The following is a 144179-nucleotide window of genomic DNA, read 5'->3' as shown; positions in this document are numbered from 1 at the left end:
ATAGGATGTTCTTAATAAACACAACAGTTTATTCTCTTCTAGGGATTTCATTCTAAGCTCTTCATTCAAGATGTTTCCAGAAGAGGAAGAAAGCTTTTAAAGCATCTACTCCCCCAGCACAACATTTGTTATGACTAATATGCCTCTCATGCTCTGAATGATAAAGAAGCAACTGTGCAGTGATTTGCTCTGTTCTTCTAAAAATATTTACCATATCATATTTCTAGTCACCTCTGTCTTTTGGTAATACACAAACTAATGACAATGGTAGCCAACTACCCCCACTGACTTCCATCAGATATTTTTCTAGTGATGATAAAAATTATGCATATTTCCAGTTATCTAATTTAATAGACCTTCATACTCTCTTTACTATATAACCACAACACTTCTTTTATTCATATGAACACTTTTTTAGTTGTCCTTTTTATTAGATTCTGATGCCCTCCCCCATAAAGTAGGGTGACACTGTATTTACATTCCAAAATACATGTAAATTTACATGCAGAACATATGTGGAACAATACATATCCCAGGAACTTCAGAGGATTGTATTCAAAGAAACTTTGCTTCATTACAGGGGGACAAAAAACCAATAAAATCATTAAAAGGTCCTTCAGGCAGATAAGTGTATTCCAATTACAATAATATATATATATTTGCATTGCTTTACACAAGTACAATCTGTTTACACAGGATTAAGTTCCTCAGTTAAATAAAGGTCTGCCAAGGATCGTACGTGTCTCTTCAGTCCTATTTTACACATTTTCTTTCAGAGAAAGAAAATACAAACGAGTACACTTTGCTTCTGTCACCACCCTGCAGACAGGACAGGCGCCCAGAGCTTGGATCTCTGGTGAGAAGGACATTGCCCCCTTGCTGCCCAGGGTGGCCCACCAGGGGCTGTGTGACAGCCGTGCTCTGCCCCCTGTGCTGGCCAGCCCCTGGTGGTGTGGAGCTACAGCTGGGTGATCTGGCCTCACAAAAATGGCTGCAGAGTCTGGCATTCAGACCGTGACAATACTGTCACACAGCTGAAGCCAAAGATCCCTTACTGCTCCTATCTGGCTTGCCAGGAGGGACCACTCAGGCATGGGTGGGGAAGACTCCAAACTCAAAACCAGTGCAACACAGACCTGCTGCTACAGGCACAAGCACTAAGGAGCAGTGGACTTTGGCTCAGCCATAGCTAATATGAAAAGTAAAGAAGAGTTTCTGAGACTACTGACTACTGTCACACCTGTCCTGGTGGTCTGTCCCTCTTGACTTGCATTCAGCCCACTAGCTCGGTGGCTGTAGTGTGAGCTGGGCCAGCTTACTGCTTTAGCAGCTGTCTGACTCAACAAGAAAGACCTCAGCACAAAACAACTAAAATACTGGCAAACCAGTGAATTGTACTGTCACTTTTCAGCCTAGATTTCATCTGAAGGATGGAGTGGAAACACACAAGGCAGGGATACAAAACAGGGCTCTTGTTTCTAGCATCTGCCTGTAGGTGAACCACCTGGTGTGCAACAGGCAGCAGCACCATGGCTCTGAAGGGGGATGTGAGCAAACTCACACTGCATGTTTTCAAAGAACACTTCTACTCAACCTCAACCCCCCAAAACAAAATCCTCTAAGTTCAAAAAATGACCAGAAGTGAAACGGTAGAAATTCAGAAAAGCTATCAGGTTAAAAAATAACAGAAATGTATTTACACAGCAACAAAAGCAGAATCAGAATAATTCAACAGAGGCTTTTATTAAATAAATGAAGTGTATTTAAAGCCAAATTCTCACCCTTGGACAAAGCTGAATTAGACCTAATAAATAATCTGGTAAACAGCATCTTCCAACTGTGCTGAAATTTTCACAATCTGTTGCAACCTAGAGAGTGAACCAGTGAATTTGTATAGTGACATATATTTATTTACACAAATCACATTTTTGCCTCATTCTAATGTCTATGAATCAATTTTAAAAGGAATTACCGAAAATAGCAGTCAATGGCATGTGTGAGTACAGCTTGTTTCAACATGGCATCACCTACACATAGCACTCACACATAGCACTCACAGTGCTCCTGTCTCGGGGTCCTTGATTACATAGGTAGCTTTCAATTCCCAATATACACTTTTGGGTCACATGTACCCCACCATATTACTCAAAATCTTGATGAAACATCTCAGTTTAGCAATAAAAGTCTGGTCACAGCCCTGGAGAAGTAAGCAAAATTCCATTTTATAAACAGACCTGGTAGAAGGTTGTTCTCTAGCTACTTTTTTTTTTCTACTCTTTGGTTATTCAGAATATTTCTTGTAGAAGCAAAGAGTTGTTACAGAAAGGAGCTCATAATAATTCAGAAGCTTTCAAAAAAGGAGGAAGTGCCTTTCTTCTAAAACTGACAAATTTGGATTATGCAACCTTTTAGCGTTTGATATTATCCTTCAGAGCAGTCTTTGTTCTGGGGAAAATATTCCATGAACGCTGAATATTTTAAAATACTTCTAAAACAAAATAAAAATTAGTAACTGTAGAAATTTGATACAAGCTCCAGAGCCAAAGAAAAACAAACAAAAACATTACTTCATTTCATGTTTACATCCCTTCAATGGCAGGATAAAGAAAATCTCCTAAACATTTGTGCTTTGCCTTTTAGTTCCAAAACAAAGAAATCTTTAGATCCCAAAAATTATGCCCCTTCAAAGATGTCCTTGTAATTTTTAACTACAGTGGCTGCCCACTATGATTGTCACCAACATCAGAGCCCAAGTCACCAGACCCAGGAGAGCACTCCTGGCAGAAGGTCCTTGATGGAATTGTCCCACAGAAAGTCAGAGGTGACCTTCACCCACAAGTTCCCCTGTAGATGACTGCTCTTTGGGACAATTCCATCAACCTTTACCTGGGTAAATCTCTCACAGACTTCCAGTGGACAGTGTTTTATCTGCACAAGCACTTCAGGATCTGGGTATATAATGGCTCCCAGTGAAGAGTGACCATCATCCATTCACAAGTTCCCATTGTGCCTTTCATTATGATGTCTAGTCAGCAAGTCCAAGATCAATAAAGATCAATTTTCTTGCCATTCAGTTTTACCTCTGTCATCCTATGAAATATTTACTCTAGTTCCCCTAACCAAACACATCTTGAAGCAAAATGGTGTATAGTAAAAACTTTGCTGACATAAAGGATCAATTTATGGGCACAGATAAAGTTTTAGTTAGTCACCACAGCATGCAGCAAGGGTTTATGAGTTTGGGGAAGATCTGATCCCAGGAGAAGTGTGTGAGTGCATTCATGTGCTTTTGGGAATTACCAAACTCTTCAGCTTCATTCTGCAAGGCCAGATGATGTGAGTGGAAATGATTCTGTGATTCAGAACTTGGGGTCTGCAAGAAAGCGTTGCAGAGTCTTCCTGGGACAGCCTTGTGCTGTCCTGCTTTGGGGTTAGGCTGCCAAAGAGCTCACTGCAGGTGTCCATACGTGTCCAAATGTGCCACCATTGATATAGTGATGAATGTCAGTTCTTTGGTACTTCCAGCCCTCATCTCACCACCTCCCTTTTGTCCCCTACTCTGTTTGAGCCATGAGCTTTGCATTTTTGTCTTCATGAATACAGTAAACATATAAAAGATTGCAAGTAGTCTGAAAGCTCTTTAAGGCTCAATGAGGTAAGGAATACACAGCTTATTGGTGCAGACTATATTGTTAAATGAGTTTCATTCCTAAAAAATGTGACTATGCACACTCATATTTGCTATGTGCATCATAATTTAAAAATCAATAATATTTGAGAGTAATTCCTTGATTATTAGAGCCTTTGAAAAACAGAATGGAGGTGGGGGACTATCATAAGCACAGAAGGAACTTCCCCTGTGACTGTGAGTATAGGCTCTAAGGACAAATTTTGGAGCCCCCTGAGAGCTGTGGCACCTCCTGTCCTGTGAAACCCCCACCACTGAGAAATTGCATATATTTTGTAGTGTTAGGTGTGCAGAAGCACAGGCAACAAAAATCACTATGATTTTACAAAATGCCTGTGTGCCTGCTTCCCAGTAAAATAACAGTACCAGACATGCAAATGCTTTAAAAACTATAATAGTACACTCCACAGTAAACTATTTAAAGCTTAAGTACCTGCAAAATCTGTGCCTTCCTGCCCAATAATTTTTAGAAAACCTTTTAGCTACAGGGATGGATTTGATTCTATGTCGTGGCTGTCAGAGCTCATATTGCAGCCATACTGCAGTAAATTTTCCCCAGTGTTAGTCTTCACACTGACACTTTGATAAACTAGAACTCCAGCTCTGATGAGAAGTAGTGTGATAGTAATCTCTGGCAAACATTCACAAATGAAAAAGAGAAGTAGGAACCCTGGTGTACTGTATTGCTTCCCAGCATTAGCCAGAGCTCCTGCTAGAGACAGCTGGGCAGTTCATTGTGCTTCTCTCTCCTTTGCATTCTCTCTCTCCCCTGTCTGCTCCTCACTCAGTTTTAATTTTGGGAATTAGAAATGGAATGAGATGCAACCCATAATTTAGCATAGAGTTAAAACAGGAAGTGTGAAATCAATGGTATACCTCCTCTTTTGGCATAAATCAAGAGTATAAAGCTGGGAAACCAGACCCTATATTCACACTGAACCAGACACACTGAGCATGATCAAATCAAACCATACATGTTCAAGTTAATCTTATCACTGATTCACTTGATTTATTGATTTTACTTATCTCTTATAATGGCTCTTCTTGTCAAATCACCTTCACTAATTACAAAGGATTTTTATTGAACCTGTAGAACTGAGAACTGGATCTAAAGTTATTTCTTTGGTTGACCATTGGTAATATTTTTTATTAAAAAAATCTTTGGCTGTCCTTTCCTCAATGTGTGATACAATCAAGCTTCTCAGGTTTTTGTAGCCCTTAGTATGCTGTTAATTATGGCAGGTGACAGTGGTGACAGACACACTCCCAAGAATCTTCCCATCATCCTCTCCAGTGATACACATAGCTGAGGTACTGTGCCACTGACTGCTCCAAACATCAAAAAGAAAAAAACAAAAAAGGGGGGGGGAAAGAAAAAAAAAGAGCAGAGGATTGTCTGGATAACTGTCTGAATAACTGTACATGTTGTGTGCTTGTTTCTTCTACTGCACCTCGTAAAAGATGAGAATAAAACCCACGTACAGATGATATAAGAACCAGTGTTTGTGGGACACAAGGCTTTTATTCTGAGTTTAGACAAATTTATGTATTTATGTGTTCATTAAATTAATTTCTAGCTGATAGAAGCAACACCTCAAAACAATGAAAATGTCTGCAGAGTAAAACTTTAGGAAAACACCTGAAATTGACTCAGAGTTGAATTTCCAGCTCTCCAATGTTTAAAAAATGTTTAGACATATTGAAGATGCACCTATTACTGAGCTTTTAACTGTCTACATCTGCTGAGCATTTTTAAGTATCCCCAGGGTCCAGATTTCCAAAAGGATCACAAGTGTACCATTTCTAACAGAGGGAGAGCCCTCCAAAGAAAATATGTTATTCTGTACATAGTGCATCTTAGATGAAGGAATTCTGGAATTGACATAAGTCTTTTAGAGTGTGTAAAGAAACAAATCTTGAGCTACAACTGAAAGATTCACCATAGCTGACTGCACTTAGCTTGATACTTATATCTAAGTAACTTTTAACCATTCATCACTAGAGCAATAAAAGCCATATGTTTCATACTTACCTTCAGTTTCCAAAAAATATAGTATTAAAATAACTTAAATCTCTTCTTTAATTCTTACATAATCTTGCTCCATATCTTCCTTGATAGGAAAAAACAGAGGCCTTTATTAATACAACTCAGAAGAAATAACACATCAAGATCTAAGATTAATGTCTCTCAAATTTGTTGCAAAATAATGACATTCCCCTGTTGAACCCTCAGTTTGGAGTAAAAGCAGCATTCCCACCACCTGTGTCTCCAGGTTTCAGAAGGAATTCTGAAGATGCCAATGGAGGAAAATAGGAATAAAAAGACAAGGAGAGTCTTTCCTCCATGCCTACTCTTGTTCAGCTATTCCATCTCTTGTCAGAGACGTAGAGCTGGATTCTGATTTTAGTGACTGTTCAATAAGGTCAAGGTAAGGTCACAATCATTCACTGAAGGGTGTGGGGAGTTCCTCTGGATGGAGAATCAGACACACAGTGTCTCCTTGCCAGCTGAAGAGAAGGGAAATAAACATTTGCCTGGCACCAAGAGGGAGAAGTGGGAATGCACTCCTGGAAGTGTCTTTTTGTTAGTGCAGCAACTCCTTGATTTTCTGCCTCCCTCTGAAACTGAGACAGAGAGACACAAGGTAGAAAACAGAGTAGAAAGGAAAACCATGAAAGTGCCCCTTGTTTTATCTATACTTGACTAGTGAAGTCCATTTCTAATTTTTATTGTCCATGTATTTCACTAATACAGGCTAGTTAAGAATTTGAAAAACAAATGTACAAAATTATTAAATTTAATTACTCACCAGCTTTCATCACCATTTTAAATGCATAATCTTTATTATTTCTGAATAAATGTAGTCAGAACTACATTTTTTCTTATTTTAATATTCTCTTTGTAAGAAGTGAACAGAAATGCTTTTATTATTTTTTTTAAATTATTTTAAAATTTTACAATCTAAAAAGTACCAAAATTTATGTCTATATCTGCTATGAGAGCATCTTTAATTTTTAAAGTAGAAACAAAATCTTCACTGCCTCATTCAGAAGCACAAGGATTTCTAGAACTGAGAAATAGATTATTAAAAATTATCAGCTTACAAGAATAAAGCATAACAAAAATATTTATGGGTTTTTTTATGGCTGGGAAAGTCCTCTGAGCTGTCTACCCATTTACACAAGTTTAATAACTTACAATTTAAACTTAAACTACTTCTTCATTTGTCTTTACATTCCAAGAGGTAGATCTGAGGGCAGTGAAATAATTTTTTCACATTCTGAGCCTGCTCCAAGGAAGAACTCCACCTGACACTGCACCAGCTCCATGAAGGCTGCATGCTTGAGCAGCATCTTGCTGCAGTGCATTGCAGCTCATCACAAGTCCCCACCTCCCAGTCCTGCTAATATGTTAGCCTGGGAGAGATGGGGAAAATGCTGAAAGTTACAGAAACTTTTCAGTTTAAATAGGTATGCAGTTCTCACTAATATCTTATTAACAGCCATTGTATTTTTGAAATGTAAAAGAATCAGACTAGTGAAACATACTTTCTATCCCTTTCAAAAGTTTACTTAATCCTGCTTAAATTTAATTAATCTTGTTTAAATGCTGACGTAAAAGCCACAAAAGGAGCCCCCAAATGCATTTTATATCATAGCAATTATTTGGAGCAAAATTATAATAATCCTTATTCCTTTTATCATCCATTATTGCTTTGCTCAAAAGGATTTTAATACAACATATGGAAAGGGCCCTTCACTTCTACTAAAATCATATTTACTAAATCCACCAGTTACTTTCTCAATTTTATTAAATAGGTTGCATTTTTTTCCTCCCTGTTTCAGAGTCCTATTTGCACATGTACTGTACATTGACATAAAACAGGAAAATAACATCTGACAGGCACTGTAGGATTGCAGTAATTATTTTAAAATAAGGCTGATTTGTTCTACTGCTTCTTTCCCTGAGGCCAATAACTGGAGGCTAGTTATACTGAAATTCAACAAGCCAGAGGAAAAACACCTGTTGCATATGATTATTCTCTATTAAGATACAATGAATAATTCAACGTGGATATTTTAAAAAGTAGCATCCTTATCATCCTTCTCTGTCCTTAAGGAAGTGTCTGCAGAGGAAGAGAGAGGGGTCAGGTTAACCCAAAATACTGGCTGTGTCCTACCAGATATATTAGTCCACCCACTTTCTTATGCTTACCAAACACACAACTGGGCTTTTCCTGATCACTGAGACAGCAGTGATGCAGCTTCATTAGAATCATAGAATGGTTTGGGTTGGAAGAGACCTTTAAAGGTCATCAAGTCCCACCCCTCTGTAAAGAGCAGACAGGTCTTCAGCTAGCTCAGGCTGCTCAGAACCCCATCCAAGCTGACCTTGAATGCTCCCCAGGATGGCATTCTGCTGATTTTCTACATTGTATTGTTACATACATAAGTGAGCTGAAAATACCCAGCTGAGCATGGTGATGGATTTGTGCAGTGATCATTCCAAATAAGCAATTGCAAAGCTAAGGCAGAGTAATTAAGGTGAATTTTATAGTTATATGATTAGTGTTTCATCTGAAATAATTTCCCATTTCACAAATGTCAGCAGATGAGTTCCTGTTGGGTGCAGTGGAATCTGGATAGATATTATTTAGCAGGTCAGTGATTCAGCATGTCTTACAATAATTCCTGTATTGTTAAAATCTCATTAAAGACATTAGATCTTGTGCATCGACACCCCTTTGGGATTGACAAAGCTCCAAAGATTTTAAAGAACTCAAATGTGCCATCTGACTAATAAAAAATTATGAGCATACACCTTAAAAAGTGTATCAAGACTGCTTAGCAGGTTGTAGAACTGGGCTTGTATGAAATAAGAGAAAATTTCTTAGCAGTACAAAGATACGTTTCTTACCAGTAAATATACATATTTATTTCATCTCAAACAGCACATGAGGCAAGTTGCATATTTTCAGCCTCAAGGATATACAGAAAGAGAGAAACAGAAGCTCTAGTCATTATTAGCAGCGACCATAACAATAATTGTTTTACATCCTGTGATTCCTGGAGCACAAGCTAAGCCATCCAGACTCTATCCTCATTCAATTTTACCAAGCATCCTCCCGAAATTCAAACTCGGCTGCTGTAAATATAAATCACCAGAACTTCCATTTCTAAAAGCTCATTCACTCAGAATATGACTTACATGGACAAGTTATAATATTCTTTCTATAGCTCTACACATTTACTGGAAAGACAATCAATAGTACTCATGATTCACAAGGGGAAATAATGCTTTTGTTTAGATCCTGCCTGCTGGCAGATCAGGCAATGAACTCAGTAATATTTTCAATGATTTTTAATATCCTTTCACAAACCAATCATTAAAGTCATAGCCTCAGAGGATGGTCTAATCCTTATTAGACCTGTACCAAAATGCTTGTATTCCAGGGAAACAGACACATTGTAGCACTGGGAGTGCTAGTATTTCCGATGGTTTCTATGTTTCCAGTTTCCAGTACTGATAAAAAACACTGTAAGGAACTAATTTATTTCTGCAAATCAACATTCCTTCTCAATACTGTACAAAAACTCTCCTCCTTTACAGTTGGGTAGAAAAGATGTTATAAAAATTCTCCCTGTGGAACAGTAAGGGAGCTCCTCTCCCCACACCTTCTTTAGTCTCTTTCTACAAAATGCTCACAACTACTTAGTTTGCAGGCTGTGTCACAGCACTCCCAAAGTATTGTAGCAGGCTTTGCAATCATAAGTAACTTTAAACCATCTACAGATAGCATCTCTGAAAATTGAGAGTTCCGCTTTTTTTTTTTTAGATTTAGGACTTAAAAAGTTTTCACACATTTCAATTGGGCTGGTGAGAAAGATTGTGGATGGTCTCTATTTTAATTTTCACAGCTTTCTCTAAGACATTTCGAGCAATATTTTGTGTTCATAAACATTGTTAGCATGGTTCTTCTAAGAACTACAGTTTTCATGTTACCAGCCTCCTCTCCACCTGAGAAATCCATATCAGGTCAGAGTAAAGTCAGGTTGAATGAATTTTACTTCGGTCAGGAGTAAAAGATATTCCTAAGATAAATACTGGATTTACATAAGCATGTTAAGATTCCTTATTTTTCACAGATTATTCCAATCTTTTTCTGGATTAGACACCACCTTCAGTTCTGCAGCTGAATTTGCATAATTGCAAATTCCTCTGCTTTGTTTTAAAACCTTATTTCATCAGGATCCCCTTTATACTAACACACATATTCACTAAGTGTTTCCCATTTTCTTTTTCCATATCATTTTGGTCATCTATCATCTCCCAGAAGTTGTTCTACTCTAGCCTCACTCAGCAGATATGCAAAATACATGGTTTTATGGTCCTGTTCAGCTCTTCTTTTCTAATTCTTCTGTGTTCATTTAGAGATGAAATCACCAATTTAAAGCAATAATCAAGATATGGGAATATTACATGTCCACAAACTGCTGTAATGATACTTTTGTTTTGCTCTCAACCCCTTTCCTAAGCTTAATTAAATTCTCTTTGCAGTGTTGTGTTGTTTTCCCAGAGAACCCAACAAATGTTTCAAAGTATTCTCTGGTGGCACTGTGATTCTGTCCCTTAGATGTCCCTTAGCAGTCTCCTTTGGCATCCAGCATCCAAGTCCTCATCATCGCCACAGCATCTGCACCTCTGGTGAAGAAAAGCCAGAGAACATAATTTTGCTTCCCAATTGTAGTCTCTTCCCCTGTGGTGACCTCCTCCATGTCTCATGAGTTGTTTCACTGCATGAGTTGATAGGAATCTCAACTCATACGAGTTGATGGGAATATCAGCAGTGCCATAATCGCATAGGGCACTGTTCCCAACCCATCTCTTTCCATAATGCCATGTGATGGCTGTCTCAGAGTGCCCACCCAGAGCTCCAGGTGACACACACAGCCAGGCTGCCCGTGACGTCTCTTAGGATGACTCCACCTACACACAGGAAGTTATTACTCACCAAGAATCCCAAATATTGATGATTTAAACATTAAGAAATCCTACTCTACGTTTATACCTGAAAAATGATATCTCTAAAAGTTTAGTGTGTTTGAACTGCTAATTCAAAATAAGGATAGTGGGTTTCAGCTCTCACCTGAATCACAAATTATTTCCATGTCATACAGATGAGGTGATCATATTTCTAGCACCATTATTTTTCCTAAAGAGTTTGACTGGCAAAATACTGCTGAAAACTGCAAGCTACAAACATGTAAGAAATATGAAATACACCACATCATTCTGTACTCATTTTACCCCTCCTATACTGGTTTTTATTTTTATTACACCCTTTGCCATTGAATTATTTAAAAAAAAAAACTAAAAGAACAACATTTTATCAGAAGACAGCATCATTATACAATAATACCAATTTAAAAATAATTTTGCCTTGAATCAGTTTGTTTGGAGAAAAACCACTGGATAATATAAAATAGTGCTTTACAGTGAACATGGAAAAATATATGTGGAAGCAGAATTTACCTCCCTAGCATCTGTGAGGTTTACCTTAACTTCCTAGTCACAAAGTTCTACCACCATCAGTGTTCTTCCTCCTTAGCTCAGTGAAATATTTAATCTCTTTTCTGCTCCTCTTTGGTTCCCCCCATTCAAATATGCCATACTTTGAGAACACAATCCGATTTCCTCACACAGTCAAAAGGAAGGGACAAATCCAGGTTCTCTCAGGGCACCTCAGTGCCCCAGGCCAGAAGAAATGGCATGTGCTTCTTCTTATGCCTTACAAGAAGGCAATGGCTACCACACATTTATTTTAAGAGGGGTCAGTAATATTAAATGCATTCCAGAAATACCTGCAGCCTCAAGCCCTTGAGAAGGAAAGTGTCTACTGTCCAGTTTGTGATTTTGATTACATCTGATCACAGAACAGAGACACTTTGGAGCTTGACCCAAAAAAAAACCCACCAAAACCTGGAAAGCTTTAGCTTAAAAGATGAGAATTCTGGTATCTTCAAGATCAGCTGGCAAATCAAGCAAAGGTTTTAAGCACTAAAATGTTGGATATCAGCATCTGAATTCCACCTAAAGTGCCTAGAAGTCCTTTCTTGGGTCTGGCACCAAATTTCTTTAATTATGTGAACAGGAAGGAAGAAAATCAAAACTTCAGGTGCAAATGTGTCTGGAAATAGAGTTAATCCATCACATTCACATTATGTCATGCTGAAACAATATAAGAAGCCTTCTCTTACTTTGAGGAAATCCCAGCTGCAATATTTTAGCTCTACTTTGCAGGCTTTTATCACAGTTTTAATGAAGTATAGTTGGTTTTGAAGCAAAAGTCTGTCGGTTTTCATTAAAAGAATTAGATTCTTGTCTTGCACCACCTGATCAGCTTTAAAATAGGACTTAGTTCCCATTATCCTCTGAACAATATATTTTAAGGAAATTAATTGTAGTGATACATTTTAACCTGATGTCACGACAGGCTCATTATCAGGAGCAGTATGCTAGCAGGCAAAGATGGATTACCTAAAAACAGGCTCATGGGAAGGAAGTTTAAAAGATTAGGCTGTCTCCTGGGTAAAGGGCCTTTCACCAAAGTCAAGAGCCTTTGGAAATGCTCTGCATTCACTTTTTAGTAGAAAAGACACCTTTCAGTTCTACAGAAGAGGCTGTAAATACCCCAAGTGTAACTTCTTAGACCATAATTTATTGGTGGGAGGTAAGCAAACATCTAAACAGAAGGCAACCCAGAAGGTAACTGCCTGCCTTCTGTGGCCCCAGCACTCTAGCAAGCACCGTGCTCTCAGAGTGGGAAGAGGTCAATATTTCCCTTGAAAATTTCCCATTTTGAGGAGATACATGGAACACATTAGAGAAGATGAAGAGAAAATAATTCTAGTCTGCTGCCCCTGGTTAGAGCTCCCCCACCTCCAGATGTCTGCCTTCTGAATTCCTAATATTCAGTTTGCCCCAAATCCCATCCTGCTACATGTGGCAATTGTGATGTTGGCTATTGCATCCTGCTTCTTGCCTTTGGCACTTTGTGGCAGAGCTCTTCCATGGGACTTCTCCTGCAAGGGAGATGATCCCCAGGGATTCTGGCCCCATCCCTCGAGCAGGAGAATGCCTGCCCACCCTGTGCCCATCTGCCAAAGCAGTAGAGAGTGCCAACAAAGGACTTGAGAAGGTCATTCCTTGGAGAGAAAGGCTGCACTCCCCACTGCCATGGGTGTCTGTGTGCACAGACACAGGTCCAGCACCCTCAGCCAACCTTCATCTGACAACTCATAATCAGACTGAAGGCTGTGAGTGGGGTTACTCATGGCTGGTGAGGGAAAAATGGATATCTCACAATGCTGTGCAGCCAGCCCTGCAGTCTCCAGTAGCAGTGCCTCTCTAGAGATACTTTAATAGGAAAATGTGGTATTTGCTTTAAACAATCTTAACTGAGGAAGAATTACTGATGCAGTCTAGTGGCTTGACTAAATTTGAAATGAAACAGGCTTGAGAAAAATCTGTCTCAGGCAGTTTTTCAGAGAGAGAAAAGGGCATGTCAATATTTTTGCAATCTCTCCAGCACTGTGAACCACTAGGAACCACTAGGAACCAGAAGAATCTTCTTATAAAGATGAAACTGCATGGAAATCTAATAATTAAACCTTAATAACACAGAGACTGTAAAATTAAAAATAAAAAAAAAACTTTGAAGGAGACAAAAATAACCCAAGAAAGATTATTTAAAACTTTTTAAAGTATTGTTGAATATGTATAGATTCCATAGGGAAAAAAAAATAGAAAAACAAACCAACAAATTTTAAAAGGAGGCCACAGGAGAAGAAAGAAACTTTTCAGGAAGAATCTGGAGAATCCAAAATGTCTTACAAGAGAAAGACATGAAATGTCTTCTCTACACAAGATTTATATAACAGGGGAAACTCCCAGCAGGAGACCACCTCTATGATTAAAACCAGAAAAAACAGTATCAACAAATTCCACTAGTTGCCAAATGTTTTTCATTACTTCCGCAGTGGAGCCTTCTGCCTTGAACTACAAAAAATGCTTTGACAAATAGCTTCCAAAAACTCAGCTTGAGGAAGCTACAAAGTTGTTTCATTTATAAACAGAGACTACAAATTACTGGCAAAAAAATGTGGCTTCCCAGCTGCAAGACAAAACTCCCCGAAATAGAGCACTCAATTAGGTGGGATTTTTGAAGGAGTGGTTGCTGCCTAGCAAAAATGAGGGAGCTGATTAACATAATTTATCAGGCAAAGCACACTGAAGAGCCAGCTGCAGATTTTGCAACAGAAAGAGGCAACACATTTGAAAGGATCTCACTCTTTGAGATTATAAACCATTGAAATATTTTATTGATGGTGGTGGTTAAACCTCTCTACAAGCTCAATGAACACTAGTGACTTCTGTAGAAAATATTTTATCAGCAATCAAAGCAGGGATTTTTCAACTTTCTGTCTCCCATCTCTTTCTCTCTTTCTGTCTCCACTTTCCTTTTGCCTTTCCCTGTATACACATGAAGTGGAAAAAGGAATAAAAATCTGGATGTGCAGGTAAGTGCCCAAGCATGCATGTAAGTAGCTTGTATCAAAAAAGTTAATACCTTGTATTAACTTTGAAGAACAGGGCTCAAAAATAAACAGTTTTATGGAGATTTAGATTTTCTGAATGGATAATTTTCCATTGGAATTTGTAATCAAATCTTGATTTAAAGTGAAAATACATTAGGATGAATCTTGAACTGTAGTTTTTAGCTTCTTTCAGAAAGAGCAATAAAAAGAACTAAAATTCTCACAGATACTGAAATAAAATTACAATGAACATAAATCCTTGTGTGGTACAGTTAATGTACTCAGTTGCCTTTTAATATGATGAAGTTCATTTAAGCAGAGTGACTGGTGATCCACTGTCTTTTCTAAAACTTAACCACAAACTGTGTGTGAATTTAGGCCAAAAAATATCTTGAATAGAGTGACAAAATGTGGAATATTTATTCTGTATGAATATGCAAGGAGAATTTCTATGTGTGTGCTTTGAATTTTCTCCAGTTTTGCTTCCAGGCATCAATTTTGCACCCTTTCAGCACAAATTTTGAGAATACAAAATAAATAAAGAAATAGCAAACCAAATTCCATAAATAAAGCATGACTTGCTCAGGATACTAATTTTTTAATCAGATTTTCATTGAAGGGATGTCTGTGGAGAGTGCATAGGAACAAGAATGAGGTTTATTCTGCTACCTTGTGAGAATTCTCCCTGGCTGTCTTTGTTACATTTCAACTCTGAAATACTTAAAGAGCACATCCCTGGAAGTGCCTCTTTACTACACCTCAATAACAATTACTCCTCACTTGCCTACAGATGCTGCTACAGCCAGTATCTCTGCCAGGTACACAGAGAAGGGTTGCAGAGACTCATTGCCAGTTAGGAGGACACAAAAGGAAATTTGCTCATTAGGGTCAGGGCTGATGCCACACAAAGATAAAGGTGGGATACCAAACTGCAGCAGAAAGCCCATCAAAGAAATTGCCATCTATTGTTTTCTTTTGGATCTGGAGCAAGTGATGTAACTTCCACCACAGGAGAAATGAAGATATTTAAGAGCAAACATATCCAATTATTCAGACAGTAGAAAAGACAGCGGCCAAAACAGAGACTACTGCTAAGGAACAAGTGACAAAATGAGATCTAGTCAAAACCACTTTTCCTCTGACCAAGAATTATTTAGAGGAAATTCTGTGTACATAAAGAGAAATTTGTGGATTTAGAAGGAGACAAATTGCAAGTGACATTAGCTTTCCAAGCAAAAAAAGGTTGAGGGAAATGCCACTAATAATTCAGAGGCTTGCTATTCCCCAGTACAATAACCAATTGATATTTTTACCAAATGACTGTTAAAGCAACTGGACAGAATTCTATTTTAAGCTTGGTTTTGTTATTAGTGAATAACAAAATTCATAAAATAATTTGGTCACAGGAACCCAGGAACTGAATGGTGTGAAGTTGATGCCATTTAAATGGAATAGAAGAACAAACAAGAAGCATGGGCTGTAACTCAGTAAACTGGGCCATAAGCAGAGGTTTAAGTAATAAACTGGGGCATTAGCAGAGGCTGAAATAAAGCACCCTGGAGCTCAGGGCAGGGTGCAAAACCTACCTAAGAAATTGAGTAAGTTAGTCTAAGCAAAACTGGCTGCTGCAGTTAGAGCAGTGCTAGAGAAACCTAAATCAAAGCTGCCACGGATGTTTACACTACACTATTGTTACTGCAAGAGCTGCAATACTCATAATAGTGAAAGCTCCAGGCTCAGAAGGACAAACTTTAAGGAAGTGAGGGGACTAGTGAAGTCAGCCAGGCAAAACAACTCACCTCTATCTTCAGGAAGGTGGGAGTGTCATTAAGTCAAAGGTGCCAATCTTATCTGGAATTTATACACTAAGGCAGAGGTTTGTAGGAAAAGTCTCAAAAACATTACTGAAGAGCAGGAAATGACCCCCCCCCAAAAAAAAACAACAGTCAGCCAAGAAACAAATATTTTGCTGGTCAGGAGGTGTAAGAATAAAGTAAAGATATTCAATATTCAAAGGAAATTAAAACTGCCCTCTAGTCATAAAACTGAAAAATAGGGAAACAGAAAATTAAGCTGATTATACATAAAGGGAGAGTTATTAAAGGAAATGCATACTAGAACATGCATGTGACACTAAAGGACGCTAAAATTAAGCAAGTACAGGTCAGAAAGAGGGTATGGAACTTGTTTTGGAAGTCAGTGTCCACATCTGAAGGACTCAGTCATCTCTTTAACAGAATTTCAAAAGGAGGGACACAGAACATTCCAGCTCTGATACCAAATATTAGGAAATTATTCAGTTGAATGCTACTGATTAACTAGAAAATCATGTATGTGATAGGTGCATGAGAAGCAGCAGGGAAGGAGAAAAAGGAGTGGTTGGGACCATGACAGCCCATTAGAGAGATCCAAACAAAATTCAAATCTGTAGAAAGAGTTTTGAAGGGGAAAACAGTAAGACCTGAAGGTGCAATGAAAATGGAATGGAATATAACCTGAGCTTGATCAATAGTTAAATACTAACAAAATCTTATCTTCCTTTGCCAAGGCAGCCAACACTGGCCAAAGGTAGTGCAGTACACCTCTGCTGATTAGAGGTCAGTAAAACCCCCAAAAGCATTTGATTCAAAAAAAATTAAATGAGAAATGGCTAGTGGTGCTAAAGAAAATGGGGTTTTTTAATGAAACTAGTACTCTTGACAATAATGTGTAGAAATGTCATGAATGCCATAGTTATTACCCTGGCAAGAACTAAGGAAAGACTGAGAGTTTCTTTTTTCTGCCCAACAATAATAAGAATTTCATTGATATTGTTTAATGTTTTCAATAAGCTTACCAATCCTGGAGCAATGGAAGATCCATTTTCCTGGAGAAAATGGAAGATCAGCTCATAGTTCATGGCAAAGTAGAAAATTATTTTGAAAGCAATGCTCAGCCTGAATTTGCACCATCTTGCTACCTGAATTCCCTGGCAGAGAACAGTTGTCTTTAGTTAGTGAGGCAGTATTTGTTGCTGTTTGCATACTTGTATGTGACCACATAAGACACAAGAGGAGAAATCAGACTATTGTGCCAATTATAACAGAGGTATTGTTTATTTGGCTTCTCCTTCCTCTTCCCATTGTTAGCAGAATGCTATTGAGGAAGTGAGGATTTACTGCCAGTTGCTCCAGCTGTTTATTTTCTGTCAAACACTTGAGGGGAAATACTTAGCCTTTGTCAACACGCTTGTGTGATGCTCTACCCAGATGTGCATGATGGCACAGCCTGGCAAAGGTGGTTAACACTGCCCAGGATTCCTCCAGCTGGGGAAGCTGGCTCTTTGCCCTGCCTTTAGCTCACCTGGGGCTACCAGTCAATGAGAGGAGCTAAGGGTAACTCGAGCTGTCACCCATACTTGGCACAGAACACAGACCTGTCTCTCACTGAGCTCCCTTTCTAAATGTCATTTATTTTTTTTACCATTTTGGAGGACTAATGAAGTGAACTCTGAGAAAACCCTTCTAGGGACTGGTAAAATATCTCACTCACCCTTGTATATGTCTCTGTTTGACTTAACTTTTGTGTGAGGGCCACACACAATGACCAATCCACCAGTCTGGGCACCTTAACAGATTACCAGGCAGAGGGCTTGATGTGCATCCAGCTGCCATGGAGCAGCATATCCCTTCCACAGAGCATCATAACATCATATGACATTTTTAATATGGAAAATCAGCTAGGACTTTTTTCCTAAGAGAGAGAAAAAAAAATAGCCATTCTGCAAAGAAAATAATGTATGAATGCTTTGCTAGGTTTGACTTACAGAGTTTAGCCTTTGCTGTACTATGGCTCTTACCAAGTACATACCTTTACAGTTACACATAAGTTACAACAGCATTCACAAGGGGGCCGTGCATGCTGATGCTGAGGTAATGCAGCCATTGCTGGCATGAATAAACCAAGTAAAAGAAATTGCAGATACTAACAAAAATGTCTTTCCCCCCCAAAGAAAATGAGAACATAAAATAATACTGGGATAACCTGGAAGCAGAACATCTCTAATATAGGAAAATCCTCCTGAAAGCTAGCTTCCCATGCGAGCTAATCCTAAATTCAGAAATAAACCCCCAAAAGCAGGGGAATTTAAATTAAAGCCAGTGAAAGATAGGAAGCCTCTGGGATATATTGTCAAAGTGACTCATGAGGTTTAAAGTCAATAGAAGTTGACGAGTGAGACCGAAATTCTGTGTAGTACTTTAAAAATACACCCTAAGGTACTAAGCAAAGAAATCAAGAGCTAATCCCTGCATACAAATACCATGCTGCAAACATTACTTCTGCTTTTTTTGAGAAAAGGTCACAAGGATTAGATTTTTCTGCCTGTCCTGGAGGGCAGAAAATATTTGGAAAGAAGCCTGCCCTGCAGAGAGAGGCAGCCCAAATCTAATGGTTTAAGTGAAGTTTTGGTGGTGTCCAGCTCTCCTTTTATTCCTCTTCACTTCAGATTATGACAATCATTACCACTGATATGGTTATCTGTAAAGCACATGCATACCTGCTGTGTGTGCACTTTCAAACTCTCAATCCATGTACAATCTAAGATGGCTTTTCTTCTCACTTCTCCTTTCCCTTTTTATCTTAAAGCAGGGGCATGTATTAAAGTGATCTGTGGCTGAAATCTTTCTGAAATCAGGACACTTGATTGTTAAACATATGCAAAAAATTATTTTTTTTACAACTGATTTTTTAAGTATTTAGTTTTTGGATTGTGGTAAAATCAGAGAACCAAATTAAATTTCAAGTAATAAAAACCCCAGAATGCATGCAAACATCTGACAAAACCTATTGAATTGTTTGTTCTTCTGAGTCATGCTGCAGTTGGGAATGAGGCAGAGACAGAAAGATGACCTTTCTATTTACTGAACTCCGTGCTGCTGGTGCTTAATTTGGGGAATTTGTGTCCTTTCAGCAACCATTGTACTTCAGCATCATTTTCTCCACTTAATTTCTCACACTTTGTATTTAACATGGACAGCAAAAATGGGACACTTCCTTGTGGACACTCCACCTGCCTCGGCTGAAGTTTCTCATGTGGGCTGGGAGGACACTGATTTTGGCACAGGGACGGATTTCTGGGCTGTGCTCAGCCCGGGCTGAGATCCCCGTGCGATAGCTGAGCCCAGCCCCAAACAATGGCTGGCTGCCTCTGCTGGGTGGGATACACAAGTGGGCTCTCTCTTCCCTGCTGAGAGATCCTGACTTGTTTCTCTCCAAGAATGTACTGTCTGTTTATAGAGCAATTGTTGCAGTGGATAAATAAATAACCACATGCTGTAGAGACTTTTGGGCAGCAGCAGAATGAATGGTCACTTCCTCTGTTACTTCCTATGAGCATGGCCATGTTATCCTCATCATAAGGACTACAGGCACTAATAAACTATACTGCTATTCCAAAAAGCAAGAAAACTTCATTCATCTTCCTAAAATTCGTGTCTTTAAACTTTGCCTAGTTATTTTAGCTGCAAATTATTGCTTAAGAAATTATTCCGGCATGAGGAATCTCTAGCAGGCTGCTGCAGTGACAGTCTGGTTTTGAAAAGCAACATTTGAAGGACAAAGCCAACCAAATTACAGCAGGACAGCATTCCTCTAACAGCACACTTCCATCTCTCTTCCTGCAAAGGCACTTCTTGAACTGGCCAGGCACTGAGAGATTTTCCAAAGGAGTATTTCTTCACAATATTTCTAGCAGCGCTTTGGGATAATGTTTTCTCATAAAGGAAAAGTTTCAGTTATTGTCTTTATCCAAATTCCACTCAGATGAGCTGCAGATGAAGCTATTAAGACAATGTCCTTGATTTAGGCTTATAAGGCTGTGGCATTAAAGTCACAAAGGAGCTTCTCTGACATCTACACTGGCATAAAAGCCATTAGGAGTGGCAAGTCAGTGAAGAGTAACAGAGTATGAAGTTGTGCTCCAGCTCCTGTTGGATGTACTGGTGTAAGGACACCCAGCCTCTCTGCTCTGTCATACCCCAGGGGTCCCTGGCACAGGTGCTGCCTCCGTGGAGGGAATGGCTCCTGCCTAGCACTTTGGACACTGTCCATCCACTTGGTCCCTCTGGAGAGCCACTAAGAGCTGGAGTGGGCACTCGTGCAGCATGGAGCGCTTCCACCGGAGTCGTGAGGAGCAGCCGTGGGAACAAGCACGTGCCAGCCAGGGCAGAACTGTGCAGCTCAGCTCCCAGGGGATGGGCTAATTGAGGACTAGCAGATGGCAAGTGACACCAAGCAGGAGCTGCTACAGCTAATGGAGTCCAAGCAGGCTTTAACAAACAAGTACTCTAAAGACCATTTTTATGCATGGCTCTCTTAGGGGCATGAGTTTGTTTTACCCATGAGCAATGCTAAGTAGTGCACAGGAAATTCTACATAATGCCTCCAAAAACAGGTAAGCTGAAACGTTTTTCTACTACTCATCCAATTCACAAAATACCCATTCTCCCAGAAATAAAAGATATCTGTAAATTGATTTCAACATGTACATTGCTCCTACTTCAGCCTCGCTGAAGCTGATCTGCTCTCCCTGACAAGCCCTGTGTCGAGTCCCACTGGAACATGTGTAGCAAACACAGTAAGGGAATCAGAGGTTGTTACCTGGACAGTAAAAGCTCTGCCCAGGCTGAAAGACCAATGCCATGGAGTTCAGGCCTGGATGTGAACCCTGCAAGGCTCTGAGGCAGCAGGTTCACAGAGCCAGGGTCCCAGACTCACTGTTAGACTGGAGTGCAGAGGCTGTTCCCTGTGCAAAGCAAAGCCTAGTCTTTAACATCTAGAAAGTCTTTTTGTTGCATCACTGATTAAATGGTGATTGCTGAAGACATGAACTTACAGGAAACTTGGAACTGACACAGTGAATATTGCTGCCTGGAATTAATGGTGAGATTCCCGATAGAAAGAAAAAAAATCTTTTTTAATCCACTTTCTAATCCATTATTTCATTTCAAGTACTTTATCTTTGCACTTCATTGCCTATTATTAGTGGCTCTTTTTCTTTATGCCCCATTCAAAATGAAAAAATGTTTACACTGATTAAATTCTGCCAGCAAAATGTTTGCATACAGGGAGTACTTGAGGCCAGGTTTCACTTATCAGTTCAGCAGAGCTGTTTCTCCTACATCCAGGTAGATGTTCAGCCTTTCCATGCTACCATAATGAACACTGTAACCATAAATAAATATGTCTACATACACATACATAACTTTTGTGTAACATGTAAAATGACTGAATGGAATTTTGTTTTTAAACAGCAACGTTAGCTTTCATTTGCAGTGAGGCCTTCTACCATACCTGATAACATCTGAAAAGGAAAGAAAAGGAGACCTAGAGAACAATCTGCAATACCTGAAAAGCTACAATAGACGACTCTATGTTAATGGATGTGCTGTGCATATAGAGCTATATATATTTATATGCTCATATAATGTATATGCATTAGAATATATAAATATATTAGAATAAATAAGTTTATGAATGCTAAATACTCTCCAAGTTTTTACTTAGATATGCATGATTATGATTAGAATCTTTAAATAACATTTATGACAATTAACTGCCTAATTATATAAATTAATGTCTCTCTTTTCTCATCTATAAGTGAATAGCAGCTTTGTTTTCAGCTATCTTATGCTTAAATTACACATTTCGAAGATAGTTTTGTATGCCTTTGTATTTATTTACTTAATGCATTTAAGAGTAGACTATAGTTCTTCCCCTGCATTTGAAATGCAAATACTTTAGTGGCAGTAAATTATTATTGTGATTTTGTGATTAAGAATTGACATCAATTTCCCCGCAGACCATTCACCTCTAGGAAAAAAGTTCATACAGTCGTTTTTTTCTTCCCTGCACAGTAACGCTCTTATTTTATCTGACATTCGCTAAAAATAAGCGGGAGTGAATGAAGGATTTAGGTCACCTAGTGACACCACCGGTGCTAGAAGAATATTCAAGAAGAAGAGTTGATGCTGGCGCGCCCCGAGCAGGGCAGTGTGACTGGGCAGAATGATGGGCTGGGCTCAGCCCTTGGCCGCAGGGCTGGGGCACAGCGGCGCGCCCAGCCTCGGTCCGGCGGCGCCCCCGGCACCGCACGGCTCCAGCTCTCTGCCCAGCTCCCTGCGGGGGACACGCAGCCCCTCGGACGGCTTTGGGCCCTATCGGAGCTCGGGAACCCCTTCGTACTGCCCCAGGGGCTTTACCTGGCGAGAGGAGCGAGCCAAACTGCGGGCAGGCGCTGAGACAGCAGTAGCGCTGCGCTCCTGTCACGGCGCTTCACTGCCCAGGTGTTCAGCCAGCTCCGTCCTCAGTTTTAGAGCTTCCTGCCGAGTCAGGAGCTGCGCAAACCTGCACATTCGTTTTTCAACAGACAAACCTAATAGGGACAGTTTTATTTATTTGGGGAAGCAAAGACTTCATCATAAAGAACAACAAACTGTGATCTACAACACTGAGTCCAGATGGGGAGAATAGTGATGAGCCTTGACCTTTGTACCTATGATGGCTGAGCAGTGTGTAAAGAGGAGGCCTGCTCCCTGAGTGCAATGTATTCTTTGTAATAAGCCTTGTCCCTTACTCATCTGGTCTTTTATCATGACAGCACATCATGTGTTTGAGAAGAATCGTTGTTTGGTGTTCCTTGTTTTGCACCTCTGACTCCAAAAGCACAGTGTTCTTGCCAAAAGACCAATATGCTCTCTGTGTAAAACTCACACAAGCTCTTCTGAAGTAGGGAACAATTTCAGGATCCAAATCTATTTTCCTGTACATACTCCCCTGCCAGTGCTTTGGGGAAAACCCTTCCCCAGTTGTAACGCTTGCAATGCTTTTATAGACATCTCAGGATTTACACCACCACATTCATCAAATCTGCTGCACACTGAGTTTGTAGGTGTGGTGGTAAAACAGCATGCACTAATATCTCACATTGCTAGAGCTGTCACGACAGCCACAACCAGCCCAGCTCATGTGAAGCATTACAGTGCCACAGAACAATCAGAGTGACCCAGAAACACTGCACTTACAGAAATCTTTATATAGCCATCACACCAGATCTGAATTCAGCCCCGTGCCTGTTTGATAAATGATGAGCTTTACATTACAGTGTTTGATTCACTGGGTTGAAAGTCATGGGCTGAAAAACTCTGTGAGGCAAGAATCTTCCAGCACAGTGAGGAAATGCATTGATAATGAGAGAGCAAGGACAGGTCACTTGAGGAAGCAATGTGGGACTTGTCAAACTGCAGTCAGGGTGCAGTGCTTTTGCCATGGTATAGAAGGGGCAGGGATCATGTGTGTGCTGTTTCCTACTGGTTCAGCAGCGGGAGAGACCACATTTTCTTTAGGTGTGGAACAAAAATGACTCGTGAAAAGCTGGGAAGGGCAGACATTCTGCAAGTTTTCTGTTTTCTACCTTCACACTGTAGAAATCCAAGAAGGAATTAAATCCACTCACCAAGGTGAAGAAGCCTCCTCATATCAGGGCTTTCCAGGACCCTTCATCTTGAAAGCAACAAATTTCACTGAATATACACCAACAGGTTTGGTCTTCCAAACACCCTTCTGAGGAATTTTACCAATGGAATGCAAAAGCAATCCTAGAGAGTGCCTCAAGGACAACTTAAATCCACCTAAGTCTTTCCCCCTTGTTCCTGTTTGTGTGTTCCTAGCCTTGACCAGCTTGACCAGAAAGCTGATCTAACCATGAACTAATGACTTTTCCTGTAGGATAGGTTTTCATCACTTCCCTGTAACAATTTGATCTGCAACCACACCAGCACCAGGGCAAACACAGGGTCAGAAGTGAAGACAGGGTGTCAGCAATTTCAGTCTACGGCCCAAGATGTTCTGGATGGGCTTATTCAGAATCTTCAGTTTCCTAATACTTTTTAAGGCAAAGTCATAACCCACTCAAAGACATTCTTCTCAGCTGTTGCAATACAGAGTTCACCAGGTAACTGATCAATGCTCATACACATTAATTGTTCTGAGACTGTTCTCAGAAAGTGAGTGTGTTTATGAGCTGGTTGCCTAATGAAGCCCACATGAAATTAATCAAAACGCAAAACTCATCACGAAGCTGACTTACTTTTGCAGAAGAATCTAACCTCTTTGGCCATAGCAAACTTCCCATGTCTCCTGGCCAGCTTTATTTGTGTCTGAGCTCTGTGCACAGCGATCTTTTCAGAGCCCAGCAGCTGCCCTGCTGACACGTGCAGTACCCTGCCCGCCAAAATGTCTGTCTGTCCTGCTGAAGCGCTCGCTGCCCTCAACGCTCCACTGAGCTTTGATGACACAAGATTTTATTGTGATCCTGATGGGCTCTGTTGATTGTTTTGTTCTTCACAGAGGTGGAATCTAAACCAGAAATTCTATTCTGAACCTCAGAGAGATAATAGCTAAAGATCTGTATTAAGATGTTACATTTCACAAAACTGAAGGCTGTAAAAATGAGGCTTTAGAATCCTCTTCTCAAGCATACAAATTCCTGCTTGCAGTTTTGTTTTCATTTTAGTAATCCAAACAGTTTCCAAAATAAGGACAAAGCTGAAAACAGAGTGCTTCTGTTTAATACCGTAGGACCTTTTTAAGACAGCTGCTAAAAAATGGCAAATATGTGCATGAATATAAAGTTTCTGGATGTAATACTGCTTTATCTATCAATACTTTAACCATGAAAGTATTTGGTATGAGTGGAGAAAAGAGGAGAGACAGAGGGCATGAGGCCTTTCAGACAAGAGGCATTATACATTTTAAGGCAGCCAGGCTAAGGAGAGGGAAATCTTCCCCGAGTGACAAAAATTTTCATGAAGTTCAACCTTTTGGAAATAAATTACTACTGTGCTTCACTTTAAACTTTACAAGGATGTTTTAAGGTACCTTGTTCTCTATTTCCTGTAGCTGTAAATGCCACTTCAAGAACCAGAAAGTAAAAAAAAAAAAAATTCTTGGTAATTTTGCCTAAGGAAACACTGTTTTTTATCCAGCACACCACTAGAGAAGAGTTTAGTCTTTTCTACTGTGTTTTAATAGTGCATAGGCGGGAATAAATCTGTGAGGTTTTTTTTAAACCAGTTTATACATTTAGAACTAGATTTGCTGAAAGTCTTCAAATGCAGATGTGTAAATGAAAACACCCAATGTCCCATGGACATGCAGATCCTTGATAGGTCCAGCTAAAAGGACATAGCCTTCTCACTGTTCAGCAGTGCTCTGCAAAACAAGGACAAAACCCCAGGGCCTAACAAAGCACCCACCTTGTGGCTAGGAATCCACAGCACTGATTCCCACAGCCCCTGCTAAAACAGCACCCATCTCTCTGCCCAGGGTAAGAATTTGTGTTGCATGTAACCCATTTAACTCTCTTCTTCTGTGTGTGTGTCTGAAGCAAGGCCAGGCAAGTGGAAAGAAATGTTTTTCCTTACTGAATCCATTCACAGCACTGGAAGAAGCAGACAGCAGTTTAGCATTTAAGTTGTTTTCCAGAACCTGAAAAAGGATGTCTGTGGTGGAGGGCCTGTTTGCTTTCTTTCTGTTCTTGGACTGCCAGAGGTACGACAGCAGCATTACTGCAGCAGAGCAGATATATCATGTACAACATAAACAGAGCACACACACAGAACAACTAACTGCACTGAAAGGAGGCAGCCTGAGAGGTATCCATTAGGTCTAGACACCTCCCAATAATATTAAACATATTCAATAACAATATTCATACAGTTCTTCAAGGCCTGCATGTAGGAAAGCATTTCTGGAAACTCAGAAACCTGAATGTCTAAAATCAGGTGTGTTTAGTCATATTTATTTACAGGTTTCTTTGATTTCTTGCAAGTTTGGAGGGCCTGCAAGGACAAAGCTGCAGCCTTGCCCAAGTGTCTAAGCAGCCTGCAGAGCAGAGGAGGGAAGAGCCTGCCCATGCAGACCACAAAGCCACAAGACAGCTCCTACACCCTGCCCTGACCTGCCTTTCCTCCCTCTCCAGCACGGGAGGAGCTCTGCTGCTGTGCACAGGGAAGGAGCTGCTTCCCAGCAGCAGAGGGTGTTGGCAGCATGGCCAGCCCTGCCATGAGAACCAGAGGGCACCAGGGGAGTTGGTGTCACTGCTCAGGTGCAGAGTGCTGGGTCTGAGCTGCTCCAGCTCTCAGATACACATGCATGGCTTTCACGTCTTTCATCCCATTTGACTCTGATGGGATGGGCTGAATACAGCTGAAAAATGTGTGGTTTGGGGCTTGCATTGAGGCTAACATGGAGCTCAGCTCCTGAGAAGTCAAGATGAGGAAATTTAATCTGTACCCACACAATTCATACACAAGCACATACAGATATGATATAGCATGCTGACACCAAATGTCAACATTTGGCTATTCCACTCATAAAGAAAGCCTCTTTCAAGCACACAAAATATCTTCTTTATGAGCTTTTATTTTTTTCCCTTTTTTTATGATTCAGTTAAAGAAATGATCAGATATATTTTCTTTCCTTACTCTCTTCCTTCTCAAGTACTGTTCTTATTACCACTGTTCCTCATTATCAGAGCAGATATGAAGAAAGCACTGTGAATAAACAGAAGGGAATTTGGACTTCAGGACACACTTTACTGCAGGCTTTTATCATCCAATATAGTTTGCTAGAACGCATCTTTTATGCCACTGTTCCTTCCCCAAAGACATTCCTCATTACTGAATGCTACATGTTGCCCTGTTGGTCTGGAAGAAACATTTCATTAGCTACAATATCACTATAGATTGCATCTAGTTGCCATAGAAACTTTAGAGAAGAAGCTTGGGTTTAACCCTTGGAATAGACTGGATTTTTCATCCTTATAGCATTATAACTTTAAAAGATACCATGTCTTTTATTGACCTATATTTCTGAGTATAAAAGCTGACAGCTGCTGATAATTCATATAGGTTGATGACTGTGAAGTATTTTTATTACAATATCTACTATTTAACTGGGACAATACGTTGAGGGACAAAATTGCTGTTGACTTCTTTGCAATTGTGATTTCAACCTCAACCACTCAAGGTCGAAGGCAGCTGTAAAAACCACCTAGAAAACTCCTTTTACTGCTGTGTTCTGGGGTCAGAGAGAACCAGCCAGCACGTGTGGGTGCCAGGCATGGCTTTACCACAACTTCTGTTGGTCGCAGTTTGTTTTTCAAATGTGTGTAAGAATACTTCCTATTTCTGAGGTGCTTAGAGGTCCTCAGGTAGAAGGTGACTGTTTATGGACACTAGTTTGTTTTTTCATAAGGACAGAGGATGCTTAAAGAGATTTTTTTCTTCTGCAACTAAAAACAGCCCTTGTGCCCAAAGCTACAGATTAATCCATACATCAGGCTTTGCAGCTTGCTAAGCAGCAGCACTGCTACTAAAATGGGGCTTTTTTTAACCAAGACTCCTTCCCTGTGTGCACAGAGACACTAAACTTCTTAGTATTTTCACACTGGAGCAATGCACTGCTGTGCTCCAGATCACACCACTTGATCTGATAGCTAAATAGCTCGCTCAGTGGAGAAACATCAGCTCTCTCTAAAGCTGGAGCCACAATCCCATATCTGTCTGCACTCCAGACCTGAGCAACAAAACATTTTTTCTTTACTGGTTTCACTCCTGTAAAATGAAAAGCTGGAATGAAGATTATGGCACTATCCCACTCACGTAAGCGTACAGGTAAATTGTGCAGTGGATGCTATTATCACTCAATAAAGAGTTTCTTCTGCCCTACCAAGCTACATAAAAATGTGAAAAGCCTAGTCTCCAAAAAGTCTCAAGTTCTCCATCTCCCTTTTTCTTGTGTTCTCGTTTCCCCTCTTATTAGAAATACACCAACATCAACAAATGATAGTTTAAGGTTACAGCAGTGGAAGGGCCTGGCTTCCTCTCCTGCCAACATTCTTTGCAGGGTGGCTTCTGCACACTAGCACTTTTGTTCTTTTTGCTACAAGCTCCTTTCAATTTGCAAAACTCAGACTCCAGTTACAGCTGGTTTTGTTCCGAAAGAAAAACTGGAGGGGGATGTGTGTGTATGTGTGGGGATGGGGGAGCTTGTGCCCAGGCAGTTTTGTGCCTATTCTATGGCAGAGTTGTGGTGGGGGTTATATTTAGCTTGATAACAGAGGTTTTGTTATTAAGATCCTTTTAAGTACATTGCACAGCCCTTACTCATGTTGGTGGACCAAGTAGTATCACTGAAGTCAATGGGACTGTGGAGCTGTATTATTTCAAATCACATAAAGATCACTGAAAAAGGAATGATCATAATGAAACACTTTCATCGTGAAGTCAATGGGTCTATTTGTACAAATGTTCACAAGCATGAATGAGAATTGCACAATTTAGGCCAATACATACTATTTTCTGACAAGTTCAGTATCTTTTCTTGATAAAAACTCCATGAATAGCACTGTCTCACATGTGCAAACTACACAATGAACCTGGTTCTGCTTGGAATATCTAATTTGTCTCAGTAGCATTTCTCCAGAGGAATGCATTTAACTCTTTGGAGACACTATTGGATTAGGACAAATCTGATGCTTTTAGCTGATTGACTAGGGATGGTTCAAAATAAAGGATCTTCTGTCCTTGACAAACACTGGCTTTAAATAGTACTATGTCATTTGCAATGCCTTGCAGCTGAAGTAGTGCCTTAAAATGGTGCACCTATGGAAATTCACATGAAGGAAACAAGATCCAGGATGAGAATTCCTATTAGAGGACAATAATATAGCTTGAAAAATGAGGTACCACAGTGAAAGCCAGCCAATGAATACAGAACTATTTGCAAGTAGCTTCATATGGAATTAGCATTCAGTGCTTTGAGGCAGGAAGACAGCTTTCTACCCAGTTGTACATTCAAATTCAGTATTACAGACACCAGCAAATCTAGTAAGCACAGGAATTCTGTAGGAGCTATCCTATTGAAGGTAGTCCCAACATCATGACTAGGTAACTTGGCTGTGACAGCAAAACTGTAAACAAAGAGCTGCTTATCAAACATCCTACTCTGAGTGAGGCAGATTCTTAGGTTGTGACAGACATGCACCTTATTTTTCCAACAGCATTTCCCATTACACACTGGAGAATTCAGTATACTTCCTTTCTTCTTTTCTACCAGCAGCTAGATTTCTTCCATCTCTTCTACTTTTTCTTAAAATGACACAGCTGGAACAGAAACTCGTGGTTGCAAAAGGGAAGGACAAATGATTGCAACAGGCTTCATGTTTTGAGCAAATAACCATCTGAAAGGGGCTGAGGCAGCCTCACACCTGGCCTAGCTGGAATGGGAATGCATGGCCCAAAGGACTGAGACTACAGAGGAGCAAGTTCTTCCACACTAGTTAAGGAGATTCCTTCCTCTGCTGGAATGTGGGATACAGTGCCCTTGTTTGCTTTGGAAAGGTAGCAGCATCAGTCCATGCAGAAGAACATGACATTATTTCTTATCTCTGACTGCAGGAAGTTCATCTAAAGAGGTCCAAAAAGCATGAGGAAACCACCTTGATTCTTTCACGAGTGAGCCACAGTCTAATTCTTTGCCTGGCTGCAGTATGTCTGAGTTCCTCTGGACTTGTTTGGATCTAAGAGGATGGCTTAGGCTATTTTTCTGGACATCTGGTATCCTGGTTGAAGAGATAAGAACTAAACATGATCAGGTTGACTCTAAATGACTCTAACACCTAAATGTATGCACAGCAAATACCCAGAAGCTGGATTTATGGCACATGAATGACATAGTGTACACACACAAATGTTTTCCTTCTTGAAATCATGGACAGAAATATGAAAGTCTCACATTTTGGAGAGAGGCTTATTCTGTGGGGTGAAACTTTTAATATCTGGAAAAGTGAAAATACTTCAATGGTCTGCAGATGCCAAAGATAACCAGATCAGTATTTGTGATACTCTCTGAGTCAAACACAAAATCATTCTCTGAACCAATAGAAGTTCATCCCATTATCTCACTGTGTCATCCTAGTAGGACAGAGCAGCACGGACAAGCACTGTTGTGACCTTTCCCATGCTCATCCATCCCTTCAAAATCACCAACAACCCTGGAGTGAGCAGTCTCACAGCCAGGAAATTGTAAGTACCTCTAACACTGTTCCCTCTGGCTCAGAAGTTCTCTGTTTTGTCTTTGACTTAGGCCTCCTAGAAAACTGTTCAGATTCTCAAGAACTAAATGTTATATTAATGATTAGATCAATCTGTCCTTGTACTTTCAAGATGCAGCAGAAATATCTAAGAGAAAAATCTAACCTGAAAAGTCCTTAAATTCTCACACTCAGTAGGATGTACATTTAATACTAGACAGGATTTGTGAGTTTATAAATCTGTTGTCTGCCCCAACTCTAAAACTTAGCGTACCTAAATTACCTAGCAGATGCATTTCTACAGCAATTCTACCTGCAGACATCCTGCCACAGAGAGACCAGATGTCAATTCTACATCAGAAGGAACATCTCTGAGCCCCAGAAGGGCAAATAGCTCTTATACAAAAAAGGAAGAACATCTATCTAAACAATCTTACAAAAACACTACAGCATTCTAGAAAAAATAGCCCAGGAGCATGTAGCAATTACAGAATTCTACTACAGGATTCTACAGGCTATGATTTTCAAGTTACTACTGGTTGGTTTTTCTATAACCTGCACCTTTTGAAGTATACTGAAGCATCTTTTCACAGTTCATGCTCATATCCATTAAAGCCTGGTACCCCAAACTGTTATCAACCAAAATCAAGCCATTTGTGAAAACCAATTGCTCCTGGAAGTTCTTTTTCTTCAGGATAAAATTATTTTTACGTACATGTGTATTTAAACTAATTTTAATAACAAATTGGTAGTTACCTATAAGATATGACAGAAGAGCTTGTAATGGATGATGTTTGCATTGAATTTCATTTAAGAACAATACATACACCAGTAGCACTGAGCAGTGTAGTCCAGTGTAGCACCATTAGATGGTGAGGTCCTGACTTTGTATAGATTTGCAGGTGTGCCTGCTGTAGAGCAGAAGGCACTCAGATCTGTGCTCCCATGTCCCACATAAAATAGGGTAAGGTTTAACTAGGCATGCCCACTAAGGTGCATGAATGAGAGTGCACAGCTGAAAACCTTCCATAAAAATGAAGTGCTATAGAATTACAATTGTATTAATGGTGTTAAATTGAATTAATGAAGTTTTTTCACTCAAGATGTCCCCAGGTATAGAACAGGTATTTTTGTCTCACCCCACCTTTAACTTGGACTTTGACAGCTACACAGAGCAAGTATTCAAAAAGGAAAATTAAGAACTTGGTAATAAATTCTAAAATTCCACAAAAATGGGTATCTATGTGTACTGTCTTAGGAACTGGAAAACAAGTAGTTAAAATTGAATCCTCTTTCATTTGCCTTTTTAAAAATTCTCCTCTTATTGACTAACTTGCACAGCATAGACACCCAACTGTTGTTTGTAAATAAATGGTTAAGGGATTAGAAACATACAGCAGTCACCCTGCCAGATTTATTGATGAGTCCTCAAACACGCAAGCCCTTGCAGAAGGATTTCAGCAAACAAAAAGCATTATGTATCTGTAGAGACTGAGACAAGAGCTAATTGCACTTGCCAGATTGCAAACAGCACCGCGCAGAGGAAATAAATACGTGTTTAATTTCTAAAGGTGAATTGGGTTCAACATCTTAACCATCCTGTTGCCTAGTGACTCCTGGTCCTAAGCCCACTGCTGCATGTTTCATAGAGAGAAACAGGAGCTAAAGAAAAGGGTTCACAGACATCAGCTGACAGTCCAAGCAACAACCTCAGCTTTCCAGCAAAAAGCACTGCAGAGGCTGGAGCTTGAGTGCTCATGAGCTTTCTAAGCTACCATAAAGACTCATGTTTAGATCCTCTTCAAGACATCAGCATCCATGCCACATTACTCTGTCCTGCACATCATAAAAACACATCATAAAACTGGTCAGGCCTTTTGATATTTCACAGCGTGCCTGAGCTCAGGTGAGCAGTCAGAAGGAGCAACCAGGGGAAGGGCAAGGGCCCTTGCTTTTCACTCTTCCCTCCACTACACACTATTCATATCAAGCTCTACCCAAATAGTAGACTGAGCAGATGGGAAAAAAAAAAAAATAGAAAGTGGGAGTAGCTTCCACCTACTTTTTGCTGCCACCTACACTAACTACCTTCTTCCTTCTCAAAGCCTTCTCTGGCTGTTTAGCAAAACTGTTTCCTGCTGCTAGAGATTGAATGAAATAGTCTGAATAAAGCACTTAAAAGTTCAGTGGGACAAAGAGCTTAAAAAACAGTCCAATAGCCTTAGTAAAGACACATCCTGGGAAAAAATAACTTCAGTTTCTCTTCTGCTAGGGATATTTGTATGAAGAAAGGCAATGTTCAAAGCAAAGTTCAACAGGTCTGTCTTGGATTACAGATGTACGGACAAGTTACGTTCACTCCGTGACTCTACACAAGCCAAAAGAAACCACAGAAATTAATGAACAGATTAAGCAACATCTTCAAGTTTTCTACGTGGTGAAAGATTGCCCTGAAATGCTGTCAGAGATGTACAATAGCCATTAGCAATGCCTTTGGAGCTTTTCCCTGCAGTGAGAACAGCTCATCCCGACCGCACCCGCGGGCTGTCGTGTCGTGACAGAGGCTCCTTTCCAAGGACATCCTTGCTGTCCCACAGTCCTTGCTCTAAGCAGCACAGAGCCTTGCTTGAACAGCTAGCAGGGGACGGTCATACCCTGAGTGCTGGTGAGCAGCATCCTGCAGGAAAGTCAGTGAGAGCCCACAGTGCTCACCAGATAAGCAGCCATTTCTTGGGTGGGGGTGAGGGGGGAGGACAAAAAAGGCTTCTTTGTGCCTATTTCTTTATGACTGGGTTGAAATTACCCAGTAAAATACCTATAAAGGTGAATCTTGATTCACCAGAGGGGCAAAGATTTATTCACAGCAGTAGGTTTTATTCCGTGCTTCTCCCTTCGTTGTAGGGCAAAGACCCACTGCCACTCTTGCTAAATGATGGAATTTCCTGTTCTGGTTAGTGCTACAGTTCAGGCTTTAAATTAACCCTCAACCGAATGTTTTCCTGGTTTAATTGCCAGGCTTTGGAAAGAGGCCTAGCACCCAGGCCCTGACAGGAGTGCAGCTATGCAATATCCAGCTGGCTGCAGTCCCAAAGCAGTTAGAGCAGCCTCCGAGGACAGAGATTTACACTCCTGTGGGATGGAATACTTGTAACTTCTCTCGCAGAGCTCTACCATCCCCTGCTACTGCAACCCACACTTTCCAAGTGACCGGGATTTTTTGTAAGCCTTGCCAAGCCTTGGGAGAGCTGGACAGGCAGCTGGCTGCTCTGTCAGTCTGCAAATGCTGCTGGAGGGCTGGGTGATGCTGGGATCTGCCCTACATGCAGCCTTGCCTCATGCTGGCTGAAAAATGTTTGCAGCTGAGTTTCTTCGTGAGGAAGGGTGCTACCCCTTCCTCAACAGAAACAACAGTTTCTGGTTTTCTGTGGTTTAGACAAAGTATCTCCACTGCTACCAATGCATAGAGCTCACTTGCTAATCTACATCCAGAAAAAAAGAATTCACTTCTTATTAACATCAATGTGATGGCTAATGTGCGTTCATTCAACTTGATTATGATGATGGTATAAAGCCCCTGTTACTCTTTTCAGACTGCTGCTTTTCAGGCACAGTGTTTAATTCTGTCCCCAGTTCATTTGATTACTGTTATTTTACTCCTAAGCTGAGACTGAGGTAATTATCAGCCACCATCTTTATTTTTGAAATTGCCCAGTAATATTAGTCTCCTTTGGTTGTTTTTGCTTCTCCTGGGTTAGAAGGGATGACAGAGAGAATCAGTTATTCACATGGAAAGGCTGTAGCAGACTCAGTTATTCCTCTGTTGTGCATCCAGGGCTGTTGTGCCAACATCACCGTGTCCTCCTGGCCATCATTGTACTTCCCTGTTTCCTGAGCACTCTCCTGAGGAGTTTTCAGGGAGCTACTGGCAAAAATCTCCTGTGCAAACTGTGCTGAGTACAGACCCCTGGTATAACCCTCAGTTCCTAGTGACGTACACCCACTCCCAACCACGCTGCTGGTTAACGAGCAGAGCCCTAGAAGGTCATGGCAGCAATCCCTCAGGTACAGCAACAGCCACAGTTGTTCTGGGAGCCAGTTCCATAATTTTCCTGGTGCTTGCACAGACTCTGACTGTTTCCCAGAGCTGGTTTTACCAAAGAAGCTGCTTGGATTTTATCACAGTGATAGGGGAAGAAGAGTTGACATCAAGTGACTTAAGCCAGAAGCAACTCTGGTCTGCACATCAGTACTTAGGACCTGGGACTGAGACCAGAACCTCAAAACACTACACCTGCTGTTCAGCCATGCAGCTAAGCCACGATGCCTTTTCTCCAATAGGCAAAAAGGAAGTCTCTCAGCCCTCAGAGGGTTAGTGGCCCTTGTTAAGAGAATCTGACCTTCTCCTCAAAGGCAATATGAATGGAAAAGTACAGGGGTGTCAGTGCCAAGCTCCTCAGTTTGCTTGGGAAACAGCTGTAGCAGTTCAAGAAGAAAATATGTCACAGCTGCTCCAGACAGTAAATTCCTAGTGTTTCAAAGTGATGAGAAGCAGAAGATGAATGCAGGAAAACACTTTAATACATTTCACTACAAAGTTTAAGCATTACCAAAAGGACTTGACCTAATCTGTCTGACTTGGCACTGGAGGAGGCCAGGAGGACTAATCCAGTCAGTCCAAAATGCTCCTCAGCTGAAGGCCAGGAACCAGTAGCTGAGAGTTCAAGGACACAGCTACAAGGCAACTGCAGTCCATACAATATGCCCTGCAGATTTTGAAATAGAAGCACAGCCATGCCTTGGATTGTTCTCTTGACCATATATTGCTAAAACAATTTCAAAGGATGATGGGAATGGATGCAGGGCATTCAAAAGCTCACGTTGCCACAGCCCTAATCCCAGACCTGTGGACATAATAATGTCTTTAGGTGTTGCAGATTTATGTCTTTTAAAGGCTCTTATCCAAGTGATTAATTAGCCGAAAGGTTAAAACATATTACATCTGAAGGTTAGGATTTTAAAAGAAACATTTTGGGTTTAGGTATTTAAATTGCATTGAAGTTAACATCTTGGGCTTTATTAAACTGATTATCTGACATCCAAGCAAAATATGGACATGACTGAAGTAGGCTTATGGCTATCTGCTTTCTTATGAAAAGAGACAACCAGAGATTTCTTCAAAGAACATGGGGTGTGAACAAAATAGAGGAGATCTTGTTCACCTCAAGTTGCCCTTAATTGCTGAAGACACTTTTGGTGAATGTTGCCAAAGAAAATGGCACAGAAGATTGCATTGAGACACAAGATGTCCCAGAGAAAATACTGACAGATGGGAACTCAAAGTTTTAGATGCGGAGCAGAAGCAAGGCAGAGGAGCGCGACTTGCTATTTGTGCATTACTGATTTTGAAAAGCAACTTATTGACTTTTTTTTTTGCAGGCCACATTGTTGCAGGCTGTTACCCTGACCCTTGAAAAGCCGGGTAACTCAACGAAATGCCATTGCAAATTATATTTTTGTCAGCTCTCAAGAACATTGCATTCTTAAAAGAGGAACTGGCAGAGTTCAGGAGGCAGTTAGTGTGGGGGAGGGCAGAAGCAGTGACCAGAAGGGAAGCATCCTGAGGCACTGGTTCCAGGGAAGAGTCTGAAAGCAAAAAGTGCACCAGAAGAGTAAAGCTCAAGGCAGTGCCTGCCAGAGACAGACCTCTATTGCTGAAATACAGGCTTTTTGCACCACTGAAGGAAGATGCTCTTCATTTTATCCCCTGGCTGCTCTCTCAGAGAAATAGCAATATATAGAACAACACACATGCACAGGAAGGAAAAACTTGGATTCCGCCTTGGAATATTTCTCTTTCAGCTTTGATGCAAAGTCTTATATTTGGCAGCAACATAACTGTGATGCAGTATTTAAATCCCTTGAGAAAAGGAAAACCTCTGGACAAAGTAACAATTTCAGAAAAATTTTAGCCGTTGGCTGAGTTTACTGTTCCTCAACAGCACATTAGAGGAACAAACAGTGTTCTACATTTTGCTTAGGTGGATTTAAAATGGGCATAGAGTGAATACACCCTGTATGTTCATTCCTGCTTCAGTATCAGCACAGCGTGCAACTGTGGGTCAAATAACTATCAGCTGAATTACTTAGGCTGCATCAGGAAAACAAGGGATAGGATAGAAGGTGAAGCTTAGAGAGAGGTCTGTGCCTGATGAAGCAGTGACCAAAACCCAACTGCATACAGAAAACACACTGAGGAAAATTTAAAGATCTACAGCTTTGGGAAAGGATGGGACAGGAGAAATGGGATAGGATGGGGAGCGGGGATCCTTTTCTGATAGTGTTTGGCTTTCATGGAGAACAGTGACCAAAGATGTATAGTCAGGGAATCCTGTATTTCTCCCAGCTAAACAAGGTGATTAAATATAATTAACACACCCATTAAGAACAAATACAGCTGCCTATACTGGGAAGTTATGAAAAGTAGGAGTGAATCAGGCAGCAGCTAGAAGGCCATTAATCTCCTCCTTAAACAAGCCAAAATACATGACAAATGAGCCTCCATGAAAGGGAAGCAGCTGAGCAATGTGTAGTGCAATATAGACTCTAATGTTCAGTGATAAGAAAGCACAAGCATGCAGGATATACACAACTCCTGGGGAATGTCTGTGATATGATAATAAGTTTGGCAGCTCTGCACATCACTGGAAAAAGAAGTTTCTCTTGTTTCTGTTACAGCTCGGGCAGTTAACACATTCCAGGACTGACAGTGGGCAATTCATTACGGAAATGGATATTATTATTTATTTGCATGCAGCCTTTGGGCCTCATCACTTTTGTTATTTATTTAACTCTGATCACTTCTGAAGTAGATGGCCAAAATTCCCCACAAAGGCAGTTCCCAGTGACCCTACTGATTTGTGTGTTCACATACTCCTTCCCTTATACTGACAAATGTTTCTTACTGTGACTTTTTGCTCTCCCTGTTACATCTGATGCAAATGAGGTCCAGAAGCTTGTACTATTAATGCAGCTCATCAAAACAGATCAATCAAGTTAACATAACCTTGCTGTCATGTGTAGAGTCAATGCTTTGGCACCAAGACTGTTGCATCCCTCTTATAATTGAAATATGAATAGACATGGACCATGTGCACACATTTACCAGTCACAGGCTGTAATATTTCACATTGTTCTTCCCCTTGCCTGCTCTAAGCAGTACAAGCATGCAAAAGGAAAAAAGGGCATGTAAAGCATTGTTCCAGAGGCAATCTGGATTAGAGATTGGGCTTTGACTTCTGCCCTTAATTTAAAGGCAAGGTTTCATCTAGGAGATGGTTCTGAAGAAGATTAAGGAAAGTCTCTGTCAGCTCTGTGATTATTGTATAACATTCTTTCACTGCATATTATTAAAAAACAAAGTTTAAACCAGAATGTAAATATTTGTATATCTGCAAATAATGTAAATATCTGTATATCTTTTCTATTAGGTGGCATCTACAATCACTGTCTATAGGGAAACAATCTTGTGCTTATTTCACAAATCATTTCACATTTATACAAGTAACACCTACTTCAAGTTAGAAAAACAATTATGAGAATATGTATTGGGCAAATGTATTGACCTTTTAAAAATATTTATGCTACATATTTCTAATCTTTAGTCAAAGTAAATCTGTGTGAGTTTCTCCTGAATTAAAAGAGTTTTGTATTTTTTAGTCAGTCTATGAAAAAATAAATAGAGAAAAATAAATTAGAGAAAAAGTCTATGAAAAGTAAAATAGAGAAAATTCTCTGCTCAGCTTTCTCAGATATCAAATGGTTGATAATTATGTTCTTGCAATGAAGTCTGCCAGATTTGATGCCACCATCACTGTGGGCTGGATAACATGTCTGAGCCTGTTTCCATGACACAGTAGAGAAAACTTCCCTCGATTCTCATGGCAAAGAATGAAGACTTTTGAGGATGATCCACACTGCGTGGGTGTTTGATCTTTATTCAGAAGTCTCAGAGAGTTTGAAATGGACTGATTTGGTTGGCTTGAATCAATTCATTAGCACATTTTCCAGTCAGAAGTACATACCCATTCGGTTTTTTAGGATAGGATATCCACTAGGATAATGTGACATCTTGAAGGATGCCACTTTTTTTCAGTGACCAACTAATGGTTAACACTGCAAATATAATTCTTTAAAAATCACATGATGCAAACCTCTCATTAAGAGCACAGTGTGTGTAGCAGCTTTCTCATTTAGATCCTGTAACAGCAGCACATTATGGGGTTGTCTCCTTTGGGTTTTGTGTTTGTTTCCTGATTGCTGATGCAGGTACTAAGTCCTGCTATTGGACCAGTGTTTGAAGAACTGGTATGCCCAAGGGGAGAGAAATTGCAGATGAGAGAATAACAGATGAAGAGCACTTGGATTTGTGCTGCATTATTTTAGAGAATTCCAGTCTTAAAACACAGCTGACATTGCCTAATGATTGAGGGTGGAAAGAAGATAGGGAGTTTAAGTGCAATTACTACAGGCAACATTTGTAAAAGTACAAACATTAACCTCACTTGTGGAATTTAACCCATGCTCTATTTATCTGTTATCAGCACTCATTCCTGTTGATATGAGAAAGGAAAATCTCTTATTAAAATAATGAAAGCAAAAGTGAAAGCTTGGCATTGCCCACATCCAGCAATACCATCTGTGGCTCAGAAGGGGATTTTTCTGCTTATCTGGCAAAGAAACAATCAAAATGATTTTTATTGATAAAAGCAAAGATGGTAGTAAAGTGGAAGCAGTGTAACTGTCCTACAGAAACAACCCCTGTCACATACTAGATCCTGCATTATGCAAAACCCAAGAATAAGTGAAATCTACTTATAGGCACCTTAAAACATCTGCTCATAGACAGCTAATCAAAAGCAGATAGTTTAACTAATTACATAACCAGCCTAAAGAAACACAAGATACTAGGGAAGCTGCAAGAACATACAAGAGTTGTGAGCCTTGGCAAACTTGGTAAAATCAGCTATTGACAGTAATTCATGATAAGGTAAAGAAAGCATCAATTCCAGTGAGGAAGAAAATCTCTGTACTCCCTACTGGCTCTCAGCTTGCTGGTTATGGGTTGGCAGATCCTTACAGACTGGCCAGGAGAAGCAGTACAGATGACAACTTTCAAGTGGAATAGTTGTTTAGGTTACTGTATGTCCCTCTAAATGCAATCCAGTGGGGTTTTTTCATCAAGTGAACTTCTCACTATCATGTCAACAGGTTTATAACCTGTCTAGTATATAAAAAGTGCTGCCATAAATAATCACAGTAAAGCAATTTTAATCCACATTCATTCCTAGAATCTCAGCTTGTGCAAATTTTCACTGAATTTAATGGGACTTTCTTCTAGGTAAAGGTGAAGGCACAAAGAGATCATGTATCTGCTTAATACCTTTATCCTGCAGGAGCTGGATAAAGAAATGTGCTTGACACACCGCAGACACAAAACTCCTGAACTGTCCCTTGGGGTTCAGGTGCCTGCAGCTGAAACCTGCCAACACACAGCTCACAACAACACCTCAGGGCACAGCTGGGCTCAGGGACAGAGGCTGCAGGACTGCTGTGAAACTGGCCCATTGTCTCCTGCTGTGTTGTGGTTCCTTCTGAGGTGCCCTGGCTGCAGCTGCACAAACAGATCCCCAGCAGTGACACGAGCACCATGCCCTGACTCTAGTGAAAAACCTTCTTCTCTTTGCAAACATTTTTGTCTGCCCTCTCTACAGAGGGGAAACCAAGGAGACTTCCTGCACAGAACTTCTTCAGCTGACAAGACTTTGAGTGGGAGCATGGAATTTCAATGTAACTGCTAGCCAGGCTGGTAGCACTCCTATTCTACCAGGAGGAAAAAAAGAAGAAAGCTTTTTTTCTGACTCCTGCCTGAAGTCGTGTTTGAAACAGTAATTATACCAGCACTGAACTTTTCTGTATTGCTCCTTATTGACTTCCAAGGTGGTTCTTTTTCCCCCCCATTCCTGGCATTACTGAAATTTTGTAGTATTCAAATAGGGTTCACAAGGGGTTTTTTTTTCTCTGTGCACTCAATAATTTTCTGTTTGGGAACCTTGCTTACTTTTTCAGAAGTCCTAGATGTTGTTCTGAGTCTCCACATCTCTGATGTCGACTCTCAGCCCTGTGTCCTGGCCTCTTCTGGCAGAACAAAATATGTTGATGGTTCCTTAGGAGTCTCAGAACTGAGCATCAGCCCCTGAGAACAGCAGAGCAGAGAAGGGCTCCACAGAAGAGCAACACTGAGTCTTCAAGGCTGTTGCAAACCTCCCAGGTTGGTGATACTGCCTAACATCATGCACTGCATCTCCGTTTACTGATGGCCAGGGGCAGCTTTGGGTGAACCAAGGAGGGTTGCACCACTCCTTCTGCACTGGGAATGGCTGGAAAGAGCCCCTTGCTCCTGTCCTGGATCCTTTATGTTTTCACCTTACAAGGACACAAGAATAAAGTCTCCAGACATGACAGGGGAAACAGAAACTGGGAAAAACAATAGCTGTGAAGAGAAACCTATCCAAACACAGGGTTTGCACATATTATGTTTAATGCAGAAGCCTAGAGCCCTGAGAACACATTGCATTGCCTCCTTCCTCTCTCAGTTTGTTCTTGGTTTGTTATTTTTCCTGACTGCTGCTGCATCAAAGCACTCACAGAAAAGGGCCTGGCATGACATGTCAGGAACAAGATTATGCTTAGGCATGAGGCTTTGATCTTGAAGATTCTTCAGCTGTGTACAGTGCACAAAGGTGCAGCCTTGGTACACACTAGCAATAGGAAAAAATCCACTGGGGAGTTTTGTCTGGTGAGTGAAGAGTTAGAGCAGGTCAGTAGTAAAGGCTGTGTGTGCAGGTTTTTTTGTTGCTGATGCAGTTTTAAAACACTGAGCATATGCAGAGGAAGTCCTCACATGGTGGTAAGTTGCTGCATGCAGACTTTTTTTCTTATCTTTCTATGTATTTTTAGATATGTACAAGAAATTAAATCTTCAACCAGTAGGATGTGTGAAAGGAACTTTCATTGCAATATGTGTTTGTAAACCAAATATGTGGAGAAAAATAAATAGATAAGAGGTAAAGAAAAATGTTCATATTTTTTGCAGACTCTTCCACATGTATTAATATCCAGCTAACACTGAGGAATTTTTCTCTACTCACTGTTTCAGTATGCTGTGCTTTCAATACTTCTTTGATCTCTTTATTTACAGCCATGGGGATGAAAACCAAACAAATACTTTTCCTTTGTTTTCTAGAACTCCTTGGTTTGTTCCATTATAAAAACTAACCTGACAGACTTTTATATCACAGAGATAAAAAAGGAGATGCAGAATGTACTGTGTGAACTGTGAACTTCTCTAAGGATAGGTGATACCTTTGTGAAGTAAACAAGCTCATGTCCCCCAGGGAGGTGCGGTATACTTAGGAAAGGCTGAAACCTCACAGAGAATTTTTCAGTAGCATGAGTGTGGTGCTATCTGTGAGCAAAATCTGGCACATATAATCCTTTTTTTCTTCTGCTTTTTATCTTGTGGTCAAGAATGGACAGAGCCTCAATAGGTGTTTTTGGACCATCATCAAGAAACCAAACTAAAACCATAGCCACTGTGCACATCACTTCAGCATTTTGGTCAAAAGCAGATGTGTACAGAGAACAATAAGCTTACAGGATGAGAAATTTGGTCCTGTACACTTAACTCCATAAAGGCTACTCATGTATCTTAAGACTCAGAATAAGATTTTAAAAGGTGAGGCATCACTCTATTTTTGCATTGGACAACTTCCACCTTTACAGCTACAGCTATACGGTGACATTTTTTCTAGATTAGAAAACATTTTACAAGTTTGAAAAAAAAGAGAGTATAGCTGCTAGAAGTGACAGTGTGTTAATGTCTACATCTGATGAATACAAAATGCAGGGGGAATAGTTTGTTGCTGAAATACATTAGATCACAGCAGCAGCAAAATGCAGCAGTGAGACACCACCATCATCATTTCAATGTCTGTTCCATATAATTGCAGCGACTGCGAGCTAGCAGGGAAAGCTATCTGTCTTTGGGAGTCTTGTAAATGACATGCTATTTAAAACAAAACATCAAGACTCTGAAAAAAAAAAAAACATTCAGAGGCTCTTCAACATCTATTGAATTGTGTACAGTCTTCATGGAGCATCATAAATGCAGTTCTCAGAGGAAGTAAATGGTTGTCTGAAGACACATTGCCAGCAATGCCATTAGCACAACTCATCAGCTAACAAGAGCATACACGTCTGTCTAGACACAAATGATATTAGAAGAGTAATCACTATAGATCATATTCATGTCCCAGTCCTGGAGCAGCTTTGTGTGGCTTCATTCTGTCCCTGCCCTGGCCCACAGTCTGAACATCCTGGCTCACAGGTGGAGTCAGCCACACAAGCTCTGCACGAGCAGCAGAGCTCCTGCTGTCCAGAGCTGATGAAGTATCTGTCTGGTGCAGATAGAGAGTTCATTGCCAAACCAAAGCTTTAAAATGCTAAGGAAATAGCTCCTTGTCTCTCCTTCTCCCACGACACTACACACAATGTTTAAGAGATTAGTTTAGATTAAACACACACGTTTTTGAGAGGTAAAGAAAAAGGACACGATTTTCATTCAAGCTGTTAAAACTCTGGTCAAATACAGGAGCACAAATATTTGGTTTTTTTATATAATGTGCTGTTACCATAATGCTCCATCAGTCAACATCATCAAGCAATGTATTCTGCTTGAAATTCATGTATATGTGTAATTCCCTTCTTAACTTTTTTTCTGCAAAAATTCTGCACTTTTCATTAAGAATCCCAAACTCACATGGCACCTTGGTGAAAAAGTATTTGATTTCATCTGCTATTTTGACACTTTTTTCCCTTTCATCTGTGCTCTATTGTGAATGTGAGCTCTATTTAGTGATCATGAATATAATTTTGGTCAGTTTTCTTAATTTGGTTATGCAAGGGATATCATCCATACAGAGTACATTTGTCCTGCCTTGCCATTTAATGTAGCACATTCAGAAGTGGAAATAGTCCAAGACTCCTCTTGAAATTGAACCTATAATATGGGCAGTAGGGCACTACCTTTTTTCTATCAAATGCACATTATAGAAACAGCAAAGATTCAGGAAAATTCAAATTTATTGAGGACCTGATTCATTGCCAATTTTTTTAATGACTGTGAGCTCAGCCTATGGACAGGACCCTTGGAAGATTTAAAAGCAAAAAGTAAAAAGAGATAGAAATTATGGTACTTAAGCAACTTTATGTAACCAGCAAGTTGAAAAAAGACTTAAATTTCTTTTGCACAAAAAAGAGAATATTTGTCTCAGTATCTGAGACACTCTAATGGTTTTGGATACTCAGTCTGTGAAATGTCTCTGACAAAGGCTGGTAAGACACACGGCCATCCCACTACAGCTTAGAAAAATACATTATATCATGTCTGTACACCTTCAAACGTTGTGCCAAGTATGTTAAAATGTAATAATGGTTCTAGTGACTATTTGTTTGAGCATAGCTTTGTGTGACAGCAGACTGAGGTAATGCCATGTGAATATGGAACGTGAATCCTGCACAAGCAGTGCCTTTGCCATTGCCAAGTCTGATGCTGTCCATGAATAGCTCTAGTCAGAGTACATTTCATTATAGTCTCCTGTCAGTTTTGGTTTGAAAAGCACAAATACCATCCTATATATATGGAATCTATTTAGCCTTTTTTTTTTCAGAACTCACCTTTTTTTTTAACCCCCCAGAAGTTTTTTCAGTGGTATTTTGAGAAGTAAAATATTTACAGTTGAAAGACGTACTTTCACCTAAATCATGTAGCTTTGTAAATAAGTATGACACAATTTAGTAACATTTCCATAACAGGGCTGGAGCACCAGTGGATGATTTTGATACCTACTTTTTTAATGTCCAGAGGGGGAATATTTTGAGTTACAATAGAGAACAGTAGAGGGTAATAGAATTTTCTAAACAAATTATGCTTGCTTATCCCAACTGTGGAAAGATAACCATACAGTTCAAACACACCACAGGGCTTGGGGTGATTTTGTGTCTATTGAGTCACTGCAACAGAAGAAAAATAAGAAAGTGTTTGGAAAACAGACTGGTTCCTCAGAAAACTTCTTCATGCACAGCTGCTGATGGGGAACTGTATTTTGCTCTCAACTGAGACTCACAAAGATGGATGGAAAAGATTTGCTCTTACAATCTACATTTTATAAAAGAGAGGAGAAAAAGGTTACTATAGGTGACTAAACAAATCTAAATTAAATTAAAATGTGTTAAATGACATTTTCTTTGGGACAATTCCAGAACAATTTTCAAAATGCACCATTGCTGTGTTATCCAGATCACAGCAACCCATTCAGAAGGAGATACGCCAAGGTATCCAGACCCATATGGAAGTCTGAGATCTGGAAACAGAACTCCTAAAAGCTGGAAGTACAGAGTCTACCCTCAGTGTAGATGTGTGAGTCTACCAGTCTGTGATGTCCCATGGCCATGTGACATTTGTCACCCTGCCAAACGACTCTGCCTTTAGGTAGGGAAGGAGAGGCAGGACAGCCCTTCAGCTCAGCACCAGTGCTGGTCAATGGACATTGCACAGCTCCTGTTAAGAGCTCAGGAAAGTACCAGTGCTATGACTCGGTCAGGATGCTCTCTCCAGCTCCACTCAGAACAGGCAAAAGCAGCAGAGCTCTTGTGAGGACAGGAAGTTTAAAGAAATCAAACTTTGCCACCAATACATTTCATACGCGTCTGAAAAGTGAAGTCCACCTGCTCAAACTGTCAGCTGCTAAACTCCTGTCATTTTAGGATATTATTCTTTTAATATCCTCATTACTACCTCAGAAAGAGACTGCACCTGTTCCCAGATCTGAACTTAACATATCCCACAGATTTCTCCCTCTCCTGCATTTAAGAGTCTAGACAACTATGTATATACTCACCACCCAGAACAGTATCCTCTTAAATCACTAGGATTTTTCCATAACAGGAGAGAAATTAACAATAAAAAAAAAAAAAAAAAAAGGTTCCAGGCAGCCAGATTTTGAGTACTGCAGTAATCTTTTATTGGCAGACAGCACAAAACATCATGCACTAAACTTGAGAGTGAGCATTGAGTCTGCCCCCAATGGCATTGATCTCATTATCAAACACACAAAGCTGCTTCTGGTTCAGAGCCAGCACAAGCTGCACAACATGTTCCCAAAGTTATTTAGTACATCACAGACCAGAGAGTAGACAAAGATGGACAATGCTGTACTCGCCTTCACATCAAATACCAGATTTCAGGCACCCCAGGTGAAAACAGCTTCATTACAGATCATTTATTTCTAAGCAGCATAAGTATATCCAGAGGAAAGAAGCTGATTCTTTTTTCAGTGTTAGTGAAGAGCTCATGGGTTTGTCACCTTCAGAGATTTCAAGTAAACAGAAGCAACTGAGCTGCCAAAGCTCCTCTCCTCATTTGTGTCCCTAAAATTAGTATAGGCATACAAGATTCTGGTGCTACATAATAGTCCTGCTGTGCTCCTGCTATCACACAAAACGCCAAGGAGGACTTCACAGCAGACCTCATCACTAGTGCAGCTTCCAGCCCTCTGGTAATTAGAATCCCAGCTCCACAAATAACTCCAGTGCCTCCACAATAACCTCAAAGGCAGTGGCTCACTCTCAGCCTGCTAACAGACACCACAGCTGAGGGCACCTGCTGACATCCTGACACTTTCCACCTTTGCCTGGACGTGCTGGGCTTTCCCCGTTCCCACGTTGGATTTTCAGTTTTCTGACATCTCGAGAGACAAGAAAAGTGAAATGTGAGAATAATGACAGAAAAAGGAAGACTGATACAATCTGGAAGATAAAAGATGCTTCCAAGTTTATCCTGCAGCTTTCCTGCACAGTGAGACAGTCTTCTGTTCCGTGGTGTTGCTGCCTGATCTCAGTTCCTAGAGTCTCCTTTGAAATGATAAATCACATCATCAGTCCCAAGCAACACCGTGCAGCAAAGCTGGACCTTAACCATGGCACACAAACAACCACTCCAGTGCAGAGACCACACGTAGCTCAGGAACTCTGAGTTCTGCTAACTCTGGTTCTGCCAAACCTGTGTCCACTTGTGCATTTGAATTCCTGTGTAGCCATATATTTGCACATCTCACACCTATGATCTCATGTGTCTATTCAGAATACTTAAATAAAAAGTGGTGCTGATCTCCTCATCTCTCTGTATCATAAGTTCTTCACTGTTCTCCAGACAAGAAGGAAACATACTCCTAAGTGTAAAGTCAGGGCACAGAAGAATGGATCTAAAATAAAGGTGGAGCAAAATCAGAAAAGGGCTGGGTGAGATACAATTAGGAAGAAACATCCCAGGCAAGCAGAGTTTATTCTATAAATAGGTTATTAGTATAAATAATTTATTAATTTATTTCTAGATAGTATAAATAATTTATTAATTTATTTCTATAAATAGGTTATTAGTAAAAAGAAGACCTAGATAAGAGTTGGTTTGCTGGTCACAGGGGAGAAAGCTGCCAGTAGATATAGAAGAGGCCAAAGAATTAATTCATGCAATGAGTTTGCTACCACCAGTATTACCAACCACAGATGGGCTAATGCAGCTGCCTGGAAGAGCAAAAAAGACAGAAGAGAGTGGCTGGATGTTTTCAGTTCAGCTGGTCAGGCTAATTTCATCATGGGATACTTGCAGGAATAGGTGATACAGTGTCATGAGCATTAGCAGCTCTCTCTCAGAGCTCATGAATATCAAGTGATGAGGTCTAGGAAAAGGGAAGAACACTGATATCATGCTCTATGTAAAAGAGGTGAAGGGAGGGGCTAGGGAATTTCAGACCAACCAGGGTAAGTACTGTAGCAGCAGCAGGGTTTTGTATCTTAGACACTGTAGAGATACACACCAGAAAGGTTTGATAGGGAGACACAATGAATTTTATAAAGATAAAGGATGTAATATATATTAAAAAAATCTCAGAGATGGTTTCAGGAGGAAAACCTTCTCAAAGCAGTCAGGAAATGCAGCAAATAAACAAACTACTTCAAAGATCATAGAAGAGGAAGCAGGAGAGAGAGAGAGATGAGTAAAAGCCAATAATGGATTTGTGAAGAACAAGTCATGCCAAGGTATTGTAATTTCCTTCTTTGTCAAAGAAGCAGGCACGGCAATAGAAAAGAATAAGAGCACATCATCTTGACTTATTAAGGCTTTTGACACTGCCTCCTGTGATATTCCCTAGCACAAATAGGCTAGGGAAATACAGTCTAGATGATACCATTGGAAGATGGGTATAGAACTAGCTGGGAAAAAACCTATCCCTTGAAACCCAGCAGAATGTCACTGTCAGAGGGAAGGACACAAAGACTGGCTAGTGAGATCTGCAACAATCTGGTTTCACCTTGGGTCTCTTCCTGCTGAATAATTTTCTGGGCAGCCTGAACATGGGAATGGGAATTTATTGCACCCACAGGTGACAGAACTCCAACAGGGCACAGCCTGTTTGGGGAACAGAGTGAATGAGGCCCAAACCCAACGAGCCCACCTGGCTAGTACCCTTAGCCATCACTGCAAACAGCAGTGTCCTCCAGGTCCTCCTCGAAGGGATCAGCAAGGCCCTCTGAGCAAAACGTGGGGAGGGATGGGGGGACAACAGAGCTGATTTATGTGTTTGAAGTTACTCTGGGCACAAGGAAATCTGTAAAACATGGAATGCATTTCAGAAAGGTAGATGCTGAGAAAAGAGGTAGGAAAAAAAAAAAAAAAGAAAATGGAAAAATCAACCAAACTATTGAAATGACCACTCCTAATAGTGGTCATTTTTCCTGTCCTATCCCAGCCAAGAGGTATGATGGAGCTCTTCATTAGAAACTGGGTGGCAAAGAACAGACTGCAGATAAACACAGTTTATTTGCTCTTATCTGTGCAAAATCATAGAGACATTATTTTTGAAATAATTTTATTTGTCTGGTAAAAGATAAAACCTAGTCTCTGTCTATTAAGCAAGCGAGCTTTGCTCACCAGTAGTTCAGCTAAATTTTAAAAGTGAAACAACACAGAAGGAATTCACTTCCACTTAAACTTGGGCAGGGATGCCTATCTTTAAAGTACACATTATTTTATCATGATTATTGAACTGGTGCTTTGCCTGCAGCATTCACTACCCAGAAGGCACTGCCTCCCACAAATGAACACTAAACATCAGTAACACAGGCATGTGCATTTTGCACTGGATTTGGTGAAGCAAATGAAGGAAGCTAATCAAGTCTCCTGCCTCCAGATTGCTTTGACTGTTCACACCCAGCTGAGTTTGCAGCACAGCAGCAAGCAAAGGCTATAACAAAAGACATCCACATAGGCAATTTGAAAATGTAATTGGTCAAAGTCATTGTCAGTGGCAACAGGGGCACAAGTTTATGGGACAGTTGGTAACAGAACACAAACACTACTTGTGTGAAAACCACTGTGCATTTAACTACATGGAAATTAGCGTGTAGTGGCAGGCTGACAACACAGTGAGCACCATATCATTACAAGATTACAGCCTTCTGAACCACAAGGCAAGAATACAGGTTATATGCTAATTAGTTTTGGATCCTCTAAAGGTAATTACATGGTAATCTCCACGTAGTTACATGGTGTTTAATAGGAAACCCTATTAACTAATCATATAATTAAAGAGTAATTGCAAGAGACTCCTTCCTTGTGACATCCATGGTGGCCAGATAAATTAAGAGTGATAGAACTTCACAGCATAACATGTTCCTGTCACCAGACTTCAGGGCAGTATCATGCCTCTCAAGACACTGAAAGAGATGGGAAAATGCACCAAAAGTTCAGGGTGCTTAACATTAGCTCAATACACAGAAAATAGCACCCAGAACCACTGTTTGTTTCCACAAAATTACTAGGAAGGGAATCTCACCATGTTCTTGGTTTTTTTCCTCACATGATTTTCTTCTTTTTCTCCCCATTTTTGTTAAGAATTTGAGTTGCTGTAGCTGCTCAGAGTCACACCCTGTCTTTTCTCTCAGCATGTTTAAGACACGTGGAGTCAACTCTTTGCTCCATTATCTTCACTTTTTTCCCTTTTCTTCCTCTAACAAACTTTTCAGTACTTTTACTACTTTTTTTTTTTTAATGTGAAAACTCCATCAACTTTTTACTTCTTTTTTTCTTTCCCCTCTTCTGCTTTCTTTTCCTAGGACTCTCATTGTTTCCTCTCCTTTTTGCAGAGGACGCTGCCATGCAAGTGATAAATAAAGTTATTGAAACTCTCCCCCTCAGACTTTCCAAAGACAGGACTGCAGCCAGGGAGGCTCCTCCATCTCTGTTCCATTGTCCAGGCACTTTTTCTGCCTGGCTTCAGCAGAAGGTGCTCACTGCTGCCACAGCCTTTTCCCCAGACTGATGCTTGGACAGCCTTTCTAGTGCTTCCTGACAGGTCACACCACTGACCACAGCAAAGGCTGCACAGCACAGCCAGCTGGAAAGAGGGGGACAAGCAGTGCAGAACAGCACACAGTGCTGGCCAATCCCAAAATGCCTCTCACGTGAGCTACTTCAGTGGCAAAAATGGCTTCATTCCAGAGGGGACTGAAAAATTGGAATTTCCCGCAAGAGAGCATTAAAAATCCAGTAAATCAAAACATTCCATTCTTGTTTCCACCTTTTTTTTTTTTTATTCTGCCTTTTATCTTGTACCAACTAAAATTAGAGTTATATAATAGCATAATCTACAGCAGTGGATGCTGTTCCATCCTCAGAGCAGGGAACAAAATAAAGATGGGCATGAATTCCAAAGGGAAGGGAAGGAAAGCTCCTGCAAGCTTCACAATGGTAGAACCCCACACTAAGGTAGGAAAACTATGGGTGAGTACAATGCCACAGGAGCACTGAGAGGCAGGATTAAAATTCTGTCCACAAAAAATCAGAGTAGTGATCATCAGTGGTGTGAGTCAATGCAATAAATGCTCTAGTCCCACCTTCCTTTTTTTTTATGTCACATTTGTTCACTGCTTTTTTACAGGTCTGGAGCTGGATTTATGCAACAATAACCACCTCCCAAGTCTCAGGCAGGTTTTTCTTCCCAATCGCTGAGCACCTCGTGGTTGTTCAGAAAGAAGAAAAGCAAAGCCTGTGTCAGGAGAGCTCCCTGAAAGGGAATGTGACACTGAGAAATCATGTCTGATTGTGAGGCATTCTGGCAGTGACACAAGTCTGCTGGGCCAGCATATTCACAGCACAGCCATTCCCACGTGCCCAGCAGGGCATGGGCAGCCTGCTAACTAACATCCCCCAGAGCAGGGAACCTGCCAGCAGCTGCACTTGGCTTCCAGGTTAGCCACTGCTGACTCAAATGTCTGCACAATTAGGCAAAGCTAGGCAGGAAGCACAAGGAGCTCACAGTATTACTTCAATTTGGAGATAACAAAGACTTATTAATTAAGAACAGCAATTACCCGAGTAAAAGAGGTTCTGAACTCCTTTTTTCACTATAAAAAGTCTGTGTACAAGTCTGCATGCTGTGCTGACATTGACACTTTGCAGAAAGGCAATTTTATTAGCATACAGAAATAAGCTTCCAAAGCAGATTGTGGCTCAGTAAAGACACTAGAGTGCAGAGATTATTCTCTCCATCACTGCTTCTCTTTCCATGAGCACTGGGAGCATTATGACCCAGTCTCACAACACCCATTTCAGCCCCAAAGTTGTGACATTGGTGACTTCTTTCTGCTCACCCTGTGCAGCTCTGGGTCACTGCTTTAGCAGCTGTGGAGCTGTTGGAAAGCACCTCAGGCTATTACTCCAGACACAGCTTGGGAGGGAGCAGAAGAGAGGAGCAGCACTGCTCCTCACAGGCACAGAGCATGCCATTCTCTGAGCTCCCAAAACAACTTTTACTCACTGCTCTGATTAATTTCAAATAATTTAATAAATTATCTCATAATTTATTAAATAAATAAAATCTCCAGAAGCCCTGGGGATACTGTGACTAAGGAGCAGCCAGCAGCTGGTGAAATGAAACAAGTAAGGTCAGAACCAGGTGCATGACTGTCAAATGGAAACCTGATGGAGATTTGGAAAACTGGTGCTTTGCTAGTCTGTGTGAACACTCAGTCACCCTGGGATCTCAGGCTGGAAGGGACGTTCAGATGAAGGGTACAAGAACCTGAGGATGAACTTAAGAACTTAGGATCACCCTGAGTCAATATTAGGTCTTAATTTTTTGCTTTCATCTTCATTTTCATTTGCCTAGAGAGGCAGCCACATTAAGAAATATGTGGTTTAAAATATTCACCTTTTTGAGACACGTAGCTGCTGCATTTTAGCCCCTCTGACCTCTTTTTTCCCCCTAGAAAAAATGTCAGAAAGGGCCAGTGATGACTGAATTCTCTCTTTATAGCATCAGCTGGTGCCAGCTGAAGTCTGTGAGAGCTGCTTGAAAGGTGTCACAGGAGAGGAAACTTATGGTGTCTGAAGTCATCTGTTTTCAAGCTGTATAAAACTGTTCTGCTCTTCACAGTCATTTCTCACTTCTTATTTAGCTTTAATGATCCCAAATTGTGCAAATACACCAAGAACTCACATGGTCAGTTTCTTTGTCACCCACTCAGATCCCTATTTTGATAATCCTCCCTCTGCAACGCTGCATAAATCAGCAGGTTAAAAAAGATACTTGAGGATTTAAAACTTTCCATTAATTCACACTGTGCAGAAGAATCAATATTCAGCAAATGTCCAGGTGCCCTGACAGGCCATATGCAGACTGTGCCAACTTGGTAATTATAATTTCTTTAGTAGATATGCCATGCATATAAGAAGGTATATCATGCATGAAAGCATACTGGAAACAAAGAGGCTGTAACTTCCCCATCAAAGCTCCAAGTCACAAGGAAGTAACCTTGAAACACAAATCAGGAAGTGAAAATGTAAACTCTATGAAATGTAAGAAACCACATCTCAGCATGGAAAAGAAAAAAGTATTGCTAACAGACATCAGAAAAATCTGGATGACAGGACTGCAGGCTAAGGCCATCGTTCTAATGCAAAATCATAAAGCAAATCTAGGTACTGGTTTTGACTCTTTACATTATTCACAGGATTGGGTTCCCTGTTCATTGTTCCCTGTCTCATCGTATTGAAGAGATATTTTCCCTGACCTTTGCAAAGTTCTGTCCTCTACCTGGTTTCTTGACAGAAAATATAGGTATCTATACAGCAGATACAAAGGGAAAAAAATCAAAGGTATCATCTCACTTCTCTGAAAAGAAAAAAGTATTTGCTTATTAATAAGTTACAAAGCAAACAGATGCAGAAGTCACTTTCAATGTGCTGTTGAAGGTGTTTATGTCAATGAGACAAGCAGAAGAATTTTTAGATTACTGTTTGCATGAGATAAATACTAAAAATAAGGGCATACTAAGCAACTTTGGAATAGAAGTGATGGATTGTTCCCTATTGTTCTGAAAGAACATCTGGCAGTATTTGTTCATACACACTTAAGGTGACCTTTCCTCACTAGAAGTGATTTCCACTCCCAGTTTCCAAACCAACTGCTTGACAGCCCCTTGTTCTATAAAAATTACATGAGTCACACCTAGATAGCTGAATTGATAAAAACAACATCATTTTAATAGAAGGAGTATCCTAATTGTCCTATGAAAACAACATTAAATCACAAACTTATTTCTTCTCTTACTAAATCTTGCATATGAGAAAGAGTAACTGAGCATTCAACCCACAGGAGTCTACTGTGGTAATGGTAGTGAGAAAAGGAGCCAAAGGAACAGAAAAAAAGAACTCGTCAAATGTGGTGAGTTTTGGCCTTGATTTACTTATTTCAGCTGAAGGAGGTATCTCTGATCTTACAGCTCTTCAGGAAGTACATTTTGTCCCCCAGGACAAACTCAGGGTTGCCAGGGGGAGTGGGAGGGACAGCAGAAACTTGTGCCACACGTGGGGCAGGCAGTGACACCAGCGATGCCCAGGTGCTGGATGCACAGTCAGGCCTGTGTGCAGGGTAAATATGACAGCACAGAGGCTTCAGGTGGAGCACTCCTACATAAATAAATGTACCAAGTACTGTGTCCTTGTACAAAAGCAGCCCCACCAACACCTTGCTGCTGTGTGTATGCTGGAATCACAGGCACAGAGCGATCTGGGCTGAAAAATCTCCCCACTTTGGTGGCATGGTTTGCATTCCTTCTTACAGACAGCTTTACATCCCTTCACAGGCTTTCAGTTAGTTCAGACCTGCTCTTTCCCTGCAGCAGAGATTCTTTTGTATGCCAAATTAGAGTACGTGGGTATTTTCAGTAGAAACATTATACCTTCACGATATGCAGGCACCAAGCACTCAGGATGCAAATGAAGATTACATCTTTGTACAAACTGTATTCAAGGCAATCATACTGAAGAGCAAGATAATTCCAGCCCTTTTGTGTATTTTTTTTAACATTATAAAGTTGGGCTAAAGCCCAATTCTCCTCCTCTGAATGCCAATTACCTGAGCCAAGCCGTGATCCGTGCCACCTCCTTGTATTTCATTTTAGCAATAGAACAGAGAGGATTTCTCAGCCAGAAGTTTCCTTGTCTGTGCTGCTAACATTTGTGACAAACTTATTTGTTTTGTAGCTCTCAGAGGAAGACCCCAGGGGCATCTAACCCAGCCACCTCCAAACTGGACAAAAAGAACAGAGGTTGCAAGGCAGATCTCTTATTCAGTGCCTTACCATGCCACACCAGGTGTGCTTTACAAAGGGGGAGGAGGATTATTCTCTTCTCTTTTCCTTTTCAAAATCACACTATTAATATAAAGTGGGTCAAAATAATGTTATAAATGTACATTGTAGTGTTTCGTGAAATGTAAATTGCAAGCTTGTAGAAGAGGATGTTACATAAATATAGTCATAAACAATTTGTTGGATTTAGAAGCAACTATACATGGTATATATCCCATTACTATACACTTAGAAAAAGATCTGAGGTAACTGCACATCTACTTATTTTTGCCACAGGATTTTAAATTAACACATATAATTTTAACAATGGCCTGGTACACAATATACAACAACTTAGAATAAAAATCCTTAAGAAATAAGATGCAATTCATTCCAGTTTGAAAATCATAGCCTTCATATTACCAATCCTGCTTGGAAAATGTAAAGAAAATGTATATATATTTTAAAAGAACACATAAATGTCTTGAAAAAAAGCTTATTTTAACATATTGTATGGGTAGGCATATAAATATGAAATTACCAAGGAACATAAGTTTCTTGGCATCTGTCATGCAGATAAAGCCAAGAAAAATAAGGGTATTTTCTGGTAAAGAACTACATTAATGGAATCGACCTCAAATGACTATACTGCTTGGGCTGGTACATTCTGAAAGTCTTCACCCAAATGCTGCCAGTTCCAAAACCTCCTGCTATTTAGAACTTAAGACCAAGCTCAATGTTCTCTGTTGAACAACTGAGGCATTTAAAGAAAACAGAAAAAGTAAGAACCAGGGATGTTTGTTTGGTTGTTTTATGCTTTGTTTGGGTTTTTCTTTTTTAATGAAAGGCAGAAGTCAATGAAAAGGAAGTAATTGACCTTTTCATGGGGAAAATTTTTTCCGACCGAAAGTGTTCATGCCCCACGTACCTGCCTCTCTGTGAATGCAGTTTACACGTTTTGTGTGGTGAGCTACAAAGAAGCACACCAGAAAATTTCTAAGAAAGATAATCTGATTTTTTTAAATCCTATTCCTACCAAAGATTATCAAGAGATAAACTGCTATGTGTTACTTCATTCTGTTACAGCCACTTAAACCATCTCCTTGATGGAGCAGAAGAAGCAGGCAATGGTAGTCACCCCTCCACAAAACTGCTTGTGCTGAAGAGTTCAGCACTGTGACTTTACTCTGATATTAAAAAGGTGACTCTACATGACACCACAGCTCAAAAGCACAGCTCTGATTCCTAAGGTGCTTGCAGTGCAGAATGAACCTTACAGGCAAAATCCCTGCCCCCAAGTCACTTACTTCCTTTTATATTAATAAAGGCTGCTCTTTCATCCCCTAATGGAGTAGTGATATTAAAGTTATGAAAGGGAACATCTCATTTTGGGAAGTTATGTCAAGAAGGGTGATTCTCACAGTCATTGTGAGAAAAAAGTCACATTTCTCTTTGAAAGGGAATAACTAGGTCAGATCCCTAGCTTAGAGAATTACTGCATTAGTTACATGTGTGAGAGCTTCCCTGCACAACCACAACTTTACACTTTTGCTCTCCCTCTTCCTTGCCTCCTAATGAAAAACATGCAGCTACTGGGACATTTTTCTTTAAAAAACCCCAGCAGTTAGTTTGCATACACAGAAGTCTGTGTGTGTGTATCTCTGTACTTCTGCATGCTCCCAGTACTCAGCTTTGCATGCAGAACTTCACTCCCTGTTGAAACTGTCACCACACTCTACTTGGATCCAGTGTGGCACCTGAGCACACCATACCTGACACAAACACCTTGCACCGGTCCCCAGGAAGGGGCAGGAAGTGCTGGGTAGGACACAAGAGGGATCTGTAACACCTGGATTTGATTTAGAACCTCCAGAGCATTGAACAAACAGTGAAACCCATGTGGAGGCAGCAGGGCTGGGCCATGCCCTCTGGGACCATGGGCTCTGGGAGATGAGCCTTGCACAGCCTGTCACTGAGCCCCAGTGCTGTGGCCCATTCCCACAACCTAACATCTCCCAGGGGATCACTTGGTCAGGAAAATTTCTCATGCCAAGAAAGCCTAGGAAAAGCATCTCCATTTTATAGCTGTTTCTCAGTGAATGAAGGAGGCTGATTTTTCCCTTTCAAGAGGAGGTTTTGTGTTTTGAGCCCCTGTGATGCAAGGAAAGGTGTACACAACAAACACCAAGATGCACACAATGTCTTGCAGTCCATGTGAGCAACCCTTTAGCAGGACCACCCCAATCCCCATCCAAGGGGTGAGGAGCCAGCAGGACCCAGAGCAGCACTGCCCACACACACTTTGTGTGGAGCTAGAAATACATTTCAACTGCACCTGACCCTCTGCAGGCAGTGTGATCTTCTGGTGTCAGATCACTTGACATTGCTTACACCAAAACAGCAGCAGAAGAAAACAAAATGACAAACACTGGTAATGAGCAGCTAATACAAGCTCCTGGATGAAGGCTTTGACAGTATTTCTACTCTTGTGGAACCTCTGCTTCACATAACCATCTTCCAATGTAGCTCATTAGAAGAGCAAAAATGCTGAAAACACCCTTCAAGGAAGCAAGGCTTAAAGCAGCCAGGCAGAGGTTTCCTGGGTGAGAGGATGAACCAGCACAACTGCAATGCACACACAGAGCTGTGCACCTCAGGCTGGAGGTCAGTCAATGACTTTTGGACCATGTGCCAAAATAAACTCCCAGATGTCTTGTGGGAAAAAAATCCCTGGCGGTTAAAATTCAGGAGTTTCAAGGGCTGAACCAGATAGTTTGTGTACAGTCATAACAAAAAATTGATCTCAATCAAAATTAAACAATCCCCTTGAAGAGTTTGGCATTTATTGCTAGGAAACTTCACTGCTGCTGTCTAGTCAAGCTGTTAACCGGCCCTCTGCAAGAACAGAGTGATCCAGTTCTCCCCAACACATCACAGGAGTGAAATGAATTCTTTTTTACAACTAGGGATTAATAACAATTGTATTTCTAATTTGCAGAGACATCACTACTAAGAGCTTGGCTCTTAGAGATACAGGCAATTTACCTTCTCTATGCTACTATGCAAACAACAAAGCCACCTCTCTGCAATTCATTCAACCCCTTCTGCTCCATGGATGCCAGGCTCTATTATTTTATATTTTAGTAGCACTGAGAGAGCAGAAGCTGTAGAAAATATGCATTTCATAGCGCCCATAAGAAACTATGAAACTGCATCATAGACAATTTTCTGAGTTTTCCTTCTTGGTTGAACATATTAAACACTGCTACTTTTTAAAAGAAAACAGTTCTTTTAAAGATTATTAGTACATTTTCAAAATAATTTGAAGACCAATAGAAGCATCAGAAACATCTTCACATTTTGCTCCAAACCATGCTTGACAACTGCACATTAGAATAGCAAAGGTTTATTCAAAACCTAAGAGTTACTTAAAGAGAAACCAAACAAATGTGTACTCCTTCTATTTTTGCAGTCGAACCCCAGAGGAAATCAGAAGAGTCACAGTATGTCACAGCTGATACAGCCACAATACAGAGTAACACCACACAATTTCAGAAGGCTTTAGGCACTCACCCACACAGAGTAGCACCAGACCTCATCAGAAGGCTTCAGGCACCTGCCCACATAGACATCACCACTTCAGAAGGCTGCAAGCATCTGCCCTTCTCATTCTTCAGCCCAGCCTTTTATCCCCCTGATGTTCACACATGGCACCTGTGTGCCCTCTGTTCCCTGTGGTGGTTGGTCAGTGCCCCTGGGCACTCCAGGGCTCATTGCTGTCGGTGCTGCTCACCTGCTGCTCACAGCTGTGCCCACTGGGGATGAGGCTGGCCCAGCCCCACTCCAATTACCACAAACTGTGTGCCTACAGAGAGGTACTGATTCCAAGGTGAACCTGCTTCTGGCCATTGCCAAGCTGTCAGTAACAGTGGTAGCACCTCTGGGATGATGTATTTAAGAAGGGGAAAAAAAAAAAAAAAAAAAAAAGAGTTGGGCAGAAGCAAATTGAAGCCAGAGAACAGAGGAGAATATGTGAGAGGAACAACTCTGCAGACACCAAGGCCAGTGAAGGAGGGGCAGGAGATGCTCCAGATACCAAAGCAGAGATTCCCTTGCAGGGAGAATTCCCCTACAGGGAAAGATTCCCCATGAGGAAGACCAGGGTGAGGCATCTGTGACTCTGCAGCCCATGGACATCCAGGATGGAGCAGAGACCCACCTGCAATCTGTGGAGGACCCCATGCAGCAGCAGGTGACCCTGTGGGAAGCCCACACTGGAGGAGGCTCCTGGCAGGACCTGTGGTGCCATGGAGGACCCACACTGGAACAGTCTGCTCCTGATGGACTACACCACATGGAAGGGACTCCCACTGGAGCAGTTCATGAAACCTTGCAGTCTGTGGGAAGGACTCACTTTGGAGATGTTTGTGGATTACTGACTGTCTCCTGCTGGAGCAGGTGAAGAGTGTGTGGAGTCCTCTCTCTTATGAGGAAAGAGCAACAGAGACAAGGTGAGGAATGACTGGAGGTCCCATTCCCAGTCATCCTGTGTGGCTGCTGGGGAGAAGATAGAGAATTCAGGAGTGAAGTTGAAGAGGGGAAGGAAGAATGAAAAATGCTTTAAGATTTGGGTGTATTTCTCACCATCTTATGCTGATTTGATTGGTAATAAATTAAACTAATTCTGACAAGTTGAGTCTGTTCTGCCCATGACTGTAACCACTGAGTGGTCTTCCCTTTTCTTGAGTCACAAGCCTTCCATTTTATTTTCTCTCCTGTCTCCTGTTCAAATATAGCATGGCAAGCAATTTCCTCATACCACTTTGTTGACCCTTAGCTGTCTCAGTGTCCCAAAAGGCCCAAATAAGCCCTTAATGAGAGTGGGCAGCTCTGCCACACTCTCCCAGTGCCCATGCAGAGCTCTTTCCAAAGCAGTAGAGTCACAAGGGAAAGGTGTCATTTCCAGAGGTCATTCTCAGTGCAGGATTTTATCTTGGGAACAGTAACACTTGAGAATCAGAGGGTCAGGCACTGCCTACAAATAATGCAGCATTACTCAAATGCAAAGCAGGTCAAAGCAGAGCTCAGAGCCTGTAACAACTGCAAGGTCTGCTCCAGGTGCAGAACCCAAACACAGCTCCTGGGCATCACACACAGCACTTGTCCTACCAAGAGCACAGCAGCAACCACCAAACCCTGCCAGCACCAGCCCTGGCAGGGACATTGTGCAGCTTGATAAGGAACACCAACACACCACTGAGTAAACAGATGCCTGTTTTCCCAGGGAGAGTAGATAGCAACATGAAGAACAAACATTTCACTGAGTCACTTCCTGTGCCAGCAAACCTGCAGTCTAAAGGTTCAACGCTGACACAGTTCAGGGTGTGCCTTTTCTGAACTGCAAATCACAGAATGAGCCTGGAGTTCACTCAAGAGGCAAAACCTGCTCTTTGAATGCTGCTGGCTCCTCCAGAGCCAAGAAAAGCAAGAACATGCTGCATCTAGAACCTGGGTTCAGCAGGTATATTTTCATGATCCTTAACCACGATCATTAACCCACGTGGATTTCAATTCTAAGGATTGTATTTTATCTGCCACAGTTCTTTATTTTTTCCATGCCAATGACAGCAAGGTTAAATAAAGAAATTCATATCCTCAAAGAAAAAGAGCTTCATGTTGCTTGTGGGTTTGTATTCTCAAGGTATGATTAGCAACTGGTGACAAGAGCTCCAATCTGACTATCCAAAATTACGTCCAACTGGTACCTTTCCTTTTGGTGATTGTAGTTCTTCAAAACTAAACAGAAAATAAAGAACAACCCTATAACTAACCTTTTTTTTTAAAGAAGATGGTATAATCTCGTATCAAAGCATGAAATTTCCTCTAGGAGCCCTGGTACATAAATCTTTTTATCTTTATCTGAGGAACCAACATTAGTGAAGTGCCGGCAATGGAAATGTGAAACCTTTCTTAAAGGAAAAAAATCACTGGAATAGAACAAAACCTCAAGTTACTGCCTGTTAAGCTCAGGTACAATAATTCAGCAAGGTACTCAAAATTTTCCTGAATTTTACATCTATGTGTAGGGCGAAGTGCTTTGCAGAGATTACAGATCTTGTTATTGCATTCAACTTCAGCTAAACCAGCTAACTTTAATAAACCATCACCCTGGGATGGCACATTATCTGATGGGAAACAGACTGGCCAAGAACTGAGACATCCCATTCCTCAAGGAACATGCTGTATCAACTGTTTTCAACTATTCACTTTTGAATACATTTTTCAGCTGCTTCCCTAAATTACAGAAATAGTGTCCCAATGCTCTGCTGAGTCCTGTCACCTCTCTGAAGCACCAGGACCAAGACAACCCCAGGGTGCCAGCCACACTTCTACTTTTCTGGCAGAAATGGGAAAGATACATTTCCTGGTTTATTTCTGACCATATGATGTTTTATTTCCTTTCATAGGCCAGTCACCTTACCAGCTAATTAGACATCCCCTGCTTTGCCCTGACCCATCTGCCTCTCCTAAAAATGCAACTCTGCTTACAATTTTTGCTGTGCCAAACAAATTCACATTGCTTCTTGGCATGAGGTCATTCCAGGCAAATACTGGTACATCATCTCTCTTCCCTCCTGTCACCTGCTACTGCAGATTCATACTTAGGGTTCTGTAGACAGGCACTGATGGGGAATAATACATAACTTCTCTGAGTCATATTCTTTGTGAAAAAGGCAGACCTCTTCAGGCAGTGGAAAGCAATCCATTTCAACAAAGACCTTGTCCAAACATCCTAAATACCATTACTTTCTTAGAAAAACATATTTTAAAAAATCTATAAATGGAAGTACTTTAAATAAATTTTCCTCTGGAGAGTGATGTTTTCAATGTTCACGAGCTGCAAGCCCTAAGTCATTAACAGGCATTTTATCAGCAGTTTCATTTTGTTTTAATGAAGATGTGTATCCCATCAGGGTAACAAAATCAACAACTCACTGAGACAGTGACTATAATTTCCTATATTAACCCTACAAGGAAGAAAGTATTCAGCATCAAACAGCTCTGTTGTTTCTTTCTCTACAGGAGTAACTCTTTGGATGCATTACCAACAGGCAAGGAAAACTTTTTGACAAATGAAGTTTATTTACACCGTCAAGAAACTAAGACAGAAGTGAAGTAGCACTGTCTGGGTTAATAAGAAATGCATTTTTTGAAAAGTGCTAACAAGCTACAACCCACAGGTTTTCTAAAAGTTTAGGATGTGAATGCATTACAAAAGAGATGCCAGTAGTGCTGGCACTCATGAACAAATGTAGGGTTGGTTTTCAAAGCCATTTTCCCAGCCTTTTAACACTTGTTTTAGAAACTAACTCTCCAAAATAGCCATTGGGCCCCATTATCCTGCAGAGGGAAGTGTGGAGTGCAAACCCAAAACCTCCTGACTCCATCTGAAATGTAATTAATTAGAGGCCTCAAGGTACCACAGACAAAAATCCATTTATATGGAAATTCCTCCTCTAAAAACAGGCATGTAGAAACTTCCCAGTTCAGCAAATAAGTCAATGTGGAAACTCATCCTTGCCTGTCTGACCAGCTACAGACTCATCTCACATCACCCTCAAATTCCTACTGTTGAGCAGAAGAGTGTTCAGGCTCCTGAACTTCACTTAGCACTTTATTGAGATTAAAAATATTTGCAAACATCCCAAAATTACATCTAGTGAATGTGGCTTTGGCTAAAAAAGATAGTTTCTCACCCTGTTTGTTCTTCCTAAATACGTAGCAAAACTGGGCTTTAAAAATATATTACAGCATTTCATCCATAAATATTTTGGGGGAAAAAAAAACTGTCCCTAAAAGTAAAAACTGATAAGAATCATTACAAAGTCATAAGCTAACTTTTCAGAAAAAGTAACCAGAAGTTTGTATTTTGAAAACAGACCTTGTTTAGTAAGAGGATGCATACATGGGGTAGGCAAGTGTGGGGAGTCTCCTGCCTTTCTCCAAAAGAGAAGAGAAAACCTCTGGATCACAGGAAATAACACAAATTTTAGAAAATCCCAGTGGTATGAGGGAAAACACTTCAAATAAATCTGTAAGCCCTCAAAACAATGTTAAAGGATAGCAGATGTTCTTCCCCCCCACCAGCTTGTTCAGAGACTCACACCCTCCCTAGGAGAAGTCCTTTATTTGCATTGATTAAAGCGGGTATTCAGATCCAGACCCATACAAATGCAGAAACTGAGACAAATAGGTGCATAAGGAAGGACAGGCTGTGCTCATCCTCTCTGAATACACAAAGATAATGGAAAAATACAGACCTTGGAATATACTTTTTCTTCAGATTTTAATATCTTTATAATGTAAAACAGAACCCAAAAAAAAAAAAAAAGGCAAATCTTAAATTTAGGCTGAAAACTACTTTGGGAATTCATTTTTTCTTTTGCTGCTTTGTGATATGTGGCTGACAAACCAATGCCTTGGCTGAAATGCTGCCAAAATAAAATGTAATCATCACTGTAACTCCTGCCATTATACGTCAATTCCGAAATTAAATCAGCAATTCAGATTCATCTTATGGTAAATCGTTCTTAAGTAGGAGACTTTTCCCCAGCCATCTCCACCAGGAAGGATTTCTGTTAAATAAAAATGACAACACCAATATAGGCCCAGATGTGGCCATGAGAAAAAAAAGTTATGTGGGTATCAAAATCCAAATACAAAACGCCAGAGCTTTATCTCAAACTTGTAAGCATCTAAAATGCCAGACACTAAATTAAGAATTGATAATTTTATTCATAGCCTCATTAGGTAAAAGCAATCAATAAGGTTGGGAGCAAGGATCAAAGAAAGCCCAGCCCAAAAAAAAAATCAGCTGTGATTAGCACTTCTTTACCTCCTCCACAAGCAATACAGCTTTATCAGGAGTGATGAACATCCCATGATGGTCCTGGAGGAAGAGCTCTCCTAAGTTTAGGAGCTATGGATCTGAATCTTCTTAACCAAAGCTGGGTGTAGAACAAGTTTCTTGTGTCTTGGACAAGTACTGCCAATCATGTAGGAAAACCAGCATGGAGATCCTATCCCCACCAGTACCTGGAAGGACAAGAGCAGCTCCTGTGACTTGGGCAGTAGGGTACTGAGCTCATGTGTCAGTGTCAGGACTGGGGAGCTCTGAAAGAAGCTTTGCATGTAAGCACCAAAATCCCAAAATGTAAATTGTCACACAACAGTTGGTCAAAGCGAGTCCAACTGTATGAAATCAATTCAGAATTACAGGAGGTGTTTTCTTAATACCCTGAAGTGACCTGCTTCTGCAACTTCTCCCCTGCATTATTATTAGTTCATAACCATGATCAGAGCAACTAAACAGGTGGCAGTCTGAACCCTAACTGAATTAGCAGACAAAAAGTAACCTGCAAACTACTTTTTTCTCATAACTTCAAATCACAGGGTTTTTTTGTTGTGAGGATCTAGCACCTAAGTATTGCACAAACCATAGTCTAAGAGGCTGAACAATTCATAGCAGTAAAAAATTAACAGCAAAACACTTCACTAGCAGAAACAATTCTATACCTTCAGTTTCATTTTCATTAAAACCAAAAACTTCTGAAAGCCAAGAAATGCACTGTGCTAAGACACTGGGATTTTCCAGTGTGCAACTGAACTCACAGTGCTACAGACTTGAGTAATTCTGTGCTGGTAACCCAGGAGCACAGTAACTCTCCCTTGCTGGTGAGCAAAGAGCATCTACCCAAACAGCCTGGAAAAGCCAGGGCCTCCTGCTAGCATTAGCATTTTTAGAACAAAAACATATTAGCACACTAGGAAATACCAATTAGAATAAAGTGAAATATTGGAGCTGAAAAGAGCAAACAGCACTGCGTGTCAAGTCTATAATTTATATTTATAAACTACAGTTAAATACCACCTTCTCCTGCTAAATCTCCAACCAATCCAACCAACTCCCCATTCAACAACTTCCATCCATGACTTTATGAATACAACTTGAAATGTAGCATGTTGACTGGAATTCATTACTATATATTTAATAGTGTATTATGTAATAAAAAATACGAATACGTATTTCCATAACATTAAGAAGCAATAACACTTTGCCAATGCCTTTCATTTACTTTTCAGAAGAAGGTCTAGGAAACAGTTTTTCACTCATGAGAATGAGGAAAATCAAGCAAATATGTTCTCAATTTAAATTTAGGCTGACTGTTGGAATCCTTAAACACAGAAATGTCCTACCAATTCCATACAATTACATATACATAAATAAATAAATATATATGTATGTATGAATAAATCAACTACATTATGTAATCCTTCCACAAAACTGTTAACTAAATATGAATTTTTAGCCTAGCACAGAAACTATGCTTAATCATTATAACAGTTTCTTGACAAAGGCATTCAGAATAATTCTGCAGCTGAAAGTTTCAACAGAGCAAAACAACAGTACTTAATTAAAAGGGGAAAAAAGGTAAAAAGAAGTAAAATAAAAGAAAACTTGAAAGCAAATGTCATCCTTCAACTAACCCAAGAAATCAAGAAATAATAAGAAACAAAAGGGGGGCTGAGCAACCACCTATCTGTATATCATCCAGGCTCAATATGAACTGGCTGTCAGACATTCAAAAACTTTTTAACAGAATGAGAATTACAAATATTTACACTCAGATCATGTCACTGTCTTTTGCTAAAAAACAGTCAGAAATTCCAGTTGTTCCACTGAAATATAAGATTATACTAGCCAAAACCACCACAGGATTATTTACAGATATGTATATCAACAATTATGCTATGCAAAGCAAAGCTAAAAAATATGTAGAGACAAAACTTAATTTTAAAAAATGCTATCAATAAACTATGAACACTAAGCAGCGTTCATAGGCAGAACACTAAGCCAGCTTTAAGTTTTGTAAAATATATCAGACAACTGAAAGGAATTGACTATTTTGTCAATTCTACAGACCACAATAAAATGCTACTGAAAAAGCTGACCACTGGTATGAGATTTCATGGGGGAAGGTGCAGGGAAGGAGGTTCAGAGATTGACCTGATGCAAAAAAAATCAACATTCGGACTATATAAATTACATATTTAGAAAATCACCTAAGCTTGAAATTCAACTCATCACTTGTGTCTAGATTTTTCATCTAAACTCTGGGTAAGAATATTACTTAAATATTCTTAATGTAAATGTATACAATTTTTTTATGTTGTATCACTTCAACAAGAAAAAATACATCCAAAATCCTGACTAAGTACTTGGAAAACAGGGAAAAACTTGGTCTCTCAGAGGTCAATAGCAGAACTCCCTAGCATGGTTAACTTCACTCTCTGGTAGGGTTACAATGTACGTTTAAGATACCGATACTTGACTGTGTAGATGGAAAAGCCTAAATGTCAGCTCCAAGATCTAATTGTAAATGAAAGCTCATTCCCCTGAAGGCATAATCTTTCACTTCCACACACCAACACAAAGATCACAGGCAATGAAAAAATAAACCAGAAGGCCACGCAGTTTGAAGACCAAATATTTCTTTACTTCAAAAATACATCTTTATATTCAAATTCCAAGTTGCTGAGTTGTAGCAGGAATACGCAATCATAAATTTAATTTATCTTGATCATTCGCATTCTGTGGCAATCTGAGCTCAGGAAAAACATCTGGTTTTCAGTGAAGACCTCTGTTACCTTGTCTTCTGTCTGGGTTCATTATAATGTAAAACAGTTGAGAAATAAGCCCCAGGGTCACGTAATCCATTCTCCACTGAACTGCGAATTGCCTCACGATCAAACTTTATCCAATAATGAATGAATTTGTTCATCATCCATCACAAGAACTCTTCAGAGTGTACGTGGAATTTTTAAATCTTCTTTTAAGATGAACACAGAAAAGTACAGCAGTTACAGAACTGATTTTGCTTCTTAAAATCTCGCAGAACTTAAGGTCAGTTTGATAGCTAACCACGTAAAAATAGGAACAAAAACTGAAGGAAATTAGAATATTGAAAATCCTGCTTAAAAAATTAAATTTATGTCTTGGCATACCATCGTTCTCCTTGCATGGAGAGGCTGTTTTTCATTCTTGACTTTAAAATAGGGCACATGGAAAAAATGTACTTCATCCCTTCTTGCTTGACGATGTTACAATTCAGCAGTTAAATACTGTCTATCATCATTTGCACACTTGAATCCTTTTCGACATGGCCAAACAATGATGTGAAAAACAGTAACTATCACAATCATAATTTAACCTCTGGTAAATTAATTCCCAAAGAAATTCTCAGAACTAATATATGGCCTCCATGTAATTAGGTAACAGGACTCTTCTGCACTGGCTGCATCAAAGATCATTTTTTGCTTAATTTCAGTGGCAAATGCTTCAAGCAGGAGGTACTGGTAGTCTTCTTAATATTTCCATAGCTATCTTTTGATAGGCTTTAGCCTGCAAAAACAGAAACATACATTGAGCACTCCATTTTCTATAGAAAGGAATATTTCACAACTAATTAGGTATTTGAGAGAAAAGAGAAAATCAAATATGTTTAAATAAATGGGTTAAATTTAGCCTGTGTTCGGGAAAAACAATGCATTAATAGATTAGGCACAAGTATTATAAAAAAATATTGGTGGGAAAATTTAAATTTAACTGAACAATTTGTCTTTAACAACAAGCAAGATCTTCTGGAAGAGAAGTGATGAGGAAGATACAGACTCTTTAGCCCCATGGGTACTATTAATTATAAATGTCCCTCATCCTGACAACCAGGATGCACAGGATAGAGAATGTGAGAAAACAACAGCATTTAAAAAAAATTTTGGAAACAATTAATTCATTACAGACTAATCTACCACTATGGAATTTCCTATTCAGACATTAAAAGTATTTTAAAAAACGGCACCTTTCCAAAAAACTGAAGTAGGGATTGGAAAGAACTAATTCCTACAGAACTGAAATCCACACAGTTAAAGCTCTCTTTCACACCAGCCCGTGGCATCTGGTCAGACACCTTGAGCTGGAAGGTACAACAGCACAGAACTGCAGGACTATGGAGAGCAACCCAAGTAAGCATAGTCATGTTAACATCTCCAAAAAGCATGACACAGCTGGGGCCATGATCATTCCACCATCAATTATTAACAAATCTAATGTCAAGGGACTTATACAAAAGCACTGTATGAAGTTCAATACAGAACAAACCCCAAAATTAAAACAAATTATTCCTGTACCAAGCTCAACAACTTGAAGTCAAAAGAGAACACCTCTTAAAAATCTCAAAGATTTATATAGGAATGCTTAATTAAAATAGTATTTTTGTGTGTATGTATATACACACACTGCACATTGTTCCAGAGGTTGATTACTTCCATTGTTAAAATGTACACCTTCTCTATAATTTGAATTTGTCATACTTGAGATTCCAGCTGGTGACTCACATTCTCTGTCAAGTACACAGCAAAGTCCCCTAACTGAGCTTGCTTTTCTGCAGGACAGTGACCAACCTACTCCCATCTTCTGCAGAAAGTCTGCATACACAGACCACACTGACAACCTTTGCTGCTTTCCTCAAATAAACCTCCACAAGAATCCCTACCCCACTCATTTCTCCTGTCTCCTGCAGGATGGCTCTAACCATGAAGTAGTCCTTGGAGCCCTGATGAGCCTTTAAAGCAGCAAACAAAATGACACATGCCAGAGGCCAGAGCTTGGGAGGCAGGAAGAGAAAGTCTGCCTGTCACACCAGGGCCACCAGCACTCACTGTCACTGCTCTGAACAAGGTGTCAGCCTTTTGCAGGGCCATGCACTGCTCATGTCTGTCTCCTCTTTTTTAGGGATTGCTCCTGGCTTGTAGGATTTTCTTTTCTGGCCTTCTCACCCTCTACACCTCATAGTCTCAGTGCTCACATCCCCTTAAAACCAAAGCCAGAGAATTTTCTGAGTTTGTAAGGAATGCAGACAGTAAGACAGTATTGTTTTCTCTCACGTACATGACTTAGTGGCAAGAATGACAGAATTTAGAACTTAATTCACAGTCTGGAATTTCAAACTTCTATGGCTACAGCTGCAGTGCAGTTGGGTAACAGCCTGGGTGCAACATCCACCTCACTCAGCTGTTAATGCCCTGGGTGGTCCAGCTACCCCCCAACTAAGCACTTGCCTAGACAAGATAATGGACCCACCTGAAGCGAGGTGACTGACTGAAGTCAAGCTGCCCTTGCAGTTCAGTATTTGACTAATTGGTCTAGGAGCACTCCAGGTGAGAATTTCAAACTATCCAGAAGAGTCCCACAGGCAGCTCCCACTTTGCACAGACCAATTCACACATTTTAATGAGTCATTTAACAACCTGGCCCATTCTAAAGATTGCCTAGGCTGTTTGTCTGCTCCAGAGTTGACCAAATTGTACACAGAACTATAAATTCACCATAAGCAGACTCAACTGCTTGTATAAATGTTGCCTTATGTCAAAAGCCCAATAAATTTATAGATACTTTTCCCACAAAATGCTGTTAATGAGTGTCTGAGCAGCACTTCCCCAATGTACACTGACCCTCATTTGCCAAGCAGCTGATCATCACTTTGCAACAGGAGGTTCCTGATGCAGCCCTTTGTAGCCAGCATTGCAGCATTACTAGACACTCTCTAGTGCCTTGACTGCTGACCTCTGGGTTTTTTGCTTTCCTGGATCACTACTCTGTCTTTTGAACACACCAGTATCTCGTATGTGTCCTTACAAAACTCTACCTGGCTTTGGCAAAAATCAACTGTTTTGAGCCTTGGTTTCCTGTCTTTGAACAAATCATTTAGCCATGAGTGAGGACCTGACTATCAATCAACAAACCTGAAAGGTCTAAATGGAATCTCGATGACTGCGAATATGCACTACATAAAAACAACTCTATGTCTATTGAATAGCTTTTCCTACTTGTGATCTTTTCAATGTGCCATCCATGGACAGAGAGCACAGCTCAGTTCAGCTGTTTAATCCATCATTACTAAGCAAAATAAGCTGGGAAGCAAATTAAAATGGACAGGGTTTACTATTTCCTTTCTAGGTGGAAAGCCAGCAGAGAAATAATAAAGGATGAGTTCTTATTCATCAGCCATAACCTTTTTCATTTTAATAGGATAAAAGCAAACTTCTCAGGTCAGTTACTCCCTTCATGTTTGAAAGCTGTAAATGAATGGTTTATAGATTTTCTGAAAACCATTTTTTTTTTGCTGACAGACAACTTTCTATTTAACAACAACATATCAGCTGTCATTCCTCCCACTTCATGAGGACGAAGAAGCACACGGGAAGACAGAATGCCCTAAGCCCAGACCTGACTTGTTTATTATGAACACTGCCTAGATGGGGTCTGAGAGCAGCACTAAGACAGGCAGAGGTAGAGGTGGAAGGTGATGCTCACAGAGTAAAAAAATAAAGCTGGGAAACAGCCATGTGAGAGACTGCTCACCTCTCAAAGAGTGGCACAGTGCCAGAAGGGCACAGCCCTCAAGACCTCAACGGGACAGCTGATAATGAAGTGACTGATGACAGCATAGATGGTGGAGTAGGAAACAGAGAACCTGTAAAGAAGTTCACCAGGAAATGGAGTGAGAAGTCCTACTTAGCATAAATAATCACAGCATCCTGATTCATCACTCTGTAACAGATCTGTATTATCATGGCCTAATACGTGCTGGGTAGATTTAAACTGGAGGACTTCTTACTAGTTCATCTAATTAAGCCCTACAGTAATCCTAGGGAAATATTAGCCTTTCAGTTATGGCATTTCCTTCTCCCTAAAAATCATACCCGTGAGGGAAGCATGCATGGTTGCTAAGATTACTGCAGACTGTACAGGTCACGGCTGACTCTGCCCTGTTGTCATGGATTGGACTGGGGACTGGTGTGGCCTGACCTGCTGGTTTGCTCTCACTGGAGTGCAGATCTTAGCCTGCCAACAGCTCACTCCAGTGCCTGCCCCTGTCGGATGACACTGCCACACAAACACAGAACTCAACTTATAACCAACAAAGTCAAAGCAGGTAGGAGCTGGTATCGCATTTTCCTTCACTCAAAACCACTGCATACAAACAACTTCAGGCCAGCAACTCAGAGACACACACTGATCCCATCACTCAGTCACAGGCCTCGTACACCACAGGATAGAAATCCCAGTACTGACATGGTTTCTAATGACTGTTTCTGATTACAAGACTCCAAGACTATTAAGCTGCTTTATCCAGCCCAGCAATCCAAAGGAGTATCTGTGCAAGTCCTGACTGTCTGGATTTCAAATGCTGTGAATGCTAGCATACCTGTAAAGAAGGAAAAGGAATTTAAACCTGCTCCACTGACCTGTTAGGGTTTACAATTTATTAATTGCTGAAGGAAACTAGTCACCATGAGCAACTAATCAAATAGTGACTATCACAAGGACAAATACCAGTCTTAGCTACCATCTACATGAAAACAAGCACAACCAGCCTGTCAGTGATAACTTTGGTTTCTTAGCACTCTGCACAACCAGGTTCCATTTGCCAGTTCAATCAGATTTTTAAATAGCTTTAATTTCCATGGAAATTGCTTGTAACTTTGACACAACTCCAGCCTTCAGTGCGTGACTGGAGCTGCCTCCCAAAGTCTGTATTTTACTAAGGTCAACTCAGAAGGCACTAAAAACATTATGACAAATGCAGCTTTAAATAAGTCTTCTTCAGATATAAGCTTCATGCCACTCAGAGAAATTCTTGGCTGCTAAAAGAGGCCCAGAGATTATGCCACTCTGTCCCTCCTCTGGCCAGCTCCACCCTAAGATTCTTCTTTGCATGTGCTGGCAACTCTTGCCAAATTACAATGGAGTCCCAAGTCAGAAAGGCAAATTTACTGAGACAGTAAAAGTCAATCATACATTGTAAGATGAAATGGAGGAGCTGAGTAAGTAAACTGGATTTATGAAACTAAAATCTCAAAGAAAAATCCTCAGAGCTCATGGGAAACTTCCTATTAATCCTATATATCAGCAGCTGTAACAGCCAAACCATTCTTAGGGGCAGCCCCAGTGGGGTAATACTGCTAACCCAAGGTGCCCTTACATCTAAATACACATCCTGCCCAAAAAACATGGCTAAGTAGAACAGTGCAAATCAAATGCAGTATAGGAGCATCCTTCCAACAGCCTATCCTATTCTTGGCATTTTCTTCAGCAGACAGAACCATAAATGAGGGTCTGATGATGCATTGTACTGTCTACACCCTGAATGAAGGATTTGAACCTACACGTACCAAATGCTACTGTGATGATTCAAAGGAAGCCTTGATAAAGGCATATTATAAATCATACCATGCAGCCTTCTTTAGGATTTGCTTTTCTCTTAAAAACATCACACCCTGGATTGGCCACTCATTAAAAGAAATTACTAATGACAATTAAGCCACAAAACAGGATTCTATGACTTTTTGCTACCAGTAAATTTTTCTCCAACTACTTCTTGCAATCTTTAAAAGGCTGTATATTTTTATCCTACTTATATATCACCCTTTCATAAGCATTCTACAGAAAAAGTGTTTCTGAATACAAATTTGGATTATCTGTTTGGATGACACCACAGCAAGCAAGGTTTGTAACATTCTGATTTAAGTGAAAAGGAATTATTAACCAGACTTATTTTGCTCTGTTCCATCAGACTGCTGATACCTTGTGGCCCTGCTTTCCACCTGACTGGGCTTTTTCTCTTCCCTTATAAATCACTGTGCAATTTAGTGCAATTTATCAAAATCCTTCACCTGTATATTTGGGACGTGAATGGACACACTGGTACACCAAATGTATTTTGTACTTGTTTGAGGAGGGAGTTTGGTGCTCAACAATCACAGACAGCCTGTCTGTTCTGCCAAGGCATTGATAAATCCACTGTGCCATCCAGGCTGTGATATACCCAAAGTTTCTAGCAGGAATTCCTCCCAAGACAACCACCAACGGCTCCATAAGTCTCTGGGCTTTATGCTCACAGAAGGAAGAGCTCTCAGGAACCTCTATTTAGCTTTCTCCCAGTATGATGGAGAGTTCACTGGGCATTTAAGCAGCACCACTGATGGAAGAACCATTCTACTGCAATTAATCATGTTCTGTATCTCCTGCTGTGCCTCTAGTCCTTAACTGCAAGCTTCAGGATGCCCCTTCCAAACACCCGTTTTGCTGCTGGCTCCTTTCCCATGGTCCATAGGAGGATCGAGTACATCTGAGCATGATCAATTTCACCTGGTTTCAGTGAGTCCTCATTAGTTTTCCCTATTCTACCTCTTCCCCTCCCTTTTTTCGCCAATTCTACCATTTTAGCAGCGTTCCTGATTTCCATTTACCAGTTTTTGCTGTCCAGTGACTCTTGCATCTGTTTGAGTGAGCAAAAAAATGGAGCCTTGGCCAGCTAATCCACCTCCACAGTCTGATGGAGGAGAAAAAGGCCCAATTAATCTCCAGAACCGTCTCACTCCAGAATGTAAGCCCTCACTGTTGATTAAGGAAATTATAAGCTTGTTGTAGAGGATCTTGGTCACTCCCAGCTGCTGCCTTAGGCTGACCACCCAAGTACAGCAATATTCCATTCCTACATCACAAAGTTTTATCAATGAAGAGTATTAAGAAAAAGCCACAAAAAAAGCCACAATTTGAACAACTAAGTTGACAGAAACTGTAACACAGATAATGTTATACCAAGAGCAAAATCATTTTAGCAGCACTGTTATTTCTCCCAGGGGACTGCCTCAAGCTTCACCAAAAGAGAACTCCAGTCATCAAACCTTCCTATCCTTTAGCTATATTGTCAATACTTTCCATAAGCAGATTAGTCTTGTGCATTCTGTGCCTTCCCTGAGGAAGAACTTTCTAAGTTCACACATGTTCCATTCTATAAGTAATTTCCTTTTTTTAGTTCTTAGTAATTTCCTTGTCATTTGTGAAAAGGAAACCCCTTTTCCACCAACTACATCTAAGCTTTAAAATAATAAATTTAGACAAGTTTGCTTAGACATTTTGAAATTCTAGTGTAAAGTCAGAGGTATATTTTTATATATCTGCAAGGCAAGACGAACCCCATGGCAGATGTGTAAGCAAAAATGTATTAACTGACATATTTTAGAAACCATTTTATTCTAGGCTTGAAAGAGCTCAAAAGGTGTGACAACATGCTGGGTTTCTAAGAAGTCAATCACCATCCCTATTCCCTGCTGTTTGAATCTGCTAGGTATTATTTCAGGTCTATGATTCTGTATTTGATTTGTAAGTGTGTTCTAACAAAATCAGCATAGAATTTGGGATGAAAATCCGCTGCACATTTAAGCAACAAGAGCAGAGAAATTCAGCAGACATTGTTCTCTACCTGAAAAGTTGTTAATGCATGAATAGCCACAATTTCAGTTTATTTGAGAAACATGGGGATGACTGTCATGTATTAAAGATTAGAATCTGACCTTACATGCCCTCTCCCACCATCAGTTATATGCTAAGAATTTTATTTTTCTTTGAAAATATAAGAGAATGATATTTTTTCTACCTTGAAAATGAGAAGAAAGCCAGGGGGTGAGGGAAAATTCTTTTTCATTCTACAGAGATTTGTGACATTTTTAAAAAACACATTCTCTGAGGAGAACTATTACCTCACAGACAATGGCAGAGAAGGATATTGAGTTTTCCCCAGAGTCACACATATTTGTCAATCTTTATTCCTCTGCATATTTAACTTAATTGCCACAAATGGTGATTATAACCCACCCTTTTGTTATTAAGAACATAGTTAAAGGAGGAACAGATGGCAACACAACAGACTTTCTTGCCTTTTTATTTTCAGAATGCTATCCCATACATGTCTGAATTCTTCGCTCAATAGTCCAGCAGGCTACAGACTCTTGCTTATTACAGATTTCAGATACTGTGAGCCTTCCAGCTTAGTTTCCCAGCTGTTTTATTTCAGCTTTGACCAAAGCCATACATCCATTCAAACCTTCTCAATGTTGATCAAACTTCCCAGAGAGAAGCTACCATACGGATTATAGGGATTCCTTTTCAGATAGACCTGGACTCAAGATACCATGGGCCTTGCCCAAACCTAGCAAAAACATGGCATTCAATTAGAAGTCAACATGTCATAGTCAATGCCCTTTTTCATTTTCAAAACAAAATTACAATTTTAAGACTGTCACTGTTCTTCCAGAATCCTGTTCAGTATGCTAAGAACACTGGATTAACAATGTTAATGCTCTCCTCCTCCCCTTTTTTCTTCCTTCTAAAATACTGGGAAGGAAAAAAACCCATTTCAGCATGTGCCTAGCAATCATGATAAAAAAAGCTACTAATATTCAAATGTTCCATAGGTACAGTCTATCTTATTGTGAATTGATTCTACTATCTGTTATCAGTATCAAGAATATTTTTCACTATATATCTTTAAGCAGCAGTCAAGAGTGGGGCTGCATTATGCCATATACTGTGTACAGCATCCTGCCCTACAGAGCCTGGCAGACAAACTCTAGCAGAGAAAGAACCTAGCAGACAGGGAAATCTTACTCGATCAGCAATAATGGAATTCTGTATGTGCAACTGCTTTTCCTTACGGATTTGCATATCTGACTCCCACCACCTCACCAACTTGCATTTTCCACTGACAGTAGAATGTTATGGTAAATGCACTGAAAAAATCCATTTCCTCTTGTGTGCAAATTGCTCCACTTCCTGATGAAAACAACCCAGGTACTGACAATACAAAGTTTTGTTTCAAACAGCTTTGGGTAAGACCTTTTGACAGTTTCCAGGCTCAGCTACCAAAGGCTTAACTGACAATTTTAGAGGACCTACATTAGCTGCAAGGTCTCATGAGGCTTGACACTGACCTTCCTCCTCTTAGCATGCCAGGACCTGGATCAAATCTTCTCTATTCTGAATGATTCAGCCTAATTAAACAAAACCAAACCCACAGAAGCAGAACAGATGACCAGCATTACAAAATCAAGGGTCTGAGTTACTTACTGCTACTACCTTCTTTTACTTAATTTCTTTACTTCATTCAAAAACCCACTGCTTTCCAAACAGCAAAAAGAAGCAGCACTCTCCATTCCCTTTGATAGGAGAGCTCTCTGTTGTTCCAAGTGCAGGGCACCAAACTTACAGCATCACTTTGAGGCTGAGAGACCACAACAGGCTGTCCTGAATCGCACGTCTCCCGTATATTGATGTGCAGTGGAACGTCTCCTGCATCAAAAATACCAAGACACACATATGTTGAGACCTAGTATTTCTTAAATGTTTCTTGGAAGTAACCCTAAAGCAACTTGAAATCCAATTCCACTCAGTATACTCTTTGAATTGCTTTAGCTCCGAAAATTAGCATTTAAAATGAAAATTGGCTGCGGTATAGTTTCCTTACATCCATAATGAATAATGACAAACATATTTTGGATTTCTCATTCTCTGAACTGAAAGGACCATGCTATAGTAATTTATTAGAGAAGGAAGGGCTTTTTGCCTCAAACACAGAAAAATACAGGCTGAGATACAAATTATTTTGTTTATGTGAAATAAATTGCCCGAGTGTTAGGCAACTGTTCATCATGCAACTTACTGCTCAGCCTATCTCCTCATTGTAAGTTCTTTTCAGTGCTGTTTTAAGATTTTAATCACTATTCAAAGACTTCTTTGAATACTTAATTTCCAAATAATAGCATTTGTTATTGTCCTTATTAGGCCTTGGATCCAATTAAAAGGTGGACAACTGTTCAGTTCATTCTTTTTTCCAACAGAAATCTTCTTTATATTCTGCTTTTATAATGAGCAGGGAACTGCCAGAGAGGAAAAGAACGTTCTAAAGGACAATCAATTAGCAGCCCTGTTCCATTCTGAGACATACTTTCTGCAACACAGATTTCATTACTACAGGAAACTTGGAGATTCCTATGTTTACTGCTACATAAATAATTTTGAAGTGAACTGAAGACCAATTCTCTTTCACTGGAAGACATAGCTACATTTTACATTATGGATAGATGGAGACAGAACAGCTTACCTTAGTTCAATCCTGACACATCAGAAATCGTGTAAGTTTAATTCATACATTTTAGCAACCTGATTTAACTCAAATCAAGGCCATTGTAAATTACTGAGATTCAATGCATTCAGAAAATGAAGCAGTTTAAAAAACTGGATGAAAATTGACAAAGTCTAAGAAATGAAAAAAACAAAACCAAAGCAAGTAGGAATACAAACAAAAACAAACAAGTAGTAAACACAAAAGCAGTGGCTCCATGATTAGTGTGCTAAATCTTTGAACAGCCTTATTATTATTTAGGATAATTACAGTCCATTTCCTTCAATTTTTTTTTTGTTATTTATTTCAGTCATTAATAAATTTAGGTATAATAGTCTGTTCACGTGTTAATTTTTTAAAAAATTCAAGAAGTCCTCTGGAAGTTTTCTAACCATAAACATTCTTAATTGAATGACAGTAATTTGTAAATCTCCCTGACATTCACTTCCTACTTTTATTTTACATAGAGCCTAATCTTCTCTTTTTTCCTAAGAATGTTTTCTTAATGAAAAAATACTTCTTCAATATCAGCTTAATAATAATCTCCAATAATTACAAAATAGCAGCCTCTCTCTCTTCCTCCTCAGATTTACAAACATGTGCTGGTACTATAGGAGCATAGAGGACTTCTTATACTTCTGTAAGAACAGAAGTGCAGTCAGAATAAAAAGAAAAATGCATTATAATTTTTAAAAATTGAAATTTGATAATTTAAGCAGAAGACATCAAAACCACCTGCATAGCTGTTTGGGTGGTAAGGGTCTGAAGAAGATAAAACTTTTGCACTATTCTTCACTACCCAATGTGATGGGAACTTAACATTGTAAGTTTTTCTGATATTAACAACTACTGCTGACTGCAAAGAAAGATTAATTTCAATTGACTGTAGGAAGAAAAATCAAAGAGTTTTAAAAATCTGGCAGTCATTGCTGATGGTCAGGAATTGCAAAGGTCAGGATGGAACACACAGAAATTGTTATCTCAGTATCATGTATACCAATGGCATCGCTTTCTGGTCATGGTTACAGTCCTCAAACTTCAGGAAAAAAAATTCAGAAACAGGGAGACAGGGAGAGGAAAAATCAGCAGCACAAAGTCTCTCTGACAAACCTTGTCACATATTCCTTTAGGGAACAGTAAAAATACAAGACAATCAGAAGTATACGAAATAATGGACTTCACTTGAAAGTCTCCTGGCAACTGCTAATTGTCTTCTGCCACAAACAAAAAAAAGGTACTCAGTCATACTACTGACAGCCAACTCTGAGCAAGCAGAAGCACGACACTTTTCAATCCTGCACACTGTTATCTTGCAGAATTTGGCAGATGTTGGGTGACAAACATCTTGTTGGGTTTCCAAGAAGGACTAGGTGCTTATCTAAACAAACAGAACAGCCACAGGTGTTGGAAAATATATGCAGAATAAACTTAGAATTACTAATTTTAAATATATGCACTTTACAGATGTATATGTAAAAATACATTCTCGAGTTTTCTGGGCAGAATTCAAGAAATACTGAGATAAAACTTCCATTTGGGATGGATTACTGTAAAATCCGTAAGCAGCAATTCCTACAATGCCATATGGTATTATTATGTAATGGTCATCCCTGGAAGGAGGAGCATACTAATCAGATCAAGTACTGTAATGCAAAATTTAGCCCTTGGGGCATTATTCTTAATCTTAGTCTGGTTTTGCACTGACAGTTTGAAGTTAAACTTCACTCTGCTTTGTTTTGTACATCTCATCTATCCCCTGCTAAATCTGTACATCTCTCACATCACTCCTCATTAAATCCAATCACAATCAGTTCTGCACTCTTAGGAAATAACAAAAACCACCTAGGGGACCAATGCCACGGTACATCATTTGTGCCTGCGTATCTAAATGCACGTTTGATTCAACTGCTTGCAGAGCATTTGCATCCATCCACATAACCCAGGGCTGTAGAAGTCCCCTTGGGCTCTGATCACAACTCATTACACATTCAGGAAACTAAAAGATAGCCCAAAAGCATGTCTTTAATTATGTGTTGCCTTGCTATCTCAAGTCTATGTCAGACCTTGATGTTTCTGTGTTGATCTTTCTAAGTGAGCTTCCTGGTTCTTTTTAATGAATTAGCTATGGAAAATCATTGGGATAATTAGAGTAATACATGGAAACACATCATTAGCACATGCAATTACCCCATTTACCAACCTAATTACGCTGTGTTATATTCTTTACTTACAGCACAGGTTGAACCATGCCTTTTTAAATCAGTAATGTATATTTTAAAGATCTGTGTATATTTCAGCCTACAGGCATGACAGATAGCTTAATCATAGCTAATCATAGAATGATTTAAGTTGGAAGGGACCTTAAAAATCATTTCGTTCCAAACCTCCTTCTGTGGACAGGGACATCAACCTGTGCCAATCCCTCACAGTAAAGAATTTCTTCCTAATATCTCATCTAGATCTACCCTCCTTCAGTTTGAAGTAATTCTCCATTGCCCTATCATTGCCTGCCTCTGTAAAAAGTCTCCAGCTTTCAGACCTGCTTACATACCAGAAGGATGCTATTAAAGCCTCTGCTGAATCAATATTTAAACAAAAATAATTTAAACAAAATAAATGAGAAAACATTTATTGATATTACTAGACAGGGTTCAGGTCTGTCCTAAGACTAAACAGAATTCCTGGTTATTTGTAATAGTCAAGCACATAATGAATTTCAGGTACTATAGCACATTGATATAAAAACAATTAATGCTCTGGACTGTTTATAAATACAAAGATTTAAGATGCAATTCAAGAATTTTCATATGCAGTCAACATCACCATTACAAGACCAACAAGGAACAGAGCATACTACTTATTAGTTCCATTATATCTGAAAACAATCTGAATATCTGAATCCAAAGTCACCTATTATGCAGTTTCATCGTTCAGTTAATGCTTCATGCACACCATTAGATTCTTCTTCAAAAATAAAACCATTTCCATATTCTTACCCAAAATATCCAATCCAAGAGTTTTTGCCAGATCTTTTACGCCATCATTTCCAAAAATATGTGTCTCATGCTTACACTTGGGACATTGGAAAACACTCATATTTTGAATTAGTCCTAAAACCTGTCAAAGGAAAGGAAAGGAAAGATTGCTCAAATGAAGCACTGGTATTTCCATATTCATCTCTGATAATACAGAATAGATTATCTACTAAGAACCAACACAGAGTGGCTTTTTAAAACAGAAATCATACTCATTAATATCATTATCAGCTCTTATTAGTCATCTCAGTGGCACCATCATCTGTGCATTATTGCAATTTCTTCACATTTATGGCTCTTGAAGACTACCAGCCTTATTTGTAACAAAAAGTACTTCTTGCACAAACCTAACCTGCCAAGAACTCTCCCTGCCAGTATCTCATTTTTAAACTCTGAATACTGGAAGAATTTTCATGCTGCATTTTACAGTTTTGTCCTTTGCAGTTTCAGGAAAGAGAAAGTAAAAACATACCATTACAAGAAATTACACAATCAGACATGCTTATAAGGTATTTTTATAAGCTATCCTGTAGTGAAATGTTTTCAAAAGAACCAGATTTGTTACTCTTCTGCAGAGCAGAAACACATTTTAAAGATCAAACAATAGAAATAATTACGTGAAACTAAGTGGCAAAACCCATAGAATAAAAATCTAAACCACACATCCTGGGTACCCTTCCATTGATGCCAGGTTTTCAACGTCATCCTTATAAAATACGTCAAATAAAAATTTGCCAAGTCATTCACACAAAAAAATCTTCCTCCACAATGTGAAATAATGCCAATAATCTCATTTTATTCACATAGTAAACTCTACATTGAGGGAGAGCAAAATTTCCAGAAGTGATGAAAACAGTGTTCAAATGCTACAGGGTGGAAGTTTCTATCCACCTGCTAAGGAACACAACATCTGCTTTAAGAGATGCCATGTTACAACATTTCACTTTCAGATTTGTATATTTCCTAGGTATGTCACATACACTGTAGCTGAGTTTTAGAATACACCACTTATATTGCTATTTACTTTGTAGCCTTTTGTACTTCTACATTTTCCTGAACCTTCTAGTTTTGTGCTTGAACAAGGTGGACCCTAGTTATTAGAGAAGAAACATATCCACTACCTAGGAGGAATCAGCAGTGTTCAGTGCGACCAACAAAGACATTTAATTAAAAGTGAACATACAACTTCTGGCACTGAACTTAAAATAAAAAAGTATGTTATTTACAATATCATAATAAAAGTTTCCTTAGCTATAAGCTGAAATTTATCAAAAGATGGTCACCTGTTTTTTCTATACCACCATAAAGTATATTTTGCTACATCTTCCTTTACTTATGTAAAACTCTCAGATGGTTCAAAGCAAGGAACATTTTAAGAAATAATATGCTTAAAACAAAAATTACCTACTTCCAATTTAACACCTCAAACTGACTTTTCCCCCTTTTCTACTCTCTCTTTCTACTATCAGCAAAGCAAGTGGAACAAGATACTATTTACTGGCACATTATTACAGGTAATTTTATCATCCAGTTCTTACATTAGTAGAGCCATGAAATACTATATATCCAAGGGAATGAGGTGCAGGGACAGTAAAAAGGGACCTGTACAGCCACAGCCTTCTATGGATGACCTCTAAGCAGCATTCACACTGCTTTCCCCTAAAGTCAAGTCATGGAGTTTTTACTCTGTTGGTAAACTGAAGAACACTCAAAGGTGTATTTTTGACAAAAGAAAAATATTATTTTCACGAGGATACATGAAGGCCACTTTTGAAAGTACATGGGGAAAAAAGAAGTAATTTGAAATTTACATTTAATTCATTTTCAGCTATCTTGAGGTTTGAACTTTCTGTTCTCTTCAAAATACTCATACAACATTTATGATTCAGCAAATTTATCATCAAAGAAAAATTTATGTAGTCTACTATTGTTTTGTGAATAGTTAAGCATTATTACAGCTGTTTTGTTCATATTTTAATAACCTAGTAACTAAGAAGTCCTTCAGCCACTACAAAAGCAAATGCTGAGATACAGCTGTCTCTCCAATGCTACACCAGTTTTAGAGGCCTTATACACTCTCCTTGTTTGTTTCCATTTAACCAAACCTTACTAAAAGGAAATGACATTTCAGCATTACACAATAACTTTAATTTTTCTGTGTTGGTCATTTGTCAGCCAATAGTGAATACTTAATAATATATAATTTATTCATCTGGAATATGAAGATGCCACTTAAAAATATTAAGTATAATGTAGAATATTTCCAAATACACAACTTTACTGCTGAAGTGTATTTTTACCATGCATTTTTCTGCACATATATTTACAGAAGGGAGCTCCTTATGACCTTCAGAGCTTTTAAATCTACAAAGTAATAGGTCTGGCTAATGAAGTCAGTAATAACCCTCATTTTCCTGCTCAAATAATAGACTTGTAATAGCTTCAAAGCAGCTGTTACTGTCTACACAAACTATTTCGTAAGTGTGGGTGAATTCTATTCCAGCTCTTGTTGAGCTTGGCAAACTTGGCTCAGGAATGACATGAAAACTTGTGTGCACCACAAGAGAGGAGCTAACCTATGGCAGCAGCACGGAGCTGCATTCCATTTAGTCTAATCGCTATTTTAAATGGCAAAGAGGCATCTGGCAAGAAATAACAGGAAATGAAGAACCCTTTCATTAGGAGTTATCTGCACACAGCTTCTGAATGTTTACATACTTCTTGTGCTCAGCTAACTTTTGGTTACACAATAAATCACACTTAAATCCAAATATACAACCTTCTAAGTTAAAGAAAACAGAGTGATGAAATGAAAGCTCTCTGTATTTACATTAGGAGACAATTCCTGAGAAACCCACTGCAGTCATTCCCTGTACTTAAGGACAGATGGTGCTGAGGTCTGACTGCAGTCTGATGGGGACTGAAGTGATCAGGGTTACAGCTCCTCTGCCATCAACTTCCTGTGTCAGTCAGCCACATTGCACTGAAGTGCTTCAAGTGAACATGCACAGTACTTCTCTCTTCCTACCTTTCATCCTGTAATGAGCAATTTCTGTCTCTAATATCTGCTCCCAACATGAAGCCATAATCGTGGCTGGTTACTCTGGATGCTTCAGAAATACCAGTAAGAATATAGCCAAATAAGCCATTTTAGTACAACTCAGAAGGAAATACATAGCTGTGTTTATCTAAGCAGTTTTTTGAAACCTGCAAAATCCACAGCAATCCTTCCAATTCAAGGAAACTTACAGAAAAATTGCAGATTTAACTAAAAGCCTGTCTTTTCTTTCAGGGATATGACTGATAAGATAAACAATAATGAACTGAACTCAGCTTCAGCAGGTGCAAATAGGCAGTTTTTCTCCTAAATACTCAAAATTATTCACTTTGAGTCACCCTTAGGAATGCAAGAAAACACTGGCCAAACTCACATAATAGACAAGAATCTTGACACTTGTGACAGGAGTCAGCAACACTTTGCAAATTCCTTCTTCACTGCAAGTGTAGGTGTGCTCCACTGCACAAGGGATGCCACTCCTCTTTTAGCAACTATGTCCTAAGACTGAAAATATCAATTTTGTCCTGTAAACCTGGTTTTAAAGCTGCCTCTCCTTGCCAGATTTTCATTAGTTCCTTTGGTCATTCTACTTCAATTTCAATAAAGGACAAGCAACATTAACAACTGTGACTTCACTGTGATAATGCTACAGGTGTCACCTGAGCTTTTGATAACTAATAACAGTGGGTGTGAGGGCAAGGTGGAATATACAGGACTGTAAGTACATGGGAGAGACCACAGTCCATTAAATACAGGAAAGCACACTCAGAGTTCAGCAACCTACAGCCTCTCTGCTTCTTTGAAAAGTCAGCTCTTTGCAAGCACTTTCTGAAAGATGAAAGATTTCAGAGATTAGAAATTTGAAGATCAGTTAATTATGTAATTAGGATATGTCATTTTAGCACAGACCTGCAGATTCCACCTCCTTGACATAAACCTCAGGTGTGAGGTTGTCCATGAAAAATTATGTCACCTCACCTTGTTTAGATCCTCCACCACCATCCTTGCTTAGATATTTAGCAGACATTTAGAAATTTAGTACATAGGCAGAAGCTGCCTAAAATTCAAGCAACTGACATATTTGTACACATGTACATACAGGGCAGAAAAAGATGAAGCAGGGCAGAATAAAATAAAGCAGGGTAATGAAAAAGGTAAGGCCTGATAACTGGTTCAAGCACATTCTAACACAACATGTGGTGTAGCAGCTTTATTGTGACTTCTCACTTGATTTGACAAGAGCTGATCATTCCAATGAACCAAAACAGATCATGCTTAATATCTTAGCTTCCACTAGTCAAATCAGTATTAGCCAAGCCTATTCTAGAATGCACAATTTTCTTGGAGGCCATTCTCTTCAAAGGACATTGAACCAAAATGTTTTAGAAAGAAATCTTGGTAATTTCTCATTAAAACACAATTTAAATTGAAGAAAACCATTTTACATCATTTCAGCAAACCCAAACAAAATCAAAACAAAATATTCTCTATGTTATTCCTCTTGTTCTCCTTCTGGCAGCAAATTATAAATGTTACAATGCTTTCATTTTGATGCAAATATGCTTAAAGAATAGTTAGCAATAAGGAATTCAACAAAGTATTTATTTTGTTAAGCCATCCTGTAAATTAAGAAAGGGAAAGCATTCACTTCAACTTCTTGTTGCATTTTTTTTAATTAGAAAAACACTAGCTATGAAAAAAACCTCCCTTCTTAAGAAAGAGTAGAAGTGACCTTCACACAGGTAAACAAGAAAGCATCTTTTTTTCCTCACAGCTTATGATAAGGAAGCATTTCAAATCATCTTCTTTCATCAACTGCCCATTTAAAAATGAATCTCATCATAAACATACTCTAGACTACTACATTCAGTTACTTAGCAACTTGTAGCACCCAGAGAAAATATCAAGTCAAAGATGTTAGCCTGTTTAATATTTTCCCCTAATTGTGGATATTAAATTTCTCATTTCTCAAACACGTAAGCTAAGATATAAGCTACAAACCTCATGAAAAACAATCACTGAACAGCCTTCTACTTGTCATGATAGTTACAGAGCCCTTCAAATGGCAAAGTACCTAGATGTAAGCATATTTCCACAAAAATTTGGGTTTGCTTCTTAAAAAATATCCATAAATGATTTTTCTACATTTCATGAAATTTGAAGCCCCAACAGAGACAGTGCTGAAGAGGACATGCAATGAGGACACACAGTATAACTGAAAGGCATGCATTACTTCCTAAGATATTCTGTTCAGCAATCTGATCCATTCCACATGGTTAAACAAACAGATTTAAAACAAATCATTTATTATTATAGCTTCAGCCTGAGAAAATTCTCTCCTTTCTAAGTTCCTGATACAGATATAAGATGGATTCTAAGCCTTTTAACAAGAATTTATTAAATTCAAGTGATTTTTGAATGTTCACCTATTGTTGCATATGGAATTTTTTTTTTACATTTTGGAAAAAGAAAAATCTACTGGTGCTTTTTATGTAGAGACTTACAGGTACATGGACTTTTCTAAACATTTCAGCTCCTTTGTGTGCATCCAATAAAGCCACATCTTGTGGAGTGGAGACAATCACAGCTCCTGGGAAAAGAAGACATGAAATCCCATTATAATGTATATTATTAATAATTCTGTTAAATATTTTAAATATTTAGTACATGCTACTAAATTCACAGCAGTCACACAGTTATATGCTTTTAAGGAAGAAAATTATGCCAGTTTTTTTTACTATACAATGATCAAAATAACTGAGATATGATATGAAGTGATAAAATATTTTAGATACTTTCATCCTAACATTTTCTACATAGAAACCATTTACACTTTCTAAATGAGAAAAATTATCTAGTATCATGCAACCATCCACATGCTGACAGATTGCAGAGGTGGTACTCTGGGAATATCTACACAGTGACAATCCCATGCCATAATTATGGTTCAAAGTTTTTAATTTAACAATGAGCCTTGTTCTAAAACCAGGAGGCAGCTGCTTGTAATCAGACTGTTGTTTTCCAGACCTGCTACACTTTCTTGAACCATGTCACACTAGATACCAGTGCATTTGTCTAAGTGATACCACAAAGGAAGAAGCCAACTGATGCACACTTGCACTAGGTTTGAATAAAGTGTTGCTCACTCTTCAGACAAGGCTCCAGGTTAGCTGATAATTAGTACTCCTGAGAGTTATTAAGCATACAAAACAGCCAGAGCTCCTTGTGTAAGTTACATTCTAAAGGAAAGTATGCCTACAGGTTACTATCCCATACTGTTATTACTTCTTGATTAATACAGCATGAAAAACCAACACACACATCAGAATATCCTACATCACTTCACAAAGAGCATCTTTTTCCAAATCCTCAGGGATTTCAAATGTTATTTCCTCAAAAGTTGCAACAAAAAACTGCTCACACTTGTCCCTATTTTATAGAAATGAACTGTGCAAGGGAGCATTACTTGTCAATTGATTAGCTTTGGTTTCACATTGACCATCCAGTGGCACAAGTCTCTAATACAAGAAGATTTCCGTAGAGTCACATTATGCCAACGACACATAAGAAATTTATGTCAAACTTCACACTAACAGCAATTGCAACAGAGAATTCTAGATGCTTGAGACAACTTCCTACTGGGCCTGCAGCTCCCAATCCTCTGTGTGCATGGCAAAGGAAGAGGTGAGTAGATTTCCAGAGGCATGGAACCCTGGCATGGCAGGCAGGGACCAGAGCACTGGAAGTCCTGGCACTGTGAGAGCACTCCTGGCTCTGGCAGCACTGGGACAGGAGCCCTGCCCCTGCACCATCCTCCTGCTGCCGGCTGGGATCTTGTCTGCTGACAGCCTGCTGATCCCAAACACCGCCTGACAGCGTGCTTGCATGTTTCCAGCCAGCATCCTTAACCTCTAATTTGTGAAAGAAAAATACAATCTGGCACCTCACTCCTGAAAAGCTGCCAATCTCTGCTTACACAGTGTTATACACAGGTCCAAAAACTGAATGGCACATGTAATGTACCAAGCAAATGCAATTTCCCTATCTGCTCAAACTCTGCCATCCAAAAATTTGCTGATATTCCCAAACCAACCTGTGTCCAATGGCATCACAAAGAATAATGTGTAAGCTTTTCAGTTACACTGAAATCATCCTTAGCTCCTCTTTTCACCAAACACAGGGTTACTTTACAAACAGCATTGAAATGCAGGGTCAATTCCACAATATGAATGCACCTTTCCCTAAAAGCACAGGCCACAAGTAAATAATTTAGACTCAGTGTCCTTGAGATTTTTGCATATTTATAAAACAAAAATCCTTCAATACTTGAAAAAAAAAAAAAATGCTCGTTTACTGCTTTCTTTCCAAGCAAAATTAGAAATATGTGCCTTGTGTGTATATGCACTTTTATTCACACTCTTCTGTGAAGATGCTGGCTCTGCATTCCCTGGATCTTCACACAGAACCTAATATGCAGTCAAAAAGACTGAAGTCTACATTTTCTGGTTCATTATTAATTGTTCTAAGAATCTAGTAATTGGCATGGCACAACAAAAACACCCACTGGAACCACAAGCAGCTTAACAGCTGTGGTTTCTGCAAAAGAGATATTTTTTACTAACAAATTCTCATCCAAAGGGAAAAAACCAAAAAAGCCAAAACAACCCAACGGCACAGTTTGGGCTGCCACAAGCATCAACTGTCTGAACAAAAAACCTCTGGCTCCTGAAATACATGAGTTAAAATTATGCTTGTGGACAATTTCCATGGCTTCTTCCATAGAATGAAAGCCAACATGCTCAAGAAGCTGCTGTTGAGGGTGCAATAGTTGTTTCTCTCCTATTTTCCTTTTCACTCTAAGCTAGTCACAGGCAAAATTTATTTACAGCCAGCTTGTACTGACTTTCACCAACACCCTACAAAGCAAGTATCTTCTCTCTTTCTTTGGTACATCTGCTAACACAACAAACCCAACCTGAAGATCAAGAATTCAAATTATTTGCAGCATTATTTCCTTTACTAGCTACCAAATATGGCAAAGGAGACTTTTCATGGTGCTCCCCTCCCTGAATAAGTTTGCATATGTTTAATTCAGAAATTATTAAAATGATAAGCAAGAAAGGACACAGCCTACACTTTCATTGCTATCTTGACTCTACAAAGTCAAGACAGGAAACAGTAAAGAGTTATTTTGATCAATAAAGTAACAAAATATGATGGAATTCATGCACACAGTATGTCTCTGGAAGCAATACGTGCAATGTTTACAGAAGTGTCTGATTGAGACAAACTGAGGCTGACAAATTGAACAGAGAAGCTGCAGAAAGCATAATACTGATCACATTGAGCACTGAAACATACTAAAAATTCTGTGTTTGCAACTCTGTGCAGAAAAATAATTTCTGTGCCTTGAGCATACTAAGGATATCGAAATAGAGTACATTTGTTTAACTGACCTATCTACTTACTCATGCATTCCATTCTTTTTAAATTTCAATGTATTTCCTTTGACAAAAAGCTGATGCGTGTTCACCAAATCACACAGACTCTGTGAATGGGTCAGGCTGGAAGGCACCACTGCAGGTCACCCAGTCCAATCTCCCTGCTCAAGCAGGGTCCCTTAGAGTATGTTACTAAGGATTCTGTCCAGATGACTTTTGAGTACTTTCTGTGATGGAGGCTCCACAACCTCTCTGGGCAGCCTGTTCCAGGGTTTAATCACCTGCACATTAAAGAAGTTCCTATTCATGTTCAGGTGGAATTTCCTGTACATCAGTTTCTGCCCACTTCCTCTCTTCCTAATGCTCAGTAACAGCAAGAAGAGCCCAGATCCTTCTTGACACTCTCCCTTCAGTTATCTATATACATTGGTAAGATCTCCTCTCAGTCTTCTCCAGGCTAAAGCCCCTGGTCCCTCATAAGTGACATGCTGCCATCCCCTACCTCTTTGCCCTTTTCTGGTCCTACCTGCAGGAGCTCCATGACTCCTTTGTACTGAGGGATCCAGAACTGGACTCAGCACTCCAGAGCAGACTGTGTTAGTAAAAACTATTTTAACTGTATTTTTAATCCTTAGGACACAATATGTATAGAGATAGAACTAACAATACTCTGTAACACTGCTGTTTGCCTTCCTGTTTCAACCCCAGGTCCTTAATCCTCAGTAACAGAAAGAGGTGCCTACACAGCCCATTGGTACTCTTCTGGTAGACTGGTGCTCAGCAAATTACAAGCACTCAAACAACCTATAATTTCTGGGTGTAGAAAATATCACCTATATTCACTGCATCATTAAGGCTTGCATTAAATGTTTAGAGTGACAAAGCATAAGGTGAAATGTCACCAAACCTTAGCCGTGGTCAATTTGTACCCAAGCGAAAACCACAGAGCTGTAAAAAGCAGCTCATCAGCAGCAGTGTAGAAGGTCTACCTTAAGATGAAAAGGATGCCCTTAATATATTCTTTCTCCCCTCCAGTGTTTTCCCAGACAGATTTCAGAATCTGCTACATGTCTCTCATCCAAGATTAAGGATCCCACCACACACAACTATTAGACCATATCTTATACCAGCCTCTTAGCAAACAGTGCCTCCTCAAAAGCTGTGAAGTGTAACTGACCAGAGAGACTGACAAGAGTTCTGGAGGCTAAAAACACAGAATAATCGTGTCTGCTGACTGACAGGCACTGAACACTCTTAGCAAGGAACCATTTCAGGCCTCAGTAAAGCTGTAGATGGCCTGATCTGACCACACCACTCATGCACTTCTTGTAGTTTTTGCTACCTTTTCCACTTTCAGATGATGTCTTCCTGATTAACCTGACTCTTCTCCACCATGGATCTCTTCAGAGCCCCTCTGACCTTCTGTTAAATTTGTCCCTTTGTAAATAAAATTTGCCTGCAATTAGAGACATGTCTTTGCACTTGAAGATGCAGAAAAAAAATCTTGCAAGAACAAAGACTTCTGTCTTTGCTGTATTTTCAACTGGAAACGATTAGAGATAAACTAACATTAGAAAATGGTTCATCTTCTAGGAAAAACCTTATAAAGAAGTTCCTTTAGCTTGTGTGTGTGGCATCTCATTACAAACAGCAACTTAAAAGAGCCACAAGTATGATTTTGCATGACAGGATCCTCACTTCAACCTCATAACATAGCTCAGAACTGTCCCAAAGGCTAGATCCTGGCTGCATCACACCTCCAAGCCTGCTTGCTACCTTCTTCTTGGAGGTGTCATTGAACAACTGCTCAGACAGGGAATGTTTCCAACAGCCACACATTCTCTTCTGTCCAAGAATTAGCAGGTCATCAAAGATCAGGACACTACCAACTTGCCCAGGTGAAAAGAGAACAGAAATCTTACATCAATGCTCAGTGGAACTGTCAGCTGGATAAACTGTCACCCTAAAGCTAAACTGCCCTCATCTGTATTGATCAGGAAGTATTATATCATCCATTACACACCAGATCACATGGGGAAAGGTGTGGAAGGACAACTCTCACTGTGGTAAAATGTTTGGGTTTGGTCATGGCAATCCGAACTCGTGTCACACTAATGCAATTTACAAAGAAGTATTTATTTAGTGAAGTGAAAACACCGAAAATATTCATATAACATCTGTGAACAAGCACTATCTCCAAAGTACAGGCCTAAACCAAAATTCCTCACAGACACTGCCACTTTGCACTCTTTCTTGGCTATCTGAATTAGCATTTTCCTGCCCAAGTCCATTCCACCTCCTGCTTTCAAGGGCATTTGCCAATCATGTCTAGATTATTATGAGAACTGTACTAAGCAAGAGCAAAGTCCAAATAGTCTCTCTGACAAATAAATATGATTTTTTTTTTTAATATGTGAGGTCCAAATCCAAAGAGGAGAACTGTGTAAAAGAGTGATTCTACTGCAGAGAAAAGACAACAGTGAGATTACTTTAAAATCAGCTCCCCAAACCATTCTCTTGTTTACTTTTTTCCCCTGGAGATGGGGATGGTAAGGAGCAGATTTGAACATTTACTTTTTTTTTCAGAAGAAATAGCTAGAGGAAAAAATACAATACCGTTTTTCATATGGATTTCTCTCACCTTTAGCAATTGTCAGCTGAACACTAGGCTCGTTTACTCTTCCTATTCAGAATAATTGGTCTAAAAACTAACAAGGCAATTGCAGTTAATCTAGTACTTAGCATACACTTAGCCACTGTTGCCAGACCTCAGAAAACTCAGTTTGCAAAGCCTCTATTCTTCACAATTTTTTTCCTGAATACCTGGAAACTATTTTTCAGAAACAATAAAATTTAAAGAACTTGCACTGAATACACTATCAATTCAGCTTCAACAGGCACTGTGTGTTAAATCAAATTCCATGAGCCAAGAATGAAATTTAAATTTATACTGAAAAAGTGTGAGGTATTAATGTGTAAACTCATACTATATTTTAGCCTCTAAATTAAGTTTACAGAGTCTGCTGAGTCTGACAGTTCATAATGAAGCACCAGGAGTGTCCCAAGCTAAGATAACCCTGACAATAATTTGCATTTGTCAATTCCATTTATTTTGACAACAGAAAAACAGACTATTTCAACATGCAAATTACATTTGGATAAATACAAAGAACTGTTTTAAAATCCCCACTGATGCAACTCAGGGTTTTTTTCTGTTTTTCAATCTATCCTAAACCCACTTGCCTTTCCTTTCCTGCAGCTATCTAAAACATCAAAATACAGCATGAAATGAAGAGTAAATCTACTTCAAAATCTGATATTAAAAATATTTGACATTCAGAATTAGACCAAGTAAAATTTACTGTTACCCAAGCAGCTCCCATAAAGCAGCTTCCAAAATTTACTGCAGAAACTAATTATGTCCCTTCACCAAAGAAGCAGAAAGCAAGCTCAGAAACAGAGGAAAATATTGCAAATTACCATTAGAGCAAAAGGAAAGATCAGATGCCTTGCATCTGTGGTGTGCACCAAAGTAAGAGACGTGCAACAAGGGGTAAACAAACACTCACACAAAGAGTAATGACAGAATACAGATACACTTCTTAAACTGTGTGCTACACACAATTTGTACTGCAGCACTGGGCTTTTTTTGATCATTTCTCTTCAGAAGAGACAAGAGAACAGCACCATACCTACTCAGCTTTCAATTTCACATAACTTCAAAAGTCACCCTTATGCAAGTCACAATTCTTTTCCATGCTAAATCATGCACAGTTTTATAAAACATCAACAGTATTTTTTTTAAAGCTGATTTTAAAATCTCCATTTTATTTTTTTAATGTTCATTTCTGAAGAGACAGTGTACTCATCACCTGCAATTCCCTGTTCTTGTAAGTTATTATATATTAGCCAAGATCTGCTTCTGTTCAGTCCCACACACTGCTATAAAATAGTTGTGCACAAGAAAACACCCTGGTCTGTGTGACACTGCCACAAATATGAGTAAATAATTTGCTTTGCAAGTTTGGTGTGTCACATGACAAAGAATTTAAAAATGCCAAATGTCTTCAAGTTGATGTCGTCCCTTTACTTTCCTCTATTCAATGTACATTGAATAGAAATAGGATTTTTAATGCTTAACCAGTAGAGACAAAAATATGCTTTTTGGTTTTATTTAAAATAATCTATCAAATCACTGCTGCCAAAAGATATCCTATTAATTACAATTCTTTGAAAATTCATATTTGAAGTAATAAAAATTCCTTTAATAAATATTTCAGCCCTACCTGAAAAAGGCATTCAGGAGATAATTAAGACATACATATTGCTGAAAGATGCAAACATTCAGAAAAATTACACCATTTCTAGGATAAGACAATTAAAAAATAGTACAAACTCTGTGTTATGTTGATTTTAAATATGAGAGGTGACAAAAGTAATTTCCTGTATCACTAGTAATGACAATGCTTCTGCTTTTACAGAACTTGAGAAACAAAATAGCATTCACATTGATTTCACTTTGCTTATCTTGACTAATTGTCTTTCTGATTCCTATTAACAACTTTTCAGAGGTTATTATTACAAAGATTATAATATATGCTTTGTACAGGGAAAATGTTGCTTTCAGAAGGTGGGAAAATTAAGAGCACTGAAATAAAACCTAAAGTCTTTTACCTTTCTGTCTCCTTTACAAACAGTCAGTTGAATACTCATTACTGTAATTATTAAAAAATTGCTGACTAAGATGTGAAATTATTTGTTAGTCTCAGTCAGCTTCCCACTGGGTGGTTGTACACTTCTAATGGTTTTCACTGCTCTGGCACCTCAATAGACAAAAAAAAGGGTGATATGACAAACCTTTGGCAAATGGAACAATTCCAGTTTTAACCTGGAGCTGGTTCTGGCAGCTGAGACAAGATCAGTCTCTAGGGCTGTCAAGCTGTCACACTTCACTAACACTGACTTCACTTACACATTAATAAGGAGAGGGCAGCAGACAGCCTAATTTAATGGTCAGCCCCCACAATGCAGCTTCTCCACCAGGCAGAAATGCTTGTGCAGGGCTTGGAGACTGAGATGCTCTTGAACAGAGATGCTCTTGCTGCTTCCCACACAGCCCTCCCACTCTGAAGGGAGAGAATAATAAACTGCTCTCCCAGTCTTTACGGAGGCTAATTATCCATCTCAAATAATATTTATTAAATTTATGCCTCCTTCAGCTAAATGATCAAACAAGTTAGATTTCTCAATTTAGCAACAAGGTAATGCAAAGAAATCACAAGCCTTATCTTTCATAATATCATTAGTTCCCACTATATCTTGATAGCAAACATCAGTTGAACCCTCTGTTTTTAAAATGTTTAAAAAGCTGGAAAACGTGTAAGGATGTTTCTCATTTTGCCAAGCATGCATGCTCAATACATGCTAAAGAACCCATTTCTGGAAGTTTTGTTCATGCAAAAGATGGAACAAAAAAATGAAGTAGTAAGGAAGCAGAACTCAATACAGATTAAATAACAATGGACACGAACAAAGCCATTTTCTCCAGATTGATGCTGGATTTCTATTTGGAAAGAAAACTTGCATCTGAAGAAAGCAGTGGTGTGTATGCAGAAATGGGTACCACATTTTCAAGCTATTATAACATTCCTCATCTACAAGTTTGTTGAAGAATGACTGCAACATGAGTAAAGTTACAGCTGATTAAAGAATGATACACCAAATAAGATGTGTTTCCTTTTAAGGTGACTAAGACTAATAAAAGCAAAAGTCACAGTAGTTTCCTTTTCCACCTTCTTTCAAAGGAAAAACACCCACACAAAATTGCTGCTCCAGCCAAGGTTGCCTGAGGCTGTCAGTCTCTTTTTTAAGAGACTGGATTTATAAGACTGACAACTGGAATTATAAGACATATCTTGTTGTGCTGTTCTTACACCTGTTAAGTATTCCTCTACTCTCCTTTTGACTCAAGAAAGCTATGGGACCTGTGATGCAGGAAAAGAAACAAGTCCTGTAAAATTAATCCCCAATATCATTTCACATATCCTAGCAGTGTCTTGTATGCTCAGATGTTGCAAAGCTACAGTTTTTCATGCCCCATCTGGGCAAACCTGCCAAAACCAAAACATCTTCAGCAGCGTTCTTTCTCCCACTCACAGAAAATTCTGTAAGTTGCTGGCAATAATATATATGTGCAGGTTTTGTAAATTTATTTAGAGGCAAAGTTAAAATATTCTACACTGTCTATCCCTAGGAAGCCACAGATTAATAATGAAAGAATCGTAATGCAAATAGTGTATCTCACATATGCATGAATGCAAATCAAAGAACAACTTTCATGCAAATTAGATAATGCACTTTAAATTTACTAAACTAAGATACATATATTGTCTCTGAGGAAAAACAGAGAAATTATTGCAGTAATACCATGACTGTTCAAGGCACCTTCAAAGGATAAAGAGAGAACAAACGAAGAAAGGGAACAGAGTTGCACACCACCAAATACTTTCTGTACCAAAGTAAAAGACAACAGAGTGCCTAGAAAATACGAATAGAATTGCAAAAACCAACACAATTCTGTACATTACTCCAAAGACATGATCCTCAAGATCTGTAACATTTTCTTCCACGCCCTTGAAAGGAACCAAGCTGAAGAAAATAAAAGCATGCTAAACAATGCGATGGATTCTTTGAGAGAAGAGACAGAAAGCAAGTAACGAGCAAAACAAGAAAGAAGAATAAAGAAGAATCAAGAAGTTCAAGCTCTAATACACAAAAAATCATCCTTCCAGTGAGGATGAAAAATAGCCACAATAAACAAGAGAGAAAACTCTTCCTAAATCACAAATTCATCAAGCCAGTAAGAACACAGGGAATTACATATCTTATCACTCCTTGTCTGCTGTATTTGTTTTCATCAAAAGAAGAATGCCTTGTTTTTTTTTAACTGCAAGAGTCAACTTTAGCATGGTCAACAAAACCAGCTAATGGGAAATACAAATGTAAAGTGATGCTATCACTCCTAATTTTATGAAGCTATGATTGATGAAAAAATAAGCCAAACTGAACAATTGTAGGAACAAAGTGAAGCCATTTCAGAATTCAAACAAAAATCAGACACCAGTAAAATTTAGAAGACACACAGGATTAAAGTAATTTCAATCACCTCTCTGTCCCAGAGGACCACCATAACCACTCACATTCCTGAAAGCAGAGCAGAGTTCTGTAGGAAAAGGGCACAACAATCCCTTGAAAATCAAGAGTCTAATGACTGTTTCTATTTTAAATCAGGACATTTAGGTGCACTGTAGTAAACAGAAATTATCAATAGCCACTGTACTTTAAAAAGCCCCTAATAAAGCCACAACCCTTTAACTGAATAATTTTACTGCCCTTATGTACATTATTCAATTAATTTCTACCTTAGCAAAAACTTCTATGACACAGTCATGTTTCATCCCATTGCTTAAAACCTTGGGAGTTAAAGGCCTTCCTGCTTTGTACTGACACATGCAACCTACTAGGTACCATATCTAAGAAAATGGGTATGAATCACTCTTTTATTTCATTCTTTTTACTGTGTAGTAGGTAAAAAGAAGGAAATTTTCTGCTACAAAACTCAGCAGGTTTTGGAAAGACTGTCTTTCCTTCAAGAGTTAGCTTACAGCTGATTTCTCCATCTTTTCAAAACTGAGCTTAAAAGAACGCAGCACAACTGTAATGCTAACACATTAAAAATCGCTGAAAACGTTTCCAACACCACACAACTGATAAAACAATTTCTCAGCACACTGGAAAGAAAAATAAAAGTAATTTTTGACTGGTGTTTTAAAACAAGATTTTTCGAAAGCTATTGAACCTAATGAACTACAAATCTCTAAAGCAGTGAAGCGAGATACATACCTGCAATCGGAATATTCTGTGATACCGACAGCTGTACATCCCCAGTCCCAGGTGGCATGTCAATCACTAAATAGTCCAGTTGACCCCAGTCAACCTAGAAGACAACAATATAAACATATGTGGAGATTTACACGTTTTTATTTAGGGCACTTTGTGGTTTAGGGCAGTCCTTGCTTCTAGTAATGTAAACAAGTGGACCAAGGACTTCTAAAAGGATAATACTCAGATGCCCTCTTAGTCACACTTTCAGCAGAGGATCAAGACCTTATTTTCCTGAGACAATCTTTGCTGATCACTCAAAACTATGAATGCAACTTAATTAAATAATGATTATGCCAATGAAGTTATTGATGATTCCCCCCCACCAAAAAAATCAGCAATAACTTAAGATGTTTACTTTAAGCTGCTTAATCATGGGTTAGAAGCAAATGTTAGGTAAAATTCAGGCTAAAAATGAGGGGTTTGTGCAACAAATATCACTTGGGAGTTATTAACTTAAGACTACTTTCCTTCCTTCTTATCACTTATTGAAACTATGTAGTTTGTTAACTACATACATATTTAGCGCTTTTTTTTTCTGTTTTGTTGTTATGAAGTTAGAGCTATCAGTACTGGATTTTTTTTCATAGGAAAAAGAGGTGTTGGGAGAAAAGAAAAATAAAGAAACAGAACACCCCAGATTTGTTACATTAAAATCACCAGCTGTAACTATACAGAGTGACAACATTCTTAATATTCCAAAATTAAAAAAGTTTCATGGTTGCTGGACATCAAATGAGAGCATCCATTAAAGATATTAGACTCCATTATGAGAATGCTGTGATTACTCACATTTTTTTACTAGGACAGATTTTCCAGGAGAGCCAAAAGAATCTGCCTGAAGCACAGTGCACCGAGATAAATGTTCTCTTATTGAGAACCGAAATGATCCTAGGCCTACTCTATATAATGGAGTACATATAGCATAAATATAGTGTGTATATAATGGAGTTCTCTATACTTTATCTAAACATTTCTCAACAGATATAATGGAATTATATGGTGTGTTTCTGATTCATAAAACCTATGCAAGACACAACTGTATGAGCTGCTTTAAAACAGAAAAATGCCAAATTAGAACATTGTATTTTACACATTTCCTCAAGTGTCATTTTAACAGCAAAAAATAATCAATACTTTGCCAGTCCCCAAGTTATTGCATGGAATACTAGACCCTGTCAGGGCAATACTCATTCATTTTCATTCAGTTCTTGTATGGATTATGATCTTCTAGGGAAGCACATCCTACATGAAATCCAGATCACTAACCCACTAAGCACTCCAGTGAGAACTGGAATTTTTCAAGGCAGACTAAGGAAGAAGGAAGATTTCAGAGCATTTATGAGAAAACAAGAATGGAAAAGGTTAGCTGAAAAGTCTAGCTTTGGGTGTCTAAATTAGGGACTCTCAGGCACACCTCCCTTTTCTCGTTTTGTATGCAAAGGCTGCAGGAACACTAAACCATGCCTAAGACAGTCTAGCTAAACAGGAAATGCCACTTGTTAACCACAGCAAATGCTGCATTTTTTCACATCTGATATTGATCTATGTCATTTATAATACCCACATTTTGTTCAAAAAATTCCATACATCTAGCAGACTAACATCAATTACCATTCATAATCATATTGAGACTACATATCTCCAAAGAAAAACTACACATATGTGCAAAAATATACATACTGAAACAACCATGGGTAGAGAAGCCATTTTATCTGACAAAAGTCTGGTTTTCACTCTGGTTTTCTTGACTAATCTTGCCCCAGATAAATGCCAGTGGCAATTAATGCTCCTTGTCCAGTAAAAACTACTCTGCTTAAATGAAGGCATGAAATTCACATTTCTATGTTTCTTAATTACAAATCAACCATTATAAAGGTGACAAATTGAAATTATATAGATGCAGCAGTTTAAAACATGAATGAAGCCACTTTCCTTGAAGATTTGCAACCAAACACACAGACCTTCTGTAAGTAACGCACATAAATCTCAATATGCAAAATCCAAATCTTTCATAATAAACCATTCTGAAACGCTAGGGAGGTATAGGCAGTTTTAATTTTTAAAAAGGATTAATGGATTAATTCAAAATACCACCTCCCCCATCTTCATGAAGCTTGATTCTGGCATCTTTTGTTAAGTCCATATATATATATATATATATATATATATATATATATACACACACACACAATATACAATTCCAGTAATCATATTCTCCTTCCTTAAATGCTTCTATAAAATAGAATCAATAAACCAGTTTTTTGCTTTCTGCCTTGCAGCAAGATGCAGTCTGGAAACACATCTATGAGTGACCCAGCACTACAATCATTCTAACAGAGTTTCTAATCACTTTCTCTGCCAAAACCACTCGGTTCTTGGATATATTCTTGGGAAAAAAGCTTGGATATTTGGTAGTTTTCAGCCCTTTTCTCCAGGAGCTCACATTCAATTCCTTTTAGGTACCGCACTGCCTTAGGGAGTAGTACAAAACAATCCAAATCCCACCCTTATCAGAGGTAACTGGAAAGGAAAATGTTTTCTCCTCAAGCTAAAAGCTGTCTGCTTTTGCATATAATTGAAGCTAACTTTAAGCTGGCTCCTACTGTGAAACAAACAGACTTCCTGGGCTTGACCTAGAGGTTTTCTTTTCAGCCTTACCAAATGTTTTGCTCCTCCTCCAACCTCTTCAAGCAGTAGTCTCCTTCATCAAGTTCCATACGATCATGCAACATACCAAGCATTACAGCTGTGCAACTCTACTGGAGATGACAGCAAACACCTGCAGCTCAAAGCCTTTCCTAGACATTCAGATTTGTGGGGACGGACAAAGTTCTGCCCAAGCAGTTACTTTCAGAATTTACCCCATATTGTAGTAGGGGAGAAAGGGTACAGAAATCAGAGGGCACCAGAGCTTTCTGCCTCACTCTTCCTTAGTAAGTGACCTCAAAACATCCAACATGCACTTTCTGGTTTGTCCTACAAATAATGATTTTTTAATAAAGTTATAAACCTTTGAAAACTGAAGTTAATAAAGGAGTCTTAAGCACATGGTGAATCTCATGGTAAATCTCATTGCTAGGCAACAGGAAAAATGCTCCGTTAGCACATAGTGTAATTAAATTATAATGCTTTGTTTAATTTATGGCAGTGTAAACACCTTATTTCCCATATTTTCTTCAAATTCATGGATTGAAAAGAAAAAAAATGTGCTGCCTCTCAAATTACGTGTAGTCTGTTTTAATACTTACAAATTTGAGCACAGAAAATGGAGAAGCTACACCATTCCAGTAGGAGTGGAGAGGACATCCTGCCACTGTGAAGAGTAGGCAGCAGACAGGATTTTGTCCCACAAGTTCAGAAAAAGCCATAGTAAAGATGCCAAGGTCCCCAAGTCCTGAATAGATAAGAGAACTACCCTCCACAAACCTCTCTGAGCCATGCCACTGCTGGTGTTGCTCAACCTGACTGGTGAAAGTCAGGTGGCAAACTAGATTGGAAAACCATTCCTAATCAAAACTAACCAAGTTTTTTATTTTGAATGCAGTAAAGTAATTATCCTCAAAATTTCATTTTCCTCTTTTTCATTTGTAATTCAGGGCAAGAAGGGAGAGCTGCACCAAAATGATACGGCCAAAATTACTGGAAAGAAGTGAGCTACTCTGCTTGCCTAGTAGTGAGCAGTAGTGTCTAGACATATAGATTTGCTCAGACTAGGGCTGGGGAATGCTGCATGTAACCCCATTTCCCACTGTGGACTTCCTCTTATTTGCTTCTATTCTTCAAGGATTGGATGTCATTCAGTTGCTCCTCCATTACCCTCCCACAGGAATACAGCAGTATGAAAATCTTTTATTAAACACATTATTGAATGTAATTTGGACAATTTGTTATAGAAGTGTACACTTTATTTAACGGAAGAAGAAATTCCAGGTCTGTCACTAAACTGCAGCATAGTAGAAAGAAAGAGGGGGAAAGACATTTTTAATTAAATTTAGAACTGGAACATAAAATCAGGAGTGGCTTTTTGAAATCTACTTTTGCTATTAATTCAACATTATTAAAATGGAACAAATAATCAGGCTGTGCTATAAAACACTAATTTGAATGCAAATCCTGTTTATATGCAACAATTTACCAAATTGGGACCACTGTCCTCATGTTCTCAAGGAGTTCCAAGAAGTGTGTGTGCATGCAAATGTAGTTTCACACAGGAAAATGAGCTCAGATTAACAGCACATTACAGTAAATGAGTTCCCTTTGCAAGCAATAGGCAGACAGGGCTACAAAAGCCTGCCTTGTAGCATCTGAAATCTGTCAGCACCTTTGCATGTACAGAGGTGTTAATGTCTTTGCCCCTCTAATGTATACAGTGTGTAAAACATTTCAAAGCATAGAAATGTAATTGCGTTTTCCTTAAGCACAGCATTCATCTTTTTTTAAAAAGGTTTAACTTGACATTTATTGTTAAGCAAAGTAATTAAGTGCCATGTGCTTCTGTGTATTTTCCCTTGCTCAGAAACCCCAGGAATGCTTCTATGTAAATTACTTTAATCAATCATTCTGTTTATGTGACAATCCATAATCAAAATACCAGATATGCATTTTGAGTAGGGGTTCTAAATAGCAAGTTAAACCCAAGGTAGAACACAGAGATACAGATGACATTTCTGCTGAGGAATGAGGCCTGAGCATCCTCTGTGCATGAGGCAGAAATGATAAAGCATTAGAAGAGAAGAGGGATTGCTACTTATGACTTTGAAGTAATCCTCATGTTTGGTTGTTTGGTAAATAACAGAAGATATTATTTATTTGTTCTTATTAAGAGGAATACATGCAGAGCTACAATCAAGCATTATGCAGGTGCAGACTTGGCAGCAGCCAGGCAAACTGAACACCAGTATCAGAAAAACAGCAAGAGCTACACTGCAGGCAGCTTAAGTTCTATTCCCGCCAGAGCCATCCTCCTCTCCTAACTACTTTGTGTGTATGTTAATGATTTAATGCAGACAAACAGCTGAACAAAGAAAAGGTAAGAAATTGTGTTCCTAGCAGAAGATTTATATACCAATTCACATGTACTTATGTGTTAAGATAAAACACGCATTTAAAATAAAAACCATGTATTTTAAGATAAAAGAATTCCTTGAAAATAATATGGTAAAACGATACTATGATAAAATAATTATTTGAAAAATTACTTAGAAAATGCTGCTTAGACACACACAAACATTAGGAACAAGTAAAGTTTCACAGTGTAAGCAAACAGATAATCTAGGAACAGCATAATGAAACATGGCATTTTAATCTAATTTTTTAATGCACTTTCAGAAGTATTTGATAAAGAAAGGAGACATTCCCCAGACATAATCCAGAAGATTTTTAGCCCCTACAGAAACTCTCTTGGTAGTATCACAACAGGATATGCCACAGTGCTTAACACAACTGGACACTTTCTCAACAAACACAACTGCCCCTTTGACTTGTCCTCTGATGCTCAACCAATCTCAAAGCCTTGCAATATAACACCATGAAAAACAGATGCACTGCAACAGTTCAAATTCCTCCAAGGTATTTATGAGCAGTCTCCTGTGCCAAGTTCAGAGAGAAACCGAGGTGAACCGTAAGAACAGTTTGCTACAAAGACATCCACAAGGAGAAGGAAATTCTCCTAGTCTTTTGCTATAGAGGTTAAGAGTAACTTTTAGAAGTTATCTAGGAAGAATGTCTGAGTGCTGTTCAATTCAACAGCTGGGACAGAAACTGGCCTCCTCCTCTTCCCCTCTGTTGGCTTTTAATAATGTTAACAGCTGAAGGCAAACACTGTAACCTGAAGTTTTCTGTCACCTTCACTTGTATAACCAACAGAACGAAACACCTGGCAGAAAGCAACAATAAAGAGGTTATTCTGTGTGGTGTTCCAGGAGACAGGGAGGCACTCAACATCAAGCTTCTTCAGGAAGCCCAGCCAACATCCTATCAGCTTGAAGGGAAGATGGAACCCAGCTGTGGGGCAGCCTGGAAAGCACACAGGAGCCTGGGGATAATCTCTGAGGGCGCCTGACAAGGAATAATTCTGATGAAGACTGTCTCAGCACTAGCACATCTAAAAGGCTCTTCCTCTAGGTTCAAGTTGTTACTACACAGAGCTTTTGTGAGCTTTGACTCCCATTTCCCAGAGTCTGCTCTCTAAAAGATGACAGTTTGGAAAGCAAACTTCTATTACGCAGTCTTGAGATTGATCATTGGTTTGTTGCTCTCTCTGCCCTTGAACCACAGTCTGCAATGCATAATTTGCAGAAACTTTTCTTCAGAAACACACCATGGGGTTTTTTTCCCAGGTTCTACAATACAGAATTGCCTGTAGTTCAGCTGCTGAATAATGACAACAGGAAAAGAAATACAGAATAAGCAAGTGTCTATTCCTACATCCTTTTGCAATAAAACTAAGCACAAAAGTTAGGTAAAGGTCAACAAATCAGAAGAAACTGGGCTAGCATCATATCTTCTAATCTAATTAAACTAATCACCAGGTTGATGCAGCTATGTTAAAAACATCATCTAAACCACAAATTCTTTTTGAGTTCTCCTTACTAATACACAAAGGCAAAATAATTGTTTAGCTATCAATCCCAAAGCCAAATAACCCATTTTTAAGGCAGTATTATCAGGACCCAACTTAAGCTCATAAAATTTATATAAGCTGTCTGAATCAGATTTTCCCTAAAACAACAACAGAAGGAAATATTATAAGTATTGGCAACAAATATCAAAAGGGAGAAGCTTAATAAGCCCACTCCCCATATGTATTTCAGCCCATACTTCTGTAATGATGTTAAAAGCTGATATATAATTTAAGACTGAATACTTAAACTATGCAATGGAAAGCCATGTTCCCAAATTGCTTTGTACGTTATTTAGCTTCCTTAAGTTGCTTGAGAAGTAAATAGAATTTTCTTCCTAAGTTTCAGTTCATTTTCTGACCTAATTAAAAAAAAAATATTATTAATTCCTTACTGGGGTACCAACAGACCACTGTAGGTACCATTTAATGACTGTCACTGAAACAATCATTTTAAATCAGCACTTAAACTAAAAATCATTAGATTAGAAATGTCAGAATATTCTATTTCTCAACTACAATGTACAATTCTTTTCTTGTACAGAAAAGGGAACTTTTACAGAGGCCAGTCTAAGGCCTTCTGAAAAATAATTACTGAAGAAAGTAACATGATAGGTGTCATTCAAGTAACTTGAAACGCTGCTGAAGAAAACCCTCCAGTATTACCATAAATAGTGCAACATAAAAACTAAAATAGAACCAATTAGATGTAGACCACTGAACAGAGACCAAAAGAGAGTAAATCTCAATATAGAACTTAATTTTCTGCCTGGTGAGAAGTTATCAGGTTTTAAAGTAGCCTTGAGTTGAAACATGAATTTTAAATTTAAAAAATGCTCATTTTATTTTTTTTAACAATCTGTTTTTGACCAATATGGATTTTAATTTGTCCTCCAAAATTTCTGTACTTAAATTCACCAGTATATCTTTGGCAGTTACTGAATTCAAAAAAGTCACTCCTTGCAAATGAAGCCAGTGCTGGAGCATCTGCTTGAATTATGTCAAAGCACAAAAATCAATACTTCCAACAAGAAGTAGCAACAAGGCTGCACAAAATATAGAACCTTTCAACTCTAGAGGAAGATTGAAGAAGATGAAAGAGTGTGATAAAAGAATGTAAGCAAGAGTATGTATAAGAATGAACAGAGCAGATTCATGACCGTGGGACTGTGACTCTGAAGTTGGTATATGTTCTCTGTCAAAAAAACCGCCTTTAGGTCAGAAAGGTGCAAGAAAAATTGCATATATATTGTCCTTACAAATAGTACAACACAGAAAGGGCATTAATGACACAGACAAGATGTAAAAACAAAACCAAATAAATTTTAAAACTATACACATTTTGCAGTCACACACATACCATAGCCACAATTTAAAGATGTGCTGAATGTCATATTCCTGGAGTAGTAAGAGCATTTACTATGAATTAGACAACAGATAATCTATTAAAGTGTGAAATTATAGATTGCCAAAATAATTGCTATGCCCACAGAACCAAGCTTTTGCATTCAGTGTCTTCAGTTATGAATCTGCAACAATAAAAGTGTTACTTGTATTCTAAACCTAATTAAAATAATTTGCTGATGGTGCTGATACCATGAGTCTCAGGGACATCCAGAGATTAGTGCCAAGCAATGGAGAGTCTTCATATTTTTATTCACTTCCTGGCTTTTTCTTTAGCTCCAGTTCTTACTTAATAGTTTTTTATACAGAATAAAAAAATCTAGCAAAAAAAAATTAAATGGGTGTTGCATATAAGAACTGGATTCCAAAGGAGAACATAATCTTTCTTTTAAAAGACACTATTGATGGAGCAAAACACAGTAAGAAGTGAAACATCTTCTACAGCTTCATGAATAGTATAGAAAAGCAATTTTTCCTTTGTTAGGAAGGGGGAGGGGGAAAAAAGCCTCATGACACTAATCTCTGGTACCTTAAGCACAATTACTTTACGTTTGTGTCAATCACTTGGGATGTGAGAAATAATCACTTTCTACAAAGAATACTGGTACAAAACCTGCTGCTATTCTTGGATATCTGCAGTCATTTTCTGGGAGCAAAAGAGATATGGGAGGATGGTTTGAGTGAAGGATCAATCTGTCAGCTTCCAACAGACAGAATGCAAGCTGGATTATTAAAAATAAAAGAAACAACTCTGTGCAATCAGTTCAACATATATTAATTCAATATTAATTTTTAAAATCTGTTTATACAGTTACACTCATAGTTATTTAATAACTAAATTAGCATGTAATGCTAAACAATGTGTCAAAGTTCAGTCAATATTCCAAGGTAGTGAAGTTCCACTCCTATTTTGATCAAAAAGATGAAAAAGAATGGCTGAAAAATGGGAAAAAAACATGCTCGAAAAGCAGCTTTGGTGAGCTCCACCTAAACATTCTCCCAAACATCCTGACTGCTCAGGAAAGAAACAGAAAATCTCCATTGAGCATAAAATTTCAACCTGAAGCCATTTGGGATCCATTAATTACACACACATTTGTGGGAAAGGAGAAAGTCTTACAAGTCCAGTGTAGCAGGCAGTCTCTAAATGCAGCTGCCACTGGCAACACTGAACCCAACACAAAGCTGAGCACATGTGGCCATTAAAAAACAGAAGAATCAAACCAAAAATATAATCACAAAGCCTGTTGCTCTACTGTTGTAACAGCAACTGCCTAATATCACAATTAGACATGAGAGAACCTACCTATGAATGGGAAGATGTCCTTTTCATTTCCCAGTCAGGTGGTATTCAGCTGGATAAAACCATGTAAGCAAAACTGCAAAAGCCACAGAAGCCACCATGATCCTATATAAGGCTGGCAGCTAAGGTATGCAGCTAGAAAGCTAAAGCTTCAGGTGAACTGAACCTCCTGCACAGATCTGGTCACACTCCCCCTTCACACATCTAGTCCTGCCCTCAGCAATCTTGCATCTCTGGCTGTAGTGCAGAGGGTTATGGCTGCTGCATGGGATCACAGGGCACTCTCCAGGGTAGCAGGTAATACAGCCTTAAATGCTAAACTGCTAACGTAACCAAACTTGCACCTCTCACCTCCAGGCTTCCAAGGCTTTATTGTGAACAGAGAATAAGCCTGGGATGTTCAGCTAAAAGAAGGATCTTGGCACATAACAGAAGATGCACACATTTGGCCCTAAATCTTCACTCCACACAGCTGTCCAATAAGGTTACATTTAGGTACTAAAACCCAGGACAGAAACAGAAAGTGAGCCCACAGGCCCTTCCTTACAGCCCTCTCATTCAACATCTTCAGCACCACTTCACTCCATTAGGCAAACCTACTCCCACTGACTCATACCATCAATTTCCACTTATTCCACACCAAGCTCTAAACTTCAGCACTCCAAGATACAGCCCCTATTCTGCTATGGCACTGCCAAAGAGTCTGAAGGTACCTCCAGGTGGGCAAAGTAATCCCTCAGTAACATTGAGAATGAGAAGTGATGTATTCTCACCACTCCAGGTACCAGTGACTCCAGGCTAAGCTTTGGTTTAACTTCTCACTCCTGCAAGCAGCCTCCAAAGAACAGCACAGCCATGCCCAGAACCCTTTTTGCATCTAACCTACAGCAGCTGAAAACAAAGAACAAACCCTCCTATTAGTGGAGAAGAACAGAGAAAGTACAAGAGTAGCATTAGGTATCTCCTATTTTTTGAAGAAGCTTGCATAAATAATGGAAGTTTCACTTAGAAAAGAAAACATCAAAGCCTTCTCTTTCCTTCTCTCCTCTACCACCACAATTCCTGTTCAGCAAACACTTCAAATCATGCTTAAATCATTACCTCTTTCCAAGAATGATGCTGGATGCCATTAAGGCACAAAGATCTGAACCTTGTTGCAGAGAAACCTTAAGCCACTTTCCTTGAAAACCTTTTGGGGAAAAAATAAAAAAAAAAATCTAACCCCAGCACAGCCATTCTGAGACATTACAAGCTCTCAGCCATTTCTTCCTGTCTAGTCAACAAACCCAGCAAAACAGTTGCATGTTTTACATTTGTTTTGTTTTAAGCAAAGGAGAGCAGACACATGCATACCTGTGTGAGATGTGTGACAGACAAGACTACTGGAAGCAGAGCAAAGAAAACACTCTCCCAGCCTGCTCCCACAGCAGCAGTAACTGCACAGTCATAACCATGACAGCTGAGGAACCAGGCCAAGAAATGTTTGCTGTAAATACATTCTCACTATGCTGTTAGGCTTTTTTTTTTTTTTGCCTTTTTTTTAATCCTCAAAGACATTTAAAGTACATTTACTGCAAATGCTTCCAGTTCAGCAGTAAGATGTTGGCTAATGCTTTTGGGTTTCTCTGGTTTTCTTAACACTTCTCTCTATGATTGTCAATTCCTTTCAGCAACTATAATCCCTTTTCATATCAGCTGCTAATGCAAGCCAATAAAGCAACAGGGAGCTGTATGGATCCTGCTTCATTAAGGGAAGAAAGGCAAGAGAACAGGTTCTGTAGCTCCAGCTGAAACAAAAGGAATCAAGCCCATATTCCTTCAGTCACACCCACCCCAAAACACACAGGGACACGCAAGTCAAAGGGTGACAATAGAAGTACTCTAACTGGGGGACAGAGGAGTGGAAAAAAAGAGCTAGCTGTCATCTCCCACATTTCTGGCTACAGTACATCTCTGCATCAACATTCAGCTTCTGGTGTCCAGGAAGTACCATCATTTTCTTTAAATATGTACATAATGATTGGGACTGGTTAAGGCAATTCTCTCTGGACAGACAGGACTTTTCAAGGTGATTAACATATGAGCAAATTAGTGATGATTATATAAATTCCTGTAGCAAGCTTTTTTAAACATCAACATCACAGCTGAACCATTAGTGTAGAGATTTCCATTGATTTAAGTTGGTTCAGAAGGAGAAGAAACTAGTTTACTTGTCCTTTAGTCTCAGCAAAATAAACGTAAGAAAAAATGAGTATAAGAATTTTAAAACATTTTTGTAAGGTATGAATGGGTCATCTTATCTTGTCCTTGAAAGAGTTTCCTGAAATTTCAGTGATAAAGCAAGAGAATGAAACTTGACCTTCCTTGATTTAAAGGAAAGTTTATTTAAATACGTAACAAAAATCTCACAAGCATTCGGAGTTATTGTTTACCATCTTTCAGCTGTAAATGCTGTCTTAGTGGCATGTCTTAGTGCAGTTTTAGCACTGGCAGTTCAGCCACTATTTATTACTGAGTGTTGTTCCTCTTTTCAAAATACCTCCAAAAGCAAAAGACCTTTCTAAACAGAACAAATACATAATACCAATGATTTTCTGAAGGGATGAAATGTCTGCATCTTTTCATTTCCATACTCTAGATCACAAAAACAAAAATAGAAAAGCTTTCCAACTCCCTAAAGATGCAACTGCTCCTATTGCTTTGATTAACCTTTTCCTTTTGCCAAAACTATAAGGTGGCAAACTTTAGCCTCATCTAACCATCTCCACATCCACCTCAGGCTGAGGCATCTTAAAACAGAAGAAATAAAGAGGATAAGTAATTTTGTAATTGTGAAAAAGCTGGCAAATTTTCCACTCTAGTGACACTGTAAGAAAGAGTACTGTATTTTAGAATTATGCACTGCAAATATGCAAAAAACTACAATCTTTGTTGTTTATGATATAAGCATATACATTCAGCAGCTTTGTTTAGTTCTATGAAATGTAAACTGTAAATATCTGCTACAGACTATCTGCCTCAATTACTTGGAGATAAATTGGATAAACGCATGAATATTGTGAACCACGTCAGTTTTGAAATTAGCAAGTATCCTAAGATGGATGGATATTTGCCAGAACACAAAACATAGAACAAGGAATACAGTATTGATCTGCACTAAGCATATACATTTCTGCTACATATCTTCTGTTGATACACAAACAAGTGTGCACAGACTCTAACATTTGTACTAGAACACAAAAAGACTACAAAAGTTTGAAAAACAAAGAGCTATTTATGCTGCTTACCCCCTTTTGCTAAAATTTCCCACTGCACCATCTCACTCTTTTCCTGTCTTGAAAATTTAGTGCCATAATAGAAGTTAAATGCCTTCAATGCTCATCTCTTGATAGAGCTCCCTTCCTAAACCAAAAAGTGTTAAAAATAAAATCCACACCAAAAAAATCATCTGGCTTCACAGCACTGCTCCTTCTTCACTTGCTCTTTACATTTACAATAAGAATAATTTTCAGCATTGATTCACTATTACTATTCTGGGCATCCTTTCAATTCACTGAAAATATAGCTACAAAAAAAATCAGAGCCACAAAATTTTTATTGTCTTCCTCCTGACCCAATATGTACCATTCTAATTCCCATTTCATTACTCCCATCCACCAATACTGTCTCACTAATTCTGTACCAATAGGACAGTTTTTGCCCACACTACAATAATTTCATCTTTGACATTTACCATGTGAGGAAACACAGCAAAGGGTACTTTCTGCCAATTTGTTTAAGTAATGTATCTAAAGGATGACAAGTTCTTGCTGTCCTTAAAATCCAAATTTGCACCTGTTATCTTAAGACATTGCCAAAGAGTGTGCAGATAAATCCAGGAGGAGAAAATAATCCTTCAAGTAGTACGCTGGGAATGACAAGTGATGTATTCCCACCACCCAGGTGGGAATGCAGTAGCTCCAGGCTAGGCTTTGGTTTAAATTTCCATTCCTGCAGGCAGGGCACCAACCACTGAGGCACTCCAATATTCAGTGCAGCAATACCAACATGCCTTTTTGCATCTAACCTACAGCAGCTAGAAAAAAAGAACAGACCCCTTTGTCAGTGGGAAAAAAAAAAAAAAAAGAAGAGTGGCATTAGGTTTCTCCTGTAGTCCACATTTTGAAACTTTCCATATAAATAAATACCACCAATATTCCTGTTTAGAAAACACTTAAAACCATGGCAGCCTTCAGTTCACATCTAAACGGTCCACTCCTGGGCTCATTCCTGCTTGCCTTTCAGCTAAAAAATCTGACAATGAAGATTTATTCTACTTAGCCAACAATTTGATGGCTTTTTAAGATGACTTTTGCTACCATCTTTGAATTTTTCTTTGTCAAATTAGAATTTCAATTACTCAGGGCTGACACTGATGGCAAGATTCAACAAAGAAAGAAACAAAAGCAATGTATAGTTCTCCATGCACTACAGAGAATGGCCAGATCTCTTAGTCTGAGTTTCATACAGGTCTGCATCCTAGACAGTAAACTACTGAAACTAGTGCAAAAAAATTGCCAGAAGTCTTCAGCAAAACTTCTTTATGACATCCCTACTCAATTCTTAGTGCCTGAGAGCACATTAATGCGTGCTTCAAACCTCTCCTAGATAAAGGTACTTCCATAAAAACAGGAGGTATGATAGGAAAATAAAATATATTTCTTCTGGTTTTTTCATAGTTCATAGTAAGGATGCTCATTCAAGAAATAAAGCCTATTTGGGTTTGACTTTTCTGTCTCCACCTCAGAACCTCACCAGGCTAAAGAGACAAATGCTACTGAGGAAAGGATGGTCTCAGTCACTATGTTCATTTGACTGCAACACTTAATGGTATGACTCCCTCACTTAGTGATTAAGGCAGTCATATTAGAGAGACACCTACATTCAGTTCAGGTTTTGACTGACTGCTCTAACCAATGATTTCTGTGATAGGCAGAACCATTTTCTTCTCTCTGAGCACTAATGGAGTTACAGACCGACAGTCAAATAGGCAGTGGAATACCAATTTTAGAACTAATCCCAGATTCACAGAACAGCTTAGGTTTGAAGGACCTCGGGGACCTCTGCCTGCAAAAAGCAGAAACAACTTAGAGCAGGTTACTCAGTTTCTTGCCCAGCTGAGTTCTTAAGATCTTCTAAGAAAAGAGCTTTGAGAATCTCTCCTGACAACCTGTTCTGACATGCAATTGCTTCAACTGTAAAAAACCAAACCACCAACACCCCCTCACATTTCTTACTACATATTGCAACACATACATTCATTACATCTTGTGCTATTAATGTGCATGTCCACAAAGAATCTACTTTCATCTTCTCTGTACGTATCCATTAGGTAGTTCAAGACAGCAGTTCATACCTCTGTGAACTGTCTCAAAACAAAAGAAACCCAGTTCCTCTGTGTGTCTCTGCACATTGCATGCTTGACACCCTAGTCTCACCTTGATGGCTCTTTGCTGGAGAATATAAAGGCAAGGCAGCATGTACAATCAAAAGCCAAGCAATTGCATATGTATCTGCAAAAGAGATCTAGGTCCTGAAGAACACCAGTTATGGTGAATGCCAGTGATACATTTCCTCTGATCTCAGGCATTCTTAACAGATACATGTCATTCATACGAACAGACAGTGAGAACCAGGAACACAGAATGTACTGTGCTCAAGAGAGAAAAGGTTTTATAAATTTACTTTATAAATACAAAAAAGTATCAAAGAAAAATGTTGATCTTTATTTGGAAGTTGTAAATACTAGTGTTTGTATGTCTCTGTATCTCTCACAAAAAATGATAACTCGCTAAACATAGAACAAATTTTCCATGGTCCCAAAAATTTAAGGCAAAAGACAATACACGGTCACAAACAGAAGCCAAAGGACAACTCTTAGGAAACCATACTAACCAATCAGACAGATGGCTCAACATGTAGTACCTAACTACTTCACTGACTATGCTCTCATTGTTTCCTGCTTCAAATCAAATCCACATTGTTCCTCCTGATGCAGAAAGCTTTCCCCTAGCTTTTCCATTGTTCTGTTTATAAGAAATGCATTTATACACACGGACACATAAGGCAGCGAAAAGCTGAAAATTTACAGGCTGAAGAATTTCTGAGCTGTAAGACAAGAGTGTTATGCACACACATGCCAAACAAGATTGGACTGATGTCTACAGACACCATATACAGAACATTCTGCTGCCTAGAACATGCACAGTAAAACAGCCAATGGCAGCTTGATAGCTATTTTACCAGGTGTAACTACATCTGCTCTCAATACCTTAGCTGTTCTTGTCTTCTCAAGTGCAGCATTAACATACAGCTAAATAAACCACACCTAAAAGAAATTCTGACCCCAGACTATAATTGCAACCTATCCAATGTAAAGGGTGGAAAGGAGGATACCAATAACTACACACACACTTCTCAGACAGTAGCAGCTCCACGTAGGAATTTACTAAGTAAAGTCACTCAAACAAAAATAGTATTAAATATCTATAATCTCCTCTATAATCCCCTCTATAGAGATGAGTCATTTCAGACTGATCAGAAACCCAAAACAATATAGCCTGCATAGTATTTGCTGCTCAAAAATTAAATGCTACTTCTATTTTCAAGTTACCTTAATCTCAAATCTTTAAACATGAGTTTTTACTGTTCTATTCACACAATGCTTGCTTTTATGGCAGCTTTCTCATATGGCCTCTTGAAATAACCCAGACCTCAGAACCCATAGTCTGCTCAATATTTAAAGACTGTTTATCCATTTGCCTGTATCTTCCCTATTCCCTATAACATATGTGTGCAAGTTTTGGCTGCAGTAGAGTAATTTTCTTCACAGTGACATTACATTACATACTCTACAACTGCCTATGTATGATAACTGAGCATCAGAGAATTATGCTACAAAAAAGGTCCAAGTACATACAAATACATTCACATGCTCCACTATATAATTGCTACCATCACTATCTCTGGCAGGTGCTGGCTTTGAAAGAAAGTAGCACACACAGTCCTCATTGCTAGCCAAATTTTCAAAATTATGTACAGTTTAAATAATCACAAACTGATTTCAAATATTTTAAAGAATAAGGCTGAATCTTTAGACTACAGTCCTATTAAGTCCTGTTAGCTAATAAAATAACATTGATCCTTCATCTGTTTAATTTATGGTTTTCAACATGAATTTACAGGGGATAAAGCTTGTCCAAGCATTAAAATGCAAGGCTCCACCTCCTTTTGCTGATAATGGCTGCATTGGAAGTTTTATTTCATTTGCTTTCTAACTTCCCTATGTTCTTCCTTTCTAATTGTATCTTCCTTTCTAATTGTATTTTCCCAGTGAAACTTGGTTTTATTTTAATTTTCTTTTAACACCTACCTTGACTAAAACAGAGACTAAAGTAGTGCTAAAATAAGCAGCAAGAAAGAGTTTGAGGAATTACAATTTACAATGATAATAAGAGCATTTTAGGCACTCATTAGAATTAAGCCATTGCAGGAAAAAAATCTTTCTGGGAACATGGCTTCAGCCTTATCAAGTACATCAAAGGAACCTTTAGCATTGACAAATACTCAGCAGCACTGAGGCTCTTCTTTATAGCCATAATATACCAAAGATGCAAAAAATATTCTGGGTATTCTTGAAAACTATGATAAAGAAGAAATACAAGAGACCTGCCTCTTAAGATCTGACTAGCCTGCAAAAACACAGGTTAAAATGTCATGTCAGGGTAAGAAATCCTATTAAGGGTGTTCACCAACCTGAGACACATGCCTTGAAAAAAGAGCAGACTTCTAGGCTAGTTTCAAGGGGACTGTTTACACAAAACAGAATTGCTGGTATCTATAATCCATGTTGTGTAGGCAACCCTTGCTTCCAGTAGTGATATAACTTTATCTATTGATAGGACCAAGATACAAGGAGAATATTACATAATAAAATATGCACTTACATTTTATCTGTAGTCCCATGTTTATTTGATATTTTTTTAAAAGAGAAGCTGACTTGTGTGCAGAATATTGATTTTTTTTTCCTTCTCTGATGATAGTTCAACTAGGTAACACACAGAGAATAAGATAGTGAGTCCAAGATCAGAGAAACCAACACTTGCTATCTTTTAATATTGAAAGTTTTACTGATTACTCCCTAAACAGGAAACCTCCTCCATTTTTGTATTGCTTCTATGACTATATCAGATAGTAAATTGGCAGTCAGCACAGTGCCACTTCCTTTCTCAGAGCCTTTTGGTAGAATAATTGCCATAACATATTCCAAGACATACAGGGGGTTTCAATCTGCACCCTTCTAATTGCTCCTTTGCCATCAACTGTTAAGATGTCCTAAGACAGAAAAGAGATTGGAACTTTGCTAGAAATGCTAGAAAACTTACCATACAGAGTGTATGGGACAATGGTAATGGTATTTGAAATCCCTGCTGAAAAAGCAGTCCAAATCAGAGAGTAAGTTTGGCTTGCCTTGTCTTTTTTTTTTTTTCAATATTCTTTTTATTTCTAAGGTTCTTAGGTACCTACTTGATTCTTATTTCAACAGCTTTTCAGACACATTACTGGTCAAGTGCAGGCTTTAGGCAACTCTCAGAAAATATCCTATCTTTACTGTGCTTAGCCTAAAGGTTAATCATAAGTGAGTCCCACTACAAATACAGCAAGATGATGAGTTTTGAGGTAGGTTGTTTAATCTGAACCAAATACCATCACACTGAGTCAAGATACACAGAGTCAAGGAAAAAAGTAAATGGGACCAGACAAAAGAGTGAGTAGGCAGCTTCTCAAGTGAAGTGAAAACAGCAGAGAAAAAGCCCAGTGCCATGGATGACACTGGAGAGCTATGAAAGCTTCCTTAACTGGACTGTAATTATACCTTCAGAGAAAAGAGAGATCTTTTCAAACTTAAACTAAAAAAAAATACTCTCTTCTATCTCACTCACTTACAGGCAAGCAAGATTCAAAAGAAGTGTAAACAGAGGTGAAAGACTTTTTACATGAAGATAACTGTGACAGAGAAATAAGAGTCAAAACCTAGATAAGTGATAGACCATCCTGAAGTGTAAATGTACCTACAGTACATCTTATTATGTTAACAAAGAAGTCACTTCTCAGCCACCACAAAATTTTGGGCAATTTCAAGACATATAAACTAGAGATATACTTAACAGAAAGAGTTATGCATATGTTTATAAAGATCAAATGTTTCATTACTTTGCAATGGAAAGTTTAGTTTGCAATTCACTTTCACTACACATGAAATACAATTTCCTTCTGCATTTCTTCTTGTTCTTTCAATAGCTTAAGATTGTCACTTTCCTTCTTTTCTATTGACGAATTTTTCTGTTATAGAATCAATACGCTCTATATTTTCATTTATATACTAATTTGATACACATACATCAATATATAGGTAATGTAAGCAATACAGCATCCTAAACTGTTTACTTTGTTTGGTACTATAAGGCACATTTCCTCCAAATTCTGCTAAAGGAGAATAATACGCATCGCAGAAAACCACCTTGCTCCTGAGATATGCATAACCACAGAAACACCAAGCACTCACCACTCACTACTTCACTATTATTCCTGTTATCTACCAGTCTGACCCTATTCAATAAACCTGCATTACAATGAGTGAGATCACATGCAGTTAAGTATATACAAAAAGCATTATATATACATTTAACAAATATATTTTAAAAAGTAAGGAGTCCATAAATTTTTGTAAGTTCTTAGTGTAAGACAAGCATTGAAGCACTCATTACAGGCACTCATATTTTTGAGTTAACAAGCCCCCATTACAGAATTTGGAAACTAAGCAATTCAAATGCTTTACACTGCAGTATCAGAAGCATGATAAACTCTGGAAAACAGATTTGTTCATATGGAAAAAAAGAAAACGCATCCAAAATTACTCACAGAGTGAACACACAGTCTTGATGCTACCAAACAATTAAAAAAACCTCTCCACCATCTAATAGTAAACACAAATATAAAATATCACCAGTGCTTTTAGGAAAAAAGTCCAGGAACATCTATGTTTTCTATCAGGCTGAATTAACTATTTTAAGAACTTGGTATTTTACCAGCTTGCCTGAACACACAGGAGCTTCGTACACTTACATTATACTACAAATCTAGATTAGGGAGCTAATTTAAATAGTTTCTATGCAGCTAATGAGATAAGCTATTTCTTAAGAATATGGTTTTAGAAAGAAATATTTTATTATTGGAAGCAACTTTATCCTGTTAAACAGGGGGTAATAGCTAAGACCAACCAGAACAGATAAAGAGAAAACAAAAAATTTTAAGTCCCCAACAGATCACAAAACTACTTCTAATCTAAAACAGAACAACAATATCTTTAAAAGGATCATCACACACTGTGGTTCTCTCTTGTTTAGGTGTCCAAAGTTATTAAACTATTTGTCCTACAGTTACCCATTCTTGAGAATGGCTGGCTACTGCAGAAGGGAGTTTACAGTTTTTACAAACAAAATAGCAAAGTCTGGAAGATGCATTCTTTTTTTTTTTTCTTAAAGCCACTTGGACATCAGACAGACCTGCTCATTTTCCCTGTGACCTGTGAGCTTCTCTTCAAAGGAAGAGATGCAAACTTTCCAGCTCAGATTTAAGACTAACCTGGTAATCATGCAGAAGCAAAGTGCATGTGGGCAGGAGAAATTTAGCCATAAAGCCTTCCTCCTTCACAGCTTAGGTTTCACTGCCAAGGAAATCAGTGATGCCCTGAGCATTAATGGACTTGTCTCGTTCCCACAGCATGGCTGGCCAGCATGTAACTGCACTGGTTGCTAGGGAGCAGCGAGCTCATTACACAGCATCACCATCACCCTGCCCAAGGATGCTGGCACACACTCCCCAGCTGGGACACCAGGGACTGAGGAACAGCACTGCAGTGCCTGCCAGCCTCAGTCTCCCAGGGCACAGCACGCCAATACAGCAGGTGCTAACTTTAGCTCTACCTTCAAGGTTTTACATTCTAGTTTCCTGAGCCAGCCAGCACAACACAGCACACAAAGAGGTCAGAATGGTCTCCACAGCTGTTGGCATGGATACCCCTAACTTTTAAAGGTCAATTCTAGACAAAGATGTTCTTCCTGAAATTTTGGCAGATGTACAGTTTCCATCTGTTCATTCCACCAGAGAAGTAAGTGCCACTATTCTAAAATCCGTGCTAAAGGACAATTCAGTAAAAATGGGAAAAGGCTGAAAAAAATATTCTTTTCAGTCATTTAGGAAGTACAATATTTGGAAGCATTTAAAGACAAACAGAAACCTTGTGATCTCCAGGCTGTACACGGCAGATACCTAGAATTGATGTCAGCTGTGAACAACCTGGGTCACTTCAAAGTCTAAACATGCAACCTTAATGCATTTTTTTCACCTATTTGTCTCATTAGCACTCCATAGATCTCTTCAAAATAAAAGAAAAATAATCTGCCACAGAAAAAAAAAATCTTCTACATGCCAGAAGATTTATTAACTAACAATCTATCTGCATTACACAGTGGTTGCAGCTAATGATTTTCCTGTACCTGTCACTTCAAATGCCATCCAAGAATTCTTAGTGCTGGTGAATTAAGAAGCACATAAGGGAATACAGCTGTAGATATGCATAAATACCTATACATTCAAATCCTTAGGCAACTTCAAAATGCCTTTTTTTTAACAACTGCATAAAGAAACATAAAAAACAATGAGATGGAAGGCAAATTGGGGTAATTCACTCATCAAAGGCACAGAACAACAGCTCTGTTTGAGGGGAATAGGTAAAAACAAAAGTATCAACTTTCCCTCTTACCTGAATTTAAGTCCAAGACACAAAAATGCTCATCACTAACATGAAATAATGTCATAGACACTCATGTATCAGTTAAATGCATTTCAAAACAAGTGACTTCTTTGAAGCAGAAATACATAACTAAGCCTTACCTGTCTCAACAATTTTTCAACAGCTGACATTACCATGAGCCCTCTCCACACAACCGGGGCAGTCTCTTCTATCAAGAAACCCATAGACATGCTGAAACAACAAACCAAAAACTTGAGCTTTACAGCACAATACCAAGCACATCTGAAAAGGAGCTTGATTTAAATAAAAACACATGCTCACCATGCGATTCCATAGTTCTTAAGGGGCCTCATTAGATTTTCTAAAACAAAAGAAACAAGGGTTTTTTTTTTTTTTGGAGGGGAGATGGTTTTAGGGTATTTTGGATTTTTTAAAAAAGAAATAAGCTTACACATATTTTTATCTTTTGAACAATTTTCCCTCTATATTTAAACAGTTGTTTATTTTCCCCCCTCAACCGTTCATTAAATGTATGGATTTATCTATTCAGCCCAAGAATTTGACTCCACTTTTTCTGAGGTTGTAACATTTTACTAATACCATTCATCTTTTGCAGGATAACAATGTATTTGCCCATAAAATAATGTCACTTTGTGCTGCCAAAATCAATCTATTTTTATGAAATCCCTACGCTGGAAGGCATAGATTCCCTATCAGGAATCACTAAAAGCTGAGTCATTTATATTGGAACAAAACCAAAGTCATAGAACATGGTGAAATTTTAGTTCTTATTTTTTAATCTATCCTATTCACTAATCTCATGAATTGGAAGAGTATTCCGATTGACATACCAGAGATTTGGGGAATTTGTCTCCTTCTGTTAAATCTGCTACAGAAACCCCAGAGTAGGGATACCAAATAAGCTATCCCTAAACTATACATTGTCAACAGCTCCAGGTAATTAGTCCCAGATTTCTTCAGGTTGATAGAAATCTGCAGGACTTCGAAAATTTCAGCAGGAACAAAGATGCTTATTTGAAAGTTGCAGATGTATTGTCCTTGCCCCGCATCTTATTCCTATGCCCTCCAGTGTCAAGAATAAAAAGCAGGGAAGGAATATTGTAATTGTTCTGCTGGCAAAGGGGCATGCAAGCAGAAAGCAAACAAAACAATAAAAAAGAAGGCATTCAAAACAAAATCTCACAAAAGCCAAAACTCCTCCTTGTGATTTCTACCATCTAAATCTACACCTTATCTCAAAATGGCACACGCACTCACAGAAAAGAACAAATGGCATTTTATTTGGTCTACCTGATACCTTGGAAGAGCATGGACAGGGATGAGCAGAAAATAGGAAGAATACTTTAAACAACAGAAAATATACTGAAATACAGATTTTGACAGAAATCCTTGATGCACTCGAAGTAAAATACATCAAGAGAGTAAAATAAAAACAATGTGAGTAAAATAAAAAACAGTGCATTCAAAGCTGAATTCCAAATTCAGACAAAATAACAACCAAGAGCATACAAATTAAACAGCTAAACTCTACAGATGAAAGCTTTCAAGCAATCAAGTAAGTGAGCATTCAAGCCATGTAATTTTGTAGAAATATGGTGGAGAATAAATTGGATGTTTTGGTTTACGAATCAAAAAGAACAAAACAGGAAGACAAACAAATCACTTGCATGACTATTGCATCCAGGAATGAGTTGGGAGCTATTACTGAAAAAGAAATTAGCTTGGACTGATACACTGCACCAGTGCATACAGCTCTTGCTGACTTGTGCAGCTCTTCAGTGTTGAGTCAGGACTTACTATGGTGGCATTATACTGTCAAACCACATTTCTAGCAATTACAGTCTTACTTCTCCCCCTGCAGTAAGACAGTTTAGTTATGAAGAGGCTGATGACATTGGAACATCAGCCTAGAGCCATGTCTAGGCACTGTTTTGGTGTCCTGGTAAACAAGATAAACACCACCACAAGTTAAAATACTGTTAGAAGTACTGAGAGAAATTGCTACATATTTACCTAAGAGAGTGGTTAAAAAAAAGAAGAAATAGGAAAAATGTATTTGCAACAGTGTATACCACTGCAGACTCAAGGTTTCCTTCATTTTTTATCATTAAATAGGGACAATGTTAAGACAAAACAAAACAGAAAGGGGAGGCCAAGCTTTGACTACCCATCATGAGGCTCAGGAACTGGAGAGTAAGATGAATGGAAAAGATGCATTATTCTGGGAAGTTCACCAAAATACTAAGCCACTTCTCAGTTCAGTCCAACTGCTCCACACTATGTGAGTCAAACATACAGAGACATGTCAACATCCACTACCTGCATGGACAATTTCTTCTGCACAGAGACCAGGTACACAGGCTGAGCTCACACACCTTCCAACATCTCCCTCTCCTTCACAAAACAGCAGAGGTAGATATACACTGACCTACAGAGCAGCAAAAGGAGCCTCTGTTTTTAAAAACATATGCACAGTTTATTTCTCAACATCAGAGTTTCCTTTTAGTAAAACTGCATCTTATTTTCTTTGGTTAACAACAACGATTATAAAATGCTCTGAGCAGCAAGATTTAATCAAATTTATACAGTGCAGAGGAACAATTCACAACTTGCTGTATATTCTGGCTATGATGTTCTGCATATTTTCAAAGTAATACAAAATACTGCAGAGCTCCCTACTGTTTGCCTACTGCTAAAAATCATTCTTAAGACTAATCTCAAATCTAAAGTGCTTCAGTGGGCATTGGTAATCACCCTTGTCTCATCAAAAGCAACTGGCCTTCCTTCTCTTTCGCTGTGGGTCTCATGAAGATTTCCTAAAAGATAACATGTAAAGAAAATTTAGCTTAATGAGATCTCAGCAACATCTTTAATTCCCATTGCTTTTAGAGTATGCTTTTCTGCTATCAGAAGCCTTTCATACAGCTCCAAAAATTTAACACACAACAAAACAGATTTCTTAAAATCACAACACACAGCAATACCATACCACCCATGCCAAGAGATAAATTTTCCAGTAGGCTTGATGGCCCTAAGTAAAAGACTGCTGTGTTTTCTCTGAACATACAAAATCAGATCACTAAGATCAACGCAGCACCAATGCCCTGCCAGTAAATGCCTTTTCTGATAGAATACAACTAGGGCACTAGAAAAGGCAGATGTGCAAATTCATGAAAGCATTATAGCAGATTGCTGATTAAAAGAATCCTGGGACTGGTCTGAAGGTTGAATTGTTACTCACATGGGGAAGAGTAACATTGATGTAATGAAGATGGATGTTCATTACATCAATGAAGATGCATTTTGTAATTATTTTTCACTAAGCTTTCTCTCCCCAAACAAATCCAGCCTTGAAAACAGATTATCCTAACAAGATAACTGAGTTACTCCATGTTTTCTCTAAGAGGACTGACATAGCTGTTCAACGATGGCCAGGGTCACAGGGTCAGTGGAGCACAGAAGGTGTGTACAGAACTACACTTCATATCTATAATTATATATCTGCAAGTGTATGTTTTTGGCTGGAGTTCAGTTACAGTTCTTCAAAGTAGCTTGCATGGTGATATGTTCTGGATTTGTTATGAAAACAGTGTCAAAAACTGTCCTGCTTCTCATGCCACCCCACCAGCGAGCAGGCTGGGAGTACACAAGGAACTGGGAGGGGACACAGCCAGAATATATGACCACAACTGACCAAAGGGAGATCCCACACCATATGCCCTCATGCTCAGCATATAAACTGGGGAGACAAAAAACAAATAGGAGTATATTCAACATTATGGTGTCTGTCTTCCCAAATAACAGTTACACGTGATGGAGCCCAGGGTTAAGCCACAAGGAGCCATTCCAACTCTTGGCTTAGTTTTTTGAAGTGGTCTGTTGAGCAATACATCAGCACAAGCAAAAGCTTATGCTCAGCCTTAGCCCATCAGGAAAGTAAAGCATGTTATTCCACAAGATTGTGATGCTGTGTTACACCTCCTTAGAAAGTATTATATTGTTTACGAAAAGCAAAGGCAGCTTACAATTATTAAATATCAATGCAGTGGATCATGCAATACCCTAGCAAATGTATTTTGAGCTCACTGGCTCAGCAAGCACAAATGCAAAAAAGTTGCTCTTTCAAGGGTCTGAACTAAGGAGAAAATTAGGGTTTTTGGGAAACAGACAAATGGATGGAAAGAAGACATTGGACAGGAAATGTAAAAAAACAGCTGGACTTTACTTGTGTAAACATAGATGTCTCCTGCCACTCTGGATGCCTTAGGGAGCTGGGATTTGCACATGGCTAGCAGATTTGACAGAGGGCATAGGGAGAAACATACCTTCTGAAGGGGCAGCTAGAAGCCTGACACCACACTCCAGGCATGTCTAAAGCAGTACTGGTTTCCTAAGCTAAGGCAAGTGAATTCCACCTACAGAATGGTAAAGAGGAAATAAATGCCACAGAGGGGAGAGGAATGAATAGCAACAGGGCCCCACAGTACCTTGAAATAAAACAATGCCACAATCTATGAAAGAGGGTAAGGGATGCTGTCACCAAAAGGTTAGTCAAAGCCATAAATTTTAAATCCTTGCTTTAACGGCAATCATTGTTTTAACTGCTTATGCCAGAAGCCTGGAATATTCTATGGCAAGTGACAGACTAACTGAGACTTCAGGCTTGATTTCACACTGTGTTGTAAGTTTATTTGCAGGATTGCCCCAGAAATACTACAATTTGTATTTTAAGCTTGAAGAGCTCCACACAAGGAAGGCTGTGATTGCCCATTACATCCTGCACTAATAGTGTTATCTAACCACAGAGACATCCCAAATACTTAACCAAAGCAAACTAGTAATGAGACTTAAAAAGCATAATTCCATGCTCACTGTTCAATTTGATGAAATATGTGCATAATGAAATGCAACTTTTCCCAAGAGATTCGATTCTAGTATTTAGAGGGTCTACCAGTCCCATTACCTGAGAAGGTATTACACTTTTTTTCCTCCTGTCAGACTGCAGAGGAAACAAAGCTCTGTAAAAGCTTTTTCATTAACAGAACAGTTTTGCAGATATGACTTCAGCAGTCCTACCTAAAAGCAAAAGAACTAATTGCTTGCTGGAAGACTGTACTTCAAAAGCAAATCTGGCACAAGTAAAGAGCACAGTGATTTAGAAACATCTTTGTTACATTTTAAAGCAGCACGGACTTGTTAGGTTTAAAACACAGGGTTAGTTTTAAGCATCATGCCATTACCTTCCATCATAAATGTCTTCCTTATGATTGCTAAAATAACCCACATTTTGAAATGCCCTTAGATCCCCAAGGAGACAAAAATTTTATTTATAGTGGATCAAAAGATTTATTAGACTAATTTAGGCAGGTTCTTTTAGTTCATTATACCCACAAGGAATGAAACAGACTAACCCAACATTCAGTTTAACAGGACAGACATCTGTCCTGACACACAAAAACCTCTGGGAAAGCTCATGTCATTTGAAGCAATGACTTGCTGTTGTGACAGGGGGACTGCCCTGGTCAGCCATGTAACAGGGTGCCAGACAGCAGAGCAGAACAGGGACAGCAGGAACCCCATGGGCAGAGATGCATCAGCTTAAATTTAAGACCCAACTTCAAAAAACTTAAATTTAAGACCCAACTTCAAAAAACTTCAGTTAACTATGGATTTCACTGCTTTCCAAGCAAAACTTGAGAACTCAATTGTGTCAATTGAGCTTTTTTAGGTTCAATACTGTAAAATACTGCAATCAAGACCCCCCCCAACCCCTTCTCCCCCCCAAAAAAAGGAAATTTAGGTGAAAAAACATGGAAGGAAAAAAAAAAGCTGTTAAAATAATTATGTGTAATTGTGCTGATTTTGGCTAAGACAGAGTTATTCTTTTTCTTAGTAGCTGGTATGGGGCTGGGTTTTAGATTTCTGATAAAAACAGTGTTAATAACAGAGGTATGTTTTTGTATTGCTAAGCAGTGCTGACACAGTCCATGTCTTTGCTGCTTGCCTCCCCAACCCACCAGCAAAGCAGGCTGAGGGTGCACAAGGAACTGGGAGGGGACACAATCAGAAGAGCTGATCTCCAGTTACAAAAGGGATATCCCACACCATAAGGCATCACACTCAATATATAAATTATTATGACCATCAACTAAAGCAAAGGGAAAGAGATGCTAGCTTTTAAACTCTTATTGGCACTTTTGGCCTCTGGGCTCTACAGGGAAACAATTAAACCACTTTTTTTCCTGGTTTTGATCTATTCTGCTTCATTTCTCTATTATGAAAAGCCACTACATTGTACTGCAGAGAAGGAAAGAGAGAGACTACAGCAAGAAGCCCATGAAGGAAAAAAAAAAGCACAAAACTGAAACTGCAAGGTAAAAATAGTGAGAAAATTCTGAATTAATTGCACTCCTTTCATTTTTCTTCTAGCAGAGAAATGGAAACATTTATTCCTCTGAAATAAGCAAAAAGGTAAATATGTTCAGTCTACAAAAGCATGATTTATTTCTTTTGTTTATGCATGTATAGTGAAAAGAGTATCTATAAAGTTCCTATATCAAAGCCATTTTGCAATTTAATTCCAGTTTTTATACCAGTTGAACCAAAGAAACCTTTGCATCTCTAAGAGTAAACTTTATAATATAGTAAGTATCTGCTAACCACACTTCAAATCAAATAATTTGGAATTACTGCACCACAGGATTAACAAGATAAAGAGTAATACAAATCTGCCTTCAAGTACTTCAAATGTATCATTTCAGGTTACAGTGTTTCAGTAATTTATACTGGAATGGCATTTGGCAAAATTGGATTGCCATTTATCCAAAAAGACTCAGTAAGAAGCTTTAATTACTACACTACGTTTCTCACCTTATACTTTTTGTAATTGTATGAATTTATTTATAATGAAGAATAAAATTTTAATAAATTAATTCCCTAGAGGATTTTCCTTTTAAACAGCAGCTAACAACTGTATGCCTATAAATAATTACTTGCAGAATTGTGTATCTGCCATCTCCTTTCCCTTCCAAGGTCTTTGATTTTCTCCCCAAGTGAACTCAACAATGGAAGGACTAATCCACCTTAAGGTTTATTGTTACAGGTTTGAGGGCAATAGTCAAGGTCCAGAATAGAATGATAAATATTCAAGTAGTCTTCTCATTTACAACTACTTGATCACATTTGAAAAAGCCCCCAAAATACAAACCACAATTAATTACAATACTCTAATTATTTTGTCACATGTAAGACACATGGGACCACTGTACTCCCACCATCCAGATAAACTGGGGTGAGACATCACCAAAAGTAAAACACAGGGTTTCAGTTCAGGCTACTTTCAAAATAGAATCAATAAAACATATCATTAGACTGTAGACAATCTAAAAATCACCTGCTCACCAATCAAGAGCTGGTATTGGCCACAAATACTTTTTTTTTAAATAATCAAATGTAGGGTTTCTTAAAAATTTATCACAATGCAGTTCCACTGATAAAGCACGATAAATACAACTTCAAGACTTACCTTTAAAGTTAAATCCTTAGCAAACATCAAGAAATTTCTTCAAAATCATTATGCTACATAATATTTTGTCTACTTCACTAGTCCACTCCAAATTTTCTATTTATGACCCTCAAATGTATGTGCCACAATCCCTTAATTCTATTCCAGCAGACATCTTTAAACAGTGACAACTATTTTCACATTCTGTTATGAGACTCTACTATCACAGTCTTAAGATATGCAAATGTATCCCAGCAAAAAAATTCAGGTGTCCATTTGTATAGTTCCTGCAATTTTATTAGACTCAATGGGGCAGCCACAAACACTGTTAGCTTTCTCTAAGAAATTGCATTTTATTCTAAATTGTGAAAACAGATGTCTGCTACTGATCTTCTGAATATACTATTTTATTAAGAAATGAAAGACACTGAAGCTATCATAAAATGGCAATAAAGTTTTGAAACACTAAGAGTAGAGTCACCTGACAAAGATTTATGCATCAAAACCTTCATAATCAAACTAAATAAAGAAACTTTATCTATCTGGCAAAATGGCAAATGCTTTTGGCAATATAATACTTTTTACTCTCTGACATCGAGTTTATATGGCAGATTTAAAAGGAAAAAAATGAAATCATGCTATTCACTAAGCCAGAAAACTGCTTTTAAGTAAATTACTTAGGGAAAGAATAAAAGTAATGCTTTTTTAACTTATGCTATTAGCATTGCCCTGCATATATATTGTAGCTGATGGTATTATTAATTCCATAGTTAGATAATCCTTCATTAGCTAATTAAATTCAGTGGTGAACTTATTAACCAACATCTTCCTGACCATTTAAAGTATTTTGAATGACAGCCTATTAAATGTTAGCAGACTTTGCAATGTACTACAGTTTGCAAAATTAAATTAATGCAAAATCTTCCATTTATACAGACTCCTCACTAAGAACTCCCAATTCATTTTGAATGCTTAAATTATAGCACGACCATAATATTTTCTATTCAGAAGTAATAACTCCTGCAAGGACTTATTTTGTATGGTACTGAGCATCCTTAATCCCTTTTCATGTGAGAAAGGAAACAGAAATCAAAGATTGCAGAAGCACTCAGAACCTCCCAGGGTTACTCTACAGATTCATTTTCAAATCCATGCCTCACACTTAAGAAAGCATTAAGACTTTAAACTTTTTTTTTATTGCTATGTTATGAAAAATGTCTTTAACTGACTTATTGTTATGTAGACATAGTTTGTGCATTTCTGTAACAAAGAACTGCCTGGGCTCTCTCAGTTGCTATGCAGTATTTCTTCAGAGTTCGTTTTACTCTTGAAAATATAGTAAGAAACCAGATGATAACACCAAACCTCATTATAACAAAATACAACAGTCATACATGTTTTTATATCAATATATTTATATACACCTCTATGTGTACCATATATATATATACATATATATATATATATATATATACACACACCTATGATTGATCACTTCTTTGCAAGCTTATTCCATCTGTCACTCATTAGAGGAATCTTTGATTAAACTTGAATTAAAAGTTTCCTATGTCATTCCTACTTGGCATTTAAACCACCTTTGACAGTACTTCTCTTGCTGTTACTCGTCATTTTCATCAACTCAATAGTTAAAAATACACAGAGCAGTGAACAGAATCCCTGAAATACAAATTCTATCTTGTTATTCATACCAAATTACTGTCTTTCTCAGCAGACTTGTGTCATCTGTCAAGCTTTTGAAAGAAACAAATTCATTTTTCTGTCTGTTAAAAAAAAAGGGTATGTTCTTTAAATCCTGATATTTACTTGTGCATTTCACACAGAACTACAAAGAATATATTTCAGTGATCAAAATGTTGGTGCTTACAAGACAACAGCAGAATTTTCAGCTCAGGGAAATCTTCCCATTTTTTTCTATTACATTGAATTCCACACTTGTAACAATGCTTGAAGCATGTTAAGACAAAGCTTACAGTGAATTCTATTCTGCTGTTTACCAGAAATATCTAGTCAATGAAACAAAACTGAGCTGCTCAATATCTGAGTGAATACAGTCTTTAAGTTCTAGCATTCCTAGCAAGTTGATTTGTACAACCATAAGAAACAGACTGGCCAATTTGCTTTTTAATCCGTGGGCAAAACATGGATTTAAATTAGGTATTGATTGATAAAATACATAGCAAAATGACCAAGGAATTCTAAATTGTCTAATCCATTTTTGAGACAGTGAGGAAAAATTGGGGAGACAAAAGTCAACATCACATAAAAATGAAAAGAGAGATTTGAACACCACAACATAGTGCACAATGCACTTCAAATACAAAATTCATAGCAAAAAAATCTGCTATGGGAAAACATAGCCTGTATGACATACATCCTCAATGGAGTTCAAAGTACCAGTGAATGCAAGAATACTTCCATTTTATCAGGCATTCAAATTCTACTGATGATACATGAAAAGGCTCAGTTATTTATTTATCACTCAGCAGCCTTTTGACTTCAAAAGATATAACAAAAATCCAACAAATAAAACTAAGTACTCTCCTCCTCTCTTAGGAATTTATCTAAATAAAACCTGCATTTGTAAGCTTAAAAGTAGGAAGTACTCAATTTGATAGCTGTCTGTACAAGCACATGCAGTGTATCAGTACATGGAAATACATTACTTTTTCTTTATCCAGTGTACATGGCATAATCACAAGGAGACAGAATTTTAAGTATATAAGAAATCCTAAGTTTGCCACATTAATTCTTCAGAGGCTGATACTGCCAGCTTAAAAACAAACCTTTAAAGATACTGGCACTGTTTCATTCTGCATGCTTTATACCATGTGAGAGCATATAGATCAACAACCACAATACCCATACACACACACAAATTAAGATGAGTTACAAATGAACATTCTACAACAACACTAGAGTAGATACAGAAGGATGGAACACATCTCCTGTGAGGAAACACTGAGAGCATCATGGCTGTTCAGCCTAGACAAAGGAAGCCTCCAGGGAGACCTCAATGAAGCCTTTTAGTACTTAGAGGGGACTTGTAAGAAAGATGGAGACAAACATTTTAGCAGGGCCTGTTGCAATAGGACAAGAAGTAGCGGTTTTAAATTAGAAGTGGGTAGGATCAGACTAAATTTAGGAAGAAATTTTTTACAATGAAGCTAGTGAAACGCTGAAACAGATTGTCAAGAGTGGTAATGGACATGAAACACTCAGGATCAGGACATATGAGCAACCTGATCTCGTTGAAGATGTCCCTGCTCATTGCAGGATAGTTGGACCAGATGACTGTCAAAGGCACCCTTCAACCCAAACCTTTCTATGATAAAAAAGAGATATCATGGCATGAAAAGAAGCAGAGGGAATATTTAACTTTCCTTTTACCTAACAATTGCTGCCCACAAACATTGCAGTTGATTACTTCACTGAAGCCCTGCTGTGTCCTTTTTGAACTGGTAGATGTCCTTGATCCCTCCCTAACAACACATATGAACAATGTGTACTTTCTTCAGAAGGATCCAAGTAGGTTTTAGTGCATCAAGCAGCTGCTAGAGTGTGTGATAAGTTTCGTATGTGGTTACATGTTTTTATTTGTTTTACTTACATGCCCTCTCTCACAGGATAATCAAAACAAGGTATTACAAAAACCGTAGCACCCCAGTGTCCTTACCACCCTAAAAAACCACACTGCCTTACACTCAAACATCATATGAACAGAGTATCAAGATAAAGCCATTCTTCACTTTCATTCTTGCTCGGCCTGGGTGAAAGTTAAACTTCTGAAAGGTAAAGAGACTTGATGGGATCTTTCTACTTTAGGTCACCAGATTTCTCTAAATTCTATACCTGAATTTACGTTCCCCCAGAATACTTCCTAGCAAAAGGAAAATTAGGAGTTTTATCTACTGTCTTCACCTTCTGGTAGGGAACTGACCACCACTGCATTCCTAATGCACAACTTCAAACATAAATGAGTGAAGTGGCGTAGCATATTTGGCCTGAGAGAAATCAAACAGAATCATTTTAACAACATTTCAAACAAGCTACTGTAATGATCCTTCTCTTACTTCTTTTTTTTTTTTATGTCTCTTTCCCTAGATTAGCGGGTTTTGTTCTTGAACTGAAAGTTATCTATTGTAGGATACTATATAACAACTTTAAAACTACTGATAAATAACCTTCCCTTCCCTAGAGTCTCTAGTAAGTATACATGAGACTGCATGAACCAAGATTAACTAAAAATAGGACTCTGAAGATGCCCCTAGTTGTACATGGCTTTGAAAGTAACCTCAATAATAGAAACAAATAAATAAACACATACATGCACTCAGTCTTCATCTTCTGCTTGCATCCCTTCTCCGCCACACCAAGGAGGCACCCATGAGTGGACCATGCTCATGCCTATACAGAAAAGACAGCAAGAAAAAACCTTTCCACTTACTTGGTGTTAATTCTGGGTTTCCTTTTAAGTTCATCATCTTTGGAATTGAAGGTCCATATATGTCTGCATCAAGCAAACCAACTTCTTTGGCCTGTGAAAGTAAAAGTGAAAAAAAAAAGAAGTGAAAAGAAGTAACTGTCAAAATGTCCTTCTTTCTTTATTATTAGCTGAACAAAATTTCAATGCTGTTTAAAGAAATAAAAATAAGACCTTGATTTGAGACATCAGTTATCACTGTTTCCTTTCTCTCTAAATAGCAACTGAATAACAATGACTACAAGTTGGGTCAGTTGACTTGACAAGAGCTAGATTCTCCACACAGAGAATCCTTACTTGTACACTTTCTTACTTAAATTGTAGACCACAGACTTTATATTAAGCATTATAACCAACATTCTCTCTATTCCATGCACTTTTATACAAAACTAACACCCTAACATTTTAAACAAGGTATCAAATTTCATTGTTAGAAAAAAATTTAAAAAATTTTTTTAAAAACCCACAAAAAAACCACCCACAAACAAAAAACCAAAAAAAGAAAAACCAGGAGGTTTGTAAATATATGCAAATGAATGCAATTTAAATCATACTAGTGATTAGAAAGAATGTGAAAAACATAAAAAACATATTTTTATCTTTCATTTAAGTGGCCAGAGTACACTTTTGCAGACATCTTGAAGAGACTGAATGCAAGGCTCTGAAGCTACTTAAGACGCCATAACATTTTAATCAAATACATTTACACAAAAGTATGCTAAAAATGGGCTTATTCAACTACATATGGTACATTAGGCAATAAACTTTAAATAAAAATCATTTCAGCTATGTAGTCTAGACTTACAAAACTCCTTCCTATATTCTTTTTTTAATAGATGTACATACATATTTTGTGGAAAATAAACTATTTTTCTACAGATGGCAAGACATAGCACCAATTGCTAAGTTCTGCAAATTAAGTAGTAAAGAGCACGCCCTTTAAAGTGCTGAATGTCAAGTTTCTCTAATATAGAAAGCTAACTGTATTCAACATTTTGCAAAATTGCAAACAAGTATGTTTAAGAGCTTGTTTGAAAGGTTAAAGCAGCAAGAGGAGCTTTTCCAACAAAGTCAAATCAGACTTCCACTGTCAGGGTTTCAAAGTGTGTACTTCATTTTTTGGGTGATGCTTTCCTAATTTGGTATCTTATATTAAGTCATTTTGCTATCACAATTTTGATGGGAAAGACAGAAAGATAAGTTAAGAAAAAGCATTATCACACTTGACCTACTATGTACTTTAAAAAATAACTTTGTACAGCAAAAATCAACCAAATTTTGATTCAGTTATTCAATATATTTTTTATTAGCAAAACAGAGCAAAGTATATATAATTATATGGAATACTTAATGTAGATGTTTTAAACACTTTCTTTATGATGTCTTGTGAAAACTATTAGATAAAAGTTCAGGAGTTACTGTAACAAATTCTTCTTCTTGCCTTGTTGAAAGCTGCAATTCCAAAAATATTTAAAAGACCCATATTTATGTTAGACTCTAAAGACAGAAAACAAACTACTAAAGCTTCTTTGTTCTTGTACAAAATGCATATTTTAACAGATTAGAAAGATTCGTGACTCAGCCCCTGTGTCAGCAGCTAATCAAACCCATCAAAACATCATCTACAGTCTGTTCCACCTAATTCCTTCCCAAATGAAAGCAAGTAATTACTAAAAAACCCACACAGTGTGTTAAACCTGATGACATACTTCCCTGCATTTCCTGAGGATTTTCCCCCTCATGCAAGGACTCTGACTATTGATTGACTGCAATGATCTCACAACTCACCAGAGCTTCACTTTCAGACCAAAGGGACTAGAGATTTAAGATGACCTAAATTAACAAGAATGACTTTATGACCTTCTAGACACATAATCAGGTATTCACCACTACAGGCCTCTCATTCCTAGGAGTCAGCAGCACTGCATCTTCTGTATCTGTATTACACAAGCTAAGTGTACAAAATTTCCTGGACTAAAGAATAAATAGATCCACACTGGAAAAGAACATCCGATAGGACTTTACAAATTCCGCTACTACTTTATATTACCAAGCTAATACAATAAACCTGACCATTTCTCTAAAAAACTTACACACTTTTTCAAAATTAAGAAAAGTGCCTGTTTCTGACATGTACTGCTTTTCATGGATATAGATATCAATAAAATTGTTGTCTTCAAACAGAAGACAAGACAGATTCTCAAGTTTCTACGATCCATGTTAACAAAAGCACAAGTGTTCCTGTAAGCCTGGCGCTTTCTACAGGATTATAGGGAAAAGGTCTTTCAGAAATCTTTAAATCACTGACAAAACCTCACTAAAGATAGCCTAAGGCAGGTTTTTTTTTTTCCTTACCAAGCAATTCAACATGTTAGGTAAGTAGAGTTCACTACGCCCAGAAGCAGCAGCTTACACAGAAAGCATTGGCCCAATAAGCTATGGTTTTCTTTCTCCCAAATATCCCTGCTTTTGCAGGATGTAAACATCCCCAGAATGCCAATAACCCTTTACTCAAGGTTTAATTATCTCAGAAAAGTATTATGGCAGCTACCAAGGGATTTTTTAAGACATGCACAGTACAGTCCAGATAATTTCTTCCAGCATTTACAATGTTTTAAATACCCAAGAGAAGAAATAATATGCACACACCTGGATGCTACCACATGAAACTGTTAATCAGAATTACCAGATACTTCTCATGCTGTGTGAAATATAATCCAGATGCACGAGTTACGATAATTAAAAAATTAAATTAGATTGTAATAAATTGTTTTTTCCCCCCATACAACCTAACCTCATATAAAACAGCAGATCTTTCAAAGCACTGTATTAAAACAAATCCTAAGAAAACAACATAACATCACACAAGGTAAAGAAAACCATCTGGGCAGAAGGAATAGATTATGGAGAATCAAAAGCACAACCAAAAAGGCAACTTGGGAAAAAAGGAGGAGGGAAAAAAGCTCTAAGATTCCTCATATGTCCTCTGACATTATTTTAATATACATATACTTTTCATACCCATGGTGCATCTTTTTATTCTTAAATAATACTCATTACACAGACAGAAATGCAATACTTGAAGCACACCCAAGCACGCAGAAGTCCCCCTGGTACTTTTTAGCCTTTTTCAGAGAGCAGCACACACCACTGCTATAGCCTCCCTTGGCACTCTGGCAGGAAAAGGACTCAGAAAGCACAACTCCACCACCTCCTCATGGCTGCATGTTCTCCTTATAAACATTTCTCTCCTGTGCTAATAAACAGCATTCCATCTCTCCAGATGGCATAGCAACAACCAAGTTCAAAACAGCTGTTCTCACGTTAACATTTGTCCTTTTCCTTTCACCTGCCCAGCTGTGAAAGCAAGTTTGAATCAATCTTCAAGTTTACTACACCTGGAAAATACTTTCTAGAGACCTTAGTTTTGGCTGCCTTACTGCAAGTTCTGCAGCTTAAGCACTAAAGACACAAGTGACAATGTAACCATTCCCATTTGATTTAATCATGGTCACTGGAAGCTACTTTTTTGAAAAAATATACAAAAACATGCAGTATCATTGACCTCTTCATGCAGCATAAGATCCTTATCAAAATGCCATCATTCACATATCACAAAGGACACAACTCTGTGTGCAGTGGAGAATCCAGTGCTATCACTTTTTTTTAAAGTTGCCAAATGTTTTATTGAGGAACAGACCTAATTAAAGACTAATAAAAAGAACAGTTCACAAAAACCTTCTATAAATAGCTGTTAATCAACACAGCCTGTGTTACTGCTAAACATCCAAAGACTCTTTGACAGCATTAATTTCATTTTTGCTCATATTTTCTGAGACTTTCCCATACTTGGTAGTGTATATGTATTCCCACTGGATGCTAGTAGATCATATTTTACTTTGAAGTCAACTCCGCCAACCACCAGAGCTCCCTGGTGTTTAGCCTGGGAGGGATAAAGGCACAGGTTAATGAGCTGTTATTGTTCTATACAGTGAAGAATTTCCTACACTAGAAGTGCTGCAGTCCACTCCAGAGACAGAAATTCCAGCTTTGCTCAGTGAAGATGCCAGTTACTTTAAAGCTGGTTCTCTTAATCCACCACCAGGACTCTCAATTTACCCTTTTAATATCATTATAGACTTAGAGCTAATCCCAAAGTGCAAGAAGCAACACATAGGACAAAAGGAAACTTCAAAATCAGGATAGGCTATGGATTCCTCATTTGACATACTGACACAATGAATAGCCATCTTTTAATCCTTAATTCTCTAACTCTTTCAGCTGCATGCTATTTAAGTGCCTAGCTGTAAATTAGATTAAAGACAAAAATGTACCATTGCAGTTTCCTCACTCTATCCTAGAAACGCAAACTTGCTTTAAACACTCCGTCTGCTACTGGTTTAAAAGCATTTTTCCTTTATGTCAAGTGTTTTCAATTTTCTGCCAGCCACAGGATTCTCCAGCACTTCTTTTCCACAACAGTCTGCACTAGCTCCTACTCAATGTTCTTAACAATTGCATACCAGAAATTCAACCTTGTTTGGCCTTTCTGCAGATTATCCATCCTGCTGAAGAAAAAAATTCAATATAGAACCATTTGGAAAATAAAATTACCAAAACAGAATCCCCAGCATTACCACATCTCTACAAGATGCCTCTCCACTTATACAGCATGTCAAATTATTACAAAAAAGGGTCCACCTTTCACATCAGTCTCTCTGGTATCTTTCAATTACTTGAAGACTAAGGATATTTAACTTCAGGTATTTAACTTCAAAACAGACCAAAGAGAAAGGAAATTTTCTTCAAATTAAGCATATAGTTATCTGGTTTAAGTAATATATTTTAGGAGGTCTATTTTAAAATATATTTTTAATTTTATTCATTTTTATTTGAAAAACAGCAAAATGTTTAAAGTTTTATTATCTCTTTTTTTTTTTCAATTGATCTAGAAGCTAAGTTATTGGAAATAAAGCAAACCAATTCTTACTGGCATCTCCAGCTTTATTGAAACTTTTCAACATTAAGAAACAAGCATGAAGACCTTAGCTACAGTGATTAAATTCTGATTTTCTATGCAACAGAGTTAAAGATGCCTAGAAATCAAACCGAAACAATTAGAAAAGCTGCACAAAACAAGTCAAAACTTGTCTTCGTGCTACTATTACTCAGTGAAGGATCCCATTACTGTCTAAATTCTTCTAGATTTGTTTTCCCACATGGAATTTCTTCCTTACCAGCAAGGAATGTATATGCATTGTAAAGCCATCTATGAATGCAGCAGATATTAGCCTGGGGAAAAATGGTTTAATTACACAAGCCAAAAAAAAAAAAAAAAAAAAAGTGGCAATGTTTAAAACGTGTGGGTTTTGATTAAATACACGGTTTGAAGAAATTAAAATTAATTTTATTAGCACAGTAGTGAGTTGACACGATGAGTCGTGTCCCATCTACACCATCACTATGCTGTCACTTATATATAGGCACGAGAATTAAACCTCCTCCCCGCCCGCGCTGATACCGGTCAGACACCCACCCAGGCGAGATTTCTGCCTCGGGAGAAGAAAAGGCGCGGTGCGAGGGGACACGGCGGCGGCGGCGGGGGACACGGCACCGGAGGGGGTGTACGGGGGGGCACACGGCGGCGGCGGCGGGGGTGTACGGGGGGGGGACACGGCGGCGGAGGGGGTGTACGGGGGGGGGACACGGCGGCGGAGGGGGTGTACGGGGGGGGAACACGGCGGCGGCGGCGGGGGTGTACGGGGGGGACACGGCGGCGGCGGCGGGGGTGTACGGGGGGGGGACACGGCGGCGGCGGCGGGGGTGTACGGGGGGGGGGGACACGGCGCGCCCCGCCCGCGGCCCGCGCGCCCCCTGCCGGCCCGCGGCCGCCATCCCCGCGCTGCGCAACAACCGGTGGCTTGGCTGGGCCAAACAGGGAAATCCGCTCCCCCGCACAAAAATCAGCCTTCGTGCATCTCCCGTTCCGGTCCTGGCCCGCACCACCACCCAGTAACCCCCTGGAGCTACGCCAGAATCCGGAAAACTGCTGCCTTTCACCGCGTGCCCCCAGTACTGCAGGAGAAGCCACTTATGAGTACATGCTAACTTGGCCCATATGGTTTTGCTTCCTCCTCTGTCCTTCAGAACACAAAAAACACTTCATCCTATAGTGAAAATGTAAATCTTCCCGAACGAAAAGGCGAGCCAAAGGAAATCTGGCTGGGGAGCTTGCCTCATAGTGACAGCACAAGCATGCAGCCTCCCAACTGGATTTGTGCCATCCTTAGTCATGCACAGCTGGTGTTTGCTCACTAAAATACTCTGTTCATAAACAAGCAATCCCTACCCTATTATTGCTGCCATCTATTAATTCAACTTGTTTCTACTACAATAAATTGTCTTTGGCCAGGCAGCTTTCATAAATAGTCATTCTAGTCTGAATATGAATTGTCCTGGCACAAAACCCAAAAATTCTTCCCAAGTGCTCCTAGGGGAGCACAACTGACTGCTGGTACATCAAAAGAATGAAAAGAATCAGCTGTCAAACTAAGCAAGCAATTAACAATATATCACAAGGGTAAAATTTTAAGTTATTTCTGAACACAAAAAGAACGCTGTATAGATTTATAGGCCTTGGTACAGGCCCAAGAGCTTATATATTTCTTAACTAATCCATGTACAACAGGTAACCCAGGGAACCAAAAAAACTAATATTGCTAGGAAGGCATAAGAGGCTGCCCTGCTTGTCTTCCCTGGCTCTGAATCAAAAAACAAAACCAACCAACCAAAAAAAAAAACCAAAACAAAACAAAAAACAAAAAAAAATCCACCAAACCACTCTGTCTTGGACATGGTATCTAGGCATCTACATGAACTTCTGTCTTGAATTATTTACTCTGTAACCATGAGGTAAAATATGCAAAGCAGACTGAGCACCAGCATGCAAGACTTTGAACTCTCAAATTCTAATTCCAGCTCTGCCAACAACACTGTGTGACCATGACAATGTCCAAGGCTCTGCTGATGGCTTAGTATTTCGGGCCATCACTACAATAACTGAAAAAGCTGCCATGTTAAAAAAAATTAAAATACATATATCAGTAGAAACAGAGGGGATTTTGTTCAGTTTTTTAACTACAGAAAGTAGATTTTTAAATATGGAAGGATGTTTTCTTTCATCAAGAGGACAAAAAATCCTTTACACTTGGACTGGTAATCTTCTAACTTATGATACACCAAACAACAAGATGTCACAGCTGTTACTGAAAGCAGCAAGAATCTACTCTAATCCAATCTCCTCTTAGAGGAGTGCATCTTTCACAGGTCTCACTCACCAGAAAACAGCTGTTTTCAATAGTCTGTAACCTGTTTTATCCTAGAAAAAGAACACCAGTGACAAGCATAGAACTTGTAACACAGACTAATGAAGGAAGCACAGACCTTTAGAGTCACGGTGACCTATTTTCCTCCACAAGTCCTTTCTAAGCAGTACATCAACTTCAAATCAGTTTCTATCAATTTGTGTTTTGTTTATAAGAGACATAAGGGCAGTTAATGAAGTTGCAGGAGCCTCCTGAAGCTCTGATCTACTAACAATCATTACTGCTTCTTCTGAAAGAGACAAACTTACAATAGCAATGAAGGAAACAAAAACCACGGCAAGGTGAGGCACAATCAACAGTCACTAGATGTAAAATAAAGGCATCCATTGCTGCATACCTGAGGACAAAGAAATTCACTATAAAATACAGCAGGAGGCACCAATCGACTCTGAAAAACAACCTCCTTATTTACTTCATTCACCATTACAAAACTGAAAGTTGCAATGATTTCGAGAATTCAGAGCACTGGACAGTTCCAGCCTGCAACAAGGTCACAGAGATTCTAATTTTAAAATCTTATTTCACAAAATTAATGAACTGAAATCAATGTGAGTACACAAATGAACAAACCAACAACTTCAAGCCCAAAGGTTAAACATAAACATGATGCATGCCATAATTATCTTAAGGAAAATAAACCACAGAAGAAAAAAATATATTAACACATGAACCAACAAGACAGTTGTTTCTTTAATCCACCTTAATTTCATACTTTCTAACTTGTAACTACATCAATGCACCATTTCACCACAGTAACAGCTTGCCAACAAGTTCACACAATTCACAGCTATTTCATCAATTTCAGCAGCTCTTCACTGATTAACATCCACCAGATGCTGGCCTCCAACTTCACACACCACCACATAATTGTAACATCAGAACTCCTAATAAAGAGCATAATCCCAAAACTTGTGTATGTCAGAATTACTAAGAGATAATTTATCTAAATATATTTTTAGATGCACAAAACTGCATGTTTGAGAAGTATCAGACACGATCTTAAAAGCACATAAACTGGTACAGAAGGTTATTTGCAACTGGCTGACATGGTTCCCATGGAGCTACTCAATGACCATCCCACAACACAGATCACATTGCAGACTGATTTTTTTTTTTTTTTGCAAAAGAATTAGAGCAAATGCCATGTTTTAAAGTTGATTAGAAGAAACCATTTAAGCCGTTTTGCTTTTCAAGATGACAGATTTTTCTCTGAGATCCAATTATTCCAACAGCCTATTTAAAATACAGAATTAAAGACTGTGAAATAAGAAGATCAGATGCCATCACAAAGAGTACATATCTCATATAACAGCTTTAAACACTCTTCTTATTAAACATGACTGAGTTTATGGAAATATTTTAAATCTTTTACAAAATTCCTCCAGGAAGCTTGCAGATTGCATGTAGCCCTCACTCCTACCTGTTGTCTTTTGTTTTACTTGTCTTTTAGAACAAGAAGATGCTACATTTGCCTGATTAAAGTACTTGAGTACACGTGGTATTTAATGTTTTATGAGTACAAAGACTGCATCATAAACCCTCCCATTGCAAAGGGGGCTTGCTTCTGAGTTTATCTGTGTGGCAATAATGTGCACAATGGAACTACTCCCAGTCTACAGCAGCAGGTGGACATAACAAACACCTGTAGTTTTTACTCTTGAATGGTTTCTACCATCTATTTATAGTCCAGGAAACAGTTTTAGTAATACTGAGCTGGCAAATCACTCAAAATTTGTATTTCTAAGCTTGAGGAAAGATACATAGTTTCTGGGGTCTTTTGCCTTAGCTGTTTATAAAGTATTTTTATACATAATTTCTCCAGAAATAGTACATCTGTGGAGCTATTAAAAAAAAATGTTTTGGACACTATTCAGCACAAACTCCTATTTTTTTTCAAGTTGGTGTTCTGAAGGGATAGGACTATTTATTGTCTCCAACATGCAGAAGCATTCTCTATGACATCTATAGATCCTTCCAGAACTGCAGTTGAACTCAGCGACACAGCAGGGAAAGGACAGAGCCAAACCCAGAAGCAGGATGAGATCTACTAAGTTGTTCATGGTACTGATAAAATATAAACAAACCGACAGAAACTCAAACGCCCACCAAAACCAAATTAGAAATTAACTAAGTAAAAACATTAATTACATTAAAAGTATGTGACTGCCCTTGGCAGTAACCATTTTATTTATGACACACATTTCACATTAAGGCTGATAATTAAATGTTCACCTACCGAATCATTTGCTGCTAGGGCGAGGGCTATATTTACTGTAAGAAAGAAGAGAAGGAAAAACAAAAATATTAAGTGCAGGAAAACTTAATTCCTAAAAATTGAGAATGTTATCACTGCTAACAAGAGAAAATATAAATAGAACACATTTAATAATGACATCATCTCTTGGTTCTCAGCTTCTTGCATCTCTACAACATTTGCAGTTCAAGTGGCAGCAGCACCTACATTTCAGTCCATGTTTGTTAACCAGCAAACAAACTCAAGCTCATCTACAAAAACTTGAAGACTTGCAGTTTCTAGAGGACACTGCAAAATAACAATACAGTCTCAGTATTTTGCCAAAGAATAACATTCCAAAAAACTTTTGGAAGTACCCACTTTTGAAAGTGGACACCATACTATAAAACTAAATTACTACCATCAGTAACCTTCACCACATTCTCTAGTGAACTTTCATAAAACTAGAAATTAGGTAAGCATTAATATAAACTATTGAAACAAATGACCAAAAAGATGATCATATCCTTTTTTTTTAATTCCTTGTCATATATTTAATAGAGATGTTTTCTGGAAGAAGGTGTAATGCATGCTTTTCACTTGATTTTTATGTCAGAAAACAAAGTCACATCTACCTGAAAGCATCTGTAACCAAAAAAAAAAAAAAAAAAAAAAAAAAAAAAAAAAAAAAAAACAGACAAAAGGAGATGAAGCAAGTAAAAAGACCATTTGTTTAAAGCTTTTACATTTCCATCAGTACTTAACTCTCATAACTAAACAGCACATGTAAATGGTATCTTTAATAGCTCACCAGCTTCAGTTATGTTGGGAGACCTCCTAGAAGCTTTGGTATAGAAAATAGAAGCAATAAAAACTAATCAAAGTGTTCAAACATGCATTCAAAAACATTGTTCCAGCAACGTAATTTCTTCTAATCATTGAGTACAATGATTCCAGAAGATGAAAAAGCACTGAAAGCAACAGAGACTACAACATGAAAGCCTTACGCAATAAACAGAATGAGTTATTCAACAGGTTAGGGAATGACCCTGACAAATTTGACCAGAATGCAGACACTCTTTTCCTGAAATGGAGATCCAGAGCAACTGAAACACAACTATACTGGAGAAAACAAAAAAAAACAACAACAACTAAACAAAAACAAAATAAAAATGCCCTGACAGGCCTTCTGACATACACACAAGACTGATGATATTTCCTGTGGTGCTTTAGGAATTAAAAGGTGCTTACTGGTGGTGCTTTAGGAATTAGAGCTGCTTACTGGTCACCATTCTTTTCAACTCCTGCTCTCAAAATGCATCAGCAGAATGGTCACCAAACATGTCCCCCACAAATCTCAAGTAAGAATATAATTTTAAGTACATAATTCAGTAATGATGCCATGCAATACTTTTGTTTATACAACTCATTTGACAGTCAGTTATTCATCTGAGCAATGAAATTTATTCTCATTGTAGTAAACAAGAATATACATTTCCTTCCCAATATTACAAATTAAAATACTAATTTTAAAAGGCTGTCCATTACAGATACATGTAAATACTTCATTTACATTTCCAATATCTTATTTAATGATTGTTGAACCCTGATTTTTATTTTTAAATGCACAGGAATTAACTCACAGCTGTAAGTATTATTTATACATGTGTTAAATTTTATGTAGAATTGCACACAGATGCCAGTTACAAGAACTTAAATTCAGATTCTTATTTGTAGACATGAGTAATAATCTGAATTTGCTTTTCAAATTATGCTCATTTTGTAAACTATCCATTGATGAACAGGTATTTGGTATTTTTAGTAACCTGCAACAATCAGTCTATGTATTATAATGATATAACTTTTGATGGTTAAGAAACACAAGTTTTAACTGTTTTGCACATCTTTGTACAAGTAGGTGTATCCTATGTATAGGATAGACAATAGCTAAAACTGAAAAAAAAAACCAACCTTTTTTTTTATGAACAGTTATTTTTAGTACAGATATCATGTGAATCTGTTCTAGAAATTATTAGACAATTAGTCTGTTTCAAGCATGACTGAAATACAAACCCCAAAATTACACATTAAGAGCGACATCCATGTGTTATTCACAACACATGGAGACGAACAGCAGACATCCTTCAACTAAAGGATGACTCTTCTCCAGTCTAGATGCTAAGAAAGAGATCTTTAAACACATTTCTAACACTTTACAGAGATCTTTTCCAAGAACTTTACTTTCAGTGTCATAGTATCATAGGATGGTTTGGGATGGAAGCAACCCTAAGAATGACCCAGCTCCAAATCCCCACCATGGGCAGGGACACCTTCCAAGGTTGTCTAAAATCCATCTAACCTGGCCTTGAATACTTCCAGGGATAGAACAATGACCCCTTGTCTGGGCAATGTGTTCCAGTGCCTCACCACCATCACAGTACAGAATGTCTTCCTAGCAGCTAATCTACTTCTCTCCACTTCTGGTTTAGAACTATTCACCCTTGTCCTATCCGCCCATACAAAAAGTCACACTCCTTCCTTTTTGTAAGCCACCTTTAATTAATGGAAGATTCTTTAAGAGTCTCCCTGAAGCCCTCTCTTCTCCAGGCTAAACAACCCTAACTCTCTCAGCCTGTCTTCACAGCAGAGTGCTCCAATCCTCTGATCATATGTGGACTTGTTGGACACACTCTCACAGGTCCTTCTTATGTTGGGGGACCCAGACCGGGATGCAGTGCAGCCATCCGGCCAATTCCTAATCCTCCAAGTGGTCCATCCATCAACTCCCAGTCTCTTCAGTTCAGAGACAAGGATGTCATGCAGGACAGTGCCAAGTGTTTTGCAGAAGTCCAGGTTGATGATACCAGTCATTCTTCCCTCATTCACTGTAAGAAGGCACAACAAATGTTTTTTTGCACATGTTGGCACAACAAATCTTTTTCCATTCTATCATCTGTTTAAGTTCAAGTCAATTTCTGTAGTACTGCTAACCCATGTACTGTCTCATTTGACCACCTAGGAACAGGTGGTAGAGAAAAAATGACAGAAAAATTAATTCAAAACCTAATGGTAGAGTTGAGAGAAGAGTTCAAGGTACTTCACAAGGCTCTGATCAATTTGTGTGGTTTATAAGTACTGTCGCACTCTTTCTTTATAAAATATCTTCATAAGTAGTCAAGAAAACTGAACAGAGTCTTGATCTGGAAACTTTCTAAATATTAGTATCCTCTACAGAGAAAGGCACTTTATAGGCACACCTAAGCAGCCAGGGAAGGAGGAGCAGTGTCACTGCAATAACAGATGATCCCTTTCACCTCAGCCTACATCACCTCTTAAAATGCCTCGATGTCTCACAACAGTGCTGCACTACTACAAAAATATGATTTCAAAGCTTAATTCACGTCTAAGTTAAAGCCAAGATTTCTGTATCCAAGTAAATTCTCAGAGGCTGCAACAGGACTTGTCAGAGATGAAGGGCAGTGTTATGCCCAATCACAAGGTAGTGACACAAGCACCTAAATATTCCATTCAAAATACTAGAAAATGTGCAAAGGAAATTATTTAAAAAAAAAAAAAAAAGGACATCTTACCTGCTGTTGTTGATTTTCCAACTCCTCCTTTTCCAGAGGCCACAACCACCACCTGCTTAACTCCTTCTATGGGCTTCTGCTTTGGCAGCCCTCGTGACAGGATCCGAGCACGTTTGTCCCTCAGAGCCTCATCCCCAGAGCTTGAGGACTAACAAAACCAAAAAGCAAGTGAATGCATGTGCACCAACCTGCAGTTCTCGCAGAGAAAGCCGACAGGAGGGAAACTACATGCACATTGAGAAATTTCCACCACTTGTCTAGAAAAACATTCTGTGCAGGGGCTCTCCCAAAGGGAGTCTGCTTCACAGGGAGGTAAGGACTGGGCCAACTTAAAATAACACCAGTCACATATTTTTTCTGACAAACATTTAAATACGCTTGATCTGAACAGTCAAAGACAAAAAAGCGCGTTGAAATAAACCAAAACACTGCTTAAAAGTCGGAAGCTTTGTTAAACAGACTAGACTTGGCGGTACTTTCGGTAAAGTTGTTTCAGGCACACCAAATACAGCGACAGCGAAGGAGCAGGAACCCGAGGGGCCAAGGGCAGGCGGTGCCGGGCAGGCGCTGCCCGAGGGCTGTCCCTGCCCTGAGCCGTGCCACAGGCACCGCACGTGTGCGGGCGCTGGAGCGCGCCCCGCTCCGCTGCCCCTGCCGCGGGAGAGCCACACGCGGGGCCCCCACGGCCGGACAGAGCCGAGCATCCCGGCAGGCAGCGTCCCACCCGCTCCCGGCTGGCTCAGCGGTACCGCCACGGGCGCTTAGTGCCGCGCACTGCTCCCACGGAGTTCACGCGAGTACGGATAAAAAGCGGGCAGAGCTCGTCCATCCTCCTCTCCCGGCCCGGCGCTGTCCCAGACCGGCCCCCGCCGCCAATGCCTGCAGCGGCCGCATCCCCTCCCGCCGGGACTCTGCTGCTGAACCGGCTGCCGCAGGACACGGCCCGTCAGGGTACCCGCGCACGGACAGACCGTCCCGCCTGCCGCCCGACGGCAGCCCCGCAGGCACAGGGACAGCCCAGCCCGGCCCTCGCCCGCCCCGTTCCGCTCCCGCCCCGGCGGCCGCGGCGCACGGCGCGGCTCCCGCCTCACTCACCGCGGAGCCGGCGGACGGAGCGGCGCAAGCGGCGGGTGCGCAGCCCGGGACACCCCGCCGCACCGCCGGAGCCCTCCCGCCGCCGGCGCCGGGCAGGAGGCGGGCGGCGCGCAGCGCCCAGCGCCAGGCAGCGCCTCCCATGCCCGCGGCCGCTCCGGGCGCGCTGAGATGGCGCCGTGCGGCCGCGCCTCGGCCCGCCCCCCGCGCCGCGCCGCGCTCCGCCCGCTCGCCCGCCGGCGGGGCTGCTGCTGGTGCTGGTGGTGCTGGCGGTGCTGCGGGTGGTGCTGGGGGTGGCCGGCAGGCCCGGGGGCAGCGCGCAGCTTGCGTAACTGAGGGTGTGGCGCCGAGAGGTACCGCGGCTCCGGAGCTGCGGGAAGCGATCCGCGCCCTCCCGCCGAGCGCTCCAGCAGCGGCCCTGGGAAGCAGCGGCACGGAAAGCAGATCCCTGCCCCTGCCTGTAAGGAAACCGGGGCCGCGGCATCAGCACCGAGTGACCGCACGCGTTGCAAACTGCCTCGAGCTAATTCCTCATTATGCTGTAATTGAGCCCGCAGGGGCTCGTTCTAGAGCTGTCTGCAGTGCTCCTTCGGCTCGTTGGTGGCTTCTGAATTCTCATCTTGGCCCGCAAAATGGTTGGGCAAGAGCTCGGTCCCGTCTTGGTTTGTGTCCTCAACAAATATTATAAATATATCCCATTTCCTCCTTTGGATCATTACGTAAAAGAACAAAGACCTGTAGCCGAGATAGATGCCACCTGTGGTGTTTTTTTGTTTTTGGTTTTTTTTTTTTCGCTTATTTTGCTTTGGATTTTTTGTTTGGTTGGGTTTTTTTAATAATACTAAAGCACAGACTCACAGAATTAGTCAAGTTGGATCAT

General features: G+C 39.0%; 1 protein-coding gene across 4 annotated transcripts; it reads right to left on the bottom strand.

Annotated features, from left to right (window-relative positions):
* Nucleotides 1-62403: 62403 nt before the first annotated feature.
* On the bottom strand, nucleotides 62404-143460 carry NUBPL (NUBP iron-sulfur cluster assembly factor, mitochondrial). Of its 4 annotated transcripts, XM_030240347.2 has the most exons (11): nucleotides 143303-143460; nucleotides 142208-142355; nucleotides 138621-138655; nucleotides 128964-129054; nucleotides 117295-117334; nucleotides 117114-117204; nucleotides 95752-95845; nucleotides 84913-84998; nucleotides 79312-79432; nucleotides 75401-75483; nucleotides 62404-66693 (listed from the first exon to the last, which is right to left on the bottom strand). In XM_030240347.2, exons 1-11 carry the CDS (start codon nucleotides 143441-143443, stop codon nucleotides 66631-66633), a joined length of 993 nt encoding a protein of 330 aa, XP_030096207.2. In that variant the 5' UTR covers nucleotides 143444-143460; the 3' UTR covers nucleotides 62404-66630. The 4 variants fall into 4 exon arrangements, with proteins under 4 accessions (XP_030096207.2, XP_050831139.1, XP_050831140.1 ...); XM_050975182.1 differs by lacking the exons at nucleotides 138621-138655; nucleotides 143303-143460 and having other exon boundaries at nucleotides 142208-142350; XM_050975183.1 differs by lacking the exons at nucleotides 117295-117334; nucleotides 142208-142355; nucleotides 143303-143460 and having other exon boundaries at nucleotides 138621-138658.
* Between the last annotated feature and the right edge of the window lie 719 nt (nucleotides 143461-144179).

Source organism: Serinus canaria, chromosome 5 (assembly GCF_022539315.1).
Source record: "Serinus canaria isolate serCan28SL12 chromosome 5, serCan2020, whole genome shotgun sequence".
NCBI lineage: Eukaryota > Metazoa > Chordata > Aves > Passeriformes > Fringillidae > Serinus > Serinus canaria.
This window is presented reverse-complemented; position numbering and strand designations above follow the sequence as displayed.

What these genes read in the sequence shown, in the direction of transcription:
- NUBPL (XM_030240347.2), bottom strand. Translation starts at nt 143,443, where the DNA reads ATGGGAGGCGCTGCCTGGCGCTGGGCGCTGCGCGCCGCCCGCCTCCTG. An exon ending in CCCTAGCAGCAAATGATTCG is followed by an intron (nt 129,055 to 138,620) that starts GTAGGTGAACAT and finishes TTACTTTCACAG; the next exon opens with GCCAAAGAAGTTGGTTTGCT. An exon ending in AAACCCAGAATTAACACCAA is followed by an intron (nt 117,335 to 128,963) that starts GTAAGTGGAAAG and finishes CTTTTGTTTTAG; the next exon opens with AAAATCTAATGAGGCCCCTT.